Genomic DNA, 144179 nt, shown 5'->3' on the forward strand with positions numbered 1-144179 from the left:
GAGCGTGGACGGAGATGGGAGAGGGCCCATCTTAGGCAGACTCCTAGGGGTTATGGATACCTAGTGGATAGTAGGTCAGGAGCCATCATCATGAATGATGAGGGAGGAGGGTGATGGCTCGCATGAGGAAGTTGTGCCAACAAGTTTTTCGGCACAACGTCCTGGATCATTGGAGGAACATACCGGAGGGGAGCAAGGACTACATAGTAGCATCCTTGCACGAGGATTTCCCGGTGCCAGCCGCAGTGGATAGATTCTCTATGGGCTGGATGATGGATTGCATGCGTGCATACATGTCACATAGACGATCCGACGCACGCAAGGCAATTAAGAGTGGGGCTCCAAAGCCCGAGTGGTTAGATGCAGACGACTGGCGCCGACTGAGGGAGGAGGCTACAAATTCGCCAGGACGTTGGAGTCGGCAGCAAGAGGCGGCGAGGGCACGAATCGAGGCCGGATTGGTGCATCATCTTGGGAGTGGCGGTCACAGGACATATTTGGAGGACTTTGTAAGTTTCTCTTTTGTTTTGCTTATTTGTTTTTTTGAGATATTCTTTGTACTGGCAATCATGTTTCTAACAGTTAGCATTTTGTTTTCTTTGTAGCACTCCGTTACAAATCGCGATCCGCAAGGCCTTGAGACTCGATATGCAGAGAGGCACGGTTTCAGGGCATTGATCGACCGATTGTATAGATGCGGCGGCCCTGTAAGTCACTCATCTTTCTTGTCCGTAGTTACCATGAGATATTTGAATGCATTATTGTATGGTGGATTGATATGTTGTTTCTTTTTCTGCAAAATCCATTTGATGCTCCTTTGCAGCGGGACGAGCTTTCGGGGGACGAGGATTTATAGCTCGCCCTTGGATCCTTAGAGCTGATACACCTTTAGTTTTTAGTCGCCCGATCTATGTAGACATTTTCTATGTATTAATGATATCGTTTCATGATTGTACCAATCGCATTTTATGTGATCGTGTATTTATTTCATGTATCAGTTTTATGATTTCAGTATACGTTCTTTTTGTTTGCAAACGCTTTGTATGCAGCAGTGCAGAAACTATTTTGTATGGCTCTCATACAGCACACAGTGCTATATGTGGCAGGGCGGCTTGCTGCCCTGCCACAAAATTTTTTTTTCTCTGTTACCATCGCTATTTGCGTCGCAAATTTACTGCACGCGTCGCTATTGGTGTCGCTATGAGCATCGCAAATTCTCTGCAACAGTCGCTATATGCGTCGCAAATGCGACGCTATTTGCGACGCATATAGCGACGATTCTATGGCGTCGTCAATAACGACGCTTTTTGCGACGACGGGGGCAAATTTTGTTGTTTGTATTTTCGTCGTTTTAAACGTCGCTATAAGGTCTATATCTTGTAGTGATAGTTAAAGGTTGCAAAAAATTGGCCATAAGTTGTTGGACATTAAATATTTTTTTTTGATAAAACATATTGTTGTACGGTCATTAAAAGAAAATAAGATTCCTTATTTTCTAAAAATGGTTTCATTGGAGTGAAAACAATTTGTTGGAAATTTCTAGCCAAAGTAGGGAAAATTGATATACCAAGTTAAGTCATAACATCTCATCTCTGGCAAGCTAAAATGAGAACCCACAAAATGCTAGCTTATTTTTCAAGTATTAAAAGGTGTGGAGAGCTATCTGTAGGGAGACTCACAAGTTCAATTGGAGGGTTGCAAATGAGCTTGAGAAATAGCTAGTTGCTAGCCCAACTTTATAAGTATTTAGGCTATAATAGTTTTGATCAATAGTTATTAACATTATACAAGTGTATGCTTTCAAGGGATGATTTGTAATTGGGTTAATTATGTTTATCAAAAGTGGACAATTGAGGGGTTGTATTGGTTAAAACTCATTCATATATGATTATAGCTTTAGCTAATCTATTTTATAGTTGGGATGTATCTTTTCCATATGTTAAATTTGGTCATATTTGGTTGCTTGAATTTGACTCTCATTAACTATATAATGAGAGAGAGTTTATTATGGCTATGTAGTGAGATCTTTGGAACTAATTATGCGTTCATGATTATCATTATGGAAACAATTTCTAAGGATGATTATTTGAAATGGACATTTTCTCAATAAGCATGTAGTTGCCTATTGCTTGTGCGAATGTCATCTTTTAAAGAATTAAATTGAACCTGTGTTCATCGAAACGACAAAAGCAACTCATATGAGGCTTTAGATTGTCTTTTATAAAATGAAAAAACCATATAGATTACATCTATTAAGGTATAATAATGTCTAATAATCTAACATTATGGACCAATCTAGCCCTTATCACTCTAATTATATATGTACATGCCAATTTGATTAAAACTCTCACATAAAAAAATGGTCACATGTTGGCTTGCTAAAGTGATGGTATGTAAAAATGAGAGCTTTATAAGCCCTTCCTATTAAAATTAAGTATAACTATCACATACTACAACAAATAAACTATCAAAAAATTCATGAAAATATTTCTTCAACAATAAAAAAATGAGTTGAGATTTCAACAGTTTATGGTATGATAATTGTTTTAAAGTTTTAAACTTAAGATAATATAATGAATACTATGATAAATATAATGTTAATCATCTATTAGTTTTATTCAAAAAGATCGAGGCTAGAAGGTTCAACTCCATTTTCTCTAGATGTAAGACTCAAACTTAAATACTAAGTTTATGTGTTATCTAGCTTTCATGCAGGATAGATCTTATTTGATGGTTAAACCATTAATTTAATGGCCTAGGTCAAAAAGATGTCATTCTTTTACTATTAAGTCGTATAAGATGGTACACCTCTTGATCTAATTACTTTACCTTCGTTCAACAGCTCGCTAGATTCTCTTGCTTGATACGTTAAGGCAAGCTAGGCAATTTGGTTAGATCACCTAGCTTGATACATTTAAGGTAAGCTAAGTGATTTGCCTAAATCATCACATAGCTCCATTGTTAAGCCTAGTAAATAACACATTTTTATCCTATTTCATTTCAATTACTCTCCTCTCCCTAAGGGATTAAAGCCCATGACTACAAACCATGATATTGAGGGTTTGAATCTTTTTACTTTCATATTTTTCTTTTTGGTAAACATGGCCTACAAGGTACTCATAAAGTGAATAAAGATACAAGAAATTGGAATGAATGACAAACAAAGGTAAATCTTAAAGTCACAATGCATGAGTTCCAATTTCTTCTCCCTTTGAAAAGAAAACCTTTTATCTAAAACTAAAATTTTTGAGTATTGGATAAATAAAAATATATATAAAGAAATTTAATACGAAGCTACCATATTAGATATAGTTTGCCATGCAAACCCATATTCATACTTTGAGAGTAGCTAGTTTCTTTAATAATGTACATGCTTTCCTTAAAAAATATTTTAATGTAATGCATTTTATAAGCACCTTACTTTAAACTCATTTTATAGCACTCTTAGAAATATTGAATTATTACATGTTTTAGTTGTAAATATTAAGTTTTTACCTTAAAAATAGGATGTACCACATCAATACTTGGCAATTCTATGGCTTGTTAGTACCTTGTGTTTTATAACTTTAACCACATTATACTTTAGGCTAAAGCTATTTCATTTCGAATAGGATATGGCACATAGACGCTTTGCCACTATAAATGTGTTTTATGGCATTTTTACTAATGCTTTGTTTTTAAAAGTGGTAATTCTTGCATTCTATGGCATTAGTCTTTGCATTTTATGGCTTTAAACATTAATTTCCTACCTAAAGAAATAGGATATGACTTTTTAGCACTTTGCTCACACATGTGAAGTAATTGTTTCATGAACTTTGATGGCAAAACATTTGATTGGCTCATCTATTATCAATACTTATACAAAACACCTCTATACAAATCTTTCCAAGTAATGCCAATTTATTTTTTAAATATTCTATTCAATTGGTAACGCTTGCTTCTTTATGCAAGAAAACGAATGTTAGCTAACAGCATTATAAGAAAATTGCTTGCCAAAGAGCTTTAAAGTATCAACAACAAAACATCACTTAACTAAATAGAAGTGAATAATTTAGTCTTATATAACATATGCCCAAAAAACATACAAAAGTAATAAAAATGCCTCATCACACTTATTTAAACCTTATACATGTTTAAACATTAGCAACTTATGATCCTTAGTCTAGATTTTTGGTCATGAAATATAAGGCTAGGTGCCTGCACGTAAGTCCCTTTTGTCTAATGGTTAGGACATTCTCTTTTCATATTGAAAACAGAAGTTCTATTCTCATAGGGGATAAGAAAGGGAAAAGTTTTTATGTGGTTTTGTATGTAATTTTTACCTTTCCTACGATGGTAGTCTCAACTTGTCAAACTCAAATGTCAATTGCAAATCAATTATTCCAAAGAAATTTAGTACCCAAGGTGCAAAGAGAGCGAATGAAAATAGCTTAGTGGTAACCGTAGCCTTGCCAAGGTTAGAGTTAAGGATTCAAATCTCTTTTTTCACTATAGAAGCTACACGTGACACATTGCTTTTGAGACTTATTAGTTCATCATTTCAAATATGAGTTTTACATTTTAGTCTCTCCCTTACAAACTCATCTAGAGTTATTCTAGTAAAACTAAGCTATTATAAATCATTCTACTTGATCACAAAGATCTCCTTTCTTAGTCCACAATACAACGTTATCATTGAATTTGTTTTATTTTATTGCAAAATTGAAAGTAGATTACATTGAATTATAACTTCAAACTATTGAGTAATGCAATGTTAAGCTTTAGCTGATATTCACTTTGATAAAAATTGCAACAATTTAAATGTATTATGGAAAAAATAAATGGAGATGACACTAAATTAACATGCTTTTGTAGCACTTTATAATTTATGCTATAACATGTGTCAAGGTAAAAGATAGTAACTTGGCATGTTGCAATTTGAAACTTTTGTCCTAATTGGAATCATTTTATTGGTAACCACAATCAATTTTGGTTGACCATATGGGCAATGGAAAATGTTGTGAAGACCTACTCTATCAAAGCTTTGGTAGAGTTTTTAAGGTTTGTCAACCCATTTAGTTACTTGTTAGAAAGGATTCCTTTGAGATTTGCCAAGCCATTTAGTTACTTGCTAGAAAGGATTCCTATAGTTTCCACAAAAACCCTTATGTCAGTTATTGTGTTCAATAGCACAAAATAGATGTGATGAGAAAAAAGGAAACCAATTAGGTCCCATCCTAGCCAATATGACCTTTGTTTTTCTTTTATGTTGCATGTAATTTACACAAAAATATGTTTGTTGATTATTGATGGCTTGTGATCTTGAAATAAAATGTATGGGCATTATGTTGATTGTTGATGGCTCGTGATCTTGAAATAAAATGTATGGGCATTTTAAAGAGTCAATCTTGAAAACTGAAGTATTGTTTTGAATACTAGGGGTTTGAATCCGTCTTCATTTGTAAGTATGGTTAGGAGTTAGCATCTTCATATAGTATGTTTCTCATCCCTCTAACTTGATTGTAAAATCTAGCTTTTCAAGAGCCAAGCCAAATCACTTTGTCACGATTTGATACTACATCCCTTAAATCATGACTTAAGAGCAATTAACAATAAAAAGTTGCTTTTGGCAATCAAGTGGGTGAAAGTAAATCAATATGTGGACCACCATAAATCGAATCTCCATAACTTGAATAGCTTTAGGAATTTAATTACACTTCTTTTTGCAATTAAGTGTATACATATGAAGCCAATATAAGCAAAGATGTATGACTAAAATAGGGGCACCCTTGTGACTTTTTATCTCTAGCAATATTGTAGCACATGCATCGCCTAGAGATAGTAGGGCATGCTGATTTGAGATCCTCCCATCTTTCTCTTGCTTATCACCTTTGTAACAATCCATTGCGAGGTTCAAATATTGGTAATGACAATGATAACATGGGACTCAACCCAACACCTACAGGCACAAATTGTCAATAACATTTATTCAAATTGAAAATGTATTTTTGCTTATGTTATCATTAATCAAAAATTTTCCAAAGATAAGCTTAGTTTTCAATACAATAAGGTAAGCTTAGCCTTTTCATTTTCAATGGTATTCCATGTTTTTAAAATGGTAATCTTTAAAGTAAATCATATAATGAAATCACCCTAGTTTGACAAAGTGCAATAACTAAATGGTAAGGTGTTTTCACTATATCTTATGTGAAACTATAAAGACTAAACTTGTCACCATGCAATGATTAAAAATATAATGTTAAAATGGAAGATATTTGCAAAAACATAACATTGAAACATAGAAACTTACTTATAATAACATGCTTACACAACAATGAAATGTTTTGAAGGGCCAATCCTTTTGTCATGTCCCTCATTTGTGATGCTATTTTTAAAAATATTTTATGGACTCTCTTACTTGCTTTGTTTTACTTTGTTTTGCCCCACTTTGCAAAGCTTTGCTTTGAGGAGCTTTAGCATATTGACTAAAAGAAGAGGGGCTTCAACGACTAAACTAAACTGATGGAAAGAGGGGCTTGAATCACTTGACTATAGGGAAGAGGGAAAGGCAAAGTGCAATGATTTGAATGGCATTCAATTCTTTATGTGAGTGGAAAATCCCAAATACTAGATTCCTAAAAAGAAACTTTAGCACTTACTTGACCAACCATCGTTTCCTTAACCCTTATTACCCATTACACATTGTAGTTGCATGTGCTAGCCTCACTTACTTGGCTGCATACTATAAATATGGATCGAATGCTCCATCGAGTGTAAAATCCAAAGTAGATAAGATTGCTTCTTATCCCCCTTTTCATATCATGCTTTATCACCAAAAATGCTGAATGAAGTGCTAGTTCCTATAGGATCCTCTCTAGAGATCATTCACCATCTATGCTCAAGCAAGATGATCTATACCTCTCAGAGCACCATGACTAAACCATAAACAAATGAGCTAAGGTCCTTATAAGTATTATAAAAGTCCCATCGATGGCACCTTGTTGATAATTACTAAGGTTGATTCATTCACATCGGTCCCATTCAAAGCCCACTTGCTTTATCAAGATAACGTCAGACCATGTCAATATTTTCTAATTTTAAGGGCATGGTCATCTTTTCTAAGAAGCTATGGATGCCCTCACCGATAATGTACATGGGGAGTAGGTGGGTAACAAAATAAAAAAGTCATATTTGTTACACAATTTTATGGGAATCTAGATTACGGATCATGGATCCATATTTTTTGTTACACCAATGTGGATTATCGAGTGATTCATAATTTGACCTCTTGCTTGCAATTTGGTCGTCTCGTAAGGCAATAAAATCAATGGAATGACATAGATTAGGTATTCAAACTAACTTTTGATGCACCATTCGCTTATATCCATTGGTTTGTGATTCGAGGTGACTCGTTATCCTAATTTATTTTATCTAACATGATCTAGTTCCCCTACTCACCCAAGATATGCTTTTTAGTATTTATGCATTGACTAAAGAATTATCATATAGAGCTCATATTCAATGGATCCAAAGAATCATGAAGTTTGTTTTATTTTTTAACATTGCTATTTAGATAGCCACCTCCAACTCCAATGGAAACTAGGAAAGGGAGACAACCCTTTAATAACTCAAAGGGGTAGAACTTACAAACAAGGCACCTCTTAGGAGCACCAAGAGTAGGCAAGTAGCAAAATCAATTGAATTGTTTAATATCAAGAAAATACTTTACTAACTAGAGATTGCCTTTTCTTGTTTGTTAAGTAAGTCAAGAAGCCTCTATCTTAGATTGGTAAGAACCAATGATTCAAGATAAAGAGATTGGATTCAATGTTAAAAGATACAAAACGAATTAACCATGTTTAGAGATAACATGTGTGTATACAAATATATATATATATATATATATATATATATATATATATATATATATATATATATATATATATATATATATATATATATGAGAGAGAGAGAGAGAGAGAGAGAGAGAGAGAGAGAGAGAGAGAGAGAGAGAGAGAGAGAGAGAGAGAGTAGTGCATGTGTGTATGTCGGTATGTGTATAATTTACATACATAAAGGATGTAGAGAACAGACACATTGAAAGTGTCTTATAATTGTAATGTATTCTTGATATATTTCTTCGTGCAATAAAGATCAATTGTTGCGTGAGCTTCATAATGATGCCAGCAAGCTTGGCAAGCTCAATTAGTTATAGAAAACCTCTGCAAGTTTCATGCTTCATGCCTTCTATATGATCAACATTCACTACCTTGAACAGAATCTTGCTAGACTAGCCTTTTGTTTTTGATTTAGTTTATCACAAGCTGCTATAGTTTGTTGTTTCTATGTTGCTATGTTTTAGCATTTCTTCTTTGCACTTGTAAACCTCAACCCTTCCCAAATATTTGCCATGTTGACATAAGTCTTACAATCTATTTGAAGGCCATGGATTGATAGTTACAAACATCTCTAATAGCATATATTTTCTAGAACTAGATTTTTTGCTAAAAAGATGCCAAAGTTTTTTGGATGATGGCAATACATTTAGGGAGGCTGAATTGGACCATGCATACCCATGCTCATAGTCATAGCTCAAACCAACTTGGGTTACACCCTTAACGTCCATTTCTCCAAGACTTACGTGAATGGTCTGAAAATGTCATTGTTTAGAACTAGCCTTCCTAAATAGTCGACTTGAAACATCATTGATCATTTGAACTAGTGCTCGAAATATATATATTTTTTTCAAAAAATTAGAAAGCTTTAAAGAGGGGAAAATAAGAGGTTTTTGGCCAAAATTTAGAGGTATTGAGGTAAAAATACACTTAACATTTCCAAGATTTATAGGGTTTTTTCACTCTCAAAATTTATTTTTGAAGATAAAATTTTACATTTAAAGGTGAGATTACACCATATAGGTTTATTTCGAGCACGACTCATGAGTCATTTCCTTTACCATGTACATAGAGAATCTCGTTAAAATGGATGGCACTTTCAAAACATACGACAACGAATATAAATTGAGCAGGCTGTTTTTGTTGCCGATGGTGAAGTCATCCGTATCGCAGTCCCATACCCCTATTTAATGCTGAGACACGTGCGAAGAAAGAAAGCATCTATGCAATTTGCAAAGTTGGAGCTTGTGTGCATACGCGTGTGTGTTGACCTTACATTTTGAATTGATAATTGGACTCTGGCCAGAGCCCAATCAATCCGATGAGAATCCCAGCGCCTCCTCAGATTTAAAAACAAACGGGACTTTCGAAAGTAAAGTTAAAACTTAAAAGGCTGGATATTATCGTGATTCGTCGGCACGCACTGAGCAGTCTTTGCTCTGCTCGTGACTCGTGAGCTAGCAGCCTCGCAGGACCACGTGCTGCATGTCGGAGCCGCACACGCACACACACACACACACACAGATAGTACGAAAAGACGATGGGTCCCGGACCTGTATCCTATTCCTGTCCCCGTCGTAGCAGGCGCATCGGGAAAAAAGGCGAGCGACTTTATATGCTTATACATCGCATCGCAAGTAATTCATATTCATATTAATGACTATAACTAGACTAGAAGCTGCGGCTAAGGGCCAAGGGGGCTTCTGAATCCTGACTCTCTCTCTCTCTCTCGCGAGCGCGCGCGCCTTGTGCAGTGCTGTGATCGATTAGGCCGGGCATGCTGCATCTCTGGCCACGAACGATTATAGTATAGATTTGCCCCTTGCCTGTGGCTCCTGTGGCTTCAAGCCGGGAGGCTCGATCTCAATAACAACAACAACAACAACAACAACAATAATAATAATCTAGTAGCTATCTAGGTCGTGGACTTTTGCAATGAGAGAAACATCCATTGAGAATAAAATGATAGCCTTGCAGCGATAGCTTTGGTTGGGAAGTCCAATCGCTTCATGTACTTGGTGCCACATCTCTAGCAAGAGTCCGTCAGGCCATCAGCACGAGAAGCCTGAAAATCTTCTACATGTATGTGGCGGCTCCATCTTCATCTTCATCCGAATTATCTAATACAGGTAGCTCGGCCCCCTCCCCCCCCCCCCCCCCCCCCCCACCCAAGATTTATACTTCGAGCTTTCATTTCTTTCAGATCAAAAGGCGTTCTCCTGGTGGATGAAAGACCTCCTTGAGTTTAGAGGACGAATCTTATGGCAATTTGTTCTTTACGCCTGTAAGTCACAGGCTCCCTTTCGTGTATAGCTGCCAGCACTTTTCATACGCGGCTCAGTGACTTCGGACTGAGGGCCTTCCCACATTATGTCCCGAGCAGAAAAAGGCATGTAGCGCACAAGAAAAATATACCAGCTTACTACACACGCGTGCACACATGCATGCCTAGTGATACCCCCGCACGTGCACACAACACTTGATCGTCCGGCAAGCGCCACGCTGGATTAGAGGAAAGAAGGACAGGCCTCAACAAATACAGCCTATCCTCAGAATGGCCTGCGGCCAAGAGCTAGCAACAGAAGTCACGGGCTGTTATCACCAACTTCATAGAAACTAGAAGGGGACCATTGGAAGCCTAGTCATACGAACCGTCCGGAAAATAAGTTCGATAGATTCGGTCTTTGATTCTTTTTGTGGCTTGTGATTGAAAACGTTCATGCAGTTAGTTCTTTCACCTTCGTAATCAATGAATTTCAGAGTGTGCAGTTTAGCTCTAGTTTTATTTCATAAGTTTCCATATGTGGGTTTTTAGGTTTTGTCTCATAAAACACTGCTGGCATCATATGGAAGCTACAAGGTTGTCTTGCAGCGACACAAATCATTAGTAACAAGTACCAACATTTTGTCATCATGGTGCATTTTGGACGCTACATACAGACACACCAAATACCTGGGTGGGAGACGTAAGTGTCAAACATGGCTGTTTTTTCTTGATGAAATGAACTAGTGATCCTAACTCCCATTTTGGCATTTTTTTCTTGAACACATATAATAGATATTATATTGGCTACAAGCAATTGAAGAAACGGATAAATGAATCTGCAATTCGTGCGGCTGGAGCTTCTGAAGAGGAGCGACAAGATATTCTGAAAAAATTTTCAAAATTGTTGGACTCACAGGTTTTTCTTTGCCTTCAAGATTTTACTTTAAGTTTGTAGCTTTTGTGGATACAATGGGTCTTGTCTTTTATTTTCTCTCCTTCTGTTGGGACATCTGGGGGAGGTCATGTGCATGTCATGTGTGCCTGCAGATGATACTTTCACAGATCCATGAGTGGTTGAGTCAAGCCACACTGATGAGGGCAATGTGCAAGGTCGCTTGTATATCATAGGTATCAGAGATGATGCTGGTTGCTCTGTTTCTGAAGGACATTTTGGCAACTGTAGACTTGCTTTGATGTGGCAAATTCTGGTGTTGGCAATGATAGATTGGCGTCTACTGAATGGTCAGGTTCCAAATCCTTTAGTATTGACCCTGCATATTACATGGGGAATAAGTGATTGTAAGATGACTGTGTGGTAGATAAGGTGCCTACCAGTTAAGTGCAACAGTCAGAGCGGACAAAAGGAAGAACACAAACCTTGAACTCTGCACAAACAGCAGTAAACAAGCGCACACAGGATGCAAAACCGGTATAAAGGAAAGGTCATTGTAGGATGAGCAGGTGGTAGGTAGTGTGTAAAGTGCTTACAAAAACTAAAATACACAACTCAGAGAACAACATACAATGCTGGAATACCACCCTCAAACTTTGCACAAATAGCAGTAAACAAGTTTTACAAGGGAATAAAACTCAATGAGAGGTGCAACCACAAATTCCTAAGGAAAATGGACCTGCTGGACCTGGAGAGGGTGCTTGATGTGACTTGAGTGGTGGACTGCTTGGGATTAGCTTGGTCTATTTTGATGGCTGGGATTTGGACAGCTTGGATCTGATTTCGAACTGGGATGACAAATTGCCTTTCAAAGAATGGATCTTAGCACCATCGGACTGTTGTGGTTTAGACTTTTGTAAGGTATTGAATGGTACTTGCTTGGGTTTACCCCCATCATTGCACATCTTGTAGTTCTTGAGATAGCTCAAGAGACCTTTGATATGTCTTGGGCTCTGAAGCTGTGCACATATCACTGAATTGGGTGGTCAAGTTGTCACAAGGTCATGATTTTTTAAAGTTACTTCTCTTGGGACAATTAGGTTGTGCACATATGTCCAGAGTGCAGAAATAATCTGTGAGGATGGTGACAATTGATGGGCAAACTCTGTTTGAGTAGTGGGGGGACATTTGTAGTAGTTGTGGAAAGGAGGAGAGGTACCAATAGGTTACCTGGGATAAATCTCGTCTAGAGACATTGAATTGTCCCTTGGAAATGGATTTCAAAAGGGTTTTGAGAATTAAATTATTTAATGTCTTGGACCAAGGTTTGTGTAAGGTCAAACACTTCAAAGTTCATAGAGATTAGGAATTTAAAATTGAGCCTAAGTAGTAGCTAAAACTTGGGCAGAGCCAAAGTTTTTTCAATTTTGCTGAATCAAATTGGCTGGAAATGAAGGAAGAACCCTCTGTGGAAGCACGAGCAAGCAAAAACAAGAGAGATGTGAGCTGAGGATGGAATAAGAGAATAAGAGAGAGAGACATTGTATGTGGGAACTCTAACAATGACAATGTGTGACCAGCCTTTTCTTATTCAATAGTTACTGAAAGAATGAAGAATAAAGTGATAGTGATGGACACTCGCCACCTGCGGTGTAGGTACATGCGCCTTTACCCTCAACAACCTTCTGCTTAAAGGCGAATGTGCCTCTAGTGAGAAGAAAATAAGAAAAAAGTGACAAAGTGTAAATGTGCATAAATTAAACAGGATGAGGAGTGGGCATCATCTCATCCTACGCCCATCATCTTCCTAAGGATGGCAAAAGCTTCCGTTGAGAAAATTTTAGTGAGTAGATACGCAGGATGCTCATGAGTTGAGATCTTGACAAGCTCAAAAGACTTGTTCTCTACCATCTCCCTGATGAAGTGATAGCGCACCTCAATGTGCTTTGTCTTCGCATGGAAGACTAGATTCTTGGCCAATTGAATAGCACTCATAGAATTCGAATGCAATGTAGGAGTAATAGTAATACCAAGGTTTGCCCCACCAAACAATTTAACCATAGGGCCTTCTTACAAGCTTCAGTGGTTGCAATGTACTCTACCTTAGCAGTAGATAAGGCTGTGCATTTTTGAACCCTGGATGTCCAAGAAACAACACCTCCAATAACCCCAACAACCTCCTATCTAAATGTGAATGTACCTCTAGTGAGGAGAGAATAAGAAAAGAGTGACAAAATACAAATATATATAAAGTAAACAAGATGAGGAATAGACTTCATCTCATCCTACACCTATCATCTTTCTAAGGATGGCAAAAGGTTTCGTTGAGAGACTTTTAGTAAGTAGATTTGTAGGATGCTTATGAGTTGAGATCTTGACAAGCTCAACGGACTTATTCTCTACCACCTCCCTGATAAAGTGATAGCATACCTCAATGTGCTTTGTCTTCGCATGGAAGATTGGATTCTTAGCCAATTGAATAGTACTTGTAGAATCTGAATGTAGTGCAGGAGTAATAGTAATACCAAAGTTTGCCACTAAATGACCAAACTATAGAGCCTCCTTGTAAGCCTCAGTGGTTGCAATATACCTGTCTTAGTAGTTGATAAGGCCGTGTATTTCTGTATCTTGGATATCCAAGAAATAACACCTCTAGTAAAAGTGAAGGTATACCTAGAGATGGACTTCCTACTATCTGCATGTCTTGCATAGTCGGAATTAGTGTAACGCATGACTATAGTATTTTGGCTACCATAGCAAATGCATATATATGTATCACCTTTCAAGTTGCTTATGTATCCCCTTCATGGCATCCCAATGTCATTGGCCAGGTGTAGCCATATAGCATGCCACAACTCTCACTGCAAATGCCATGTCAGGACGAGTGGCTATGTAACAAATCTTTTATATATCAATTGTTACTAAGACATTGGCTCAATGATTCCAAATTAATTTGATACTCATGTACTTTGAAAGATAATTTGTATTATTCAAGTGTTTTAAAATATGATTAAATATTCAGCTTTCTATTTAAGGGTGGTCAATGACCAGAAGGCTCTATAATTATACTTGGATTGTCATTGATGAGATGCCTAGGAGAAATTAAAAATCTAGTCATGTGGTCAAATTGAGCAGAAAGCTTAGATGATAAGGACTTTTACACTCAGATAGTTACATTGACTAGAAGTCTACATTATGAGTGGTTTTAGAAAGTGAAACCAAATGCTTATGATCGAAAAAATAAACCATGAACCGATGAACCTATATAATGAAGCTCTCTAGAAGCTAAATTTGGCGATTCCTAAAATTTAGGAGGTTACTATTTTTGGAAGATGCTTCAAAGGAAATTCTATTTGCTTTTAAGGCTCCGGAATTTCACAAGGAACAATTTTGTCTTCAGCAGTTATCTCAAAATTTTAACCATTTGAAAGATTTTTTAGAGTAGAAGGTTTGGAAGCTTATTTCTCTAGAAGATTGACATGTTGCATCTAGAAGAGGACATGTGTAATTTTAAAGAGACAAGTGTTTCTACACTTATTATTTTCAATAAACACTTATCATTTGTAGTCTCTACTTTTCACTTTTGAGCACTCAAGCCCACATCTATATATTGAAGATTCATTTTTCATTTGAAATAAGCTCTCACGTTGAAATTTCTGCCACATGCTTTGTAGTCTTTTATCTCTCTCTCTCTCATCCAAGAAGCACTTTCTACTTAATTTGATCTAATCCACGCACTAAATAAGAAAATTAGCTTGTTGCTCGAAGTTTATAGAAATTAGGGTTTTAAAACCCTGATTTTCAAAATTGTAGCAAATCAACCATTTTGTATATGGTTCAGGCACTCTGATGCTCGTGGTTTGTTTCAATAAATTCCTATAAAGGGGGAGGGGTTGATTTCCCTCTCAACGTGGTGTCTACTCCTTTCTCTCTCTCTATCTATCTTCTAATTTTCATGGTGATAATTGATTGAGTTGGTTGAGTTCAAAATATTGTAATTTTCATGTTTTTTCCCTTGCTTACTGCTATCATGACATATATCAAACTATCCACTAGAGATTCATAAGGGATCTTGGCCATCTTGGCCTTTTGCTTGCCTGATTGGGTATAAATATAAATCCATATCATTGCGAGTATATTCTTGTGAATGCATGAAAGTATCAAACTTATGCTACCATTCCCTAGGTGCTTGCTTAAGATCGTAATGACTCTTTCTCAACTTACATACTAGGGGTTTTCCGCCCTTTTTATAAAGCCCTTAGGTTGTTGCATACAGATATCATTATATATGTCTCTATGCAGAAAAACTATTTTCACATCCATTTGATAAAGGTCTAGATCTAATTGCGCAACCAAGGCCAAAACCAATCGTAGGGTAGTAATCTTAACTATAAGAAAAAAAACCTCATAAAAATCAACACCATGCTTTTGCTTAAAACCCTTAGGAATCAATTTGTCCTTATATGTTGGCTTGGGGTGTCCAAGGGTACTCTTTAACTTGTATATCCACTTGCATAGCAATACATGCTTCCCATTGGGCAAAGGAATCAAATCCCATGTGTGGTTTTTTTGCAAGGCGTCATACTTTGATTGCACAGCCCTCTCCAGGGAGTGACCATCACCTCTACGCATGGCCTTCTCATAAGTAAGAGGCTCACCAAAATTTGTCACCATAACATACTCCATGGAGGGCACAAATTTAATAGATTGACATCTATATCTAGTAGAGTATTGCAAAATAGGCTATGGGGCCTATATATTCCATCAAACATCATGATCATAGGCCAGTGAAACATCGGCTACAAGTTGTCTAGTTGGCTATATGGTAGATAATAAGAGACTCCTCTTGAAAGATCACCCTGTGTACCTAAACTATATGCTTAGGTTGCTTATCATCTTCTCCTCATGGAAAACAACATCATGGCTGCGGATAATCTTCTGAGTTTGCGGATTCCATAAGCGACAGCCCATCTCACTTACATTCCCATAACCAAGAAAGATGTATTTCACTGACTTAGGATCTATCTTATTGAAATTGTCCTTGAATACATGACAAAAAGCCTCATATCCAAAGACTCTAAGATGCACATATGAGGCAGGTTTTCTAGATCATACGTCCTTTGCAATTTGACAATCAATAGTAGTGTATGGGGATCTGTCTATCAAATGTACGATAGTAGTAATTGCCTTAGCTAAACAATATGATGGTAAGCCTGCTTGATAAAGCATACTTTGGATTCTTTCTTGAATGGTCCTGTTCATGCACTTTGCAACACCATTTTGGGATAGAGTATAAGGGGTGGTCAATTGATGCTTAATATCTTGCTCATTGCAAAACTACTCAAATGCTGACTAACCCTTCATTTAGAGTTGGATTCCATGAAAGTGCACCTTGCTATCGATTAGGACTTTGCTAATGTATACGATCAGTTGTGCAATGGCCAAAGGCATGAACATTACACTCTTAAGGATTGTTTTCTCATGTTTTTGTGTCACAAAAGTAGTGAAGGTTGAAAGTGATGATTGAAAGTTATGCTCCTTCTTATGCAAAACATAGAGGCATTGATATCACTATAAAGCTAGTTGAGTACCTTTTTTTTTTTGGCCAGCTTTGAGGCATGATATTGAGGGCTTTGTTCGTACATGCATTGTATGCTAGAAAATGAAATATGATAGGCAAAAGAGTCTTGGGCCATTTATCCATGGTCTATTTTAGATAAACACTAACATGTATTGCCATGGACTTCATCTTTGATCTTTTGAGGACACCTACTAGTAACGATGACATTTGGAACATCATTTGTACGTTTAGCAAACAAGCACATTTTACTCCTTGTTTGGAAAAAGATAAAAGTGGATCATTTGGCAAGTGTGTTTATGCAACATATATGTAGGTATCATGGCATGCTGGAGTTCATAATCAATGATAGTGATCCACATGTGACAAGTCTGTCTCAAAAGGACTTGTTTGGAAAATATGGGCTTTATGTTGAAATTCTTATCTTCTTTCCATTTTGCAAACAAATGGATAGTCAGAGGAGGCCAACTCCTCAATTTTGCATCTTTTGAGATACTACGTATTGGAGCAGAAGACTTAGTGGGTATAGTACTTACCTTTGGTTGAGTTTGCATACAACAATTCCATGCGTAGATTGAGAAATTCGAGATTGTGGAAGGTGATAAGAAGATTCACCCATTTTTAGACTAAGAATAATATCTTTGAGGCTGATAGGTTTGTGGAAAACATGAATCTTTCTCATCAAAGTTGAAATCAACCTTTAAAAGTCACAAGATAAGTAAAAGAGGCGACTAATCGCCATAGGTGTGCATTGGAATTTGCTAAGGGTTACTGGGTGCTTCTACACTTTATGAAAGTGAGGTTGAAAAGGACGAAAAGCAAGGAACATTTGTATCCAAAGTGGAATATGTGGCATTATGGGCCATTTTAGGTGTTAGAGAAGATTAGTGATTATTGGCTGAAATTGCCTCAGCTTTGAAAAAGGCATAATGCCTTTCGTGCTATTTTGTTAAGACCTTTTCATGCGGATGTGCCAAAGGATGTATCTGATGAGCTCAGCTTGAGGTAGATGAACATAATCGGATTTTGGTACTAGAGCAAATATTGGCATATAAAAATATAAAGTTTATAGGTAAAGTTTCTAGGCTCTACTTGGTAAATTTTCACAATTACTCATCTATGGATGTGAAATGGATGGAGGAGGGTAACCTTGTAGACCATCCTCAAGTGTTGCAGCTATATCTCAATGCAGTTCAGTTAGAGCCGACATTAGATTGTGCTCATTGAGGCTTGATAGAGCAAGGATTTCAGTGTATTGCTTGATGCTCAAGGGGAGGTAGCACCACCACTCCCTTGAGTGGATTAGATGGGGTATGTGGTGGCCTTGAATGTACTTTGGTATCACTTAGTATAACCGGTCTTCCTTCTCGGAGAGGTTGGTAATGACCTGATTAATTAACAATTACAACAATCATAAAATTCACATAAACTGAAAATGCAAATGTTACTACTTAATCTCGGAAAATACACACTTTGTTGGCCCCAAAGCTGGTATCCTTGTGGTATTTTTTTATCTTGAATTGTAATTTGGATGGAATTTAATTGGATTTTGAAACTAGCCTTCCTCCTCGGATAGGGTGGTAAATAACTTGATTAAGCGCTATTTACAGCAATTAACAAACTCACAAAATTGAAATGCACACTTTACCATATAATCTTGGCATAGTTACATGGAACGGGGAACGGGACCCCCTGGAACGGGGGGAACGTCCAAGATGGGGGAACGGGAACGGGCTGTAGATTAGGATTTACAAGAGAGAAATCTGAAATTTCTCAGCCTCTAGTGATCTCAATGCTGTAATCTCTGCAGCAAGGCTGTAGAAAGGTTGGGAGATGAGAAAGAATGCTAAGGAGAGAAAAAAATCAAACTTTCTTCATGAAGAATTGACGAAAATCTGTCATTTACTGCTGCTGCCTTGTCTCAACAGCTTGTGGATGCAAAGAACTGAAGAAAATCAGTCATTCATTGTTGCTACCTTGTCTCAACAGCCTGTAGATGCTATCACCTGTTGATGATTGGTCTTCTCCTACCCCTGGCTGCCTCAAAAGGTCCTTCAATGGCTGCAAATTAGACCAGTAGCATCTCCTCCCCTCTCTCTTGTAAGGCTGAATACCATTAAAATGTCTCTCTCCAGTCTCTAAAGATGTTTTTTGGTCTTACATGGGCATTTTTGACAAGTGGTAGCATTCCCAAATGGTTTTTTCATTAAATATTAATTTTCAGTCTTTAAATGCTGAAAATTAATCTAATAATTATTTCAGTGCATTGAAAAATAATGAGTAGCCAATAATTAAATTTGTTAGGCACCTTCCATTCCCGAGTATCTTTGTGTCATCTTTGACCATCAGATTGGCGTTAGGTACTATTAAACGCCACTTCTCTAGTGTCACCAACCAACACTTATGGCCAAATGAAGGACCTAGGCCAACAACTAGCACCAACTACCACCAAGTACGTGTGCGGCATAACTTATAACAACTTTTGCCTTTGACATCCCGTGATTTCCTTGGGTCCCAGGCTCGTAAATTTACTCTAACCCCAGTTACACCCATATGTCCAACATTTACTTAACCATGTGATTAAAAATTAATCCACATGCTAAGTGAGGTTTCAAAAATACATGTTGTCATGACAACGCTCCCCCTTAATATCCTTCCGATCATCCTCGATTGCATTGCCAGATGCATTAAAAGCAAAATAGCGGATTGGAATTTCCACAAGGCATCATAGTTAAGACAGCATTGCACATTATTGCTCAACCATTCCATATGCCCTTCACATGCTGAAAATTACTTGCTAATCATAACATAACATAAGACTCACAAAGAATCTAAAAAACATTGCTTGATTATCATGTGACATGCCTATTTCTCATGAGCTCAACTGATTTGGCAAAACCAAAACGTAGTATAAATCATGGCCAAAACATCAATGGCATCATAACATATGTTGTTTTCCATGGAAGCAGATCTGATCATAAACAGATCACTTGCTGATCTAAGAACTGATCATAAACTGTTGCAAATGTGACCCCAAATTGTTCACAAACTCATTGCAAAAACTGACCAACACAATCAATGCAAAAATTGACGTAAAACTGACTGCAATTTCTTACCTGAGAGTAAAAGTTAGCACTAGCACAAAGCTTTGGATTGCAATTAGGTGCCTCAAGCCCACCAAATCAAGGAATTGAGTGGTAATCCTGACAATGGATCCATGAAACCAGCCTTCCTCCTCGGATAGGATGGTAAATAACCTGATTAAGCACTATCTACAACAATCAACAAATTCACAAAACTGAAATGCACACTTTACCATATAATCTTGGACATTGGACACCTTGTTGGCCCCAAAATTGATGCCCCTTTCGGTATTTATTTAACTTAATTGAAGAAGAAGTTGATGTACAATGGGATTCTTCCAATCCCTCTCGGTATTCCAACTTCGCTTGCTGTTCAAAATGACCAGATTTTCCCCTCGATTCGGACAGTCAATTGGCCTTCACCCACTTTGATGGAGATGGAAAATGCCCCAAATTCATTGATTTGTTGGTCCCTCCACTTGAATTTGACTAAAAATAGTTTCAACCCTGTTGAATCCAAGTCTTGGAGCTTCCAATTTTTGGCACGCTTCTAGAGGTTGCTGGTAAACCCTAATTTTTGCTATAGATTAGGATTTACAGCAGAGAAATTTGAAATTTCTCAGTCTCTAGTGATCTCAATGCTGTAATCTTGGGAGCAAGGCTGTAGAAAGGTTGGGAGATGTGAGAAAAGCTGAGGAGAGAAAAAAGTTTAGACATTCTTCACGAATAATTGTAGAAAATCTGTCATTTACTACTGCTGCCCTGTCTCAACAGCTTGTAGATGTAAAGAATTGAAGAAAATCAGTCATTTACTTCTGCTGCCTATCTCAACAGGCTATAGATGTTGTCAACAGCTGTGGATTGGTCTTCTCCTATCCCTAGCTGCCTCAGAAGATCCTTCAATGGTTGCAAATTAGACTAGCAGAATCTCTTCCCTCTCTCTTGTAGGCTGAATACCATTAAAATGTCTCTCTCTAGTCTCTAAAGACGTTTTTTAATCTTGTATTGGTATCTTTGACAAGTGGCAGCCTTCCCAAATGTTTTTTTCAGCATTATCCATAATTAAATATTAATTTTCAATCTTTAAATACTGAAAATTAATCTAATAATCATTTCAGTGCCCTGAAAAATAATTTGAGTAGCCAATAATTAAATTTGCTAGGCAACTTCCATTCCCGAGTGTCTCTGTACCATCTTTGACCATCCGATTGGCGTTAGGTACTATTAAACGCCACTTCTTAGTGTCACCAACCGAAACTTATGGCCAAGTGAATGACCTAGGCCAACAACTAGCACCGTATACCACCAAGTACGTATGCGGTATAACTCTTAACAACGTTTGCCTTTTACATCTCGTGATTTCTTTGGGTCCAAGGCTCGTAAATTTCTCGAACCCCAGTTACACCTCACACGTGTAACATTTACTTAACCATGTGGTTAAAAATTAATCCACATGCTAAGTGAGGTTCCAAAAATACATGTTCTCATTATAGATTCCCTAAATCTCCTTTACTTTCCAATTGCTTCTTGTTGTCAAAGATAACCAACAAGTCTTCAAACCAATTCACCCCTTGGTATGCTCGAGATTGGCCCTCAATTGTGCTCCTTGGGTGACAAATTCAGCCCCAAGTGGTTGCTACCTGAATGGCCACTTGTATCTCTTGAAATTGCCCCAATTTCAGTGTTTGAAATTCAAGTGTCTAGGCCTTCAATTTTTGAGCTCGCTTCTCAAGGTGGTTGTTAAACCTTAATTCTTTGACTCTCCTTCGCTTTCCAATTGCTTCTTTATTGTCATAACTAGTCAGTAAGCCTTCAAACCAATATTTGCTGCTTGGTTTGATCAGGGATTGGCCTTCAATTGTACTCCTTGGATGATAAATTCAGCCGCAAACATTTGCTAGTTAAATGGTCGCTTGATTCTCTTGAAATTGCTCTAGTTTCAGTGATTGAAGTTCAAGTCTCTAGGCCTTTAAGTTTTGAGCTCACTTTCCAAGGTGGTTGTCAAACCTTAATTTTTGCTCTGTTAATTAGGGTTTACAACAGAGACTAGCCAAAATCTCCACTACTAGTGGTTGATTTTGCTGGAAATTATTGAGGAAGGATGAGAATAGGTTGGAGTATGAGAGAGAATGCTAAAGAGAGAGAAAATTCAGATGTCGATTTAGTGCACAGGTCTAATGCTTTTGTAGGAAGGACGAAATCTCCATATGGGATCAGCCATTCTATTTGAGAAATAGATAAAGAGTACAAACCTACATGTAATTCTTTTTTTTTACTCCAACAAGGATACAACATTTTACTTTTATTTCAGCTCCTTATTCTCCTACTTCCATGCAAGATGGTAATACTATTTAAGATGAAGGGAATCTTTGGTCTGTTTACATAACTCGAAGTCTTGAAGAGGATAGACATGTACATCAACACATGAAGAGGTGCATATAAGAAAAAATTAGATAACCTTGCTTTAAGTTTTCCTTCAAATTTTGCTCCTCATAGTTAGTTTAAGGACTTGAAGTTGGTGCATCATTATTTCTATCATCATCTACTTTTCAATTTCAATAAAATCATTCATTCCCATTCACATCTATCTCCTCCACACCCCAATTTTCCATTTTACCCTTCTCTTCCGCTATATCTATATCTACATTTACCCCATTTTTCACATCACCATTGACCATTCTATCTATCTAACTATACACCACAGTAGGGTGATCTTGAAACATAGGCATATCCTTTCCCTTTAGGTCCTTTGCTTTTGCATAGCCAAGTGGAAAAAATAGAAGAAATCAATTGTTGCCTTGTCTAGAAAACCATGAAAGCTGTCTCCAATGACGGAACACCCCAAATATGATGTTGCTTGGCTGGAATGGCCTTAAATTGCTATTATCTACTGTTGTAGTCTCTTTTGGGCATGTCACCAGCTTTTGAAATGGCATGCCAACAGTTGTAGTAGCAATGGCAACATTCTCTCTCTCTCTCTCTCTCTCTCTCTCTCTCTCTCTAACGCACAGAGTGCCAAAAATAACATGTATGCTCTAATACATGTCAAAAATAACAGGTATGCTCTCATACCATGTCAAAATAAGTGACGATGTAAAGAGAAAGTAGGGTTGCGGGGAGTAACATAGTGTGTATGGCAAATAGTGAGAGAGGAGAAACTCAGAAATACAAGAACATGGTGATGATGCACTAAATCATGCTATGAGAAGAAAAGTTGATGTAGCGGAGTTGAAGTTGAGAAGATAACTACACTATCTTGTTTGAATTAGGCGGTAGCACTTGTGGGAAATTTACATAGTGAAGGAAGCGAAATGCATTTCTATGGGCAATGGGCGACCAACCAGACTGCAAAAATCAGGTCCTAGCAGCCCTTGTGATGGATGAGTGACGAAATTAGTGATGCCTGATGATGGAGTCTGTCGCCAGAGACTAGGATGTTGACGTTAAGATGGAGATGACGGTGCTAGGCAAGGAGAAGGTCTCCACATTGAAAAATGCAAGTGAAGGTGGAGCATGATGGAGAAGGGTAGTGATGCCAAGTAGAGGATGGTGATGCCCGATGGAAGATGCTCCAAACACAAAGCGTGACGTTGGAATAGGGCGCCTAAAGTAGGAGAGGAAGGGTGAAGGTAGCTAGGAACCATGATCGCAATGTCCTCTTGAAGGGATGTGAGGGCAGTGGAAGGGGCTGATGAGAGAAGGGAAGCGGTGGTGGTGATTGAAGAAGGTGGTGAAGAATGACTGAAGAGAGAGTGGTGATTGAAGAAGGTGGCAATGAATGAATGAAGTAACTGCCTATTTATAGGCAGAAGCTGTCTAGGTTGGCATACCACTGTGTGGGCCATTGAAAAAGTGACCAAAACGTGGATGCCGGCCCTTTTTGGGGTGGCCAGTGCGAAACCCTAAATGAACTTTGTGAACTGAAGAAGTGGGTTTCACAACATAGAGGTTGCACAAGACTGGAATGACCCTCTCTCTCTCTTAGCCTCAAAAGTGTTTTTTTCACTTGCATGAGTAAGTTTTACCAAGTGGAAACATTTCAAAACAATTTCCAACATTATCAAGCTTTACTAACTAAATTTTTAAAATATTAATCGTGAAAATTATTGTAATAATTATTTATGGATTAAAAAAAATCATTTTGGCTAACAAATAAATTGACTAGGCCAATATGTCCAATAGATCTACAACATGGTAGCATCTAGTGGTCCATAATATACCAAACAATGATTTAAGCTATAAGATCCCATCTATGACAATGCCATTGAGTTCACACTACTTGTGAAAAATCTGGCATGGAAATCTTGCTCACAATTTGCCCCAAGAGAAGGAAGCATGACATCCCATACATCCTCATATCCACAAGTTGGGCCTCTATCCAAGAAAGTGTCCTCCGTGTCACTATTATAGACTCTACGGTGCCATGAAACACCATTCTAGGAAATCATCCCAAGTGTAGTATCTAGGTCTCCTCTGGTGTCCAACATCTAATATGAGGAACAATATCTTTGCCATACCCAAGCTATTACCAATTGCGAAACTCTTGTGTGTTAGAGATAGACCTATCCTTTAATCTCCTCTATAATTGAGGAAGGAAAGACCATGATATACCTTGTGCCATCCAATGCTGAGACACTACTGGCATCTTTTTGATCATGCTCAATCTGGATCCTCCTCCCCAATCTAGTGGCGTATCCAAAAAAGCAAACATCCCTAGGTGTCTTTGCAAATGGATCTCTTCATAGCCACCTCCCTAGGATCCCATTGTAGTCTCAGAAGAGGCCTTCTCCTATATGTCCAAAATGTCCATTATGTATGTCTGAAGGTGTGGGTCTAGATACTTAGTCTTGTCACAATGAGTCACATCCCTAATCCTTTAGCAAGAGCATCATGTGAATTGCAATTGATCTTAGATTCTCACTATTGAGTTTGCCATCGTCTTATATTGAGAATTTAAAGATGTGCTCTCCATTGGTAGTTGCCATTGCAAGAAGGATGCCTCCTTTGGTGAAGAGCTCAATCCAAGTCTTAAGAAGTGTTTGTGTCAGTCATGCACTCTGGGAGTACCACCTCCCTAATACTCTCTAATATAAATGTTGGGGTGGCCTTTTCGGTCTTTCTTTTCTTTTGATAAGGCTTGAAGTAGTTCCTTCTTTTTGCATTTCTTCGTGCTCTTTAGTCAACATTTGAAGAAGGATGTCTTCTCTGGTGAAGAGTCCAATCCAAGTCTAAGAAGTGTTTGTGCCAATAATCCACTCTAGAGGTACCACCTTCCTAATGTTGAAACCAGCCTTTCTTCTTGGAGAGGGTGGTAATTCCCCAATCAAGTGCTTAATTACAACAATCAATAAATAAACATAAATTGAAATGCACAATTTTCCTTAATAATCTTGGACATTGGACACCTTGTTTGTTCCAAAATTTGCACCCCTTTCGGTATTTCTTTAACTTCAATTGCCAATGGATGATTACAAGTTGAGATTCCACAATCTCGTTGGCTAATCCAAAAGCCCTTTGCTGTTCCAACAATTTGCAAACAAATTGGGCAATTTGCCCCTTGATTTTAACCCATGACTTGCTCTAATTGGACCCTAATTGGCCATATGCTACCCCAGATTTGCAATGATTGGCTGGGCATTTGAAATCCCTAACAATACAACAATTTGTAGGAGCTTGATTTCAGTGTATGATACCTTCTTTTGTTGGCATAGGTGTCTAGGTGGCTGCTAAATCCTAATTTCTACAAAAAATTAGGGTTTACAGCAAATTTGATTGAGATCTGCTCCAAATGGCTGAGATGAGCTGAGATCTCCTAAAAATGGGCTGAAATAGGTGTGAGAATGCTAGAGAGAGAGAATTCAGAATTTCACGTGCGAAGACCCCTTAATCAGCATGCAACTTGCACCAATCAGCATTTAATGTTGTCGCCTGCATCGCTGCTGATGAAGGTCTTCTTGTTGTAGGTAGCTCAAGAATGGCCCTTGTTTGCTGTCCCAGTCTCCAATGGCTGCATTCTTTGTAGAAAATTGAACTACCAGTCCTCTCTCTCTCTCTCTCTCTCTCTCTCTCTCTCTCTCAGGCTCCAAACTGACTGAATGGTTAAGGCCCAGCCCCAAAAAACGTTTTCTTAGTTTGCATGGGTATTTTTGCCAAGTGGCAACATTCTAAACCCAAATTTCAGCATTATCCAATATTTAATTAATTTTTAGAATTAAATAATTTTAAAAATTAATTTCAGCCATTCTCGCCTTGTCCAAAATTAAATGTGCCCATCCATAATTAAATTGGAGTGGTCCCCAACATTTGTTGACCCTTAGATTGGCATTAATTAATTAATTAATGCTAGTCCCTAGTGTCACCATTGACACTGATTGGCAAAACAATTGTGCTAGGGTCAAAATTGACGCCAATTGACCACCAGAACCTAGCTTGCATAAGTTATCACAACTTTTATCTTTGACACCCATTGCATCCTAGAGGTCCTTGGCCTGTTACCATGAAATAATTGCCATGTGCATCACATGTGCTGAACAACCTTGCACATTTGATTAGTAACTTAATCAAATGTTATTAACAAGATTAAAGCATCTCAAAATTTCACGTCCTCGTGACAAATGCTCTCTAGTGTAAACTTTGGGGTTTTGCATTTTCGGTCTCCGTTTCCTTTTAGTAGGGCTTGAAGTAGTTCCTCCTTTTTGTGTTTTCTTCATACTCTTTTTGGAGCATGCTTATCAAGTGCTCTAATGTTCTTGAAGGAGCTGGAATTCTATTGGTTTGGCAAATTTTAACTTGGGGGATGCATTATCTATATGTATATCCATACCTGAATACAAACTCACCATTGACTAATGCTTTTTGCCTTTAGTTGTTATAAGTCGATGTTGGTCCTAAACCCTATTTAGTTGCTGATGTATATGTGTGAGAAGTGACAGCTATCCATGACTATAAAAAGGCCTCTCGTGTACTGCTCCAAGTGCACAAACATAGGAAGAATTCAGCTGTTTGTGATTAGTTGTGCTTCTCAGTGGAGCCCATTTTGTATTTTATTTGTTTTCATCCCTATGTGGTCAGGTTGGCAGGGGAACTCTTTTAAATGAATGAATTCTTTATTCAAGATGTTGTTCTTTGTGCGATTCAAGTAGGTACAAAAGATTTCCCAATGTTGCACATTCCACAAGATAGTAGGACAAAATTACAACAATTTTGGAGCTAGTCTAAATTGTACTTGGATTATAAATTTCGTATATTGAACAAATATGACCTTTTCATGGGGCGTTTGAGCTGATTTTGATGAATTGAGGGATGAATTTGAACAACCATCTTCTTTTAGAACATATCTTTATGGGTTTTTACACATGACGAAACAATGGTTGTTACTAGAAAATTGTGTGCTGATGTCTTGTTCATTGTGCAAAACTTGCAGGTGGAAAAGATAGTTTTGTTTCTTATAGAAAAGCAAGGTGGACTTGCCGGGAAGTTGCAAGGACTTCGTGAAAGGACTGAGACTGATTTGTGTGATGAGAACATTGGATTGTTCTCTAAAAGGGACAAAGAGCAGCTGATTGAAGGTTACAGGTAATAACTTGCAGCATTGTTTATTATTGAGCATCTCATTTTAGATTAATGCTAATCTTAAATCTACTTGACAGATGACGTAGATGCATTTGTCCAAAATCTCATATTGTATTGATATTTGGAGACTTCTTTCCATCTTTGTATCAGTGCTAATGTTTGCTTTATGTTTCAAAAGGCTAGACCCAAGAATGTTAGTAGGGAAATCACTTTCGAAACAGTGTGAGTAGTTTAAGGGAAGGGACGTGTTGGAGTGTTTAATAGTGAATTTTAATGTTTGAAGCTCACTTTTGAACAATTAATTTTATTTTGGAGAAATCAATGCCCGTTTTTAGGACCTATCATTTCTTCTTGAAAGCATGCTGTATGGATGATGGATAGCTTGGTTACCAGTTGTCTGCATTTCACTTTCTTCCCTCATGTTTGGAGAAACATGAAGTTCATTACTAGTCCTTGATGAGCTTTGAATTTGGGCTTTTCTCTTGTTGTTCTTACATTTAGTTGTTAGCATATAATTCTTTTTCCTTATGTCATACGTGAATCAAATTTCTTGCTTTTTGAAACTTCTTGCAGCAACAGGTTACTTTTATAGTATTTCTTATACTCACTGCTCTATGAACCAAATGGCTTGTTTTCTCAATATCTCAAGCTTCTTGTAGCTGTAAACTACATATATTTTCTAAAATATGATTAACAATTCCGAGTAGAGTATCAGACTTTGCAGATACATAAGCACAGGGATACTATAATCTTAGACATTTAGAATTTTTGGTGTATCTTACCTGTGACCATGCACAGTCTTAATTCATCCTCCAGAATTTGAGATATCTAAACAGTAGATATATTTCTTCTCGATGGATATACAAGAGATAAAAAGGATGATTTGACAACGTTTCTCTAATATACCTCTTTAGTGAGATATCCATTGAGAAAGAGCATCTTGATGTCTAGCTGATGCACCTCCCAATGAAAGTGGGCCTGATGGTAGTGATGCGAGAGTTGGGGGCAAAGGTCTCCTCAAATTTGATACCTTGTTCTTGGGGCATAGCCCTTAGCAACAAGGCGGGCTTTATACTTGTCAATAGAACTATCTTACTTTCTTTTAATTTTGTAAATCCATTTGGTACCTATTGCATGTTTGCGAGGAGGCAAGTCATAGAGTGTCCAAGTGTCATTTTGATGGATGAAATCAATTTCTTCCTTCATTGCTTCCACCCAACGATCATCTGAAAAAGCATCTTTATAGCATAAAGGTTCTTCATTGCATGCTGTAGCCACCAATGCACATGCAAGAAGATTACCTTATTCTTTGCAAGTGGAGGCTTGTGTGCAAGCAGCCAAAGGAAGAGGCTGGTTGCTGTCCCGAAGAGTGTCTACTGGCCAATGGGGAACTCTTTTAGGCTGCTGAGTTTCAGCCCTTATCTGCTCCAAGTGATCATCAATAGTGGGCTGCTCATGGGACAAGATATCGCGTAACTATTCTGGCTGCAAATCAGGCTGAACAGGCTGCTGTAATGTATTTTTAGACGGTGGAAATGAGGGCTGAATAGAAGGAACAGCCATGGAACCAATACGGAAAAGTGATAATAGGTTCTCTGTTTTTGACAATCCAGCAAAGGATGAGAAGCATTTTCACCAAAGATAACATCTTGGCTAACAATAATCTTGTCTATGCACAGTTAATAAAGTTGGTGTCCTTTGCTTTCAGCACTATATCCAATAAATATGTCGTGAACCGCCTTATCATCCAACTCGTGCCGTCTTTGGGAAGGCACATGAGCATATTCCAATGAACCAAAAGTCCTCATATAAGAGAGAGAGAAGGCTTGGAGCTATTCCATGCCTCATAAGGAGTGATGGTGCGCAAAGACCTTTATGGGACATTTGTTCAAAACATAAGCATCACAAAGAATAGAATTAAACCAAAAAGAGTCAGGTAAATTTTTACTCCATGCATCTTGCTATCTCCATGAGCAATCTATTCTTTTGTTTGGCTACCCCCATTTTGTTGTGGGGAGTAAGGGACAGTGCATTGATGATGAATACCTTGAGATGCAAGATACTCTGAAAATTGTTTGAAAAGATATTCACTCCCCCATTATTGCTAAGGGTTGGAATGTGAAAGCAATTTTGGTTCTCTACCATGGCCATAAAAATCTTGAAGCAAGAGAAGACTTCAGACTTAGACTTTAGCCCATATATCCAAGTGAATTGGGATTTGTCATCAATAAAGGTGATAAAATGGATGAATCCACCAAGAGATTTGGTCCACATAGGACCACAAACATCACTGTGAAGGAAATGCAAACTAGTTGTCGAATAAACATGAGAATCCTTAGGAAAGGAAAATCAGTGCATCTTACCAAGTAAATAACATTTACAAATGCAATTCGATGGTGACAAGTGGATTATTGGAAGATCTTTGACCGTATTCTTTGATTGGAGCTTCAGCAATGCTTGTGGCCAAGTCTCTGACGCCATAAATGTGTATCTTGGAAAGATTCCTTTGTTAATAAGACACTATCAATAGGAGTTTCAGCAAGTTTCCAATCATATGTATCAAGATGTAGAGGCCATTAATGAGGGTGCCTATTAAGACAATGGAAGAAGAAACTTGATGATCATATACTGCACATTGGGGGCTATAAAAAATGATGCGAAACCTTGAAGTTGCAATGGTTGAAATAGAAACTTCATTCTTCTTGATGTTGGGCACATAGGGAATATTGTGCAATGTGAAAAAAGTGATTGAAATAGAGATAACTTGCACACGACCAATGCTTGTAATTGTGTAAGAGGCATTGTTAGCACATGACTGTGGCCTCCTTAGGTACATAGAGAACATCTTGCAACGTCAAAGGAGTACTTGAAATAGAGAGAACTTGCACACGACCAATGCCTGTAATTGTGTAAGAGGCATTGTTGGCACACGATTGTGCCCCCCTTAGGTACATGAGAGAGAGATGAAATAATGCTCGGCAAGAGGTAATGTGCTTAGAAGCACCACTGTCAAAAGACCAAGTAGAAATTGCATCAATGATAGAAAAACAAGTATCATGAATAGAAGGACTATACTGACTTTGAATGAAAAAGGTGTAATTAATAAACTCAGTATAGTTCATGGTCTTATCTCAAACTTTTTCTCCTTTTTTGATGCACTACACTTTCGACATTCAGTGATGTCATGTTCCGTCTTTTAGCAATAATTGCATCTCTTGGGGTTGTGTGGTGGATGTAGTTTTTGAAGGGTTGAAAGAGAATGGACCACTACGGGAGGGAATTTTCGATGTAAAAGGTGTGAAAGTGGAAGGATGACCAGCATGAAGGCTTGTTGAGTTTTGACCAGCAGGCTTGTCTTTGGCTTTACGTTTGCCCTTTTCACGATGATGGGTGGAAGAGGCTTGTTTGGTCACAAGAGTAGCATTATAGTTAAGTCAGCTTTGTTCTTCTTGCAACAAAAGAGACTCAAGCTGATTGAAGGTACGAGTAACTTGGTTGACCATAGTTGCCAAGTAGTAGCAAAACCTTGATAAGATTTAGGTGGACCATTCAAAGTGATAGAAACAAGCTGATTATCGGGTACTATTTCATCAATATTCAATAATTGTTTATGAAGGTCTTTGTGTTAGCTTGCCTATGTTAGTCATGTCAGTTGGTTGTGAGTTTTTGTCAGACTCTAACGGAGACATAGGAGCTCTAGTAGTTTAGGCGCGTTTTCTTCAGTTGTAGGCTTCTTTTGTGCATTCCTAGGCTAGTTTCTACTTTCCATAGTTTGTCTACACCGTTGGACATTGTCATTGTCATTTGGGATTTTTTTGGGGCCTCCACTAAAATTTTTGGCATTTTTTGGAGTGACCAACATTTATTGCTAGTCGGCTAGCATTTATGGCCCCTTTAGGTGCAGGTTAGCCAGTTTTTGGTCTTCTAGCTATTTATAGCCACATTTCCCACTTGGTAGAGACACATACTTTTTAGTTTTCAATCTTCCATTTGCAGTGCACACTCTGACACTCTGACACTCCGACATTCCGTGCTTCATGCTGCCATTGCCACCAACTTGATTTAAGTGCCCTCATTGACCGTTTGGGCTCCGTGTAGTGATTGATCAATCCATCCCCATTGTATTAGTATTCTTTTTCTGTTAGTATAGTATTCTTCCTTCATCTTCTACTTCCTCTCTCTCTTTGCTTCTCTCTATGTTTGTGTTTCTCTTCTGTACTCTCACATGGTATCATTGCGTAAGTAAGGACACAATCTAGAGATTTCTTGCAGAAGAGTAGGTTTTCATTGCGGAGGAGCAGCCCAAATTTATTAAATACAAATTTTTAGGTTGTGTTTGCTGCATTCATTGTCAATATAGGTGGTCCAGTGCCGAGTTGATCCTTCCCAAGACGAGGCAACATCATCTAGGAACTAGGCGACCCTATATAGACATCAGACAGCTCCAACTTTTTGCGTTTTGCAGCAAATGCAAATTTTTGTTTTGCGGGTGGCAGCTTTCTGGCTCAAGCGATAGCTTCCTAGTACAGACGACCTCCTTTTAGTGGTAGGTGATAGTTTTTCTCTAATAGATGACACATCTACAGTTTGTGTACTGATTGCCTTCTATCTTGCATGCTGTCTCTATCAAAACACAGCTTTTTGGATGATGGCAGGATCGAAGATGCCTTACCAATTCACGAGCTTTGATGACTTAGAAGAGGAACTTCTTTCTAGACACTCTTCTGAGTGGAGATGCAATTATTGCGATTATAGTGAGAGGAGTCCCCCATTCGCACCCCCCTTCTATTCATCTATCACAGAAGGCTCCATTCAAAGTGAAGATGCCATCCTTGATATTCGTAGGTTCTTGTTTTACCATCGTGACCCAAAGAAGACAAACGCAATGGTTCGAACTATTTTTTGTGGTCGTATAAGGTGGAGTGCATACTCGACACCTTTGATCTTTGGGCTCTTGTTGCTGATTCTATTCCTTGTCCTAAGGAGGATACAACAAATGGGACTTCTATGGACCGAGTAGCCTTGTGGGATTGGCTCACCTCTTGAGCCCGATTCTTTCTCTTTATAAGTTTTCAAGATTCTTTCCTTGTGTATGTCGTTGCAGGTTGAAGACTGCAGCGGAAGTGGGGAAGAACCTTACATCTTTGTATTAGCACAGGATGTTTGTCCACAAGATTTCCCTTGAGAAAAAGTTGCAAGTGCTCGATCTTGCTGATTCCTTCTCTATGAAGGAGGACATTATGAAGATGGAGGACATGAGAGGTGAGCTTGCCTCTCTTGGTCGGATGATATTCTTTGAAGACATGGCTATAATCCTTTTGACTCAAATGCCATCTCTTCGATTTGATATCTTCTACATTAGCCTTATCACATTGAGGACTTGTGAGACATTCTTATGGGAGGAGCTTTTACTGCTTGTCTTGGAGCATGAGGAGCGACTTAGAGAGGCTAGGGCCAATGGTTCTAGCTCCACCAAGGCATTTACTACAGGTATAGGTGGAGGGAAGAAGGAAAAGGTGGAGACCAAGGACAAGAAGGATGAGAAGAAGAAGCCCAACTGTCCACATTGTGGAAAGGGCACTCATTGTGAGGAGAAGTGTTGGTAAAAGCATCCCCATTTGAAGCCAAAGCAAAAGGATTCGAAGGATATGAAGGCTGCCCCTGCGACAACAAAGTCTGTCTTTGTGCATGTTCTTTTGCTTGAAAGAAGCCTTGGTTGTTGACAGTGGGGCCTCTTCTCACATGACCTACAGATAATGTTGACTCCAAGACTTGAGTGCCAGAGGGAGCATAGTCACCATTGGTGACTACTCTACTATTCCCGCTTGAGGTGTGGGGACTATTCCTTTATTGTCGCCAGACATACAATCTTCTTTGGCCAAAGTTCTCTATGTATTGGATTTAGGATTGAACTTCTTGTCAGTTCATGGTCTTACATGACTTGATATTTGTGTGGTCTTTACATAGGATGTGGTGATAAGGGAGGATGAGTCTACAAGTGTGTTCTTTGGATAGGATCCCAGGAGGATGGGCTTTACACGCTCACAGCCTTAGTTTCAAGGTCTTCCCACGAGCTTGGGCTGCTTTGGCATGCTTGTCATGGTCATCTTAACTTTGATGCTATGGAACAAGATGGTGGAGAGACTTTGTGATTTCCCTTCTATTCACACTTTGTGCCCTAGTTGTAGCCACATCCACAGGTTGCCGCTAGGAGGACTTCTATCTCGCTTGAGTTGGTTCACACTAACCTTTGCGGACCTATGGGCATGGCCTTCCTTGGGAAGGCCAAGTTTTTGATGTTGATTATAGATGACTTTAGTTGCTATGCGTGGCCTTATTTTTTGGAGTACAAGAGCGAGGTGCACTCCTGTGTTTATGAGTGGAAGGTATTTATGGAGATAGAGACTACTTCCAAAGTTCGTGATGTTCAAGCAAATCATGGTGGAGAGTTTACTTCTAGCCTCTTTCTTAGTTTTGTAGGGATTACGACATTCAAGTGGAGTATATCCATTTGAACACACCTTTAGAGAATGGTGTGGTGGAGCATGCGAATTGCACCATGTTAGAGATGGATTGACAAGGACTCAGACAAAGACAAGCAACACTCAAACCCTAAACGCAAAACAAAAACACAAAAACTCAAAAATCAAACACAATGATAAATATAGAGAAAAGAAACTCTGAAGTGAATGAATGCTGTAAATGAATGTAAGAGTGTACAAAATGCCCGAGGGCAAAGCAATGCAATGTCGAAGAGTGATGTTCATCAGAGACGGATCCCAAATGTTGTGACCACCAGTTGGAGTGTCGGAGTATGGGAAATACTAAACATTGATCACTAGAGTATCGGGGAATTGAAGCAAAAACAAGAGAGGTGTTTGCTGATATAGACAGCGTGTTGGACAACAAAAACACAAGTACTGCAGCAGTTGCCCGGTAAGAGAGATGACAGTAGCCTGTCGCCTGGCACCAAATGCTGATAATGGAGGCTGATTAGGTGCTATAATGATGCAGCAGATGAAGACCTCCAAATAACAAGGCGATGGCTGAAAACAAGCCACCTAGATAGTGATGGGTTGTGGTCGGCGATGATTGGACAATAGATGGTAGAGGGCTAATGGCTGAAATCTATACAGTAGAGTGAGAAACTTGCACAAACGGATGAGGCTGAATGGTGGGAAGCCTGTTTATTTATAGATGTTGGAGGGTGCCCCAAAAAATTAGGGTTTTGGGCGACCATTGAAACTCTCTTGAATCGTGTACTAGATTTGCATTTTTCATTATTTAAGTGTGTTTTGGGATTGTTAAAAAATGCTAATTAGCTGTAAAGCGTGTTTTAACTCAGTATCCACGCTCAATCCCAAAAGTGACCCTAAAAGAGAAGGCATGCAATGTTAACCCCAAGGCATCCCATCCCAAAGCAACAAGGGCATCAAACAAAGGGCACACATTGGCTGCCCAATAGCCTACCAAGACTACAGATGTGATGATTAATCTACCAAGGGAGTCCAAGTAGTGACCCTAGAGAGGATAAGGCATTGGACAAAGGGTGCTCGTCGGCTACCCAGTGGTCTACCAAGCCCTACGAAGGCGGATGGAACCATGTTGAACCTTTTTTTTTTTGGATGGAAAGTGAATTTTAGGGGGTGGTGGCCGATTAGTAACAGTTACCTAGAAGACAGGAGTAGGGATGGTATATCCAACACATCACAAAACCGTACAAGCTTATCCAACCACTCCAGGATTGCGATGATGAGGAAAAGGTGATGGAGTATTATCGTGTGAAGAAGGATGATGGTGTAACCTGCTGGTGGAAACAACTTAGGATTCGTCCAATGGTGTTATGCACAATGGGATGCATAGGATGCTACGTACTGGAAGAATGCTCATATAGCAGGTGCCACTTGGACAGTCTCTCATGGAAAAATTGTTCACTTGCCCAAGCGCCCTAGTACAAAGATGATGAAATCATGCAATGCATAGGGGTAGGTACAATAGGAGGGAAAAGGCCGATGTCGAAGATAAGTGTTGAAACATGTAGAATACCAGACGGGTAGGAACCCCCTCTCAACCTGGATGTTGATGCCGAAGAAGGAAGAGGAGTGTGAGGATGTCGGTCTTTATGTGGTGCTGAGAATCATGTGGATGAAAATGATGAAGCACCATGTGGTGCTGAGAACAAGGATAGAATTCACCGCCATGATAGCATCAACATAGATGCTGCATGATATGCCGTGGGAGGGGAAGTCTCTATGCTGGTAGAAGAGCAAAGCTCTAAGTAGAACGATGTGCATCTCCTATCTCTAGCTAAAAAAGGATTGGTGCAAGTTTGCATGTTAGCCCTACATTGAAATACAAAACCCTGCAAAAGAGATTAAAAAATCTACAAGTACAAATGTGAGTAGTGAGATGCTCCAAAAAACAAAACTAAAAATAAAATAAAAGAAAGCAAAGCTAAGTGCAATGCAATGAGTATGTAAGTATACAATGGAAGTCTAAAAAAGAGAAAGGCCAAGTATGTGGCCACCATCGCGTATGGCGAGGTGAAGAAGTGGTCCTAGAAGGTGTAGTGGATATCCTAGGAATTGATGCAGAAAGTGCTACAGGTGAGTTACTAGCAAACCAAGTAGCCAATCCTTTAGAAGTAGTGAAGGAGATAGGCTGTTGAGACTGTCCATATGCCACATGTCTAGTAGCTGTTGGGGCAAATGGAGTAGATGGTGCAGTAGCGGGAGGTATAGTTCCATTGGACTGGCCAGCCAGAGTGGAGGCAGTCACAACAGTTTGTAGTGGTTTTCTAGGAGGAAAACCTTGGGCCTTCGTACATTACTCCTCGTTCGCATGGCTTGATATGTGGCAGTGTGTGCAATACCTATTTTTCTTAGGGATTTGTTGCGAAAGGTGTCGTATTTCTTTGTTTTCATTAGAGGAAGTGGTGTTACACTTGTTTTGGCTCCCTTTTGCATCTTGGGAGTTCTTGCCACTGTTGGTTTTCCCTCCTGAAGTGGAGGACTTCTTGTAGACTGATCATGCAACTTTGCATAATGCAAGAACTGACACTCAAACTTATAGGTGGTTGGTAATCTAGGTTGTGAGATAATGAGTTGGATAAAATGGAAGTATTTGTCGGGCAACTTGTTTAAGAAGAACGTGACCTGATCGTCCTCTACCTTCAGGGAGCCAGTAGTAGCAAACTCGACAATGATTCTTGACCCTAGTCTTGCATTGTCTTGTGTATTGATATATGGGTTCCATTTCCTCCGCATATCTCTCCTCAGAACAAAAACTTTCAAAAGATGCCCTTTCTTAATGGAAAAGTCCTAAAGCTCAAAATTGAGATTGATACTTCGAGTGCGATCTCCTTTCTTAATGGAAAACTCTTGAAGCTCAAAATCGAGATTGATATGTTGAGTGCAATCTCGAGCTGTATAGCGGTCAATGAGATGACTCCAACGCTCGGATGCGAGGGAAGAATGCTTTAATTAAGAGTGGAACTCACGAAGCAACCCCTACATTAACTCAACATTGGCTGTGGCATTGTGGGCTCTCCATTGACAGATCTGATCAGGGTGAGCTAATCAAGGGTTCAACATAGACTTGGTACCAACGACAAGGTCCCAATTGTCCGTGAGTTTCGAGCATTTATTGCATGAAGTTCAACTAAGTGGTGAAATTCGACCCGTTAAAATGAGTCTTATCCATGAAGGCATTTTTGGCCATTGCAACTGGAGGAGTAGTGCTAAGAGATGGAGAAGGTGTGTAATGGAGATAGGGTGGATTGGGAGGATAGGGAGATGGATTGGAGTACACTTTTGAAGTAATCCTAGAGTGCCTACAATGCATAGGAGAAGTGTGCATAGTGGATCCAAATGTGGGTAAGGGCGGATTGGGAATGGGCATGGTAATTGCCTGTGGACCCAATGGTGGAGAGATAGGGACACAGGGAGCAGATGATAGAAATCCCTGCATAGGAGGGACCTAACGGATGTGTGACAATAGTCAATAAGTAGACGATGGATATTCTTGTGTTTGAAAGGTCGTGTGGGGTTTGTGAGGGTTCGGGGGTAGTGTGGGGGATGCCCATCATAGGCATCCCAAAGTGAAAGAATGGGTAAAGTGGGGGTAGATGGAAGGTACAATGTTAAAGGGTGGCAATACCCCTAACAATACTCCAAGAGGTGGAGTGAATGGAGGGTAGGTAGATGGTGGGATGGAGAAAGAGAAAGTAGTAGGAGTGGAGATGGAAGATCCAACCCCTAGTGTGCTTTGAGCAGAAGTGGAATGTAATCCAAGATTTTGGGATGATGATTTGAGTAGATCAAAATGTGGAGAAGATAGTGATGGGATGGGAGGGAGTTGAGAAGTGTGGATTACTTGCTCAAATGAAACAGATGATAGAGATACACTTGATGAAGGGTATCTACTTGGAGAGCCTCCTTAATTAAAGTTAACATAATGAAAATCATCTGGATCCTTTAGAACAAAAGAAGAAATAGGAGAGGATTTTGGCTCATACGGCTCAAAAGGGTTATATGAAGCTAACATAAGGCTTGTTTGAGATAAAGGAGATGGATCACCAGATGTGCCGAATGCCATGGTCCCTCCAAGATCAGAGAGATGGCGAGTCTCACCAATCAATCCAAATAGAGTAGCAGCACTCGTTGGAGGAGTGTAAACTGAACTACGTGTGATGTGTAAGTACTTCTCAAACTCTTCATCTGTAAGATGACCAAACGAGAAGGAGAAGATGGTAAATGTGAAGGCATGTCTATCCTCTTTTGGAGACCATAATGCCTTCTCAGAGCCTCTAGGATATGCTTTAGAAGAGCACTAGCTTTGACACCATGTGAAGATATGCCAGGGTTTGCACTAAGGAAACACAGCATGTATGACTAAGACTAAGACTAAAACACAAAGATAGAGACAAGCAAGACTCAAACCCTAAACAGAAAATTGAAATGCAAAAACTCAAAACTCAAACACAATGATAAACTCAGAGAGAAGAAACTCTGAAGTGAATGAATGTAAGAGTGTACAGTATGCCCATGGGCAAAGCAATGGAGTGTCGGAGAGTGATGTCCCCCAGTTGGAGTGTCGGAGTGTGGAAAACACCAAACGCTGGTCATTAGAGTGTTAGGGAACTGAGATGACAACAAGAGAGGTGTTTGCTGATGTAGAGGGCCTGTTGGACAGCAAAAACGCAGGTACTGCAGCAGTCGCCTGATGGGAGACATGGCAGTAGCCTATCGCCTTGCCATCAGGTGCTGAAAACGTAGGCCGGTTAGGTGCTATGATGATGTGGCAGATGGAAATCTCCATATTGCAAGGCGATGGTTGAAGATAGGCCACCTAGGGCTAGATAGTGATGGGCTGTAGTCAGTGATGGCTGGACAGTAGATGATAGATGGCTAATGGCTGAAATTTGCAAGGTAGTGTGGGAAACGTGTACAGATGGATGAGGCTGAATGGTGGGCACTCTGTCTATTTATAGATATTGAAGGGTGCCCCAAAAAATTAGGGTTTTGGGGGACCATCGAAACTTCCCGAACCATGCACAAAATTTGTGTTTTTTATTAATTAAGTGTGTTTTGGGGGTGTTTAACAATGCTAATCAGTTGTAAAGCATGTTTTAGCTCAATACCCTCTACGCCTGCTTCCCTACCACCTTTGATAGATGTGATTTCTTCTTCTTTGTCGCATACTTCCACCCCTTCAATGTCTCTTTTATAGTCTCCGAGGGATGCTTAGTTATCAGAGGGGGAGCCTTCTTTAGATAAGGAGGATTTACCTTCCCTTGGAGAGGTAGAGTCCCTTCCCTAGAGAAGTGCATTGTAAGCACCAAAGGCTTCTTAGTCTCCCTCATATAGCATTCAGATTTCTCGTTGGTACCATTAGCTCATGAGAGATTCAAGCGTTTCTCAATTTTGTGCTTCTCCTACCAATCCATGCAGATTAGCTCGCTTATAGACCCAACAGAATAGTTCACTTTGTGTAAACTATGCTCTTATCTCATAGATTTTTCATGACAGTGAGGCTATTATAGTTGAGGAGGCTCTTGCACAAGATATTTGGCGTCAGGCCATGCAAAAGGAGCTCGATTGTATCTAGCGTAATTAGACTTGGGAGTTGGTTCCTTGTCCGTTGAAGAAGAAGGTGATAGGTGTGAAGTGGGTCTATAAGACCAAGTACCTTGTAGATGGTTCCATGGATAAGCCCAAAGCTAAGCTTGTTGCCAAGGGTTTTGCTCAGTGGGAAGATTTGGACTATTTTGAGACTCTTGCATCTACGGCTCGGATGTCTACTATTTGAGCTACCTTGGCTCTTGCAACCCACCATTGCTGGCCTCTTTATCAGATGGACGTAAATATTACTTTCTTGAATGGTGTCCTTAGGGTGGAGATTTATGTTTCACAACCTCTAGATTTTCTTGTGTAGGGTAAGGAGGACCATGTCTACAGATTGCGAAAGGCCCTTTATGGCATGAAGCAGGCTCTTAGAGCTTGGTATCATAGGATTGATCGATTCTTTCTATAGAGTGGCTTCCATCGATTGGCTCATGACCCCGCCCTATACTTTAAGGTTGAGGGTGACAGGCGTGTTTTGCTAATCTTGTATGTGGATGATCGTATTGTTACAGGGAGCTATACTTAGGAGGTTGATCGTACTTGGAAAATGCTGCAACACGAGTTTGATATGAAGGATCTTGGGATCTTGCACTTATTCCTTGGGTTGGCGATCTATTAGATGGCACATGGCATTTTTATTGTGTAGCATAAGTACATTTCTGAGCTTCTCTTGGAGTTTGGTATGGTTGATTGTCAGCCTAATTCTTGCCCCATGGACCTAGAGTCCAAGGTTTTGGCAGCCTGAGTTCCCCTTACAAATGCCACCTGTTACAGATGTCTTGTGTGTTGGCTCCCTCATTTGGCTTATTTAAACTCAGGCGGATATTTCTTTTCTTGTGGCATTACTGTCTTCTTTCAGGAAGATTTTCACTTAGGACCATTGGAGAGCGGCCTTATGCATTTTTCATTATTTACAGGGGACTCCATCCTATAGGATTGTATTTGGAGAGGGAGTTACTCTCTCTGGTTGGAGTGATTCTGACCAGGCAAGTAATGGGATTTGAGATGGTCCACTATAGGTTATTCCTTCTCCCTTGGATTGGGAGCTATCTCGTGGAGTAGTAAGAAGCAACCTGTTGTGGATCTTTTTTCTATTGAGGCATTATGTTCTATAGCTATGGAGGCAGTTTGGCTTCGGTACATGTTAGTGGAGATTGGCTTTCCCTAGCTTGGACCTATAGAGTTGTGTGTGGATAACCAGAGTGTTCTAGCCTTGGTGAAGAACCGTGTATTTCATGCTTGCACAAAGCACATCGAGGTTCAACATTACTTTGTTGGAGAGCGGATCTTGGATTCCGAGTTAGTGGTGGCCTAGTGTCCCACAACGGACAATGCAACAAATCTTTTTATAAAGCCTTTGTCCAAGGCTTCTATGCTTCATCACATGAGGTTGTTGGGTCTTTAGCCATTCCCTGAATTTGAGAGGGTGTGCTAGCTTGTCTATGTTAGGCATGTCAATCTGTCATCTCTTGGTTCTAAGCTCCTGTTAGAGTTTGATGGAGATATAGGAGCTTTGGTAATCTAGGTGCATTTTTTTCAATTGTTGGCTTCCTGTGTGCATTCCTAGGCTAGTTCTACTTTCCACAGTTTGCCTACACCTGTTGGACATTGTCATTGTCATCTAGGATTTTTTTGGGACCTCCCTTATTTTTTTTGGCATTTTTTGGAGTGATTAGCATTTACGTATGGTCGGCCAGCGTTTATGGCCCCAACAAGTGCATGTCGGCTTTTTTTTTGGTCTTCTGGCAATTTATAGCCACACCCCTAGTTGGTAGATACACACACTCTTTAGTCTTCAATCTTTCATTTGCAGGTGCACACTTAGACACTTAGACACTCTATGCTTGGTACGGCCATTGTCATGAGTTTGGTTTGGTGCCCTCACTGATGCTTTGGGTTGTGTGTAGGGATTGATCACTCCATCCCCACTGTATCAACATTCTTCTTCAGTCAATGCAATATTCTTCCTTCATCTCTTTCTGTGTGTGTGTGTGTGTGTGTGGGCGCTTCTCTTTGTGTTCATGTTTCTCTTCCGCTGTGCACTCTCACACTTTGATGCTGGTCAGATAGGCATCCATGTTTTGTTTTTCTTCCATACAAACATCGTCCAACCACTTGTATAGATAAGCAACTTGCGCTTCATTGCACACTTGATATGATGTGAGGAATAATACCTCTCTTCATGTATGAAGCGATTAAGAGATGCGCTTGGGTGTCATAACCATTCTATCCAATTTGCCCTCGAGTGGGAGGCAATGTGGAAGATGAAGATGATTTGGCATCATTAGATCCACCTCTTGATGTGGAGGTAGGAGGTGGTGCCAGTGTTGGAGAAGCTGATCTTCACTTGTTGCCATTTTCAATATGCCAAATATTCTTTGCAACAAAAACATGTCATATCATATATGCCCATGTAGGATAATTGTTGCTGTCCAGCTTGTCGTCGGTGCCAGTCATGCCTAATAAATCATTATTATTGATGGCTATGAGTGAAAATCAACAATAAAATAATAATTTCCAAGTGGAGAGAAAGGAAATGCTCAAATAATGATGAACCACTGATAGGAGAGATGTTGGTCACTTCAATGGAGTCAAATAATTCGAAAAATAATATTTTTTTCTTGCTATTTTCGTACTAAGGATAGAGAAAAATATAATGAAAATAATATTTTATTTGAACAAGGCAACAATCATGAATGTGTTGAAATTAGAGATTAATGGCTGAAATCCTTTGATAATGTGAATTTGAGTGGATTCTCCCAATAAATGCACCCAAAATAATAGAATTTTTCTTCATTGTCAGGAAAAAAGAAACCAACAACCAAATGATATGTTTGTTTTAAAGCACATCGAGGCTAAGGAAAGTGATTTGAGGCAAAAGCCCAAAATTTCGAGTGCCTAGGAGGTAAAATTGAGTAGAAGCCTCAAATTTTACTCAAAAATTGAAGAGATTGACTAAAATTATTACCCAATTGATCTCGAATGCTATGCCTCAAGTTGAATTAAGCCTCGATTTTGATATACTTTATCGAATTTCAGAAAAGCCCCAAAATTTTGAAAGACATTTGGGTGAAATGAGCTTGAATGGTGAAAGGCCCCAAATACTACTAGGAAGTTGAAGAGAAATATGAAGAATTTTTGTGAATTTTCTAGCTGGATGACGCTGAATGTTGGCTTGTTGATGAATTGGGCCTTAATTTCGATGAACAATGCTAAATTTTAGAAAATTCCCAAATTTGGCAGTGAAATTGGGGTGAAATTCAGTCAATTTGTGCAAAAGCCCCAAATTTGATGGCAGAATTGAAATGAAATTGAAGGTGTGTAGAGAAAGTCCCCAAATTTGATGAAGTCAAGATGTGACTATGGATTCCCTAGCCCTTTGTGTCGCAGAGGGGGCTTCCCAAGATCATGAGGAGTTTCTTTAGGGCTTCTAGTCTACTTTGGGCCTTTCTTTCATGTGTCCATCTCTTTATTTCATCAATAAGCCACCATCCCCTACTGCTTGGCCCTTGGTTCCTCTTTCTTCTATGTAGCTTGTGGTGCTTTTGATAGTTCCTTGCTATTGTCTCATAGTTGGGTTAGAGACTTGGCTTACCCACCCTAGACTAAACTCTTTAGGAGTACTCTATTTGAGGCGTCTCTATTTCCATAGCCCTTTAAGTGTTGAATTCCTTCAATGGGGTAATGGAATTCACGAATTTGATGAAAGCACCAAAACCTTTTGGAAATTGGTCATGAATAGTGTGAAATTAAGGAAAAGCTTCAAGATTGTACTTGAGAGAAGAGTTGGATATGAATAGGGGCTTGTTGGTGTCTAAGAGAGAATATAATAAAATGATTGATTAATAAAAATTGAAACTTTAGTGTGTCAGGCCTAAGTGCTAGTAGGTCGAGGACATGGCAGCTCATGTGAACATAGTCAACGTGTTGACATCTATCAAATGTGTTGGTAGGATTGTTTGTGATCAGGGCGGTGATTAGATTGGCGGGGTGCCGAAACAGCTTGGTGAAGTATCAGCTGCCCAGAACAGGTGGTGTTGAAGGCATGTAGGGTAGATGAATCAAGGTGGCAACTGGAGTGTATAGGCTGATCATAGGTGTGCACCATGGCAAGACTGAGAGGTCATAACACAAGGTGGCAATCTATTGTGCAGGTAGATGCATGTTGCACACTACAAGCGTGATAGGCTTACAAGCAAAGACACATATCGAGGTAGGAGGTCGGCTGGGTGGTGTTGCCAAGGATAGAAGCAATGCAAATTGGTTTTGAAGATTGCAAAGTAGAGCAAGGTGGCAATTGGTGTGGATGAGCAAAGAAGATGGTGTCACAGAGTGCAATCACTTTGAATATTTGAGCCCGCGGTGCAACAATGGCTCATAAGGTAGCAATCGGCTGTGATAAGGCGCTTGATGGCAATGGTTGTAAAGAGATGATCACAACCGATGGAAATGATGGTAAGTGGCTCTAGTACCATTGTTGGCTTAGGTGTGAAGTAGAATTGCGTAGTTATTGAAGAGAATAAATAAATTAATCAATGTACAATGATACTCGATTGCACAAAAGAGAAGCTATGTATTATTGAATGAGAGAGGGTTACAACACTAAAGGTGACCACAATGAAAATGCCACGCTTATGTGCTAATGATGCACGAAGTGTTTTTTTATAGTGATACGAAACTCTAAACAGCTTAACCATCATATGAAATCCTAACAAAAGCTCTATCCCTAGTATCACTTAGTGTCTAGGATATTAGTGGCAACAACTCTATGTAATGACAGTTTAGATGCCTAAGGAGCTTTGATCAAAGGGCCCCATGATTTGTCTACAATGCTTTATCTTTACATAAAGGCTCATGTTTTTTAAAAATCTTAATTACAAAACTTATATGAAAAACCCATGGGAACTATGGAGACTCAATGGTTGCATGTAGCATGCAGCCTACCGACACAACATCTGCAACATTGCAATGTCTTTCTTGTGGGTTCTTACATAATTTCTTTTGTACTAGCTCCAAAGCCAGCTTGAACCACTACAACAACATTGACATACCATTCACGAGTTAGAAGGGTCACAACAAATCAGGTAGAGCATGGCACTGACCATCTTGTTGTCATGCTCAACATCTTTATCTTTTGTAGATGTGAGCCACCATTGCTCGCCATTGGAGATAAGTACGTCCTCCTAGTGGACTTACTGTCTTGGATCACCATATGACATATGTTTTCTCTCAGAGGAGAGTATAACATTTTCAAAAGAGGCATATTGATCGTTTTTGGGTGCATATTATTAGCCTACATTGACAGCCCTTATGAATATGAACACCACTATATTTAGTTGTTTTCATTTCATTTTCATTGTTATGTGTGAGTTAAGATAACATAGTCAAATGTACTCACTTCTTTTCTCTCATAGGTCATCTTGGCTTGAATATGAACACCACTATATTTAGTTGTTTTCTTTTCATTTTCATTGTTATGTGTGAGTTAAGATAACATAGTCAAATGTACTCACTTCTTTTCTCTCATAGGTAATCTTGGCTTTTTAGAGATGTAAATATATCTTTCTTTCTTTCTCTCTCTTTGCCATGACTTCCTCTCTACCCTCCAAACCCCCAAAACCCTATGACTACAATTACTTCCTCTTCTTGTCAATAGTCACGACTATCTCTTTCTCTCCTTTCAACAATCAATATTGTACCATTAATGTTAACAAACATTAACATCAATGTTGTAATGGACATTAAATGTTGAATGATTACACCAATATGAAAAGTTGGCATTAACTATCACATAATCATTAAATGTTGATATCAATGCCAACAAGCAAGCAAATTGTGATGCCTATCTAAGCAACAATGCCTTCTTTGCTACCAACAACGATGGTCTACCACGGCCTTGGAGTGATAGCTCTTTTAACCCCAATCATCAATACCATTGAAGAAGCTTCTGCATGAGCATCACCCCAATATCATCCGAAATACGAGTATTGAACAAGAAACATATCTTGTAGCATCCACCACTTGCAACACGTGTTCCCTCATGCACGTCCCTTTGGTTGGTAGTGTCCCCTTACTACTCTCTAGAAGATAAAAGAGTGCCTATCAGGTGTGGACCATGATGACTGTGTGAGCAAATAGTGCTATTATGCATGCCGTCATCTTGTGCGCCAAAAGCATGTTGATGCTTTGATACTAACCAAACATTCCCCTAGGATTTGACTTGCACATTAGATACGATACAAGCCATACCGATGGCAAAGCACATAAAGGGAATGGACATTAGACTCACCTCCTAGCCATAGAGCCAAACAGGTTTACCCTTGAGCCTAGGTGCTAGCAATAAATGGGTTTAGTGGTCACGACCACGTTCCAATAACTGGTGTTTCATACCATCAGCCCATACTATCTGGATATATAGATATGTTGGTCTATTGGCCCAAAGTGTAGAGATATACTAGGCTTTGCAAACAAAAATATAGTGCATGACTATAATTGGAACACAAAGAACTTAAACACTAACACAAAAACACAAAACACAAGGAAGATAATAGAATGAATGAAAATAAATGAATAATGAATAAAAGTGTATAGAATGCTCAATGGAAGAAATGTCGAGTAATTGATGGCTCTTGTTGTAGGCTAAGGGAGGAGCTTGAGTGTGTCGTCCACCAAAGATGGATCTCAAGTGCGGTAACCACTCTAGTTAAATTGAGATGACACTGAAAATGAAAGGGCAACAAGGTGGAGACCAAAACACAATAGTATGGATGGTTGGATCTAGTAAATGTAGTAGTGTATTGCCAGAATAAAAGTGCATCCATTGTCACGAGGACGTAAAATTTTGATGCTTTGCTTATCATTTGATTAAAAGTTAATCACATACGCAAATGTGATACGCACATGTGAGGTGCAAGTTGATTTCATAGTGTGGGACATGGGACCTCGAGATATTAGTCATTGCTGCCAAAGGCAAAAGTTGTAATAAGTTATACTTGATAGGTACTATGTGGAACTTGGTGTTAGATTGGGGCCTTGACCAATTTTTTAGCCATTAATGTCAGTGGTGACATTAGAGACTATGCATTAATTAATTAATGAATGCTAGTGTAAAAGCTAATAATTGCTTAAGGATACTTGGGAGACAAATTGGCCTAACCAATTTAATTCTTGGCGGAATCAATTTTTTGGGCACTAGTATAATTATTAAATTAGTTTTCAGAGTTAGCATTTTGAAAATTAATTTAATAAGCTTGATAATGCTGAAAAATGGAGTTAGAATGCTGCCCCTTGGCAAAAGTTGCCCATGCGAGTGGGGGGAAGGCTGTTGGAGACTAGTGGAAGACTATTCTAGTCATTGCGAGAGAGGAGGAGGTTGTTGGAGACTGGTGGAAGACTATTCTAGTCATTGCAAGAGAGGAGGAGGCTGTTAGAGAGAAAGGAGATGCTATTGGTGTGATTTCCAGCCACGCAAGACTAGTCCTATAGTAAGTGACAACAGTTTGGAGTCTTCTAGGTATAGGCAACAGTAGCCGAGGGCCCTTCTAGTGTAGGTGACATTATATAGGAGAGGGTAACAAGATTTCTAGTGGTCCTAAGCTGTAGGTGACAACTTCTATGGCTGTTTGAATAGGGCAGCAATAGATTTTTAACCTCTTCTTGCGACAAAACTCTGAAATCTCTCTCTCTATAGCATTCTCTCTCATTCTCCAGCCATCTCTTATGTTATTTTAGCAAGATCCAGCCATTTGAGTCATCAAAGGTGGAGATTTTGGCTAATCTCTGCTGTAAACCCTAATTTACAATCGAAATTAGGGACTGATAGCTCCCTCGAGATGCCTGCTTAGAATTGAGGGCCTAGGACTTAAATTCTAGTAGTTGAAATTAAAGAATTTCAGGGAGATTCAGGAGATTAGTTAGCCAATATCAAATTTGGGGCTAAATTTGTCTCACAAGGAGCAAGGTGACGGCCAATCCCTGAGCATATCAAGGGGCAAATTGGTTTGAAGACTTGCTGGCCATTTATATAGCAACTGGCACTTGGATTAGCAAAGGAGATTCGAGAATCTTAGTTGTACTCTATCCATTTGCAATTGAAGATAAAGAAATACCACACGGGGTGCCAATTTTGGTGCTGGCTGTCCATTGTCCAAGATTAAAGTGGTAAAGTGTGCATTTCAATTTGTGTGATATATTTACTTGCTGTAATTATTGATTGATTAGATTATCATCACCCTATCCAAGGAGAAAGGCTGGTTTCAGCTGGTCACATGCAACAATAGACAATTGGAAGGGTGAAACAAGTGCTATAGGTGGGGTAGATGCTATAGCCAGGCAGCAAATCAGAAAATGTAGCAGTTGGAGCACCTCTTGTAGGCTGAGAAGCACCAGGTAGTATGCTGCCATAGGCTAGAGATAGCATGGCAGCAATTTCTTGAAGGCTGGACAGCCACTGGATGAAGAGGGCTGATGATTGGAACAAATAGAACTTGCAAAACAAGGGATGGAGCAAGTGTCTAGGCAGACTCCTATTTATAAATGTGGATCCTCCCATGGTTTGGGTGTTTGCTTATGGGGCACAGAAAAGTTAGTGATTTTTGAGTTTTGGGGCTGTTTTAATGATCCAATTGAGGTTTCCATCTTTTTGGCTTAACAGAAGTCCAAGAGTGGTGATCGTACAATGATGTGTAGGATAGGTTTTTGAGTTCTATAAATAGGACTATGCTGCTCTAACCCTCAAGTGTCCCTGATGCATTCCCATCAGGCCACTTTATGAACACTATGACCAATGCTGCTAGCGCTCATCCAGATGTTCAAGGATGTGGTGGTGTCAAATTTTTGCACATACTGTTTATGATTCACACATAGGTTTAATGGCTTCATAGGTGTATACCGCCTTGCACATGTTAGAGAGTCATTCCCTGGCCATGTTAGCAGTACGGACAGCACAGAGGAGCCACGTTAGCAGGCGCAGGTGCCACACCAGCACAGTCGGATAGTTGCCACATGGCACAACAGCAGTTGGACGGGTTTTTGGGCAGTTGGCTGCATTAATTGCAGCCGACCTGTTTTCTGCCTATTTTTTGTGATATTTTCTGCTATTTATAGCAGACTGGTCCAGCACTTGGACACATTCTGATCTTGAGATTTGACAGAGAGAGCCTGCTATGACTGGGGGCACATGGGTTGATGGAGATCGAGGTCCTCAAGGCGGAGACACACACATATATTTTCTTTGCACCCGTGTATATATCTGCACTCCTATTCAACATACTACACTGCAGATTTTCTGCGTTTCACAGACTCCTTTTCTCTCTCTCTTCTCTCTGTGTTCACTCTCTCTCAGTCTTTGTCCTACGCTTCTGCATCACTGCACTCTGACATGGTATCAAAGCGGTGAAATTGGACGGACTGATTGAAGAAGCTACCTGAAGAGGAGATTTCAGTGCGACACAAGGCTGCGTTTTCAGCATTCGAGGGGGAGCGGGAGGGCTGCGCATCGGAACAAGGGTGAAGTGAGTGTGCGCGTGCGGGAAAGGAGTTCAGTTGGTGAATTTGCTGCAGGTTATTGTTGTTCGAAGGGGAGGAAGGCTATGTTTTAGGCATTCTATTGGAGATTTTACATTTTCATTACCTTCGGCAGTTGAAGAAGGTTCGGGAAGCGGAGGAAATAGCCCTAAGAAGTTGCGTTTACACAGTCATGGGGGACTGATTTTGTGTTTGTGCAAGCATTGCAGGTGAACATGTCTATAGAGACTAATTTGGAGTTCCAGGCGATCATGGACGGAAGGTACGTGGCCTACTGGCTCTTCCATCAAATCAAAAGCTTGATGGTGACAATTATTGCGTTTGGCGAGTGATGATGTTGGCCATTCTGGAGTCTTATGATTTGGGGGAGCTTGTGATGGAGGAGATTAATAGGCCCTCGGTAAGGGATGAGTCCAAACTCTCTTCCAATGCTCGTGTAGAGTTGACCAAGGCCCAGTCTCATTGGGACAAACTGAAGAGGGTTTCTTTGGAGATGCAAATGCGGGCCTTGTTCGTGAATAAGTTTTCTTCGCTTCGGGAACACATCAACAAGCTTCGACAGCTTCAGATGCAAGTTCAAAATGTGGGAAAGCCTATTTCCTTCGAAGACATGGCGATCACTTTATTGCCCCAGTTGCCGCCACGATTTGGTACCTTTTATTCCGCTCTTATTGCATCAGGGCAAGAGTTGACTCTTCGGTGGGAAGAGTTGGTCCTACGGTCTTGGACCAAGAGGAACAGAATGCTTCCAAATTGGAGGCATTGGCTGGTCAAGTCTCTCAAAAGAAGGGGAAGGACCAAAAGAAGAAGAAGGAGGACAACAAATCCAAGAAGGACAAGGAGAAGGAATCGACTTGCCATATTTGTGGTAAGACCGGTTATTTGAAGAAGGATTGCCCCGACAAAGACAAGAAGGACACCACCAAGAAGGACACAAAGGATTTTGGAGCGGTGGTTGCGCCCTCATCAGTTGCTTTTCTACACTTGGGGATCATTGAGGACTCTACACCGAAGACTTCTCATGTTGCGATGACAACTCCCCAGACTTGAGAGTGGATCGTGGACAGTGGTGCCTCACGGCACATGATTCCTTCTGTTGGTGTTGCCCATTTGCATCCTTCGCATGGGCAGATTCTTATTGGAGACAGCTCTTTTGTGTCTATTGCTGCGCGGGGTGAGATGTAGTTGATTCCAGATGGACGTGGTGGTACCCACACTTCCGAGGTGTTGCATGTACCAGGCTTGGGGTATCATTTGCTTTCGGTCCATAAGATTTGTTCTCTTGGTCTCTTGGTGGAGTTTGATGGTGATGCTGTTCGAGTTCTTGATCATAGATTGAGAAGGGTTCTTTCTTCAGGGTATGAGGAGAATGGCATCTATAAATTGAAGTCTTCTACAGATCTTTCCTCTCTTCTTCTTACCTCTTAGATACACTCTGAGCGATGGCATGCTCGGTTTGGCCATCTGAACTATGAGTACCTTCGAAAGGCATTGCGAGGATTGTTTGTCCGAGGTTTGCCAGACATAGTGGTGAACCATCAGCCATGTGTCTCCTGCATTCATGGGAAACTGCATCGGGATACGATTCCCACCAAAGCTTCGAGGCGGTCTACTTCACCTATGGAGCTTGTCTCTACGGATCTTTGTGGCCCGATGAGGATCGAGTCCCTGAAAAGAAGCTCGTACTTTATGTTGATTGTAGATGACTACAGTAAGCTGACATGGGCCTATTTCTTGACATTGAAGTCGGAGACTTTCTCTCACTTCAAGGATTGGCTTCTCTTTGAGGAGAATTGATCTGGCCGGTGACTGAAGACCTTGCATTCAAACAAGGGCGGTGAATTTATGTCTAATGAGTTTGCTCGTTTTTGTGCAGATAGGGGCATTCACCAGGAGTTTGCTAACACCAATACTCCTCAAAAGAATGGCATTTCGAAGCGGAAGAACTGCAGTGTGATCGAGATGGCACACACCATGATCGAGCACCAACAGACACCTCAGTTTCTGTGGGTCGAGGCCGTGGCTACTGTAGTTCACATCCTCAATCAATCTCCCACTTCGGTCGTTGACATGGTGACACCTTTTGAGGTTTACTTTGGGACTAAGCCAGATATCTCTTATTTCAGGATCTTTGGGTGTGACGCCTATGTGCACATCCCGAAGACGCAGCGTGATGGCTACAACTCCTAGTCCCAAGGTTATCGTCAGTTTGATTCCATCAAACGGGATGCCTACACAAGCCGAGATATGCAGTTCATGGAAGTTCCGGCCACAGAAGGGGGTGAGGAGCACCCTGTCCTTGGAGATCCAGGGGAGAGTTGGGCTCTCGAGACCGTTCCTTTGGAGCCAGAGCCCCTTGATGGAGATTTTTCTTTTGATTCAAAGTCTTTTCTTCCACCGGCCACCCCAGTGGAGCTGCCGCTGGTGGATGTTCCCGAGTCTTTAGCAGATGGAGAGTGACGGGGAGAGGTCCGGCCTCCTTGTTGGGCCCATGACACACTCCGAGATCCAGGGATGGAGGGGGTCCTTGAGGAGTGGGAACCACAAGATGGACCACAGAGGTGACGGAGGAACCAAGCCCATTCTACGGAGCTTGTTTGCTCTAACTATTGTTTGATGACCCATGTTATGTAGGATCAAGAGCCCACTTCAGTGAAGGAAGCTTTGTAGTCTGACCATTGGCGGAAGGCTATGGAAGCCGAGCTAGAGGCTATTGAGAGGAATGACACTTGGTCTCGTGTGCCTCGCCCGTCTCACAAGAAGGTGATTGGCGTTGAGTGGGTCTTCAAGACCAAGTACCTTAGTGATGGTTCTTTGGACAAGCACAAGGCTCACCTTGTTGCTAAAGGTTTTGCGCAGCGCCCAGGTATTGACTTCCATGATACTTTTGCCCCCACTGCTTGTATGGCGACTATTCGAGCTATTCTTGCTGGAGGAGATCTATGTTAAGCAATCTCCTGACTTTGGATCCTCGAATCGGAAAGTTTACAGGTTGAAGAAGGCCTTGTATGGCCTCAAGCAAGCTCCGCGTGCATGGAAAGAGAAGATTAACTCGTTTCTTCAGTCGAAGTTGGGATATTGGCGATCCACGGCCAATCCGCAGCTTTATGTGCACACTTCCGAGGCTGGTCGTGTGTTGTTTGTGTTGTATGTTGATGATTTGATTCTGACAGGGGATCATGTATAGAAGGTGAAAGAGTCCAAGACAACTTTACATCAGACGTTTGAGATGATAGATTTGGGGCTGCTTCATTTCTTCTTGGGTCACGAGATTTATCAGTCTCAGAGGGGGATTTTTATCTCTCAGCAGAGATACATTCAGGAGTCAGTTGATTGGATCCTTGATTTGGCTACTCAACACTCGTGTTGATCTTTGTTTTGCCGTGTTAGAGAGTCATTCCCTGGCCATGTCAGCAGTATGGACAGCGCAGAGGAGCCACGTCAGCAGGCGCAGGTGCCATGTCAGCACAGTCAGACAGTTGCCATGTGGCATAACAGCAGTTGGACAGGTTTTTGGGCAGTCGGCTGCATTTATTGCAGCCGACCTGTTTTCTGCCTATTTTTTGTCATATTTTCTGCTATTTATAGCAGACTGGTCCAGCACTTGGACACATTCTGATCTTGAGATCTGACAGAGACAGCCTGCTGTGACTAACGGCACGTGGGCTGACGGAGATCGAGGTCCTCAAGGTGGAGACACACGCAGATATTTTCTCTGCACCCGTGTATATTTCTGCACTCCCATACAACATACTACACTGCAGATTTTTTGCGTTTCTCTGTTTCCTTTTCTCTCTCTCTCTCTCCTCTCTGTGTTCAATCTCTCTTAGTCTTTGTCCTACGCTTCTGCATCACTGCACTCTGACAGCACCTAGGTGCTTCATTGTGAGGATGTCAAACAAGGAACCCCCTCTAGTGCTAATGATCTCTCTATCTCATTGAAGGGAAAAGGCAGCGGTCAAGAATCACCTAAACAAAGACTTACGTGGGAGCACGTCATGAAATGGATAGGTATTGTATTTTCTGCTAGAAGCCCGGCCATGTTGATGATTTTCGTGCAAAGGCCAAGGGTATTCACCCACACCTACATTCACTTATCAAGGGTTTTTGATCCAAACCTCAAATTAAATCTTCACCTGCCAAGGGTATTCTACCCACACTGACAATAAAGCCATTACCTAAACCAACTGCAGCCCCATTCAGTGGTGGTAGTGCCACTCCATGAAAATTAAGAGGGGTTTTTCCCCATGCTCACCTTGTCCTTGTCTTAGGGCAGTTTGTGAGTAGAATTGCCATGCTGAATTTCTCACAGACAGTGTGGGCTTAGATGCACTATTACAGATGGGAGCTGCCAAGGATCATTGCTTGGAATATAGTTTATACAGAGCACCAAATGCAGCCATGCTAGAGATTTATTGGATATATCCACTATAGAGACTCTCTAGGATTTGGATAGAGATTGTCCATGGTCTTTGTGGGAGATGGGAGAGGAAATGAGGCAGTTCAGAGACTATGGGCGGGAGGAGAGATGCTTTTCTAAGGACTTGGGATTTTGGCAGTTTCTTTCATTGTCGGTCATATATAGTTTGGCAGTATAGACCTGCCCATTGATAATTCACTCGAGCCTTGTAATAGACTTCCCCTTTGTTGTATGTTTTTAGCTATGAAAATCCATTACAAGCTGTTTTGTACTTTGTATTTTGCCTTGGGATATTTTATCCTGAGGTGACTTATTTAATAGAATTATTCTCTTCTCTGAAAAAGAAAAGAGGGAGAAGGGGCAGTGAAATGAAGAGAGGAGGAGAAGGCGGGAGCGAGAAGGATGACAATAGGTGGGAGAAAGGGTAAGCTGGAAGGGAAGGGGATTGGCAGGCTACAGCAATGGCTGGCAGGCTTCTGTAAACAACAGCACCACACATGAAGGGGGAGAGAGAAGGTGGGAGGCTATGAGGCTATGATTTTTATACTTTTCCGTGAGTGCAATCCTCTGGCATTTGTAGATGCATTGTCAAGCCATTGCTAACAAATCAGGAATCAATTATGGAAATTTGAAATGATGTCTTTTGGTCATCAAGGTGATAGACTTCTCGTTCTAGATTGGACAGTACAAAGAAGAATATATGAACAAGCTGTGGAATATGCAAGAGTGGCATGGAAAGAAAGTTTGCTAAAAGTCCGGTTCTGCAAAAACAAATGAAGTGCTATTGCTTCTGCCTTCTGTCTTTGATCTACTTTCTTTGGGAGATTACAACATCCTTTATTGGGTGGTTCAAAACCAAATACATTTTGCAGAGTCTAGAATTGATAGTGTGATTGGTTGCTAGGCATCTTGAAACTCTTTCTTGGATTTTCAAACATATGGAGAACCATGGCTAGTGAGGATTCATTTTTTGAAAATAGGAAACATGTTACTGGACTCTCTGCACATTGTGGATTGATCACAATCCCAGATTTTTCTGTATACATATGTTGACATCTGTTCACACACAGAATGCCACGTGTTTATATTTCTGTCAACTTTGTGCCAGTCTTCCCACGACTCCCTTGAACTGAAGCAAATATGTCAATGAGAGTCTTTTACGATCTTTGGAAGTATTACATATAGAACCAATTGTTTATTATTTCAAGCCAACCAGTCTGGGATCCCTGTCAAACACTCGGGGGAACTGATCCAAAGGAATGGCTTTGCCAAGCAGGGCTTTGTTTTTATCTAGCTGAAATCTGTTTGCACCTGTTGTGAATTTTGGCTCTAGAGGGGTAGATTTTCATGATGCATCCATTTACAGAAACTAGTTGGATTGTGTCTTGATACCAGCAAAATTTAATGAAAGGTATGAAGGGCAGGTGCCACTAGGGTCATATGGTTCTTCGCAACCTTTGCAGGCATGCTAGGAGTAAAACATGACATAAATTGGAGATTCAAGTAAACACAGAAGCTGGCGCTGTGTTTAAGCTGAAGTTTCCATTTGTAGTGTCAGAATGTAGATAAGCTGAAATAACTGCTATGCATACAAGTTGAAGATTCCAATATAGGCTGGAAACATAGGCATTTACAACATAGAGCCTGGCACATTTAACTGCTTGGCTTTTAAGCAGAAGCCAGAGAGCTAAACTAAGCACACAAGCTGAAGCATCCAAATTTAGAACGGGAACATAGGAATACATTCTCATTAGAGATTTTTGAATTACTCGGCGTGCTTCAAACTTGGACTATATGAGCAATAGGGATAAGTACTTGGGAATATATGAGCAGTAGCCTTGCATTTCAGCTGCTTGATTCACTTGGCTACCTTGAAACAGCTCTCGGGCTCAGATCATTTTCTGCAAATGGTATTGATTGCATAATTCAATGAACAAACACACCTAAGATGGTACTCTCTTGTATTATTTTCTCCTGGAAGAAACCAAGGCAGAGAAGCAGCATCTGATCATGCCCAAGTTTCTGAGCTTCGGAGCTTCTGAAGGAAAGTTGATTGATGTGTACTGCTTTGCAGGCAGGTTGGCAAAGAACTTCTGAACCTGTTGCAATATGTTGAGATGAATATCATGGGCCTGAGGAAAATCCTCAAGAAGTTTGACAAACGTTTGGGACTGCGCCTTCGAGAGCAGTACCTGCTGACAAGAATCAATCATCCCTACTCTCAAGTTCAACAAGTTCTTCGTCAAGTGGTATGATTTGGTTATTATTTTGAGTTTTTCCCTGAGACCTCATCTTTTGACGACGTGGGATTTGGTCATGTTCTTACTGATAATGAATTAGGGTATTGGAGCAATTGTTGCAACAATATCAAGGAATCTAGCTGAGCTACAATGTGATACATGGAAAAGTTACTCATCGTTTTCTCTAGTTAATCATGTGCCAAGATCTGCAGCTACAAGGGAGCCTATAGTCAAGGTTTGCATTCCTCTTGAACGTAGCATAACTCTTAAATTTACAAGCTGCTTAGTCTCTCACAGATTCATCATGTATTTGGACAGGCTATAGAACATGAATTCCAGAGACTTACAAAAGAGGCAAGCCTTCTCACTTTCATTGCAAACACGTTTTTGTTGCAACCACCAGAAGAAGAACTCCTAGATACTTCAATTGAGGGCATAGAATACCATGCATCATCTGCCTACCTTAATTTACTGAACACCTTCCTTTACATGGTAATATTTAAGGTCATTATAGCTTCAAAAGTGAAACATAAATAGACTTATATTTTTCGTTAGATCACTTGAGTGAAACCATTTCAGTGTAAGCAGTACAATGTGCAATGGATATAGCGTATTTTGAGCATTTTCTTCCAGCTGTTTTTGGGGGTGTCTTATTGTCCAATCATTTTGTTGAATGCAACATGTATACATGGGACTTGGGTGCCCATTTTCAGACCAGGGATGGGGAGGATCACATTGCACAATGTGGTAGAGTGTCACTTGTATGACCATTATAAGTGCTAGGTAGTAAGCCATGAACAGAAAATAACATGAGATAAGAATATGTGAGAAGAATATTATCTCACATACCAAGGCTATGTTCTTTGTTAAAAGTACAAGATTTTTGTGCATTATGACAAGGTGCAATCTTTAAGGATCACAACAATCATTTCAAGTTCTAGATTTTGTAATGAGATTAATTTTTCCTCCTATTATGCTAGCATCTTGCAGATAATATTGGATAACATGAGATAAGCGTATTATCTCATGTACCAGAACTTTTTCCTTTATTAGAAGTATAAGATTTTTGCTCATTATCACAAGATGCAAGATTTAGGGGTCCCAAATATCTTGCTCCCCAAGCTACCAAGCCTTACATAACCCACCTATTCATACCTTGAGCCCTTGTTGCTCATCTAATAGATTGCACTGTCCGGTGCTAGCATCAATAATGTGCTTGACCTTTTGTTTTATAGACACATTCTCATGGGGTCAGGCTCCATGGCAGCCAACACATTTTGTCAACAAACACAAGTAGTCACATGCTATTTGTCACAGTTCTCTCTGTCATTGAGTTCTAGTCATGTTGTTGCTTCTTTAACAACATAGGAACAAGGGGGCACCATTTCTAAGGGTGGGGGGAAGGGGTCCAAGGGTATTAAAAATAGGTGGAATTTAGGATTTTGATTATTTTGAAATAAACACTTACCATCTATACAAAGACACTTTAAAAGGATTAGTCTAAAGATCATATTATATTAGCAAGGACACAATGAACAATTAGTGGAGAGAAAGAAAGAAAGAAAGAAAGAAAGAAAGAAAGTTATATTAACGTCTACAACAGGCCAAGTTGGCCTATGAGACCAAAATGTTGCATACAAATGTCTGGGAGATTTCAAAAGTCCCAGTGAAGCTAACATTTATGCTATGTTGAACTAAATTGAGTAGGTAAAAAATGATATCTGGACTAGATACAATCTAGAGGTACTCCCACTGTGGTGTGGAACTGCTCCTGGGGTGTTCATCCTAAGATGTCCCGCATGGGTCGGTCTAGCATGGAGAGGCTAAAGCGGCGGGGCAGGGCCCTCCGATGGCGGCGTAGTATCCCTTGTATCTTCGATTAGTGTCTTCTGCGGGGATGGGGGCCGGCGGGGCGTTGTCGCCGGGCTTTACCTCTCGCTGAGAGAGAGAGAGAGAGAGAGAGAGAGAGAGAGAGAGAGAGAGAGAGAGAGAGAGAGAGAGAGGAGAGAGAGAGAGGAGAGATGGCTGTGGGGAGGTCGCGTCGCCTGTCGCGCCGCCATCGCCTGTCGGTTCCACGTCATCGCCTGTAGCCGCCGCCTCGCCTTCGTCTGCGTCGTCGTCCGTTGCCCGCCGCCCGCAGGCCTGTCGCCTGTCGCCCGCCCCTGACGATCCGTCGGCCGCAGCTCCTTGGCGCCCAGTCGCGTATCTCCCACGCCCCGTCGGACGTGACTACGTTCCCCGCCCCGCTGCTGGTCGGCCCTTCGTCAGCGGTCCCCGCCCTGCTGTCGCCCGCCTGAGTGGCGGGCTCTGCACCAGCGCCTTGCTCGTCTGCCCTCTGCGTTTAGGGCTTCTGCTGGCGAGGCCTCTGCCCTGCGCCCTCGATCATCCCGCCCTGCCGACGACTGCCAGACCTGTGTTCCATCCTCAGGTCTGCCGCCCTATCCACAGTAGCCTACCCCTGACGCCAGGCGCCCAGCTCCTGCGAAAACCCTAAACCTGACCTTCGTCAGTTAGGCAGCGTCCGGGATCGCGTGCCCTCTGCTCTGTACTCAGAAAGAGACAGTGAGAGAGAGAGTGCCGGTCAGGCCTTCTGTGAGATCAGTTCGTCATACACGATGGCTGGTTTGGATCTGGATTTCCTAGATCAAACGGTGGCAGCACTTGGCCCGGACTCGGATGCTGAGGAACCCGAGGATATGGTTCCGTGTACTGAAGAATTGCCCCCGGGTCCTGACATCCAGCCTGCGGGCAAACGTACCAAGCACACCCCGGAAGAGATAGGCGTTTCTCCGGATCGTTCCTATGCGCAGGTCGCTTCGGATCCGGTGGACTCTCAGGAGGTGGACCGGGAGCATCTGTTGGAATTTGCCAACACTCTGCTTGGTGAATATGTTCAACATAACCAGGAAGCCTTCTCTGCCTCTGCTCCAGACGATGTTCTGGAAGCTACCGTCGAGCCAAAAACTGTCCTACGCTCTTTTTCGGTATTTTATGATCGCGCGGTGATACTCTTCTTCACTAGTCGCATCCCGCTGCTTTCCCATATTCGCCAATGGCTGCAGAGTCTGCTACAAGGGGAATGTGTTGAAGAGATTTTTGTTGGATCCCGGGGTTTTTTTGAGGTCCTTTTGAAAACAGAGATGCACCGTGCTGCGCTTCTGTCTAAACTGCCTTTGTTTTTTGATCGTCGGTTGGTACATGTGGTTCCATGGCGCCCGATGGCAGACTTCCAGCGCCTCCTGCAACGTGAATGCCCTGTGTGGGTAGAAGTGGAAAATTGTCCGGCTGTTTATTGGCCGCTATTAAAGGACGCTATGGCCGCTGTGGGCACGGTTCTGGTCCCTCCCAGTCTCAGGGCGGTGAATCGCAACCGCTTGTGCATGTTATGGGATACCGCACGGAAACGGCCTGCATGGTTACGCCTCAATTGCTCTGGAATGCATCCGTTACACTTTCGTGAAATGGGGCAATTTTGCTGGCCATTGTTTTTCCTGTGGACAGTTGGGGCACTTTATGGCTGAATGCCCCGAGCAACAACACGTTTCGGATGCAGCTCATATTGCTCCGCCCATGGAAGATATGGTGTGCGATGCCCAGTCGCTGGATCCTACCCACCCGCCCCAAGTTCTGGCCAAAGGTAAACAACAGGTTTCGGGACAGGATTCCCGTGCTACTGATTGGGTTGAAGTCCGTGCCAAAAAAGGCAACAGGATTGGTGCAGGCATGGACAGTACTGGGCCTACTACTTCACACGATTCCATGCGAACATATATGCGCAGGAAGGAAATGATGTCGTCCGAGCGTTCTGCTCCTGCTATGGTTTCTTCAGTTCCCCGTCATCAGCCCGCCAGAAAAATGTATTCGGATCGTCTCAAGGGTCCACCTGCACAGCTGGCTTTTGATACCAGAGGCAACGTCATTACTCCGTGGGACCGTCGTTACCCACGTTCCAACCCCAAGCAAGCAGATATGCCGTCAACTTCCAAATCTGGCCCTCAGAACTCTTTTGCGGTGTTGGCAGATTTCTTGGACGACGGAGTCCTCGACATTCTCGCCGACAAAGTCAAATCGAGGCAAGCTGTGCCTCGTACCTAAGTGTGTTTTGTATACACATGAAAATAGCCACGTGGAACGTGCGAGGAATTTGTTCTCGTCACAAGCAACATGCCATGTGGACTGCATTGTATGAGAATCAATGGGATGTCCTGTGTGCTGTTGAGCACAAGAGTCACAGTGACGCCGGTAAAGTGGTGGATTGCCATGGCTTTCGTTTGTTCTATGCAGGAACACAGGCCAGGCATTATTCGGGTGTGCTCATGATTGTACATGCCAAATATCAGCCTGTTCTTATTAAAAATGATGTTCATGGCCGCTTTTTGGTGATTGAAATTTTATTTGAAGGGGAAATCCTATGGTTACTTGGCCTCTATGCTCCGAATGATTCGCTATCTCGCCGGGAGCTTTGGCAGACTTTGCAGACCTCCTTGTCACTTGGCAGACGCGGCTTCTTCATGGGGGATTTCAATATGTGTGTTGATTCTTCCCAGTCTACATCGGAGCACTCGGTCATGGATGCACCGGAAAGTCGTATGTGGCACGACTTGGCTCTTGCTGTTCTTAAGCAAGATCTTTGGTCCTGGCTACACCCGTCTTCTCCAGGCTTTACTTTCCATTCGGCCCAGTATGCCACAACATGGTCGCGGTTGGACCGCATATATATCATGCATAATGATGATTTTCTGCCTGAGATGCTCGAAATAAAAGTATTGCCGCAATATGTCTTGTCGGACCATTTCCCTCTGCAGTTCGAGTTGCTTGCACAACCCATTGCCCCCTTCAAGCAATTTCTGGAGAGACTCCCTTTGCGTTTCAACTCCTCTTACTTAAAGCATACAATTTTTCAGGGCTATATGCAGCAATTGCTTGACAGATTCTCCTTGGACTTTTCCTCTCAGGGCACTGCGTCATTTGACCGATTGCTCTCTAATGTGCAGCGGGTTGCTCGGCAATATGGGATCTATCATGCCTCTCTTTGTCGGCGCCGTAGACAGGCAGCAGAGGACCTGCTGCTTTTGGTTCGCTCCTTGCTGATGGACACTCCGGATGATGCATTTCTGCTTACACTGGCCCTGCGGGTGGCCGATCTTCTTAAAGAATTCCAATTAAAATCATATCAGCAGGCCAAATTGCAACATCTAACAGAGACTTTGCAAGATAGTGCATGTCAGACCCATAAGTTCTTTCGAGCTCTCCATGCCTCTCCTGCTCGAGAGAATTTGACCAGACTCGAGGATGCACAAGGCCACCTTATCCTGGATCCACAGACTATTGTGTATATGTGCAGCAATTATTTTCGTGACCTTCTCGGTTCCGCTTCTCTTCCTTCAGCCCAAATCACTCAGGCCCGTTCGGTCTTCTATGACCTGGTCCGCAATCAGCTACCGCAGGACATGCAAGCTACTCTGGAGTCAGATATTGGTGAAGCAGAGGTTATGGATGTCTTGTTACACTTGCCCAAAGATAAAAGTCCCGGGTGGGATGGTCTCACCAATGAGTTCTTTGAAGCTTTTGCTACCCAACTGGCAAAACCTTTGCAGGCTCTGTTTCAGCAGGTGTGGGAAACAGGGATCATGCCTCCCTCATGGAAACAAGGACTTATTAAACTGCTTCCAAAAGTTCCTTCGCCATCTAAGTTGACACACTGGCGCCCCATTTCTTTGATGGGTTCCATGTACAAAATCTTTTCCAAAGTAATGGCGAATCGGCTCCATAAGCATCTCCCTGCCCTTGTACACCCTCTCCAGTACGGTTTCATCAAGGGCCGAAATATCTTACACAATGTTTTGAATGCCCAATTGGCCATTGATTATGCCCGGCATTCTAATCAGGAGGTGGTGTTGATTCAACTGGACCTGGAAAAGGCTTTTGACTATCTGGACTGGTCGTTTGTTGCTGACCTTATGTCCGCTATGGGCTTTGGTGCTCGGATGTCTCGTTTGATCTACACCATTAGTGCTGCGGCGTCTTCGCGAGTCATGCTGAACGGAGGTGTTACTGAGCAATTTGTCCTTGCCCGTTCTGTCAGACAGGGGTGTCCTTTGAGCCCTTTATTCTTTGCCCTTGCGACACATCCAGTTCTTTCCATGTTATTACATATGGCCGCCTCTTCCCAGTTGGCCGGACTGTTGCTTCCTACAGGACACCATTTCATTAGCCAATCCCTGGCGGATGATACTTTTATGATTTTGCGTGCGGACAAGGATAACCTTCGAAAAGCATTGGATGTTTGGGGTCTCTTTGGCCAGGCGTCAGGCCTTCGTATCAATCCGCTCAAATCAGCCATTCTAAGCTGCACGGAGTCGGATTTGCAGTCCTTGGACTGGCAAGGTCTGGTTGTTCCTCGAGGTTCCATTGTCAGGCATCTTGGATACCCATTGGGTGTTGATATTCCCCCAAAGCAGCTTCTGCAGTGGATTTCTCGGAAGCTGGTGGCCAAGTTTATGTACTGGAAGTCTCAGGCCTGGCCTTTTCATGTTCGCCTCAAAGTAGCACAGATAATTATGTTGCCAATGATCGCATATTTCTTGCCATTGTTGCCCTGGACTCCTACGACTCTGAATGCTCTCACTCAGTCTATTCGCTTCATGCTCTGGAAGAAGGACTCATTGCATGCAGGCATTTCCTGGATCTCGTGGTCACATGCGTGCACCCCCAAAAGCATGGGTGGCGGAGCTATTTTAGATGCCCAAACTCACATGCAGGCACTCCGTTGGTCCCTTTTCCGCGCCATGTGCTCGGATGATCATCATCCGTGGGTCGCTATTGCCCGTTCTTTCCTTGAGGGTCATGGGCTTCGGCATGGCAATACCCGACTCCGGTGTTCTTGGTGGCACGTTCTTAACGCGGATTCACGGTTTTCCAGTTCTTCTTCATCGCTGCTTACTCATTTGGTGTGTTCCTGGAAACACGTCCTTCGAAAGGCTCAGTGGCACCCAACGGAGGATCGTCGGGCTATTAACTCTTTTCAATTGGAATTACTGGCGGTCTCACGTCTACTTTCGTGGGAAGGTAAACAAGAGCTTAGACCGCAATTCAACCGGATGGCACGTTTGGGCTTGTCTTCAGTTGCGGATGCCACCCTTGCCAGGCGCAATGTGCTTATCTCGTTTCGTACTGCTAGGAGGATTTTCCGGATCCCTCGTGGATATAGGCCTTTATGGGAACAGCTCGTGACGGTGCTCCAGAGCAGACAACCCTTTCCTGCTCTTGCTTTGGATCATCCCTGGCAAGATTGGGACCTACAAGGCCGGCTGCCTTTGAGCAAAGCTTCTGCTAATCAAGTATATCATCTCCTGATTAAAGATAATCAATGGCTAGTTACTAAAGCGAATGCTTTATGGGGATTGCGTAAATCCCGCTCGTGGTGGAGGGTCACTGTGATGGAGGGCTGGGTCAACAAGACACCCTTTAAATACAAAGTCTTTCTTTGGCGAGTGATAATTGGGGGTCTTCCGCTTGCTTCGGCTCTTTCCAAGCGCCGAATCTCCAATGGCACCTGTTTCTTTTGCACCACTGCTATGGAATCCGCCCGCCACCGATTTATTTCCTGCCCCGTCGCTAAGAAAGTCTGGTTACTTTTGTCGGCCGTTTGGCGAGGGGTGGTTGGCATCACACTGCGCCCCTTTGATTGGGTTTTGGGCCGGCCCAAATACCCTACTCCCGCACAGCCACATATGAAGCTCATGTATCACTTTCTTCGATACTGGGGCTGTTGGCATAACTGGACGATTCGGAATGCTTTTCTGTTTGACTCCGCCCATAATGTTCAGCGGCATATTGTGAGGCTTAAGGGCCTCTTGTATTGGCAGTTAGATCTTCTCCATCGTTCTGATTTGCTCTCTACAGAGGATTTCCGTCCTTGGCATATGGCAGTTTCCTCCGCATCCTTGCCATGAAATTGTAACTTGTAGTACTTAGCACCTCTTCACATGATGACTTGTATTGTCGTCATGTATCTTGTAATCCAGTAATCTTGTATTTTTTTCGTAATTAATACAATTACCCTTTACGAAAAAAAAAAGAGAGAGAGAGAGAGAGAGAAGACCAATGTTGCCTATGATACAAAATCAAAGTAGATCTATTTCGAATGTCATCTCATCATGAAAAGTTAAAGAAGAAATATATCCTAGTAGAGTCTAGCACCCAAAATCTAAAGATGTCAATGTCTAAAAATATATGCACAAAACATCTAGCTATAGTAGCTTCTCATTATATCTCGAGGTTAGCATATGATCCTAGATATAATGTGTTCTAGAGCTACTCTGCTCTAGAACCCCGCCTTACATATGTCTGCAAGCCACTCGAACCACCCCTCCTTGATGTCAGAGGGTGCTAAATGACCATGCCCCTACTACCACCTACACGTACTCCTCGCCCATGGCACGTTGATTGCGAGTGTCATGAGTATCTACTGCTATAAGCTCTCAATAGAGCTCTGCAAAGATCATCTCCTCCTCATCCACCTCTTGATGTACACTTGGAAGAGTGTCGCCCATCAACTTGAATGTATGAACATTCACCTACACAGTGCACATAAGATTGTAAATGCTAAAGTCTAAATTGTAAAGTATGAACTTTAAAGTTTAAAACAACAAATTTAATTTTATGGTTAAGTGTTTACTTGCTTTGGACTACCCATGCTCATCATAGCCCTCATCATGCGTACGTTAGTGCGACAATAGACTAGCCGCTCTAATTGTTGTGTGTTAATTCAATTGCGAATCTTCGTGTGGATGAGAGAATAGGTACTCCGGTTTCTCTCACATGCACCCGAAGGGCAATCCTAAGCAAGGACTCTCATGGCTAAGGGTTGAAGGGTCTCTAGAGTGTATTCAAAGTTTTGCTACCAAAATAGAGGCTTTACAAGTGACTCCCTCCTCCAACAAGTGGGAGGTATCTTAGCTTCTCTAGCATTGCATTGTGGTCATCCATAGGGACCACATGTGTCAAATAAGCAAGTTGAGCCAAATAGAGATTTCTATCATCCACGATCGCTAGCGACTTGTAGGTTGAATGTACCAATGCAATAAAGCCATGGATGGGCTTACGCATCCATGCCTATCTCCTCTTTGCTATCTCTAGAGTATATGCGCACTGTGTCTTTGTGATCATAATGCAAGAATGTGCTTTCACCAATGCTGCTTTAAAGAAGTGAATGAGAAGGCCCATGGTGGACCCCTCGCAACCACTTATACGTCACACTCTGTAAAAGGGAGTTATGACAATGACCATGGCACATGCTTTCTGCTTAAACTGCTCATTGAGGAACAAGCATTGCATAGCTTTGGCCTCCTTTGTCTCATGCTCATTCCACTCATTCCATAGAGTGGACACCACTGTCTGATGCAGGACGATGGAATGCACCTCATAAAGGTGCTTGAGTAATAACCACATGTAAACAAAGTGAGTTGAAGAAGGTTTCTTCAACTTGAGTGTGCTATGCTCGTGATACATCACAAGCACCCTTATCTTTACCGTGAAGAAGGTGATAGCTGATGTGGCTTTGCGGACCACCCTCTTCACCCACTTGAGCTTCCCAATGTTCTCTATGAGTAAGTCCAAACAATGACTTGTGCATGGAGTCCACACAATCGTGGGAAACTTGGCGTCAAGCAAATGGCCCACGTGTCGACAATTTGATGCATTGTCGATAACAGCTTGCACCATAGTCGAGAGGCCCATCTATAACCAGAAATTACAATACTTAGAGATTAGAGAAAGAAAGAGAGAGTTGAGCCTCGAAAGATTCAACTTTCAAGAATCAAGAAAGATAGAAGCTTGGGGGGAGAGAGAATTGAGGTAGATATTAGAGAGAATAGGGAGATAGATAATTATGATTCATGAATAATGAAAGAAAAAAATTTAAAAGACAATGTATATCTCAATGATAGCTTGCCGAATGTGGTGATAGATGAAGGTGCTCGTCGTTTTCCTCCCTGTCTTCCCAGTGTCTATGGCCCACAAAAAGTTAGTGCTAAGTGGACATGAAATGAGTATGTTGATGATAATTCTTTCCATCCGTATGTGAGAATGGAGCAACCATATTTTGTCCATGCGGCCTGAATATGATCAAGGGCTCTATCAATACTCTCCTCTTTATTAATCTTTTTCGTCCTCATGTTGTGTGTGACACTTGTTCATCCTTCACATGAACCCACATTGGCAATGGCTTTTACCATCTTCTTCCATTGCTCTTGCTTTAGGACATTGAATGCAAGATTGCACTCAATCACAGTGCATGCAATTTCAATGTCCGAAAGTCATTTGCCTTGCCTTTCTCTAAGAAAGGCAAACGATCCACTCACTAGGAGCTTGAGAGAGAGAGGATTACCTCTCCGGTGCTGCATGAGCCTCCTCTTTTTGTCTTTTGTTGGAGCGGAATGTGGATGTGGAGCCCCTGCCACCAATGGTGAAGGCCTCACCTACATCAGTTGAAGATACGCCCTCATTTGATGCTTCCTCATTAGTAGACATAGGTGTTGTTGCCGATATGCAACTTTCTCCTCCTCCAGTGGATCCCCCTCTCATCTTGGCGAGAATCTTGTTCGTGATATTTTGAGGGATTTCCTTGCATGGAGCAACTTGCCCTCCCTTGTCTCAGAAAGATGCTGGAGAAGTCGGGTTGCACCACTTGTGTAGCAATTCCCACAGTGCTTGCACGTCCAATGGTGGGAGTTGGACTCCTTTGTGTCCCTCTCCACATGAACGGCGTGCAAATCGAAGGCCTCGTGCTTTTCACGAGTCATGATGCCAATGGAGAGTAAGGAGTGAGAGAGAGGCTTGAGAGAGAGAGGCCCAAGGGTTAGTGAGAGGCTTGAGCCTTGAGAAAGAGGGGGAGAGTGAGAGGCTTGAAAGTTAGGGAGAGAGGGAGTGGAAGTTAGAGAGAGAGGGCGTAGGAATTGGGATAGGATTGAATTTTGATATCTTGTGGCATTGATATGGATTTCATTGACTAGCACATAGGTGGAGTGGAAGGAAAAGGTCATGTGGATTTTGATGAGGAGTCTCGGATAGAGGACATTCAGAAAGATGCAGAAGGAGATGAAGCAAGTAAGCACTTCAAGGTATCGGTTGATCCAATAGGTATGAGCACTTTGGACTCCACACAGTAGGATCCATGTCCTCTATAGGAGAGGGGAGACATGCACTAGGGTATGCTGGCACAAGATAACAGCATGATGAGTGAGTGTGTTCGTGCAAAAGAAGGCAAGGTATTTGCTTTACTAGATGGTGAGCATAAACCAGCAGTTCTGGGAACAGATATATTGTTGCAGAAAAGGGCAGCCTTCTATGGGGGGCCTGCCATTTTACACTCTATAGAATGTATTGCCCTCATTGCCCATATCTGGGCCTGGCTTGAGGCATTGCTTTTATGTAATGATATATGGAAGGAAGCTGAGAATGGATAGGTATGGGCTCCTTTGGTTGAGGAGATTTACGATGGGCCGAAAGGGTTATTTGAGGTTCTCTTTGCACTCCACAAGCTCATGCTCAAATAATGCAGAGCATCCCTTTATTTTTGGATGGTCAATTAGTTCATGTTGTCCCGTGGTGGACCATGGAGGAATTTCAGGATGTTCTTAGGCAAGCATGTCGCATTTGAGTGGAGGTCATGAAATTCCCTTAGCATCTCTGGCAACTTATTCCTCTGGATTGCGCTCTCTTGACAGGTATTGGCAGAGCCTCACTTGGCATCTCGGAATAGAAATAGATATTATTTTCACTAAGATGCAAGCACACCTTGTCTGACTAAAATACTTTTTCAAGCTTGTGGTTTGTGTCCCTTGGTTTATGAGTTGAGATGGGGGACATTTGCAGGCTACTGTTTTAGAGGTGGGCAGGTGGATCACTTTATATCTAAATTTAATCATGTCCTTGAGGTATCGCAACATCATGTGGATCCAGAGGTTGAGATGCATATGCAGGTGCATGAGCCTCAAACTTTGTCTCAGCAGCAACATGTATCTTCTCTTGCACCTATTGTATGATGGAATGCCTAAGGATGAGCCTTGTCCTTCCTATCATGAAGGAAGCTCCTTGGGTAAGCATCATGCTTGCCAAGAATCTTGTTTGGCTCCTACGCATACATCCCTACCGATTGTTACTCAAACATTCTAGCAAAAGGGCAAAGGATTTTATTGTAGGCTCCAATCGTCTTGTATACCTAGAGTAGGTGTAGCTGATAAAAGTACTTCTGATTCTACCTTGCTTACGAGAGAATTACAACATTTTTGTTGCAGTGATGGGCATCCCCCTCACTATCCCCAGCTTCACATCTCCCATGACCACTCATGCGCAGGGGCTTCCATCCTTAGCTTATGGTGCGTCTTCACACTCTCCTTGGGTTACACCTACGCAGGAATTCCCATCTTCTGCTCATCGTGTTTCTGTCCCACCTCCTTGGGTTCCTCATGTGGCTACCATGCCCATGCCTAGTCAACCCATCCCTGCCTATGGATCCACCTTGCACACTACACGCATGCCTGGTGGGCACTCTGGGGCCCATTCCAAGGTGTACTCCACTCCCCCATCCTATCCGCACTACAAATTTTCACACTATCCATCTCCAAGCACTACCACTCCTGTTGTAATGGCCAAGAATGCCTTCACGGATAAGACACCTTTTAACGGGTTAAATTTCACCACTTGGTCTAATTTCATGCAACAAGTGCTTGAGTCTCACGGTCTTTGGGACCTCGTCATTGGTCTAGAGCATATGCCAGACCCTCGGCTAGCTCACCCTGATTACATCCGTCAATGGAGAGCCTACAATGCCACAGCCAATGTTGAGCTGATGCTGGGCTTGCTTCCTGAGTTTCACTCTTAGTTGTAGCATTTCCTGTTCGTGTCAGAGCGTTGGAGTCACCTTCTCGACTGCTATGCGGCTCGTGATCGTACTTGGCACATCAATCTCGACTTTGAGCTTCAAGAGTTCTCTATTAAGAAAGGGGATGATCAGAAAGTCAAGCTGGCTGAATATAGGTGGTTACTTGCTGAGTTTGCCACTACTAGCTCTTCAAAGTCAGATGACGATCAGGTTACATTCTTCTTGAATAAGTTGCCCGACAAGTACTTCAATTTCATTCAACACATCATCTCCCAACCTAGATTTCCAACCTTCTACGAGTTTGAGTGCCGGTTCTTGCATTACGCAAGGCTGTACGATCAAGTCCATAAAAAATCCTCATCAGAGCCTTATTCAGAGCAGAGGTGGTTGGTTGCCTCTTTTTCGGGAGGGACAACTAGTAGTGGTAAGAACTCGCTAGATGCGAAGGCAAGCCAATTAAAGGGTGACTCCTCTTCCTTAGATGGAACCAAAGAATCTAGACTTATCTAGCAGCAACTCCCTAAGAAAAATAGGTTTTGCACACATTGCCGGAGAGTAGGCCATGTGGACGAGGAGTGTCGCTCCAAGGCCCAAGGTCTTCCATCTAAAAAGCCTCAACAGACCGCTACGATTGCACAGTCCAGTGGGGCTATGCCTTCCGCTTCTGCTTCATCTGCTCCTTCAGCACCCGTTGCTGCTACTGGACATTTGGCTCGAGTATAGCCTCAGCAGCCCATCTCTTTCACTACCCTTGAGGGATTGCCTGATTGGTTTGCAGGTTCCAATCCCATTGCAGTTCATGCGTCCATCTTACCTTCCTCTCTACCTTGTCAGGCGTTCCCTTGGTAGAGCTGTGCTACTGGACATACGCGATGGTAGCCATCTTCTTCGACTCGCATGCCTCTAGGTCCTTTCGGATACCCTAGGTCAGTCTAGCATTCATTTTTCGCACTCTTAGAGTCGGGCCCATAGGATTCATTATCGTTAGTTTTTTCATTTTTTTGTCTTCCGCTGCATTTACTCACACACATACACATTCATTGCATTTATTTTAAGTTAGATTTTCTTTCAGTTCTGTTTTGCTTTGGATCATCTCACCACTAAGCTTTGTGTTTGTAGATTCTCATCTCTTTTGCAAGGTTTTGTCTTTCAGTATAGGGCTAACTTGCGGATTGCTTTGGTTCTCCCTCGGCTAGAGATGTGGGGATGTGCACCGTTCCTTTCATGGTTTTATCATCCTAGGAGTACTTGCTCTTCTTCCAGCATGGCGGTTTTCCCTCCGGAGGTGGATCGTACATCATCTCTCTCGATGCTATCATGGCAATGACTTCTACCTTGCTCTTCTAGCGGGGTGCTTCATCCACTTCATCTTCTTTCATTCCTTATGGTTCTCAGCACCATATGAAGACCGACATCAGGGTACTCTTCCTTCTTCGGCATCTACATCCAGGTTGAGAGGGGGTTCCTACCCTTCTTGGTATTCTATAGGCTTGAGCACTTTGTCTTCGACATCGGCTTCTTTCCCCTGTTGTACCTTACCCTTTGCATTGCATGATTACATCATCCTTGTACTAGGGCGCTTGGGCAAGTGAACAATTTTCCCACGAGGGAAACTGTCCAAGTGGCACCTGCTGCATGAGCATTCTTTAGCATGTAGCATACTTTGCATCTCATTGTGCAGAGCACCGCTTGCGCGGGTCCTAAGCTGTTTCCACCGGCGGCTGTTGTTACCACACCACCATCCTTCTTCATCACATGGATACCTCATCACCTATTTTTCCTCGTGATCGACACCCTGAGTGGATGGGTTAGCTTGTACTGTTTTGTGATGTATTGGGTGTAGCCTCTCTACTCCCGTCTTCTGGGTCACTTTTACTCATAAAAAGTAAATAAATAAATAAAATCCATGTAGTTCCATCCGCCTTTGTAGGGCTTGGTAGGCCACTGGGCAGCCAACGTGCACCCTTTGTCCGATGCCTTGTCCTCTTTGGGGTGACTACTTGGGTTCACCATCGCCTCTGTAGTCTTGGTAGGCCACTGGGCAGCCGACATGCACCCTTTGTTCAATGCCTTGGCTGCTTTGGGGTGGGATGCCTTGGGGTACATAAACATTACAATGGCTGGCCTAACCTTTCAGCTCAGTTTTGGGCCTGAGAGGGGGTGTTGAGCTAAAATATGCATTACTTGCTGATTAGCCTCTTAAACAGCCCCAAAACACACAAAAAATGCTCTTTTAGAGTAAAACCCTAAAACGGGGAGTGGTTTGAGAGAGTTCAGTGGAAACCCTAAAATGGGGAGCGGTTCGAGAGAGTTTAGTGGAAACCCTAATTTTTACGGCGCCCTTCCACATCTATAAATAGATAGGCTGCCCCCATTCAGCCATAATCCTTGTTTGCAGGTTACATCAGCCCACACACCCTCTGTTGCTGCTGTTGGTGCCCAGTTTCCAGCCTGCAGCCATTACTTGCTGATTAGCCTCTTAAACAACCCCAAAACACACTAAAAATGCTCTTTTAGAGTAAAATCCTAAAACGGGGAGTGGTTCGAGAGAGTTTAGTGGAAACTCTAAAACGGGGAGTGGTTCGGGAGAGTTTAGTGGAAACCCTAATTTTTACGGCACCCTTCCACATCTATAAATAGACAGGCTGTCCCCATTCTGCCATAATCCTTGTTTGCAGGTTACACCAGCCCACACACCCTCTACTGTTGTTGGCACCCAATTTCCAGCCTGTAGCCTGCCTCCATTTGCTGTCCAGCCACCATCTGCTGTCCACCATCGACTGCAGCCACATTATCTTCAACCTGTCCATTGTTGTAGGCAACAGCTCTTAGCTGCTGGCGACTGCTCTAGACTGTCCCAGACTGCTGTTTAGCTTGCTGTCCATCATTTCCAGGGTCAGCCAGCCTGCGTTTTCAGCATTGCAGGCCCTGATACTCTTAGACATTGTTTCAGCCTGGTGTTTACAGCAGACTGTGCATAGTGGTACACTGCTGCGTTTACCAATTTCCAGCCTCCAGACTGCTGCATTTTGGTGACCAGCCTGTTGCCATTCACTATTTAGTACTCCTACACTCCGACTGGTGGTCACAGACTTGGGATTTGTCTTCGGTGGACGTCACACTCCGACATTGCTCTGCCCTTGAGCACACTGTACACTCTTACATTCATTTACAGCATTCATTCACTTCAGAGTTGTGTTCTCTCTCTCCCTTCTTCTGTTTGTGTTTGACTTTTGAGTTTTGCATTTAGGGTTTGAGTTTTGCCCTCTGTGTCTGTGTGTGTCTCTTTGTGTTTCTGTCGTGGTCGCACACTTGATGTGTCCTCTGTGCAAACCCTAGCAGTTTCCTTCACACACCCTTGTATTGAATTTACTTTATTATTTCACGTCATTCATCTAAGTTTCTCTTCTCTTCTCAATGGTTGCTGTACACACTCTAAGTTCCTCCTTGCAAACCCTATTGTCTCTCTGGTTGCTCAATCATTTCTTGACACTCACCAGCTTAGGTGCCATAGTGTGTGGTTGATTTGTTGTCCTGGTACATCATACAAAGTTCTAGCCTACTCATGCCATGTGTAGGGTTTGTGTTTGGTGTGGTAGGCCCTTGTTTTTTTCTATACACTCCAAGCCCTCTTACTATCTTGCCCCAAAAATAGTTGGCAAATGTTTGTTTCAAACCTAGCTAAGTAACTCCTTTTTTTCCTTCACACTAGACATTGAAAGAGCAACATTACCTTGTGAAACTATGCTAGTGTTTGCATAGAGAAAACATAGAATGTATGAACATGAGTAAAACACAAGAGAATTTGATGATAGGATGGTTACTAAATATGAATGAGTGAAGATGAGGATACAAATGCAGTAAGAGCAGAGATTTCCAACAACGACTAACTCTCATGGCAGTGGGCTGAGAGTTCCAGAGAGTGATGCCCTCTGTGTACAGATCCTAAGTGCACCAATACCGCCAAATCTGATGTAGATGCAACCAACTCAAGCTGAGGGTGATGTCACACTGCAACTGATGCAAGTTGGAGATATTTCTGACTAAAAATCTGATGCAGAAGGTGCAAAATCTGATTACAACCTGTAGCAGCAGCAAAAAGCAGGATGATGAAGATAATGTATAACACAGCTGAACAAGGCTAAAATGCAGGTAGAAAACAGGTTGGCCAGCTGGATAACACGTTGCTGTGAGAGTGCGCAACGGAAGAAGAAACACGAACATAGAGGGGGAGAGAGAGAGAGAGAAAGCAGAAAATGAAGGAAGAAAATCTGCACTGACTGTAATGAATGCTGAATACAAAACTGTGGACTGATCAGTCCCTGCACGCAGCCCGAAGCGTCAGTGAGGGCACCAGATAAGGCTGATGATGAGGGCAGCACCGAAGACGGAGGAAGATGACGGAGTCGGAGTGTGCACCTGCCAAGGAAGGAGGGAAGATGATAATACAATTGACTGCCAAGTGGGAAATGGCTATAAATAGCCAAAAATCCCAAAAACTGGCCAACCTAAAATTTGAGGCCAAAAATATGTCCGACCAGCATTTAATGCTGATCCGACCAGCATTTACTGCTGGTAAAAATGCCAGGAATGCTCAGAAAGATCCCGGAAAGGGTGGAAAATGTCCCGCAGGTGAGGCAGACTGAAGAATGCAGAAACTGCCCTGGGAAATGCACATAAAATCCCGACTAGAGGAGAAAATGCACTAAAATGCAATAAACTGAGTGCTCTAGAATGAGCTACCTCCTCCGTCAAAACAAGTGATAGACAAGTCAGAGCTTCTAAAGTCCTTGTCTGACTCTGACTGAGGCTCACAAGCAAGAGATGACAAGGCATGACAAACATGACTGCTAACAGTTGCCGGGGCTGCAAAGGTAGACACAGCTGTGGAAGATGTTGTGCAGCTGCAACAAGGCTAGATGAATGCTCTAAAGGCAGCTTTGGAGCAGTTGGTGGTGATTGGCAACAAGTGCAAGAGTTCTAGATTTGGGTAGATAAGGTTAGTGGTGACATTTGTCAATGCATGGAGTAGGCAAGGGGATGGAAGGTAAGAAGAGTGTTGTGCTCATTGAGACACTTTTACAGAAGCTATTGGAGCCAATAAAAGTCTTGTGTCTTGTTCTAAAAGAAGAAATGTCTTTTGGGCCTTTTGTAATGAGCTAAAAAATGCCTGAAAATAAGAATAATTTGGAGGCAAGTTTTAGTAGCTCAACAGCTTCTCTTAGGCACACAAAGGGAGATCAAGGAGAGTGAAGAGATAGCTTAGCTGTGACCCAAAATGTCACACCCCAAAGAGACCAAGGCATGAGGCCAAGGGTTTCAATGTGGATTGCCTAAGGAGCTACCAAGACTAGAGAGACAATGGATATCTTCGTTTGAGTCGCCCAATTGAATGGAACTTGTGTTTTTTTTGGGTTATAAAAGTAAGACCCAATAATACACAACCGCAATCAAGGGTGTTGGTGTAGAGCTATCAAAACATAGGTAGTAGCTGCTTAGGATCTTGGGGGAGCATTTTTCTCATGTATGCTTTCCTTGATGAGGGTAGAAGGGAATCATGCATGCAACACAATTCATGGGTTTCCCCCTTCCTTAAGTCTTTACTTAACCAAGGTGGCCAACCTATATACACAATGCGAATGCATAAAGGGGCATGCTAATGCAACAAGGTGCTTTGGAGATATGCTAGGTCTTGCAAAAGAAAACATGGAGTGTGTGATCACGAGTGAAACACAAAGAACTAAACACAAACGTGAAACACAAAACACAAAAATGCAAAAATGGAAAACGCAAAAACACAAAACGCAAACACAAACACAAATGGAGAAGAAAGGTAATTCTGAAGTGAATGAATGAATGCTTGTCAATTTGAATCAAGGAAGGCCCAGTCACACATTGTGACTGTTGGAGTTCCCATTTGCTCTCTCTCTCTCTCTTTCTTGCTCTTGCTCTCCTGTCATAACTCTTCCAAGCAAGCTTCGATTCTTCTCACCTTTTAGTACTATCACTTTGTCCATCCCTAGCATGTCATACACATCTCATTTTGTCCATCTCTCCACTTTGTTTGGTAGGTTTAGTGCTTTCTGTACTAGCTTAGGGCTTAGCTCGATTTCTGCTTGGCAGGCTTCATTTTCTAAGTGCACAATGATAGTGCCATGGTTTTCGTTGAAGGTCCAAAGGAACTCGGCGCACTTCTCACAGTTAATCTTTTGATTGATTATCTCCATGTACTTCTGAAGCTTGCACTGCTAACCTCATCATTGAAAGTAATGCCCTATGAAGTTAAGTTCTTGAGAATAGCATGGAACTGGCTCAAATGAGCAGATCATATTCTCCTTCATGCATAGGTCCATAAGTTACTTCAGTCAATACATTTGACTTGCTGGACTTTTCTTGTCATAGAGGTTCTTGATCTTATCCCAAAGCTGCCAAGCACTCTATGCTTCCTCGACCACATTGTAATGCATCTATTCAGTGAGAGACAAGATGAGGGTGGACTTGCATAACTCATCAAGCTCCATCCATTCATCATCAATCATAATTTCAGGCTGCTCTCCATGCAACCTTAGTGGCTTTATCTACAATTTCTGCACCAATACCTGCCAAACTTGGCTCTTCCAATAGGCATAATTCATACCATCAAGCTAAATGATGTTGAAGATATCACTGTCAGTGGAAGAAGATGCCATACTGCAAGCTGAAATAGTGTAGACAATTCAAAACTACTTGCTATTTTCTGTTGTAAATAGCCAAAATGCCACCAAAACCAAGGCAAAATGACCACGAACTGATAGCTAAAGATGCTACCCACCAAGCACCATCAAAAGTACATAAAATTAGAATGATTTAATATGAAAATTCCACGTCAGTCCACACACAAATGCTTGCTATGATAAATTACATCCAGGTACAATGAGAGCAAATTGTAGGCAAAATGAACGCACCAAGTCAACCACTGGCTGTCAAACCATAACCGGCATCAAGCAGGCATAAATCAGCAAGTAACAATTGTACGGACATTGAGCAAACACCCAAGCATGTCAAATGAATCCATTAGTAAGATGGCACACCCCCTGTGTAATAGGACAAAGTGTACACAACATTGGCAAGACCTCACACAAATAGGTGTATGCTGAGGGAGTGCAAAGCCCAAATCAATCCAAGTACATCTGTGAGGACCATGGCATATCAACCAGGCAACATCCAAGTGAAGATCCCAGTCTCAAGTGTCTGAATGCTCAAGTAGCATAAATCTCATGCGCAATGTCTATCAAGCATCCAAAGACACTCCTATTGGCACAAAAGCCGTAAGTGTCAAGCAAGAAAGCTCAAACAAAGTATGTAAGACTGCACCAGTGACAAGTGTCCAAGATCAAGCATCAATGAGACATCTCAAGCAAAACATAGTTGATCTTATGGCATGGCAGGCTGAACAATGAATGCAGGCATATTTAACCATGCTAGCAACAAGCGTCATCACCATAAGGGTAAACATAGGCTGGGAAGGGTGAATTAGCATCAAACATAACTTGCTTGATGTAGGTAGCAAGTAGGAAACAATTGCCGACAATGGAGGATGGTGTAGAAGTAGGCACCGACTGTAGATAGTAGCTCGAACTGAGGTATCCTCCATAATGGGGGTGTGGACAATAGAGATAGGTGCTAACAATTTGCGAAACAAGATAGGGCTGAGTGGTGGGCAGCTTGTATATTTATATATGAGTGGATCCTCCCAAAGTAGGATTTGGCTTATGGGACATAGATACTCTCTAGGAAGGCATTTCATTTTAATTAAAGTTTTGTAATTTGATTTTTGAGTCTGTCATAAAGAGTTAACTAGTTTATAATGCATTTTTTAGGTTCAATACTCCCTCTTTGGCCCAAAACTAGATCTAGGAATGGAATATCAAGATAGTTCAAGCCGATAATTACCCCAAGGCATCCCACTCCAAAGCAACTAGGGCATCAGGCAAAGGGTGCTCATCGAGTGCCCAAAGACCTAAAAGGACTATAGAGGTGATGATTATCCTACCAACAAGGGAGGCCAAAGATCCCAAAGAGGCCAAAGCATCGGACAAAGGGTGCTTATTGGCTGCCTAGTGGCCTACCAAGACCTACAAAGGCGGATGGAACCACTTCGTAAATTTTTTGTTTAAAACAAATAAATTCAAATGTATTCGTTCTATCAAACATTTGTGTTTGGAGGGGAAAATGAAAAGGGATGGAACACACCACAAAACAAACAAGCTATTCCAATCATCTATAGGTGTCGATGGAGGAAAAGGATCTAAATTCTTGGAGCTCATTTTTGAGATTGATATGGTAGGTGCTATTCTACATCCTATCTTGAGCTACATATAGCGGGCAATCAAGTGTTTCCAATGCCCATATGCAAGGTCAAAATGCTGAAGCTATGAGTGGAATTTAGGAAACAAGCTTTGCATTAACTTAACAATGACCGAGACATTACATGCCTTCCAAGAACGGTCAACCTCAAGTGAAACAATGTGAGGGTTTGGTTGGGATTCCAGCCCTTGTAGAATGTCCCACAAGTTCTGTGACTTGTGAGTCTAGGACACGTCTCATCAAATTTGACCAAGTGGTATAGCTAGACACTTTAAAAAGAGTATTGTCAATGAATGCATGCTTGGCTAATTAGGATGAAGAACCATGATGTGTCAGGTAAGAGGGGTAAGGATGATAAAAGGGTGGATAGGTTCTAGGATGGGCACGTAGAATTGGGATGAGGGTTTCCGTAAGGTGCCGATGGAGGAGGCATTGGAATCTAATAACCCTTGCCAATTGTTGACTAGGATATTGGAACATAGTCAAAAGGTCCACTAGGTATGGCCATATGGGCAAATTGTGGTACCAATTGGTCCACACTTAGGAATGTTTGGAAGGATATTCCATGTGATGAAAATCCTAAAAGTATGTGAGATTGAGGTTGAGCCTTGCACATAGGTGCATGTGCACGTATGTGTGATGAAAATCCTGAAAGTATATGAGATTGAGGTTGAGCCTTACACATAGGTGCATCTGCATGTATGCGGGGTGGTGCATCTATACCACTTGGATGTGAGAATATAAAGGTCTTGAAGGCCGTGCCTATATTTGAAGAACTCCCCAATGTGATATGAGATGTCATATGTGGTGTGTGAAAAGGAAAGGCGAAAAGGTGTGAATGGAGATGCCGTGGAAGAAGTAGGTGAGATGGGTGGGTTTTGAAATTGAGATCTAGATGAAGTGGATGTGAATGTATTAAAATGATTTTCGAGATTTTAGTGGTTGAAATTGAAATGTGAAAGAAGATGGAAAAGAAGAATGTGATGTTTCACCATGAAGAAAAAGAAGATGAAGAAAAGGGATTGCCCGATTCCTTTTTATAAGCGCCTCTTCTCGTGCTTACATATAAAAATCGGTCCTCTTTAGGACTTAAATTATACTAAAAAGTTTGAAGTTTTTTCCCATTTTGATAATTCCCCAAATCTCACTCGAAAGTGGAAACATTAGGAAATGATTGAGAAGTAATACCAAATGTACTTGGCACTGGAATAGAAGGCGAAGAACAAGTAGGTTTATACTCCATGCCAGTCTCTCCAATAAGATGGCCGGTCCTAAATGGAGGTTTCAATCTTTTTGCAAAATCAATGGATCTTTGCTTTGAATCTGAAGAAGAATAATCGAGTTTACCTTTTAGTTGTGGTTGAGCCCCATGCATAAGGATAAGGTCATACTTGGCTTGTGAGATCTCATATGGTTTGTGGACTCCGTGGTAGTCTAAGATCTCTCTACCATGTTGAATCTTTGCTGGCATCTCTGAGGCTTGCTCCTGTTTGGTTCTCAGCATTAAAGGTTTAGGAGATTGGAGTGGTAAGTGTTCGAAGTCATCTTTCCTCTGATGTTCGTGTTTTTGTTGATGAGTTCTCCAATCAAAAGCTTAGGTGTCTTCAGTGAATTTCCTAGCTCTGATATCATGTAACGAAACACTCATCTATAGATAGTAAACAGAATCATACTAAATATTAAAGAACTCAGTAGGGTTAGGGTAACTCAGAGACAATGAATACTAAATATGAAAGAATGAATAATGAATTAATGCAATGCTTAATGCAGCAAACACAAATCTGGAGAGTTTGGATCAAAGCCAAACGAAGGTGGATAGCTCGAATAGTGAAGAGAATATTGAAATAATTTAGGAAGAAGTAGACGACAATAGCTACTCCAAACGCGGCTCATTTGATGACATGGAAGATTGTATGGACAGGCTGTGAAACTAGTCTTCCTCTTCAAGGGTGGTAACAATTTGATTAATTAATGATCACAACAAGCAATTAAAGTACACAAATTGAAATGCACAATTTACCACTTAATCTTGGATAATGGACAGTTTATTGGCTCCAAAACTAGTACCCCTCACAATATTTCTTCATCTTTTATTGCAAATTGATGGAGTACACTACTAAGATTCTTTAGTCCCCTCTACTGATCCAATTGCCTCTTGCCATCATAAATGGCTAGAAAGCCTTCAAACCAATTTGCCCTTTGTTTGTTGAGGGATTGGCCTTCAATAGTACTCCTTGGGTGACGAATTCTGCGCCAAATTTAATGTTGGCTTGTTGTGTGAAGATATACTTGGGTTTGCACCGAGGACACACAGCATGTACAACCAAGACTAAAACACAAAGATTTAGACAAAGACAAGCAAAACTCAAACCCTAAACACAAAACGTAAAACACAAAAACTCAAAACTCAAACACAGAGAGAAGAAAATCTAAAGTGAATAAATGGTGTAAATGAACGTAAGAGTGTAGAGAATGTTCGAGGACAGAGCAATGCAGTGTCAGAGAGTAATGTCCACCGAAGGTGGATCCCAAGTGCTATTACTACAAGTCGGAGTATCAAAGTGCAGTAAACACCAAACGCTGATCACTAGAGTGCTAGGGAACTGAGGCAACAATAGGAGAAGTATTTGTTGATGTAGACGGCCTGCTAGCCAACAAAAACGCAGGTATTGTTGCAATCACGTGGTGGGAGAGATGATAATAGCCTATTGTTTGGTACCAGATACTGAAATCGTAGGTTGATCAGGTGCTATGATGACACAATAGATGGAGATCTCCAAACAACATTGAAAATAGACTGCCTAGGGTTGGATAGTGATGGGTTGCAATTGGTGATGGCTGGATAAAATAGATGGTAGGTGGTTGATTGCTGAAATCTGCATCATAGAAGTGAGAAACCTCTATGGTAGAGTGAGAAGCCTATCTATTTATAGATGTTGAAGGGTGCCTAAAAAAATCACGGTCTTAGGAGTCAAATGAAACTCTCTCAAACTACGTACCAAATTTGTGTTTTTCATTAGTTAAGCATGTTTTGGGACTACTTAAAAATGCTTATTGGCTATAAAGCATGTTTTAGCTAAACACCCGCTCTCAGGCCCAAAACTGAGCATAAAAGGGAAGACCTGCAATGTTTACCCCAAGGCGTTCCACCGTAAAGTAACCACGGCATTGGACAAAGGGTGCACGTCAACTGCCTAGTGGCCTACCAAGACTACAAAGGTGATGGTTATCTTATCAAGCGAGTCCAACTAGTCACCCCAGAGAGGATAAGGCATTGGACAAAGGGCGCTCGACGATTGCCCAATGGCCTATCAAGCCCTACAAAGGTGGATGGAACCACATTGAACTTTTTTTTTCGTGGAAAAATGAATTGTAGAGGTGGTAGCTGATTAAGTAACAATAACTTAGAAGATGGAAGTAGGAATAGTGTATCCAACACATAATAAAACAGTACAAGGTTACCCAATCACTCTAGGATGCTGATGACAAGAGAAAGATGATGAAGTAGGATGTGAAGAAGAATGGTGGTATAATCCATGGGTGGTGCTTTGCGCAACGGGATGCATAGTATGCTACATGTTGAAGAATACTCGTGCACCAAGTGCCACTTGGGCAGTGTCTCTTGTGGGGAAATTTGTTCATTTGCCCAAGCGCCCTAAGACAAAGATGATGAAATCATACAATGCATAGGGGAAGGTACGACAAGGGGGGAAGGCCGATGTTGAAGACAAGTGCCGAAACTTGTAGAATACCAAGAAGGGTGGGAACCCCCCCTCTCAACTTGGATATCGATGCTGAAGTAGGAAGGGGAGCCTAAAGATGTCAGTCTTCATGTGGTGCCGAGCAGCATGTGGATGAATATGATGAAGCATCCCTATTGGAAGAGCAAGGATAGAAGTCACTGCCATGATAGCATCAAGAGAGAGATGCTACACAATCTGCCTTAGGAGGGGAAGCTTCCATGTTGGTAGAAGAGCAAAACTCCAAGTAGATGGAACCATGAAAGGAACGACATGCATCTGTTGTCTCCATCTTAGGGAGAATTGGTGCAAGCTTGTATATTAGCCATGCATTGAAATACAAGACTGTGCAAAAGAGATCAAAATCTGCAAGCATAGATGTGAGTAGATGCTCCAAAAAATAAAACTGAAAATAAAATGAAAGAAAGCAAAGCTAAGTGCAATGCAATGAGTATGTAAGTATGTAGGTGAGTCACTAGTAGACCAATTAGCCAATCCTTCAAGAATAGTGAAGGAGATAGACTGTTGAGGTTGTCTGTGTGCCATATATCTAGTAGCTGTTGGGGCAGATGGAGTAGATGGCACATCAACGAGAGGCGTAGTCCCTCTGGACTGGCCAGCCAAAGTGGAGGCAATTGCAATAGTCTATTGTGGTTTTCTAGGAGAAAGACCTTAGGCCTCGGTATGACACTTTTTGTCCATATGGGCTAACCTTTGGCAATGTGTGTAAAATCTATTTTTCTTAGGGATTTGTTGCCAAGGGTTTCGTGTTTCTTTGTTTCCGTCGGAGGAAGTCGAGTCACCCTTATTTTGGCTTGCCTCTGTATCTTGCGAGTTCTTTTCATTGTTGGTTTTCCCTCCCCAAGAAAAGGCAACCAGCCCTCATGCCTCTGAATAGATGTGTGTGGAGGACTTCCTGTGGACTTGATCATTCAGCCTCACGTAATGCAAGAACTGACACTCAAACTCGTAGAAGGTCGCAATCTAGGTTGTGAGATAATGTGCTAGATAGAATAGAAGTATTTGTTAGGCAACTTGTTCAAGAAGAACGTAACTTGATCGTCATTTGACTTCAGGGAGCTAGTAGTTGCAAACTCGGCGAGTAAATGCCGATACTCAGCCAACTTGACTTTTAGATCATCCCCTTTCTTAATGGAAAACTCTTGAAGCTCAAAATCGAGATTGATACATTGAGTGCGAGCTCTATTGCATAGCGGTCAACGAGATGACTTCAACACTCAGATGCGAGGGGAAAAGGTTGTAATTGAGAGTGGAACTCATGAAAGCAACCCCCTTTTTTTTTTGCAAATAAAGTGTGGCTGATTATAATACTTCAGAAAAAAACCTGAATACAAAGAAGTGCTCATGCTCAATAGACCAAGCTGGAGCTGGTGAGAGTCATAGATACATCATATATACAAGCCTCTCAAGGTGGTCTGGGAGGGATAGGGGCAAGAAGCCATGGAGGGGGGGTGTATTGCCATCAGGGGTTGCTTGCCTGCATCACGAAGAACAAGTCTTGGCCTCCCCAAGTGCGCATGAAATGACCTCGGAGCTCTTGACGAGCCCTGGACTCGCCTTGCACTTGATCCCATCGGCCTCGAAGGGAGTGGATGATGGAGGTCCAGAGCTCCGCTAGGGTCACCTGTACTGAAGGTCTTTCTCCGCCGAAAGCCACCTAACACCGCGCCGTCCAGATATGCCAACCAGTAAGACTCCCTACGATTTCCCATACCTCAGAGCGGTCTGCTGTGGGCTTCAGTACCTGGCGGATGGGTAGAGCCTCTAAACCCACCACTGCGCACAACCCTGTCTTGATCATGAATATCGTGTCTTGCATCCCGGCCTCATACAGAAGGTGATGGCCGTGACTGACTGCCTGCCAACAGAAAGCACCCTAAGAGATACATCCAAGGCTGGGTGTTATGCGGCGCAGGATGCGGCATACTCCTCTCCACACGAGCTGTGTCGCCTCACATAACCAAAGGCAATGCTTTAGGGTTTCCATCGGCACTTACAAACTCCCTCCTTCTACATCTAGGCAAGCCAGCTTCCCACCGCCAAGCCTCCATGTGCCACCAGCCATAAAAAGTACGAAACCCTCCTCGGCCTCCAGCTGTCCCGTAGGTGATGCCAGAAGGTCTGTCGGAACGGCTCCGTGATGCTGTGCTCCGCCTAGTGTCTGCTACGTGACGGCGCCCAATCCATGTCCTCTTGCATCAGTACGTGTCTGCCAATCCTGGCGGTATACTCCAGGAACCTCGGTGGCTTCTTGGCGACCATAGTGGCCGGCCAAAGCCACTCTCCTGGATCCCACTCCAGCTCATCAAGTGGCCTTCATTCTCAGATCTAGAGGCGCCGCTCCCTGAGCTCCTACCAAAAGACTAAAGGGTCTAGTTGCCATGTCTTCTCCTGAAGGCCAACCACCCGGATCCTCTTCCATGAAAGGACAGCTATCCCCTCGTCTTGCTGCCCTCTGTCAAGAGCCAAACGCCCCCTCTCCTGCATTGTGAAAAAGGTCCCTGGTGGAGTGCCACCCACTCTTCCTGCCACCTGTAAGGGGATGCCTGTTGGTGAAAACTTAGCGGCCCATATCTCCCCGAGATCTATCGGCTCTTGGATCGGGGGAGCAAGCCACTCTTGAGGTATCACTGCGTCTATCTCCCTTCTCCTCAGCTCCACTCCTCGCTGGCAGCCTGATGCTTGCTTCAGCACCTCCTCGTCCGCCATCCTGTACACCTCCTGCCGCCATGTCCTGATTGTACAAGCTGAGCCAGCCTCCCAACCAGCCCATTGGATGTGGGGGCGCTCGCCGGTTTGTGCCCCTTCCCGGTCCTTGACCTGGGGGTTCCAAATCACCGGCTGACGATCTATCTCCTCCTAGCAGCTTGGGGGGCTCTAGATAAGGGCCTTACGGAGGCCTTGCCACACACGGAGCAAGCTGCGTAGGAAGGGTGATCTGGGGGGGTTGATCTGGGCTGTCATGAAGATCCATCTCAGGGACGGCCTCCACTCACCGCCAAGCCTCGGTCTACAGTCATGAAGACCCTCCTGCAATAGGACCTTCTAGGTCTGCCCTCCCGGTGTGAGGCCGCGGACAACTAGCTTGCCCAGGAGGGCCATACTCTGATACTTTGGGTCTATGATCCCAAGCCCTCCCTCTGGCCGATGTCGTATAATGGTCTCCCACGCCACCTTGGCCTTGGAATCCCTGGAGCCGTCTTACTCGGATCAAAGGAAATTCCGCACTAGGCAGCGAAGTTGTATTACGCAAGAGGAGGAGAAGCACCAACACGAGGTGATGTACCAGGCCGTCGCTAGGAGGGCCTGGTTAATTACCAGGGCTCGGCCGGCTAGTGAGAGGCGAGCCGTGCTCCAGTAGGTCAGCTTCCTCCGAATAGAATCGAGGACTGGAAGAAACTGTGGGTAGGAGTGATGTCGAGTCCCACCTGGAACCCCAGGTATCGAATGGTTTGTCCTCTGCTCACCCATCTAAATCCCAAGTGCACGCCCCACTCCATGCTAGAGTCCGGGTCTGTGAGGAAACCAACCGACTTTCGCTAATTGATTTTTGCTCTCGCTGCAGTACATAACACCTCAAGAGCCAGCCTCACTCTCTCCAGCATCAATTCGTTGTCCTTTATGTAGAGTGCTGTGTCATCTGCATACTCTGAGTCTAACAGCTCGGTCTCCTCTCTTACTGGAAGTCGGAGGCCATGTAAACCGCTCACTCGTAACCTGAGGAAGTGAGACATCGCCTCTGCAAAGAGAAGGAACAAGTATGGGGCTAGGGGGCAGCCCTGTCGGACCGATCTCTCCAACCGAAACTCCTCCCCTCGTCTCCCTCCTATGAGAACCCTGTTGGTGGCCGATTTGTAAAGTTCGGAGACCCCGGAAATCCAAGCCTGGGGGAAACCCAACCTCACCATGGTGCCCTCTAGGAAATCCTAGTCCACCCTGTCATAGGCTTTCTCAAAATCCAAGAGTAGTACGGCCTGTCTTTGCCCACTGTACTGGGCCCACTCTGTCTCCTCAAAGAAGGTGAATACATTGTCCAGGATGCTCTTATCCTGGACAAAGCCTGTCTGTGTATCATGGATGATATCTGGAAGCAAGGGGCGTATTCACCTACCAATCATCTTTGCCAGTGCCTTATAGGCCACTGGCTGATCGATCTCCATTGGGAAAGCTCCAACCGGTTTCCCCCTTTGGGGAGAAGACTGATAAGGCCTGCTGATAGACTCCCTGGCATCTGTTCTGAAGTGAAAATCTCCTGAAAGGCCAACAGTAGGGGGTTCTTCACCACTTCCTAGAAGGTAGTGAAGAAAGCCTTGGAGAGGCCATCCTGTGCCGGGCATTTTCGCCCGTCCTGTGTATGGAAAGTCTCCTCTAATTCCTTCTCTGTGAAGGGGGCTAGGAGGGAGCGTCCCATCTCCTCTGTGAGGAGGGACAGAATATTATCCCAGACATGTTGTCTACATCGCTGTCCTCTAGCTGAGGCTGTCTCCTGCTGGAAGAGGCGACTATAGTAGTCAGTGGCAATCTCCATCACCTCATCTGGGCTAGAGCGGGTCCTTTCATACTGATCTCGGAGGCTGCGTATCTGCTCTCCAGAGGTGCGAGGCTGGTGTACTTGAAAAAACTCCCTGCACATCGTGTCCCCCTCCCGCGCCCAGAAAGCTGCTGAGGTGCGGAAAGAGAACTCAGAGCGCTTGTCCTCTAGGCCCGCAATGGTTGCTCGCGCACGCACCTCCTGTGCGTGGAGAGTGGGATCCCCTGGTGCCACCTGTAATAATTTCTGCGTGGCTGCAAGGTCCCACCGGAGTGCTCTCTCCTCCTCCTAGCTCTGTTGCTTGGCCTGTATGCAACTCTTGGCAGATTCTGCTCGACTCAGCTAGGGCCTCTGCAACCTCCTCTGCGATCTGGCCCCTCCTACCCCACTCTCTGGTCCAAATCTGCTCTATCTGTCTTGTGTCCTCCTCCCTCCTTTAGATTGAGTCAGGGATCTGATAAGATCGTGAGTCTAGGGCAGATGCTGGGGGATCTAGTGTCAGGAGAAGCGGGCAATGATCCGAAAATGTGGTGCTCGCCAACTGCCCAATCTGGCCTCCCCGAGAGCCTCTCCACTCTCCCACATAAAACCTGTCCAACCGCTCTAGCAGGACTCCACCTAGCCGCCTGTATTCCCAAGAGAAGTCCAGTGACCTCTCCCTCCTATGGAAGGCAGGGTCTCTACAGGCATCGTGTGCTCCTACTTCCTGTAGAAACACCTCCCATGCCTCCTCTTCTCCCCGGCCATGCCCTGGTAGTTTTTCCCTCTGCCCTGTTGGTCCTCCAAAGCCTCCAGGTTGTTGAAGTCTCCTCCAACAATCCAGGAGTCCACCTCAGGGAGTTCTTCCGTGATCTCCACCCAGAACTTGCTGCGTGCCCTAACCTCCGTAGGGGCATAGATATTAAGGGCTCCAAGGCATGAGTCCCCAATATCCAATCTGATCCATAGCACCCTCCTTGCCACTATTGTCCCATGGTCTCGAACACAAGCGGTAAGACTCGGACCAATAGAGGTGTATATGTCTCCACTCCTACTGTGGGCACTTATGGCGTGCTCCCAGTAAGTGTGCGAGCTGCCTGGGAGTACCTTCCCTATCCACTGGGCCTGGGTGGGGATGAGCTTGTGCTCCTGTAGAAGTAAGATATCGATCTGTCCGGCAAGGACAAGCTGCAACTCCTGCCGAACAATCAATTTCATGGAACCACGTGCCCCACTGTAGTGGAGGCTCTTCACATTCTAGGATGCAAGATGTAAGCTCATGGGAAAACCTGTGGCTGCCCGAACAGGCATCTGTTCGGTGTGGAGGCTGCTGATGATGAGGAGGAGCTATGAGGCACGCAGGTACGCTTTGCCGCCGGTCTGGACGGCGAGCTCCATTCCCCCATGGTGGCCCTTGGCCGGACCGACGGGGTGATAGAAGTTCCAGGTGGTACTATCAATGCATCTATCAACCGTGCTGAGAGTCCAGACTCTGTGCAATGGTAGAAACGGGCCGTGTGTGCCAGGGGCCACGCAATCACATCCCTCGGAGCTCTCTACTGTGGAGGGGCTCAAAAGATAATGCTCAGGTGAGGGACCTCGACACCAGCCCACCAATTAATGTCCATCATGCAACCAAGCCACTGCTGTGCAAACAATGCTAGTCCTTCTCCCATCCACTGGGAGGTGTGGTTTGCCACCTGACTTTTCAACTCTTTCTCTATCTATGTCATTGTCCACTCCCCTAAGTGAGAGGACTGAAGAAAAAAGGCGTAGTTTGGTCCATCCGGTGGTGCTAGTAGATGGACCTTGCCTCTCCTTAACTTACGAACCACGAAGATCCCCACCTCTAGAGGTAGTGGGAACTCTTCACGCTGCACAACTCTCAAGTAGGACCATGGGTCACTATGGAAGAACTCCTGTGGCAACAGGTGTGCTTGTCTCGGGAAGGTGTGTTGGGCGGCCGGGTTGGATGAGCTGGTGGCTATATGGGAGGGGGAGGACTGCTGGTGCGAAGAGGATGTAGACATGTGTGGCTCATCACCTCCTGTGGGAGGCGAGGGAGTGGGTTTGGGAGGGATTGCCTGAACCAGGTGTGGATCAGGGGAGGTGCTTGGTACGGGAGGTGGTGGGGGGGAGGATGATTGGAGGGATGGTGGGGTGGACGGAAGTACATGGCAGCATGGGGGGGGTTGGAGGTCCTGGAAGTGGGGGGTTGTGGGCCATGGTCAGTTTGGGGGGAGGGGGGGGGGGGGACCTGGGATGTGGAGGGAGGTGGGTGTGGGGACTCATGAGAGTTAGTCTGTGGCGTGGGTGGTGGATGTGGGGGGCTGCGGTCCTTGCGGGGGGGGGGGGGGGGCAAGAGGGGGTTGTGGAGTGCTTTGTCGAGGGGGCGTTGCACGCCCACCTGCTCCCTGCTGCAGAGGCTGGGTCTGAGACGCAAGCTGCGCCCCCCCCCTGTCGTCTCCCTCTCTGTTGTCTCTGGACCCGTGTGAAGCCATCAACGTCCACCTAAGGGCCTATCTGGGTGGAGCCACCTTGGCTCCGAAACGCATGCAACCTGCAGCTTGATGCCCAAAGTTGTGATAGTGCAGGCACTGCCTTGGATGCCCCGTCACAATGACCTGCTACCTAAAGGAGTGCCCGCCCGCCTCAATCTCTAGGAACTGTGGGATATTCTTGACCTCTTTCACTGCCACCCGTACCTTTGGGACTCCTACAGCTGTCACTACATCCGCAAAGGATGCGGGAAGGATAGTTGCGAAAAGCCTTCCAAAGTCTTCCACCAACTGGTGATACTCAATCGCCAGGCCGGGGAAAAGAAGAGTGACCGGGTGCTGAAGAAACCTGTTGTGGAGTGCAAATGCCTCCACAGTAAAGCCCATGTATCAAGGGACCATGTGTATGACCCCCTTCGTGGACGCATATGGTGAACTGGCGAGTAACTCGCGAGCTGCGTCCGTCGAGCTGAGCCGGACCATGAAGATCCCTTGGCCCAATAGGACTGCCTCCTCGATTTGCGCTATCTCGATGCGCAGTGTGGAGTGTAGCCAGTCCTGAAGCTGGGCCCTGGTTGGGAAATGTCCTACCACCTGATCATAAATCACTATTTCCATTAGCTCGGACGGCTAAGAGTTGTTCCTCAGAGAGGATTACACGTAAGGTGTTTGAGTGGGGGGCACTTGTTGAGTGGGTCGGTGTCTGACCAGGGGTTTCCGTTGCGCGTCCCTACTGAGAGGACTAATAATCACGTCGCGATGCTACTTGAGGGGGGGGGGGTTCCTATAGATGGAGGGAGCAAGTGGAGGGTAGGGGAATCGATGGCGAGGGAGGGCAACACTGCTGTGTTTGTTGCAGATGGGTCTAAGGTTGTGGACAGGGGAAGTGCGCCAGAGGGGGGGGGACGACGGGCTGGATGATGGCCAAAGCGGGGCGACGGGTAGGGCGGGGGCGGGGGGACAAGCACGGTGGGGGGGACGAGCAAGGCGGGATGATGTGTAGGGCGGGCTATGGGCAGCGATGGGCAGGGCGGGGCGACGTGCAGGGCGGGGGGACGAGCAGGGCAGGGCAACGTGTAGGGCGGGCGACGAGCAGCGATGGGTAGGGCGGGGGCGATGGGAAGGGCAGGGCAGGACGACAGACAGGACGGGCTATGAGGCGGGGCGACGGGCAAGGTGGGGCAGAGCGGAAGGCTGGCGGGGTGACGAGCAAGGCAAGGCGACCGGCCAGAGGCGAGGAAGGAGGGGGCACCAGCGCAGGCGACCATTAGGGCGGGCTCGAGCGTGAGGGAGTAGTTGGGAGGCGGGGGTAGCAGGCGACACAACGGCAAAGCTACTGATCCACGAAAGCAACCCTTGCATTAACTCAACATTGGTTGTGGCATTGCAAGCTCTCCATTGACGGGTGTGATTAGGGTAAGCTAATCGAGGGTCTCTGATGTAGACTCGGTATCATCGACGAGGTCCAAAGTGCTTGAGATTCGAGCACTTGTTGCATGAAGTTTGACCAAGTGGTGAAATTCAACCCGTTAAAGCGAGTCTTATCCGTGAAGGCATGCTTGGCCATTGCAATAGGAGTGGTAGTGTTAAGAGATGGAGAAGTTGTGTAATGGGGGTAGGGGGGATATGGAGGATAGGGAGATGGAGTGGAGTACACTTGGGAAGTAATCCCAAAGTGCCCACCATGCATACAAGAAGGGTGGATAGTGGATCCAAATGTGCACAAGGGTAGATTGGGTAGGGGCATGCTAATCGCTTGAGAAGCCCATGGTGGAGGGATAGGGACACGAGAAGAGAATGGAAATCCCTGTGTAGGAGTGACCCAAGGGATATGTGACGACAGTCCATAAGCAAAGGATAGATATTCTTGCGTTTGAAAGGCCATGTGGAGGGTTTGTGTGTGTTCGGGGGTAGTGAGGGGAATTCCCATCACAATTGTCCCAGAGTGGAAGGATGTGGTGAAGTGGGGATATGTGGAAGGTAGAATATTTAAGGGTGGCATTTCCCCTCATGATGCACCAAGAGGTGGAGTGAATGAAGGGTAGGTAGATTGTGGGATGGAGAAATAGAAAGTGTTAGGAGCAGAGATGGAAGATCCAACCCCTAGTGTGCTTTGAGCGGAAGTGGAATGTAATCCAAGATTTTGGAATGAAGATTTGAGTAGATCAAAATGGTGAGAACATAGTGATGGGATGGGAGGGAGTTGAGAAGTGTGGTTTACTTCTCAAATGAAATAGATGATAGAGATATACCTTACAAAGGGTATTTGCTTGAAGTGCCTTCTCTATTAAAGTTTATATACTAAAAATCATCTGGATCTTGCACACCAAAAGAAGAAACAGAAGAGGGTTTTGGCTCATATAACTCAAAAGGGTTATATGAACTTGACACAAGGCTTGGTTGAGATAAAGGAGATGGATCACCAGATGTACCGAATGTCATGGTCCCTCCAAGATTAGAGAGATGGCCAGTCTTACCAATTGGTCCAAAACGGAGTAGTAGCACTCGTTGGAGGAGTGTAAACTGAACTATACATGATGCGCAAGTCCTCCTCAAACTCTTCATGTGTAAGATGACCAAAACGAGAAGAATAAGATGGTAAAGGTCAAGGTGTGCCTACCTTCTCCTCGAGACCATAATACCTTCTCAGAGTCTTCAATGATGGAGAAGCCTGATAGGGTGTCATAGGATCCGAAGGTGTATGAGATAGTACAAGTCAGAATCGAGTCGCATGCGAGTCTCGCACAAAGAATAGTCTCCACAATCACTGTAGGATACTCTTTAGAAGAGCACTGGCTCTAAACCATGTGAAAATATGCTAGGGTTTAGGGTGAGGAAACACACCATGTATGACCAAGGCAGAAACACAAAGACCCAGACAAAGACAAGCAAAACTCAAACCGTAAACACAAAACACAAAATGCAAAATGCAAAAACTCAAAACTCAACCACAAAGACAAACAGAGAGAGAAGAAACTCTGAAGTGAATGAATGTTGTAAATGAATGTTAGAGTGTACAGAATGCCCAAGGACAGAGCAATGCAGTGTCGGACAGAGTGATGTCCACCGGAGACGAATCCCTAGTGTTGTGACCACCATGAAGACCTCGAAACAGGAAGGGGATGGCTGAAAACGGGCTGCCTAGGGCTGGATAGTGATGGGCTGTGGTCGATGATGGCTGGACAGTAGATGCTAGGTGACTGATAGCTGAAATTTGCATGGTAGAGTGAGAAACCTGCACAAAAGTATTAGGCTAAATGGTGGACAGCTTGTCTATTTATGGATGTTGAAGCGTGCCCCAAAATATGAGGATTTTGGGAGACCATTGAAACTCTCTCCAGCCACGTATGAAATTTGTGTTTTTCATTAATTAAGCATGTTTTGGGGTTTTTAAAAGATGCTAATCAGTTGTAATGTGTGTTTAAGTCAACACATTGGCCTCTTGAAATTCTTTGAAATCCCCAAATTTCAGCTACTAAATTTCAAGTTCTACGTTTCAATTTCTAAGTAGTTTTCCCAAGGCTGCTAGGAGGGTTAAGCAGTAGAAATTATTCAATTGCACACTCTTGGGACTGAATTTGGTGAAGATCTCTTGTGGGAAGTTGTGAATTGGCTAAGAGAATAGAGAGGAAGCTAGAGAGAGAAATTTCAGAGTTTCACATCCAAAATTGGCTGAAATTAAATGTTGCCTGCTGTGAATGGATAATCTACTACAGCCCAGCATCAAGAAGAGCCTCACATGTAGTCACCTGGCCTTGTAGGCCCCAAACTTTTTGTCACCTACCTGTAGACAGCCTATAGGGGCTGTCACTTGTTTGCAATGGCCTCTTGATCGGCTTGCGGCAGCTCTTTGACAACCTTCAATGGCTAGGCTGATCACCAATGACTAGAAAATTGCAGCAGTAACTCTCTCTCTCTTCCTTTCCCAATCTCCACAATGTTGGAATGAGGCTCCACGCATATCATATAGCCTTTTCCTCACTTGCATTGAAAGGTTTTGCCAAGTGTCAGCCTTGTAATTGCATTTTAAAGCAATTTTCAGCCCAATTAAATTAAATTTCAGAATATTAATACTGAAAAGTAATTTAATTAATACTAAAAAGTTATTATTAATACTGAAAAGTAATTCTTACTTAGAAAAATAATTATATGAGCCAAAAATTAATTTGGCTAGGCCAATTTGTCACCCAAGTATTCTTGAGCATTTATTAACCCTTGAACTGACATTAAGTAATTAATAAATGCCTAGTTCATAATGTCACCATTGACGTTAATGGCTAATAAAATGATCTAGGTCAAAATTTGTCCACCACGTACGACCTAGTATCTATCAAGTACAAATTAGTACAACTTTTACCTTTGACATTCACTAGTATCTCAAGGTCCTTGGGCCGTCATTGTGAAATAAATAACTAGCACATCACATGTGCTCCTCACATTTGCACTTTTGATTAACACTTAATCAAATACTAAGCAAAGAATCAAAATTTCATGTCCTCATGGCAAGCTGAATAGTAAATGCATGCAAATTTGAAGATGTCAACATAGTAGGTGATAGGGATTAATAGAGGCTGGAAATGGTGATTTAGCAGCAGATGCCACCTATCTAATGTGGACAACAAGTAGGAAACAATTGCTAGCAATGGAGGAGGTAGGGAAGTAGGCACCGGTTGTAGACAGCAGCTCGAACTAGGATATCCTCCGTAATCGAGGTGTTTACAGAGCAAAGCCATGCGCCAACAATGTGCAAAGCAAGATAGGGTTCAGTGGTGGGTAGCCTTTCTATTTATAGATGAGTGGATCCTTCCAAGCTAGGTTTTGGCTTATGGGACACAAACTCACTAGCAACACCTTCCCTGTTTAATGAACGTTTGGTAATTTGTGTTTTGGGGCTGTAATAAAGAGCTAATCGGTTTATAATGCATCTTTTAGCTCAACATGCCTGAGTCAAATAGCCTAAGAAGGTAAGAATAGAAATACTAGACTAGCCTAAGGATGTACTAGCCCAATGTACTCTAAGAATGGAAATATGAGACAAACCTAAGGATGTACTCTAAGAATGGAAATATGAGACTAACCTAAGGATGTACCTAGCCTAGGTGCTGCTATACTATTTTGTTCGCAAGAGAATTAAAACAGCATATAATGATGCTCAAGAGAGCTTGATAAGCAGTGAATGTTTGATCAACCTTGGCAGGACTGATGCTGTGAGCTTTAGCACCCTAGGCTAAATGCAAACCAATGGTTTTGATATAATGGATGCATGAAATTGGCCTATCATTGCTTTACATAAGAAAAATATACTTGGGGTGGTATGAAGCCAACATCTCGAACATATGTTGGAAGGAAGAATTGCCACTTTTTCCTTCACCATTGTCTTGTCTTTAGGTCAACAGTATAAGATTCTTGGATAAATATCTTGCACTATAGATTAGTCTATAGTTTGTGCTGACCGAACCAATCAAACCTGTATTTTACCAGGGAGTATATGCTTCGCCTTCCAAAGACATGGACGATTCTTTGAACGTAAGGATGTACATAAAAAGGTGTAAATTTGTCTGAATGGTTCCTGTACTATTGTAAGGTGCAGATCTTATGTCACAGATATTTTGCATTTCTACTAGATTGAAAACACCCTGTTTCATCATACTAGCAAGTGCCACAATTTCATCTATGTCATCATCCCTTTTCATGGTTTTTGAAATTTTTGTCTTTTTAGGAGCCAGCTCTTTACAATTTAACATCTCTACCAGAAGTTATATGCAGTTCTATGTGAGATTCATGAAGCTGTGTTTTGGATTCTGCTTGCCACCAGTGCGACTATCTAATGAGCAACTCATGCGTTCCCTTACCACCAACCTTATATTTCCTTGTAATTGTAATTTTGTTCTTTGTTATGTATTCTGATGATCCTTGTGAAGCATGCCAAATATAAGGTTGTGACACATATCTTAGCATAGATTTTAAGTCTTAACTGCCTGTTTATGTTGTGTGAGACTACTTCTTTTGTAAGAAGGTAACACTTAAGTGAGCTCGAATTGAAGCAATCTGTCAATGTGCAGGTTAACTACTACATAATTGTCCCAACATCTGATGAATATGCACAACTTCTGCAAATGCCTGCCACTATCAGTGGAATCATTATAGGCTCCATGCCTTTGTGTGCCACCATTTCTGCTTTTGTTTATAGTTGGTGGTCCAATAAGTCTTACAAGGCACCTCTTGCAGTGAGCACTTTGCTGTTGATAGCTGGGAATTTTCTGTATGCTCTGGCTCTCCCTTTTGATTCAGTATGGTTGTTGCTGCTGGGCCGTGCTCTTGAAGGGTGAATTCTCGTACACTATGCCTTTTTGATGTATACAAGCTTCCACTTTCTTCAGAAAGTTGTTGTGTTCAGTAAGTACCAGTGTAGATTAATTTTTGGATATTCAGGTTTCAATGATTTATCAGGTGCAGGCTTCCTTTAATAGAGATTCATTTATAGGTGCAAGTTTCCTTTAATATATTAGGGCTAAAAAATCATGATGTAAGCTTTTATGTTCCCTTTAGGTGAGAAACTGCATGATATTTACCAGGGTTCAAGATTATGTATATGAATAGTAATGCAGGAAATGAACCGTTTTACCTGTTGAACATAGCCATATGGAAACTGAACTTTTCCTCTCGTGAGTTCATGCATGTGCATGGCTCAGTATATACCACACACATATGAGAACATGCACTCACCACCACCACATGGCAAGGACGGCTGTGTGGGGACAGAGCAGTAGAAGCAAAGGAGAAGCAGTAGGCAGAGCTGGAAGATTAGGTGGGGAAAGGGTCTGAAGGTGCAGATGACTGGGCATAGGTGGTGGGCAGGAGGAGAATGAGGAGGTAGGTGTAGGGTGGCGGGTGGACACTCCTGGACAGAGCTGGTAGATAGGGCAGCATGTTGGGCACATCAAAAAGCCAGATGGCGGCCAAGAGAAGGATAGCAGTGGGGGAAAGGCTTGGGTGCAGAGGAGCAGGCTGTTGAGCAGAGGCAGGATGACAGACATGAGAGGATGTCACCAGGTAAGACAAGGGTGGTGAGTGGGAGAGGGATGGTGGCAGGATGTAGGTAATAGGTGGCAACACACGGCCAAGTGCGTGTGTAGTATAGGGTCAAGCTTCAAGTCAGCCACACGTCTTTAGCCAATTGATATGAGTTCAGCTGGCAACTTAAGTCTATCTAGTCAAAATATCATTTGATTTTTTTAATGACTACGAAAATAACTTCGTGGTTTCGATGTTCTGAGAGTTTTTGGAGAAGTTTGCTGAGTTTTTAAGGGGACCCACGTTTTTTGTGTCCTTACCATCTGTAGAGGTATTTTCAGAGCCTCCAGAGAATCAAGTTTTCAAAGAAGTTTCCTCTGCTCCAAGAGTTCCCAAATTAGTCGAAATCCTCAAAGAAGTTTGTTCTGTTCACAGTCCCAATAGAAGTTTCTAGGGTATTTTGGGTTTTCTGCATACAACTTTGGATTGTTGGAGACATTTGGTGATTTGAATTTTCTGCAGAGAACTTTGGTTTCCCAAAGAGATTCAATGATTTTGATTTTGTAATAGAGAGCTAAGGATTTCTGTAGAGTCATTTTAGTGTTTTGCAACTAGTGTTTCACTGTTGCAAGTTTCATGAAGCAAAGCTTCTCTTGGTGGCCAATTGTCAAGAGCTTTGGCCATTGTTGTTGTTGAGGATGGATGACAATTGCATTTGTCTTTGCTAGAAAGCCTCCTTTATCTAACAGTCTAGCCTTCCTTAAGCCTTGGTATCGAATTTGCATCCTTGGAATTGCCAATAGGAACCGAGTGGGGTTTCTTGCAAAAGATAAGAGGGCACTTTTCCTTTAGTTAAAGCTTCTCCATAGAAGCTAAGACCTGAGAATTTTATGGAGGTACCTCATGGGTTTCTACATAATTTCTAAGGGGAAAGTTTGGGTGGGGAACTTGTGAGTTTTTTGTAGAGACAAAGGATGATTTTCTAGAGGACTTACGTGCAAAATCTCCAAGGGAAAAGTTTTGAGGAAAACTTCTTGAGACTTTTCTACAGAGATAGGGGAAGAATTCTTGAGGATTTTCTTTAAGGTAGAAGATGAATTTAAAGGGCTTCAAGTGGGACTTGTACCTATCTAAGCATAGCTACCAAGGGAGAGGGTGCACTAGTTGTGGGTAAAGCAATATTGATCAAGTTCGCAGATTGAGGAGTTTGAGTATTTTTGTTCTTGGAGTGCTCTCGAGTATAATGATCTCAAGAACTTGGACAAAACCGATATGGAGGAGTGTCTTTTGAAAGGGTGCACCTATTTTGATAATGCGCACACTCTCCACACCTCTAGCACAATACGGGACAATCAAGGGATATTGCAAGGTACTCTTGGTCTTGTGGAAGGGGGGGCAGGTGAGGTGGCATATACAAGCAAGAATGCAATGGGTAATTGGGGGGGGAAGGGGGGGGGGGGGGGGGGAATTGGTGGAGGATGGATAAGTTGGAGGGGATGCTATATAGTAGGAGACATGGGTATGTGGAGGAAAAGTAGTATGGGTTTGATGGAATCAAAGAACTTTAGAGGGAGTAGAATAAGGAAGGAGAGGAGGTGCGAGCGAATGTACTTGTGGGAGTCATTTGAGGCCCTTGAGATAGTAGCATTCTCACTTCTCATGTCCATCTTGCAACAATAGAAACTACCATAATTTCTACCTGAGGCACTCACTTGATATACCGTTATTTTTGGCAATGGATACACTAGGGAGAGAGAGTAGTGGAGCTACAAGTGGTTGCAACCTTTGAGCTCTAGATCTCTTTCCTTACAAACTCTATTGCACATTGCTCTTTTATTTGGATTCTCTTCATTTTTAAAGTGTGCAATCCCTTGTTGATTGTGCAACATCATTGGTAGTACTACAAGATAGAGGTAGAGAGATACCAAGTTACAAGGAAGGCTTGGAAGTGTTCTCAATTGTTACTACTAATTGCTGGAGTGCATTGATATTGGCCAATGCATCCAAAGTCTCCTGAATAGGTAAGAGGCTATCCACTAACTCTTTGGCTTGGGTGATGAGGTTGGGGATTGTGTCTTCTCAATATACTAGAGAGATTTAAGCTCTTGGATGATGAGATCCTCATGGTTTTCTAGATGTAGGCCTTTTAAAACTAGTCGCAATATACTCGAGAGAGTTAAGCTCTTGGATGATGAGATTGTCATGGTTTTCTAGATGTAGGCCTTTAAAAACTGGTCGTTGAGATATATCAAGTCCAAGTGAAAAAGTGAATTTCTAGAAACTTGTCCACAATGTTTGCCAATGTAGAAGGAAAGAGTGTGAGGAAGCCATCTCCCTACCCCTCTACTTTGATATAGGCTTTGGAATCATTGAACATGTTACATGGTCTTTAGGATCCTCTATGGCTAGTCCTTTGAATGTGGGCTACCTAATGTTTATTTTCCAAGTGCCTTGTGGAGATGATCGGGGCCCCCACTCCCAAGCTAGTGCTAGTTATGTCTTTCTTAATTGTAGTTTGGCGAAGATGAGAACTTCTTGAGACTTGGGTCTATTAAAAACTTGAAGAGGAGTACAAAAGTGGGAGGAACTACCTTTGAGGATTTGCGAGAGCAGTTTGTATGCAAACACTTGAAGAATGTCTATCAGTCATGTACCTCAAAAAGCCTTAGCATAGTAGGTGTCCACAATACAGGTGAGTTCCTCAAAGGAGTATGGTGTTAGAGATTAGTCATCCCCTAGACTAGCGTTTCTTGTTATTTATTTGGGCATTTTCAGCAGTCACAGTGTACAGGCAAGGGTAGTGCCATGTGGCAGGTCAGATCATAGTTTTTATGGGGCTATGTGTAGCCAGTCGGCTGCATTTATGAGGCCGCCTATTGGTTGGCCAAGTTTCCAGGCTGACCTGCCTATTTTTTTTCATTATTTTGTGATATTTATAGTGCTAGTGCAGCTTGCCTTCCTCATCTGCCCTATTCATTTCAGCATTCATTGACTACAGATTTTTTTGTTCCTCTGTCTCTTTTCTCTCTCCCTTTTCTCTCATGTTCATTGTCTTTTAGTCTTGTCCATACGCTTCTGCATTCGCTGCACTCTGACATGGTATTAGAGTAGTGTAGAAGGGATGATTGATTGTGGGTAGACCTGATCCAGAGGATTCTTCATGACAAAAGTTTGTGTTTACAGCCTATAGAGGCTCAAGTAAAGAGGTGCAACTTTGAGAAGGAGTCAAGTTGCTGTTTTTTGCAGGTCTTTGTTGTTCGTGAAGGAGAAAAGGCTGCATTGTCAGCCTTTTGCTGCAAATTTTGAGTTTTCATTACCTCGGGCAGGTGAGACTCTTTGAGGACAAACTGAGGAAGCCCTAGCAAGCACCGGCACCATCCGCAAAGTCAAAGGGGGCTATCCTTGTTTTTATGCAGGTCATTCCATTTACAATGTCAACCGAAATTGACACATAGTTTTAGGTTATTATGGACTGTAAGATCCCTATATTGCTGGCTCTTCCTTTAGATCAAAAGCTTGATGGGGAGAATTTCCACATTTGGCATGTAATGATGCTTGCCATCTTCGAGTCTTATGATTTGGCAGAGCTCATGATCGAGACTATAGACTACCCTATAGCTTGCGATGCCTCCAAGTTTTTTGTAGATAAGAAAGTCAAGTTGATGAAGGTACTAGCATATTAAGGCAAATTGAATGCCCGCATCCATTCTTTCCTCTTTCTCTCTTGCAATCTAGTTGTCACTCATTCACATCAAGCACTTGACCATGGCTCAGGAGATATGGCTGGAGCTTGATTCAATGTACAATTTGATGACCGTGATGAAGTGTCTATAGAGGCTCAAATGAGGACTTTGAGTCATAACAAATCTTCTTTTATGCAGGAGCATGTCAATAAGCGTCGGCAATTGCATATGCAAGTCTAGAACGCAAGGAAGGCGATTATCTCGAAGGACATGGCGATAACTCTTTTTTCTTAGTTATCGCCCTGATTCAGTGCATTCTATTTTGCCTTGATTGCTTCAGGGCGGACAGAGACCTGTAAGTGGGAGAGTTGGTTCTATGGTCTTGTACAAAGAGAAACAACTCAAAGGTTAGAATGCTCTTAAGTTAGAGTCTTTGATTAGTTAGTATTCCCAACAAAAAGGGAAGAAGAACAACAACAAGAAGGACGAGAAGTCCAAAGAGGACAAAGCCAAGGAGCCTACTTGCCATGTCTATGGCAAGATAGGTCATTGGAAGAAATATTGCCTTGACAAGAACATGACACCAAAAAGGAGAAAACTACAAAGGAGTTAGGAGTAGTGGTTGCTCCTTCATTTGCATTCCTCCATTTGGAGGTGATAGAGGATGTTCCTCCAATAGCGACCAATGCAGCGATAATGGCCCCATAGTCTCATGAGTGGATTGTGGACAGTGGTGCTTCCCGTCACATGACCCGTAAGCGTCTGATGCATGGGCAAATCCTTATAGGTGATAGTTCTTTAGTCCCTATCAAAGGCAAGAGTGATATGGAATTGATTCCATATGGAAAAGGCGGTGTCCACACATCAGAGGTGCTCTATGTGCTGGGTCTAGGGTATCATCTACTTTCAGTGAGCAAGATATGTGCTCTTGGTTTGACAATTGGGTTTGATAAGGACTCTTATGGAGTTCTTGATGGTGTATCTTGATAGGTTCTTTGTGTAGGACATGAGGAGAATGGAGTCTACAAGATGTGGTTTTCTTTTTCCTTTTCTTCTCTTCTTCTTTCTCCACAGACTCACGGAGCTTTGGCATGCTTGGTTTGGCCACCTCAACTACAAGTATCTACTTGTGGTCAATTGTTACATTGGTTGCCAGAGATTGGGATGATCCACCGGCCATGTGTATCTTGCATTCGTGGCAAACGACATAGGGATGCTATTCTGAGCAAGGTTTCTTGGCATGCTAAGGAGCCCTTGGAGATTGTTTCCACGAACTTATATGGATCCATGAGGACGAAGTCTCTTAAGGAGAGTTTGTATTTTATACTAATTGTTAATGGTTTTAGCAGGATGACATGGGTCTTGGCCTTAAAGTCCGAAGCATTCTCACATATTAAGGATCGGTTGATCTTTGAAGAGAACAGTTTTGGCAGGAAACTCAAGATCTTGCGTGTTGACAAGGGACGGGAGTTTGTGTCCCACAAGCTAACTTGTTTTTGTGCAAATTGTGGCATTCATCCTTGTTGGACTCCAGACACACTCCGTGATTAAGGGATTGAGGAAAATCTTGAGGAGTAGCAACCGCAGGATGGTCTACAACGTTCTCGAAGAAACTAGACACACACCACCAAGCTTGTTTGTACTAACTATTATTTGATGATGTGCCATGCAGGATAGGGAGTCCACCTTTGTGAAGGAGGCTTTGTAATCCCAATATTGGAAGGAGGCTATGGAGCAAGAGTTGGATTCTATTGAGTGGAATGGCACTTGGGATCTTGTGCCTTGGCTTGTTCAGAGGAAGATGATGGTGTTAAATGGGTCTATAAGACCAAATATCATTGTGATGGCCTATGAAGATTCAGTAGTGGTGGATGCTTTCCGCTACAGGTAGTTTATTGGGTCCTTGATTTGGCTTCTTAAGACTCAAGTGGATTTGGAAGTCAAAAGGGCTTTGAGATTTGAACAGCCAGACTAATCTAATACATATAGAAAGCCACCTTCAGTGCCCTCTCACAATCATCCCTCTCCCTCCTTGGGATACATTAGGAGTGCCACTCCATTGCTATAGAATAGGGGCATCCCTGCTCCATGCCAAAGCATGCACTGGAGGAGGCTAAGTGTCATGGGAGATCAAAGAATGCCACAACTCTCATGTGCGAACCCACCAACCAAACACTGGTCCAGCCTAGCCATGTCATAGGAGAAGTCACGTTCCCTCCCTAACATTAATCCATGATCCAGGTCCATGTGAGGGATCAAGGGTTGGTGTAGCAACCTTGAATGATCAGTCCACAATCAGCATCGAACTGACCACATAATCAAGCGATCAGTGTAGCTAGTTCTGTGCTTTAGTGTGTTGCTGTTTCTGACTGATTTCATATCAGAACGTGATGTGCTTTCTACTGGTGGAGCTGCTGAACCTTGGGTTTCCTTTTACTGTTCATTTTTCTTAGTATTCAGTAGTTGTATTCTTTCTCTTCCCTTGCTTTTTCACATATTGGGAAGGTGTGTTAGATATTCTCCATCTTACCCCTACCATGGTACCATTGGACTAGATTAAGGGGCGGTGTCATTGAAGCGAGCTTTGCAAAATGTGTGGTCTCTTGTTAGAAAGCCTTCTACCCAAACCTTTCATACTCAGCCACCTGGTAGCCAAACTCATGGAACTCAAGGCACTAGTTTGGCTGTGTGATAATGATAATGTGCTAAAAGATTGAGCTATCACACTGCCACAATCTCTATGGTAGAGGGGATCCCACAAAGGTCCACTACTGCCACCTGAACCTTCAGGACACCTGTCTATAAAAAAATAACAGGTATGCTTTGATAGCATGTCAAAATAAGTGACGGTGCAGAGAGACAATAGGGTGTCTGATGACGGAGGAAGAGGGGTGAAGAATGATTGAAGAGTGGTGGGGGTGGTTAGTAAAGAATGAATGAAGTGACTATCTATTTATAGGCATAAGCTGTCTAGGGTGGCGCACCATTGTGTGGGCGCCCACTAACAAAATGGCCAAAAAGTGGACACTAGCCCTTTTTGGGGCTGTCAGTTCGAAACCCTAAATGAAGTGTGTAAACTGAAGAAGTGGTTTCTCAACACTATCTTGTCATGAGATTACCAATGATGCCGGAAGTACTGCACAAAAGAGGTGCCCAAGTTGTCCATCAGTTGCCTGTGCTCCATTATCAAGCCTGGCAAGAGGAGAGTGAGAGTGACTGGATAATGACTGCTAACGTATAAGTTGCAAGCCTGAACGTGAAAAATTTGTCACTCTGCTTTCAGCATATATTTTTGTGTGGGAACAAATAAGATGTCAATAATTAGACTCTTCTTTTGAGCTTGAAGCTTCTTTCCAGCTTGCGTAATTTAAAGTAGCCAAAGAACCTTGCAAGGTGCTACATTGTTAAGGTTGTGACCTTGAGCTTGTAATGTAGGTGCCCTTTTCAGATTCACTTCTGAAAGGATCGAATAGGCATTTAAATTTATGGTGGCTCATTATTTACTGAACTGGAGGTTTTGAAGCATCTGCATCTTTTTGAATTGGACTGCCGCTTGATTAACTAGAACTATAAAGCATCCAAGCATAACTTTCTTGTTGAATGAAAATTGTCATGTTTAAGACCATCTCAGTTTTCTTTGGCATGGTTTGATTGGTATGTTAGATTCTAACTCTTTTTTTGTTTATTCATTGTATGCTTGCTTACAGTCTAGGGTGTGCAAGGGCTGTAAATCGGAGATATATTGTGCATGAAGTGCCTGTTTCAAAAGTCAGAAACTTCTCTGCAGCGTTTGTCAGTGCCAGTGCTTTAGGAATGAGCCTGGGACCCGCTTTAGCAAGTGTTTTGGATTATATCGATTTTGAGGTATGCCCATGAAGAACTTCAGCTTGCCTAATCTGGAATTATTAGATGCGCTAGAAGTTTTAAAGGTTAGCAACGATCAAATAAATTGCAGTTATTTGAATTTGTGTGCAGGTCTTTAACATTCAGGTGAATTATTGTACTGCTCCAGGATGGCTTTTGGGATTTGCGTGGGCTCTTTACCTTGTCCTTGTATTGATCCTTTTCAAGGAACCAAAGAAACACCCTGATCCCAAGCATTCAAGTTCTCAAAGTTCCAAAGAATCTGTCCGATTACTCTCTAACCGTACTGAAGAGAACTCCGAGGAGTCCTCTTTAACAGATTCTTTACTCGTCAAAGTTGAGGATGACACACACGAACATGGATCATTGTTAGACAAAAGGAAGATGAGCAAGGACTCATCTGGATCCATTTTAGATGTTCTTAGAGATATGACATTGCCTATACAAATTTTGCTTGCCATTTACTTTATGCTGAAATTCGCATCAGAAATGCTTATTTCTGAGGCAACACTAGTAACGACCTATTATTTCAATTGGAATTCTAGCACGGTAAGAAATGAATCTTGAAGTGATTGAATGAGGAGGTTTTTATTACAAATTTAACATGGCTGATCATCAAGAATGATAACGGTATACACATCACACTCTAGCAAGTTCAAGTACATGACAGGATGGATGTTTTTGTTGATTCACAGGTAGGATTTTTCCTGTGTGGCCTTGGTCTTACTGTACTACCCAGCAGCGCAGTTGTCGCAAACTACATTAGCAACAAGTTTGAGGAGAGGTACTCTTGCCACCACGTCAGCACCCTTTTTTCCTTTCATTGCAAGCGCTGGATTTCAATCTCAGACTGCATGGTTTTTAATTGGCCTTTGTTTCACTTGCAGATTGATTATTTTTTGGAACATTATACTAACTGGAATAGGGGTCTTGGGGATTTTATCCTACCGCCCTTTTGTTGAATACACACAAGCTCAATATATTATTGCATCTATCATAATATTCATTTCAACAAATGTGCTTGAAGGTATAAAGCTCATTCAGACCCCATTTATTCAAGCATTATTTATGTCCATCCCTGTTTGAGATCGCTGCACTTCAAATATGCAGGTGTAGACATGTCATTGCTTTCAAAGATGATGTCACCACGGCTTTCTCAAGGCATGTTCAACTGTGGTTTTCTGTCCACTGAAGCTGGAACAATCGCTAGGGCTATAGCAGATGGTGTGATCACCATGGTGGGTAGAGGAGGAATGCAGCATTTTCTTAACTTTACCATGCTTCCTACACTCGCAACAGTGGTAGCCACAGCAATATTCACTTGGGTGGGATATTATTCACTTTATTAGTTAGGAAGCAGTAGCATTGTTCTTTGATCTTTAATGATCATATTTTTTTGAAGGAGGCCATTCCTCCAGGATATGTAGTCTTGTTCACATGTTTATCCTTCAATCTACTTTAAAACCTGTTTCCCAATTTTGAGCATAGATTGGGACTTCCAATCTATTTAAGAAGTACCTCATAACTTCTTAGGATCTTCTGCATATTTTTGTCTCAATTGCAAATGGACTCCTCATATAAGTCTACCATCTTTAGCATAACACGAACAAGGATAATACGACTTACATACGTGACTCCAACAACTACTACTTAGCTTTATTGTGAATGGACTGTTTACTGAACTTCACAAGTCTGTAGAACATCTTTTGGGCTACAATAAAACACGATCACACTATTGCACACCAGCATTGCCCTCTCGTGTGTTTTTTCCTTATTAATGTTTGGCTTTTTGCTTATAGTTTGGTTTTATGTAGCAGCTGATACACATAGCTTACAAGATTCAAGATTTAGTATTTACTACTGGTTAGCTGGTGGACTTCTTGTAGGATTTCGACAATGCAATGATCAATGTGTTCAACTAGTTACAGGTACTTTTCATGTAGATATATAGAAATATCTACAAAGGGCATTTTCACCAAGTACTCAAGTAGAAAACAATATAGCATTCCAAAAACACGAGAAAGGAATCACAAACTCGGCACAGTTGTGGTGGTGGAAATGATTTCCATTGAAGGAGTCGCCACCTTTTTGAGATCACACTAGCACAAACCATGAAACTCGTTTCTTATATTAACAATCCTCGAACATGGCCCAGATGACCATGATTACATGAGATGGAATAGAAAATGAATGCATCGAGTGTGTGCTAGATGTATTAAAGATAATAAGGTCCATACTCGAAAAATGAAACCCCTTCCTATCCTACTAATTGGGTAAGAAATAAAGAGATGAGTAGGAGTCTCATCCCATGTGGTATAGGAGATACATATACCATTGATAAGAAGCCTCCATAAAAAAAACGTTCCCTTGCTAAGGAAGTCTAGACCTCTAAAATTGAGGTGACCGATCATAACACTTAGCTTTACTATCCCATGAAGGCCAAACTTTATTCAGTCACCATCTCTTATCCCCAGCCAGTACGATATACTTAATTGACCAATCATTTCTGGAGATCATTTGGAGTCACAAAAGCCCAATCCAACCAAGAGGATGAAGTTTGAAATGCAAGTAGAGGAAAATGCTATCAAAGCCCCTCCAAGATGGTATCAAATTGCTTTTGATCCTAAGAAACCCAAATATTGATAGAAACAACGAAAATAATAAACCCAAGATTGACCAATAATAGCATCATCTTATATGGTTCTCAAACCAAGTCATACAATCATATCAAACCTTTATCACATTTTGTGCACCTATCATGCCAATCAAGCAACCTAGATGTGACCATAACCTTTGCTTGCAAAATTAGTCTCTTTTCTAGATTGGCATGAATTGCAAGAACCAAAGTGAAGGATCTATTGTCAAGAAGCAATTATGTGTGAAAGAAGAAAATTCTAGTCTTTTGATTTCACTTGTGAAGCTTAGGATATGCCACTAGGAGGCATGGACTCTAATGCAACCATTTGAAGGATGTTGGTGCTCATATAAGAACTATAATAGGTTCAATCTACAAAGATGTCATATATAGATATATCCATCGAATGCCCCTTTGCCATTTATGTAAAAGAGTTGGCCATTAGTTTGATGCATCTATCGTAGGTGCTTGAATGGCCCATCCCTTGGTCTAGGGGTTGCATATTAAGAGAATTTCATAGGGATCAAGGGAATATTCTCAATGTTATGTCACTAAGAGTTATGCTATCTAGACATATTTCATTAGGCCAAGAGGGCCATTTTATTTCCTTCCTCTATCACCACTTCTTTCTCAAGGGTGCTCATCAATTGAGCATGAGTGTTATCTTAGCTAACTTGGCAATCAATAGCTCGTTGCCTTTCTTCAATAAGGCAGCTAGCCTAGGTATGAGTTCCTAGCTTGTCCTCTAGTCCCCTAGTGAATGAGGGGTCGGATTTTGAGTATAGACCATATGCTTAAATCAATAAGAGCTCCATCATGAAGAAAATGGAAATACAAAAGGCTAGAAGATACTTGTTGCCTCACAAGAGCTTGGTAGGTTCTTGGATTCGAGACATGGTTAGAGCTGATGCCATGTCCTCCTTTGGATGAGACCTAGATGTGGGGTTCCAAGGGAATAAAGAAGAAAAAATGAAATATGTATTTCACCTTGCAAAGGCTTGGTAGGTTCTTGGATTCGAGACAAGCCCGAGGTCAATCCCTTGATCTCCTTGGAGCATGGTAGAATAAGAAATGATTGATGTGCCACACCCACACTTTTTTTTAAAAGAAAATATATATGATCATGGACTAGAAAAATAAAGGAAAATAAAGGATTTTAGTGTATTATTTTTTATACCAGAGGCTTTTTTAGCAATAGTTACTTAGCCTAGGGTTTCTCCTAGGGTTAGTGAGCCTTATGTCAAGGTAGGTTCTCTCCTAGGAGCCTATCTAGATTGTCTAAGAAGTCCTCGAGGTAGGTTGACCTAATAGTGAGGGTAGTTATGGAGAGCTATCCTTTAGGGGCAACTCTTGTTTCTAATCTCCATCTTGGCTATAACATTTGTATTTATGGGGTTGTGTATTTGATCTTTTCCGTGGTGTACAATTATATATTTTCTGTTAGTATACTTTGTTTTATTTTGAGAAACTATGCTCATGGATTCGATAGGTTGGATCACATTATCCCATTGTCGCCAATCTGAGCTACTTTACGAGATGCATTAGCAATTTTTGAATATTTAAAGCTTGAAAACGAAGGATGAAAATTCATTTCAAGTCCATTTTGTAATGTATCCAAGGCACAATCCACGGTGCAATCCAAAGGCAAAAGCACAAGGGAGTTTGAAGATAATGTTGCAAGAGAGCATAGCATAGCTAGCATTTTAATTATGTATTTTTACCCATAGAAGTTTGTCAAAACACTCTAGTTTGTAAAGGAAATGTTGACTGGACATGTATTTGGCCAAAAAAAGAGCCAAACTCAAGTGGGCTTGGATCAATTTGGAGGGGTGTGTGGTCTAAGGTTCCAAAGGGCATGATTTTCTCATAAAACCAATCATGTGAATAAAGAGAAGAGAAAGTGATTAGAAAACACCGTGCCATCATGTACTCTTGAGTCTTGATCTTTCATTGCACGATATTCACTAAATATCGCATTTGAAGGCATATATGGAGCCTATTCATCAATGATATTCATTGAATTTCGCATTTGAAGGCATATATGGGGCCTATTCTTCAAGCTCTTCGCAATGATACCACTCTTGCACAATGAATCAAAGGATTGAAAAATCTAAACTTCTAGTATTTCTCTCTCTTGTCTGATTCTACTCCCTCTCTCTCTCTCTCTCTCTCTCTCTCTCTCTCTCTCTCTCTCTCTCTCTCTCTCTCTCTCTCTCTCTCTCTCTCTCTCTCTCTCTCTCTCTTCGTAAAGCTAGTTTCCATGAGAGAAGGGGAATGGGAGATTGGATAAGAGAGATAAATCATATGCAAACTATGAGTCATTGAGTACATTCCTAAAGCATCATGGAGGTCTTTTAAGTGTATTAGCATCTTTGGATATTGTCAACGGCATTAGGGCATCCATCATCTTAAGTATGTGTTTCGATATTCTGAGATTCTAAGCGCAAGTACTCAAAATTAACACATCATTTGAACATAAAATGAAAAGATATTTTAGTGGGGAGTAAATGTAAATGAATTCTTAGTTTTGACCATGTTTTTTAGTTTGTTATGATTTTTCTTGATTTCTTATTTAATAAATAGCTAAAATTTAAGAAAAATACAAAAAAATTAAAAATACCAAGAATTAGGAAGGTTAAGGGTACAAATTTGAACTTTAAAAAAGTAATTTACATTAGTTCATGAAAAACATTGTTCATATATATAAAAATGACATTTCAATAGCATGCAATGGTCCTAGTGTTGTCTTCGCCTTTCAGTTAAGAAAAAACACTTAAAAATTAGGCCTTGCACATTGTAATTACCTATGTTCTTATGTATTATTATGGTTAGGATAGAATTTTGTTACGTATCTACCCTAAGGTAGCACAAGGCTAGAGAACTTGGTACCTTAAAGGTGTGTAGCATTGCCACATCACATAGTTTGCATATATAAAAAAGTGAAAGTATTATTTTCTACACTTACACATGGTTTTTCCTCAAACCTTATTTGCATAAAAATCATACATGATATGCATTTAAAGCATTTCCTCGCATACACCGTGCATAGCATATATATATTCATGATCAATGATCAAGCAAGTGAGGAAATACCAAGCTGTACTAGGCTTGCGATTATAGTGGGATAAAGGTGAGCTTGAGTGGAGATAAAGTAATATGTTTTGTGATATAGACGAGGGTCGATGGGTCAAATCCCTAACTGGTTAAGATCATTCATTCTAAAAGGCCACGACACTCAGTCAATGAAGGTGCCTAAATGACGTTTATGTAGTGTATTAGATATTGTTATATGGGAAAATATATTGCTTGGTGTTTGGGGCTAGGCAATCAGTGATTGGACTACAATACAGTGTTCTAGATGATGTAGCTTTCCATATGATTAAATAGAATATATCAAAGTAATTTTGAAGTACCTCAAAGAATCACATTCACTTATTAGGCGTCAAGTATACGTTTCCTCTTCCTTCTCCTAGGGCTATATACTCATTATTTCTCTAGGAATAGAGAAAGATCAAAGTCAAGAAATAGAAAAGAGAAAATATTGCATTTCATTCATCTGACTCAGAATGTCCATGGGTTTCTCAATCAATTTACTAGAGTATAAGAGAAGAAAATGTTTAGAAATATATATTTCCTTTGCTCCCAAAATAGCAGAGGAACTATTTTCTAGCCATTCTTCTAGTCGTTCATGGTCGTAGGACCGTGGGGGATTGATATTTGAGGTTTGGAGTGTGAGAAAGCCACTATCGGGTCCATTTTAGGTCCTAATACATATGCATCTTCGAATAAGGCCATCCTGCCATGGACTTCATAGAGTTGATTGGCAATCATTTGATAGGGTTGGATTTAGATTAGAAGAAGAGTAAGTCTCACCTTCTCAATAGGTCTCTTTGGTAGAGCCCACTTTTCAAGATACGAACAATGCTATCTACCCAATCAGGTGTGAGGTCTACCTTAAAGAGTTGGGATTCTTGCTGAGCATAGAACAAATGGGCATTGAGAAGATTATTGGCAATCCTAATCACTTCTTCACCCCCACTAGTGATACGTATGGTCAATAATAAAGTGTTGCTTTCTCTTACATACAATGATAGAAAGTCAAACTCTAATAGAAGTCATCTAACATTGCCACATGTAGCATAGGCCTTGTTGACCAAATAGAGGAGTGCTTTTATGGTCTACAAAAAATGCGAATGGGGTAGCCAACAAGTAGTGATAAAACTTCTTAACGGTGTATACCATTGTTAATCCTTTATGTTCTATTGTTGAGTTGTTTACCTCTACTTTGGTAAAGATCACATAAAAGTCCACATTATGCTCATTGGATTTGCACAACATGGCTCTGATTGCAATTTTATAAGCATTGATATACATGTGAAAGGTTATCATCTAATTTGGAGCTCATAATATCAATGCAATCATTAGATCCTTTTTCAATGTTCATACCATGCTTGGTATTCATTCATCCATTCTTAGATAACCAATAGATTGTATTCGCACTATGGAAGCATAGCTCAACAGAAAGTACAATAATATCCTATATGTCCAAGGAAATATTGAATGTCCTTGTGGTTGGTGGGTGGTGGGAAATCCATTATTATCATGATCTTAGCAACATCCATTGCAATGCCATTTTTAGATACCACTTGGCCTAAAGTGATGTCATGTTTAATCCATAATTATCACTTCAAGGAGTTTAAGGAGAGCTAGTACTACCAACATCTCTTGAAGTCTAATCAAAGCTTTTGAAGGTGTTCATCCCAACAAGAGTGGATACAAAGGTTGTCTAAGGATATCTTAAGCCATCATCTCGGCATATCCTTAAAGATAGTACACATGAGAGGAAAGTGGGTAGTACATTAGTCTAGTCAAACGACATGACAATGTAGGCAAGCACTCCTCTCAATTGAAGGTGGTTCTAAGCTAATCATTGGGATGAACTTGCACCAAATCATAGCATGAAAAACTATCCATGAAGTTGTGTGCTTCCTTGCCTCCCACATGTTCAATCATATAATATATGTATGGCAATGGATAATGATCTTATTTGCTTGGAGCATTTAGGTTTTTGAAGTTAATGTGTGCTCTAATGTTTAAATTTTCTTAAATACCATGATGATGGGCGATATCCAATCGATATACTGAATCTTGTATCGATCCATTTCATAAAAGTCTGATATATATTCCGCCATACTATTCTTTGCCTTATTGTATGCAATGGAAGTAAAAATGTGCAATAGATAGATTTCTGGGCCGATATGGCATAAATAATATTTTGTTTTAGGACCCACAATCTAGATTCCCATAAAATCGCGCACCCAAGATATGCTTTTTAGTATTCATATGGTTCAGACATATGTACCACCTTAATGAAACAATTAAGTGTTCGAATCTCTTTGGTGGGCCTTGCTAGCCCTAAACAAAGACAAAGCATGAAAGATTTCACACCACAGAAGTTATCAAGTCTTGATTCAAATGGTTTAGCTAGTCGAGAATTGCATCGGCTAACTCTGTGCCAACAGGCCGCGGTGAATCTTGCCTTCTTGCAGTCTTTCTAGCTATTCTTGGGCCTGATACACATAGTGAGGATTCATGAAGTAGGGTTGTTGTTTGGTAGGTTCAACGTCAAGTTTTAAGGGGATAGTATATATCAGTACTTAGGGTGGTATGCCCTTGAGGTCTAAGTAGGTGAATATATCATGATAATCCTTGAGTAGATCTATAAGACATTATTCATTTTCTACACAAGGTCCTCAATGATATAAATTGATTTAGGAGTTTCCCTTGATTTAGTAATGCTTGCATCCTTCACCTTTGTCGAGGCCTCAATGGGTTTGCTAGTCTACCCTTCCCTCTTTGGACCAAGAAAAATGATGGCTTGATCTCCTTTTTTGTATCTCATAAATCATTTGGGGAGATCTTGTGGCTTCTTCTAGCTCTTGGTTTTTGACTCATTTTTCAATGTGACAATTTTAATATGTTTGTATTTGAGATGGATTGAGAGTTTTACTTTAGCCTTTTGTAAGACTTAGATACCAATGGAATTTCGAGTTTTGAATAATTACTCCCATCCATTTTTGAGTCAATATTTTTCATCTGTGTAGTGACAAAGGTGGTGTCCTTTTTGTTATATTGATCATGAGTATCTCGAAGGTGGGAATCAATTTTGCATACTGATATCTCAATTTCTTGTAGTCTAATACCTCTAAGTGGTCCATCCATTCTAGCTCTGATTTAGATCTCACTATACCTGCATCAATATGCATTCATCTTCCTCAAGTTCATTTTTGTCCTTCATGTCCACCCCTTGCTCTCACATTAGGGGGACAAAGAGGTCATTGTTATATTCAAACAAGACCTGATGGAGATTAGTCCATTGCCAAGTGGGGTTGTTGAATAACTTTTCAAAGATTAAGAGGCTAGCTTTGCTTCTGCCACCATAGAAGTATGGCTGCCGTTAGCTCAATAACTTATATAGCTCAAGCTTGTTTGTAGGGATAGGATAACTCTTGGTGGAAACTTATGGCATGAGTTGGGACCATTATAAATAGAGCACTGAGACACATCTAATTTAAGGATTGATAATTATAATAGTAGGTTCTCATGGTTCTTGCTAAATCATGTATTCATGAGCTTCTAAGTACTCGAGTTCCTCCTCCATGAAAGTAGTTATACAATGGCAGTGAGTATATGCATCCAGTCTTGCTTATCCTCAAGGCATATGATATATTTTGTGAGAGGTTGCTTGACAAAAGGGTAATTAGCATCTTCATGTAGCATGCTAAAAATTGCATGCAAATCAATTGGAGATGTTTTCCAAGTCTCCATTTTCACTCCTACTCCATCCTACATATTCCCTAAGAAGACTAGATGATTGCCCTAGTCCCTTGAGAAGTCCAGCATTCTACATCCAAGGACATCCTAAAAAAAGATTTTAGTCCACCCCTTTTGTAACAAAGTTAACCAAAAATTACACCCCCTTTGATTTTGACTAGTCAATCTTTTGACACACCTTATGGGTAGACTTTGAACCCATCGTCAATAGTCAAGTTAAAATGAATGAGTTTAGTTGTTGGTGGTTTTTTTAAGGTACATAACACATTTTCATTAACTATGCTAACAATATCTCCCCTATCAATGATTCCTTACCTAGTATAGTTTGCAAGGGGTTTCATCCAAAGAAAAGCATGATGTTATGTGCCTTTCAAAAGATGTTGATTCCCAAGACTTGTAGAGTAGGTGTAGCTAGGAAGTTGGGTTGAGGATTGCATGTCAATTGTATAGGGTATGCTCCATCCATCTATCATATGGTTGGGCTTCCTTTCATTAGAACTTTCGATCAAATAGAGATGCTAGATGTGAGGGTCAAAATACTATTAGATTCTATCTCCTAATATTGGAATTTATGTTAACTTACATCATCTGGAGTGGTGATGTCTTGTTCATGTATACATTTGCCAAAGTAGAGCAATTCAATAAGGTTTATCTCCTTCACCTTTGTTGGGCCCTTAATGGGTTTGTTGGTCCTCTTTGCACTAAGAAAAATGATGACTTAATCTCCTTTTTTGTATCTTGTAAATCCTTTGGGGAGATTCTATGGCTTCTTCAGGCTCTTAGTTTTTGATTCATTTTTTAGTGTGATGTTTTTAAGGTGTTAATGTTTGAGATGGATCGAGAGTTTTGCTTTAGCCTTGTAAGACTTGGATAGCAGTGGAATTTCAAGATTTGAATCATCACTTCCATCCATTTCTAAGTCAGTATTTTCCTTTAATGGAGCATCAAAGGCTATTTCATTTTTGTTATGAACATCATGAGTATCTGAAAGGTGGGAATCATTTCTACATGTGAATGTCCCATTTGTTTGTAATCTAATACCTTTAAGTTCTCTAGTCATTCTAGCTCTAATCACTATACCTGCATCAATAAGCATTCGTCTTCCTCACGTTTACATTTATTGTTGATATCCACCCCTACTCTCGTATTAGGGACAAAGATTAAGAGGTTGCCTTTGCTTTTGCCACAGAAGCATGGCCACCATTAGCTCGATAACTTGTACAACACAAGCATATTCATAGGGATAAGATAGCCATTGGTGAAAATTTGCAACTTCGAGTCATGGGGGGCCATCATAAACAAAGGCATTGGGACACATCCAAATGTAGGTCTGATCATTAGAACTATATATTCTAGTACTCCTTCTTGACTCACATGTTCGTGGGCTTCTCACTACTCTGGTTCCTCCATAAACAACTATTCTAGAGTGGTGAGTATATGCATCCAGTCTTGCTCATCCTTGAGTATGGGATATATTTTGTGAGAGGTTGTTTGACAAAAGGGTAGTTAGCATCTTCACATAGTATATTGAAAATTACATCCAAATCAACTAGAGATGTTTTCCAAGTGCACTCCTACTCCATCCATCCTATTCCCTAGTCACAGACTAGACCATTTCCTTAGTCCTCAATAAATCAAGCATTCTGTATCCAAGGACATCCAAACAACACATCGAGGGTTCAATTTATTAGCTAATATAAGCTGATTGGTGAAATTTTTATTTTTATTTTTTTTGTACAAAGCACATATTCATTAACTATACTAACTCTAGCTCCCATATCAATGATTCCTCACATGGTAGAGTCTCTAAAGTTTTCATGTGAAGGATAGCATGATGCTCTACCCCTTTCCAAAAGGTGTTTATTTCCAAGGCACCTAGAGTAGGTATAGCTAGGAAGTTGGGTTGAGGATTGCATGTTGATGGTACTTGGTCTCCTCCTGCTCCATCCATCCAAATTTTGAATCTCTACCATATGGCAAGGCTTTCTTTCATCATCAGAACTCTAAGTAGAATAGACATATTGGCAGATGCAAGGATTAAGTTAATGCTCATTTCAATCTCCTAATATTGGAATTTATGTTGCCTTACATTATTTGAGATGGTGGTGTCTCACTTGTGTATGTTGGCCAAAGTAGAGTGGCTAAGTAAGGTTTATCTCCTTCACCTTTGATGGGTCCTCAATGGGTTTACTAGTCTACCTTCCCTCTTTGCACCAAGCAAAACAATGACAAACTCCTTTTTTCTATCTTTGTAAATTGTTTGGGGAGATCTTGTGGCTTCTTCTAGCTCTTGGTTTTTGACTCATTGTACTATGTGATGTTTCTAAGGTATTTGCATCTGAGATGGATCAAGAGTTTTCCTTTAGCCTTGTAAGACTTGGATAGCAATGGAATTTCAAGATCTAATGGGACAATGGGACTCGGTGTGACATGTACCTACTCTCTTTATGCTATATGTACGTAGTTGATGCCTAGTGGAATAATCTAACTTTTGTTTTGGGCCGGCACCTATCTTTGTCATGCTGTTGTCAATTATGTATTCATCTTATATGTCTATGTATTGAGCTTTTGTTTTGTCGTTGCTCAATCATTTGTGCCTTTGGCAAGTCTCTTCCGTTATGTGTGAGACCTACTATAGGCATGATGCTTATGCCTATGGAATGTATCTCAGTCTAATGTATTAACATTTGATAGCTCTTGGTGCAAGTTGCATATTCACTCACTACTAGTTGTCATTCTTCTTGAGTAGTTGCAATTTGCATTTTATCAATGATAACTCATACTTGGCTTTGATTTCATACTATTATACTCTGTTTTCAATATGCTATAATGATAGTTTACTACACTATTTATGAGAGCAGTCACCTCCTCTTAACAATCTTTTGCTTACAATTTGTGGAAAACTCACTACTTTGGTAGTATCTCTTATCTCCCGCTTGATTTAGTAGTGGTTTTGGGGTTGATTTGTAGAGTATTATAGTAGTCCATTTTGCTTTTCTATGTACTTGCTTGGTCTCATTATGGCTAGTGGTTCTTGCAATAGTGTTATCTTCAATATTGAGAAATTGGATGGGACCAACTATAACTATTAGAAGACCCAGATATAGCAAGTTTTACTGTAAAAATTACAAGTTAGACCACTTAAAAATGAGGGTACCAAACCCGAAAACATTACAACTGAGGATTGGGATGAACCAGATGAGTTGTGCAAGTCCACAATCATATTATCACTCTTTAACAGCTCACTACAATATTATAACTGAAAATAAAACTGCATATGAGCTTTGGACATAGATTAAGAATCTTTATGACAAGTAGAGTCTTGCACCGCAAATATATTGGCTGACACAATTGATGGACCTTTACATGAAGGAAGAGACTTCTATATCTACCCACTTGAATGAGTTTCACTCCATCATCAGCCATTTAGCTTCACAAGAGATTGAGTTCAATGATATTTTTCATCCTATATTTTTGCTTGGTACTCTATTTGAGTTGTGGGACACTTTTCGTATGGCTCTCTATTCTAAGGATGGGCTAAAATTGCAGGATGTTGAGAGTACCCTTTTGATAGAAGAGGTGAACCAAAAGAATATGGACGCTTCCCCGTACATCACATGCATTAATTGTGAGAGGCTGGCAAGATGGAAATAGTCATGGTAGAGACTCCAACAAGTTTTAATCTAGAACACATGGATAATCTCAAGTCTATGGCAATAAGTCTAGTCTTACTTGACATTATTGTGGAAAAGCAGGTCATTTGCGCCCACAGTACCATAAAATGTATGAAAACAAGTGCAAGAAAAAGAGAAAGGGTAAAGTGCAGGAAAAGAATTGGTTGTCCTCTACCTTCTCATGTGAAGGTTAGTCAAGCCAATTGTGCGCAGTTTGAAGAGCAAAAGGCTGAGATGGCCAAGATCCCTTATGCATCCGCAGTGGACAGTTTGATATATGCCATGATAGCCACTCATCTTGACATAGCATTTGCAGTGGGATTTGTGGTGTTCTTTATGGCTACAGTTGGCAATGGCATTGGAATGTCTTAAAGGGTATCATGAGGTACCTGAAGGGCATAGAAACTATATGCATATATTATGGTGGCTAAGATACAAGAGTCATGGGATACACTACCTTTGATTATGTAGGACATGCAAATAGTAAGAAGCCCATCTCTTGCTATGTCTTCACCTTTGTTGGAGGTAAGGTTTCTTAGATATCCAGGGTCCAAAAATACACAGTCCTCTTTATTGGCCGCCGAGGCCGAGTATGTTGTGGCCACTGAAGCTCACAAGGAGGTTCTCTAGCTATGCCATCTGGTGGCAAAACTTGGTATTACTAATGTGGTGCCTACATTGCATTTAGATTCTATGAGTACCATCCAGTTAGCCAAGAAATCGGTCTTCCATGCAAAGATGAAACACCTTGAGGTGCATTACCACTTCGACAAAGAGGTTGTTGAGAGAAAGTTTATTAACCTTGTCAAGACCTCACGATTGACCAAAATCCTGCAAATCTGCTCATAAAAGGTCTACCAACTGAGCGTTTTGCCTTCCTTAAGAAGTTGATGGGCATTGGATGAGATGACACTTTGCCTCATCCTGTTATACTTTTGTGCATTTGTCCTTTGTCACTTTTTTCTCATTATCTTCTCACTAGGGACACATTCGCCTTTAAGCGGGAGGTATCATCCATCACCATCGCTTCATTCTTTATTCTTTTAGTGACATTTGAATAAAGGGAAGACCGATCACACATGGTGACTATCGAACTTCTCACATCCTGTATCTCTTGCTCTTGCTCCTTTCTCCATAGCTCTTACTTCTACTTGTGTGCTTCCACTCTGGCTCACTCTCTTTATTTTTTAAAATAACTTGTCCACAAAAAAAATCGAAAAGAAACTAAAATCTTCTTATATTGTGTGAAAAAACTAAACACTACAACAAGACAATAAAAACAAATGAGAACGAGAGCAAAGAGATGCTAAAAGCAAACGAGAACAAGTAGGGGAACGAGACACAAAGTCTAGACGACCGTATGAGCAACAACGAGGAGGAGGAGTCTTAGATGAGCGAGAAGAGCATCCATGTAAGTCTTCTTGTGCATGTTTTGTTAATGTCTTGTGTTGGCATTTTAGTGGCATTATAATGTGGGCTTGGTGTTGAGTGAAGTGGCATTTGTGGTTTTTGCTAGCATTGTTCATTGGTAGATTTGGCATCATAGTGGCATGAGTGTTGTTGATTAGTTGTGGCATTGATCTAGTTACTAGTCATTGTGGTGTTTAGTGTGGCACTAACATTGATAATTGGTCTGTTATTGGCATATGTTGCATTGATACTAGTTGTTGATGTTTAGTCAAACTATTAAAAAGTTAGTGTCATATTGAAAGTTACAGTGGCATTGAGTCTATTGTTTGATAGTTAGTTAGTAATTTTAGTGTTACATTTACACATGTTGAAAAGTTAATGTCACGTTGAGTCGCATTCTTTGATAGTAGTTAGTTAGTATTCATTCATTCATTAATAGTTATGTAAACTAATTAAACAAACTAATGAATTAGTTTGGTGTTTAATAGATAGTTAGTTAGTTAATCAATTAAACTTTTAGTTAATTTTTCTCATTAAACTAAGTATGTAGTTAATTTAGCATTAGTTAGTTCTATTGTTTAATAGTTTGTTTGTTTGTTTGTTTGTTTGTTTGTTTGTTAGTTAGTTAGTTAGTTAGTTAGTTAGTTAGTTAGTTAGTTAGTTAGTTAGTTAGTTAGTTAGTTAGTTAGTTAGTTAGTTAGTTAGTTAGTTAGTTAGTTAGTTAGTTAGTTAGTTAGTTAGTTAGTTAGTTAGTTAGTTAGTTAGTTAGTTAGTTAGTTAGTTAGTTTTATTAATTAAATTAATTATTTTATTAGTTTGGCATTGGTATTTAATTATTGCTAAGTAAACTAATTAAATAAATGGATTAGTTTTAAAGCTTATGTAATGAAGCATAGGACTTAGTGGTAGAGAAGGGGGGTTATATAAAGTTGTGTGGAATACATGTCCATTATCTATTTGCCAATTAATCAAATCTTCTTCTTCATGCTTCTTTGTGTGGACCTCCCACCATAGCTAAGGGGCGAGTTCCTTTGCCAATTACCATTTCTCTTTATATATTGCTTCAACTTAATAATCAAATCATTGGCTATGGTTGTCTTGATCATGGCTTCCATAATTTCTTGAGTCCATTTTGTATTTTCTTAGTTATGGAAACTAGATCTCTTACAACTTAGTCAAGTCAGTGTGATTACTAATTAGTTAGTTAATTAATTAAGCTCTTAGTTATTTTTACTAATTCAAATAATTATTTTATTTTAAAACTTGATTAATTCAATAATTACTAATAACTATTTTATGTTGTATTATTATTATTATTATTTAAAATACTTAAATGGATTATTTAGTTTTAAAACTTAGTTAATTCATTTATTACTAAAACTTAGTTATTGTTTAAATTAAAAATTGACTAAGGATGGTTTAGGTGTTAGGGGCTTAGTTTATGCATTAAGGGCTATGGATTTAGACATCTAAAGAGTTGTCATTAATTAGTTAGTTTTAATTAATTAAAACAATTAATAAATGATAGTTTAGGTGTGGGGATTGTTCTAGGTTAACTAGAGATGGGAGGATTATAGTAATTAGTTTAAATTGATCTAACTAATCAATTAATTTAATTAAACTGATTACTTAATTGTGGTTTACCTATGGGGGGTATAGTTTAGATTGGTTTAAGCATGGAATACTATGGTGGTTTATAGTAATTAGTTTAAATTAAACAAAACAATTAATGAGTTATTAAAAGGTATTTGGAAGCTTGGTTTAGGTATTAGGGACTATGGGTTTAGACATTGGAAGATTGTCATTTATTAATTAGTTTTAATGAATTAGTAATTATATTTAAGTTAACTAATAAACTAATTAATAATGGCTTAGGTGTGGAGAGGTTGGTTTAGGGATAGGGAGAGTATGGTGGTTTATAGTAATTAGTTCAAATTAATCTAACTACTTAATTATTTTAATTAAATTAATTATTTAATGATGTAGATGTAAGGGGCATGGTTTAGGTTGGTTTAGGCATGGCACACTTTAGTGGTTTATAGTAATTAGTCTAAATTAATCTGATTACTTAATGATGGTTTAGATAAAAGGGGCATGGTTTAGGTTGGTTTAGGCATGACACACTTTAGTGCTTTATAGTAATTAGTTTAAATTAATCTAATTAGTTTGTTACTGAATAGTTTTAAGACTTATATTAATTTGAACTAAATCTAAGAGACGAAAAATAGGGTGCATAGGGGCACGTATAAAAGGTAAAGGTACTAATCAGTTTGTAACTACTTTTGACATAAGTACAAGTCTTTTCTTGCTTCATCTCTCCCCTCACAGCTTTCATGGCTAACATCTTCTTTCCTTTTCTGTGTTTCTCTCTCTTCTTCTAGTGTTTTTCACACCTCTCTCTTCTTTCTCTCTCTTCTTGCAATCGTTCTCTCTCATTCAGCAATCTTGTCTCTCTTGTCCTTCTCTCTCCTAGCTTCATGACAAGTGGTATCAAAGCTTGGGATTTTGTTCCATTTGATTTTCTCATTTTCAAACATATTTTCACTAATTTTCCACCATTAAATCTCGAATAGTAGGTACAAGAGCCACACGGCAAGTACTTGCAAGCATTCTACTTGGAGTAGAGACTAAACTTGGAGCTCTGCAAAGATCTTCGAGAGATTTAGACAAACCATGGCTAAAATAGCATGTCATGCATCCATATAGGTCATTTTGAAGGTAACTTGGTAAAATAAGAGTTAACTGGACCTAGTTGAAGAATAAACTATGGTTACTTTTTGGAAAATAACTTCTCCTTCTTCATGTTTGTGACTTACATGGAACCATCAACCTTCGACTTCATCTTTCTCCATGAATCTTGCTTCTCTCCAACAATGGACTATGTAGAAGGCTCAAGTACAACAAGCTTTATGCCATTTTGCTTTGTCTTGGTGGTGCCACGTTAGCAAAGAGCAGCCCAAAATTTGTGCTATTTTGCTATCTTAGACAGTAGTAAATGTGGTAGCAAATTCTCCTTTTGAGGTTGATTGATCACCTCTATTCTTTGACTACATCAAGATCAACATACTTGATAGGCTATGGAGCTTCTTTTTACTTCAAACATGGATTTCTTCTTCTTCTCCAAACCCTAATTGCGCAGTCCATGGGTAGCCATTAAAGCTTGAACAAAGCTTTTTCAATCTCAAAGGTCTTTTGTTTCATTTCATCTCTCGAGTTTATCTACAACAAGATTTGATCAACATTAGAGACATTGGAGCTTTCTTCAACTCTTCAAGAAATACCATATTAGAGAATTTGGAAATCTCCTAAGTTTTACTTTCAAATAAGGAGTAAAGATTTGACCAAGTGGCTAAATCTTAACCCCATATTTGAGAGTGGGACTTGGGGGGATTGCTTATATAGCATCTAGGAAAAATTTCACCTTCAAGGGGATAAGATTTGACCATGTGTCCAAATATTAAATCACATTAGGAATTGATGGAATCAAAAGTGGAAAATCAAATAGACCATATGGACATCCATTTGAAATGATAAGACTAAGAACTAGACCACCATAACTCCAAGAAAAGACACCTGGAAACAATAGGCAGCTTGTTGTCTACTACAAAACTTGTTGTAGTAAAATTGAGATATCTTTTGATCGGCATATCCAAATCAAGTGTACTATAAGTCAAGATAAATCTCATAGGACATACTTTCAGCATATATAGGTGTTGCTCCTCTGTAATCAAATCACAATTGAAATTGAGCCAAAACAATAAGCTATCCACAAACTATTTGTAGTAGAATAAGAGATAAAATGACTAGTTTTTAGTCAAATAAACCTCTAAAAGATAAATATTTGGACCCAATATGGATGCTAGCCTAATGAAGTTGAAAAATCCATCCCATAACCTTTTGGATCAAAAGATAGACCATCATAATAATGATCAAGAATAAGAAAACTGTCATCAAACTCATAATCTTGACCATCGGGTCAAATGAGTAGGAAGAAAGATCCCCATAATCATAATCATATTCTCAACTAATCAATCATAAGCATGATCAAGAACTTCAAATTCTTCATTTTTAGTATACTCATATCCTTTCACAAATGGTCCATTGGTAAGTGATCTTCATATACATTGGCCTCTTCTAGACGATCCTCATATACATTGTCTTCTTCTAGATGATCCTCTTGTTGATCATCTTGGTCATCTTCATATGGTTGGTCTTCATCTTCTTCATTTTTCTCATTAGCATCTTCTTGTTCTTTATTTTGCCCATCATAAAACCCATTGTCCACTTCAGCATCATCATTGCCTTGAAGAAACAAAGAATTTAGCATTACATTTGGTCCATTCCCATTGACCTTCTATCCAAGATCAATGGAATAATTCTCTTCATTATGGCTTTGTACAAAGTATACTTGCTGTCCATGGTTTAATTTTGTAGATTTAGACATATGAGCAATATCAAAATGATCCAAAAGAAGTGACCACATTGTGTAGAGTAGGTTGAACATTACCCTTGAAGTGACTGCACTAAGTAGTAATCATGAATTTTACGATGTATACTTGCTATCCATGGTTTCGTTCTACCAAATTTAGACATATGGCCAGCATCAAAATGCTCCAAAGAAGTGACCACATTGTGTAAAGTATGTTGAACATTACCCTTGAAGTGAGTGTACTAAGTAGCAATCAATGAAAGCATTTTCTTTTTCCATTTAGCATGCTTGAATAAAAGATTTATAGTCATCTCCACAGAAAAAATATCCTCATGATAAATACAAAGACAAACTAGAATGAAGGTAACATATTCCTCTATCTTGGTAGAACATTTTCCTAGAAGTTTGACCAATGAAAGCATACTAACATTCAAAATTTCCCATGCTAGCTGTCCATCTAATGAAGCCAATGCTCGCCTTCTAACCAATGGATATGCATAAACTACCATAGCTCACTGATTAGCATCAATCTCAACAAAGAGAGTGAGAAGCAATACCAACACATATTCTAACTATTACTGAGATGATTGATTAAGCAAGGATACAAACCAATGTATACATCCCTACCTTCAAGAGATTGTGGAAGAGTAGTACCACTGTTGCAAAAATACTTTATTGATGGCCAAAATTAGCTTGAACCTCTAGTATTGTCCATGGTTAGTAATCCCAACAACATTTTTCTCTCTTCCAAATTACATATAAAGTCTTGTAAGACACTGCTATCATAAAGATTGATAAGAGCTTGCATTACACCTTGTTGAACCAACTGAGAAGTATGAGGTTTTAATTTATGGATAAGTACTTACTCAATATAACTCACATCTATCACTTCCAATGCCATTTTGGAGTCATATGAGTCATAGAAGCATATGCCAAAGTACCCATAATGTCTACCAAAGGAATATCAGTTGTATTAGAAACAATATCTCTGACAAGACTCATAATACTCTTTTTTCTTGTCTGTGGAGAGTGTAGTCCCATAGTACATGTAGGTACTAGATCGGTCATAACTTGTATGTGGAGAGTGCAGTCCCACAATACTTGCAGTTATAGATTAGTCATTACTTTTGACCAAAAGCTTCGACAAACTTCTTGATTCAAATCAAATCTATTTCGCTCTCTAAATAGATTACTTAATAATAACTTTTGGGTTAGGGTAAAAAAAGATATGGTAGCCCAAAATTGATTGATTAAACTTATCCAGAATCTACCCTCTTTGGATGAGCTTGTAAGAGGTATATAAATCCAACTTTAACCCAGTTGAACCCTATAGACTCACCAATAGAAGTGAGGGCACTTTGTACGACAAGAAGACATCAATTTATGATCTATTGAAAATAATCAAAGACCCATACCACCCATTTTAATGACTGCAATGAGTGAGTAATATCTTACATTCACTGTATGGATTGAATCATCGTTGAGATGAATCAACCATTGCCAACATGAACATTTGCATCACCAACATGACCATTGACATTCCAACATGAGCATCACCTTACCACCACTACCAACATAAGCAAGATGTCGCTATAGATATGTTAATGTAAGCATTTAAGTGTCTGATTGAAGGATCAATCATCCAAGAGCTCAAAAAGAATAATTTCTGTAAAGCTTATTGCTATCAAAATCCCCAAAATCTTGCTTCTAAATTGAATCCCATAGCTTCATAATCTTCATATCTTACCAAGGTTGAAGAGCCTTACTCAAAGAAAGATAGTAAAGTTGCTAAATTGATAGCTATGGTTGGAGCTTATCATTGAGCACTTAGCATTAGAGAATGCCTCTTGATATTACAATTGTTGAAGAGGTTGAAGAAGAGAATATTGATGCTACCCTATTTAGTTCAGTAAAAGAAGCTCTATGTTACTTCAATGGAAGAGAACTAGCCTTCAATCTTCGATATATGAGCTCCAATGTTGGCCATAAAGAAGCAAACTATGTAGAATCCTTGTAATGGAAAGACTTCAGTCTCTTTATGCTACAAAAACAAAGAATGTCAAGCTTGAAGAAAAATCCCCAAATTTATCCTCCATGGGAGCTTAACTACATATTCCAGAATTTTTGAATTTTTATAAAGTTTAAGGAGGCCTTGAAGGACACAAAGGAAGGTGGAGAGGGAGTAGGGGAAACCCTTGACCGACTGCCTCACCGTGAACAAGTGCAGTCAAGCGAAAGGACTATAAGCAATAAGGAAGAGCAGGAAACACAATCCCGGCCAAGGAGAGCTGAGGGCACAGACGAAGAGTAGTACTCTAATATCCTTTACATTCAGCCATTGTAAACAATCCACCAATGTTTTTTAGGACAAAAGCTTCTTTTGAGTAGGGATGGAATGTAAGAGGTGGGAAATAGGGGACATATGGGCAAGTATAAAAGGTGAAACCAATTTTGACATAAGTACAAGTCTTTTCTTGCTTCATCTCTCTCCTCACAGCTTTCATGGCTAACATCTTCTTTTCCTTTCTATGTTTCTCTCTCTTCTTCTAGTGTTTCTCACACCTCTTTCTTCTTTCTCTCCCTTCTCACATTCTTTTTATCTCATTCAATAGTCTTCTCTCTCCTATTCTTCTCTCTCCCAGTTCACTTCATGACACTAAAAAAACAAAAAATTTAGTTTCATAATGTGTTAGGAGCAAAGAGGGCTAAGGCATGGGGGACTGCATCAACTTGTAGTTGCTTTTAAACTAAAACTAAGAACAAGTTTGAACATGGAACTAATAATTTTAATACTTAGAAATTAATATAAATATGGTTATACTTAGAATTATAATATAAATGTAGTTATAGTTATCAAGATTACTCAATTGTAGTTAGTTTATAGTTAGTAACAACTAATACTAATAGCATACCTAATAAAGAGTTAGTGATGGTTAATGTTGTGACTAGATAAGTAATCAGTTAGAGAGAATATGTGTAGTTAGTGTATAGTGTAGTTAATAACTAATAGCCTTAATACAGTACACTAGTGTAAATTCTAGGTAATGACTAATAGGATAATTATAGTGCTCCAATCAAGAGACAAAGAGAGAACACGCACGCACGCGCGTGCACGTGTGTGTGTGTGTGTGTGTGTTCTAGTTAGAATTAATATACTTTCCTCATTCAATTTTTTCTCATCATTGCAATTTCTAGTTTAGTAAAGGCAACTCCAAATCTTCAAATGTACAATATTTCACAAGGTTAGAATTTACCATTTTTTCCTTTTTTGATAATGAACAGGAAAGAAAAGTATAAAAAAGAAAATAAAAGTTCAAATCTTCTCAAAAGACAAGAAAATGGCACCTCCCCCTATAACTACAATAATAATGAAGAAACTTGTGTCAACTCTTCAACATGCTACTTGTATAGCATATTTATCTCTCTTCTCGTGTTATTAGTAAGCTTTAACAAAGTTACAAGTTAATTGTTAACCAAAAAAAATTTATTGAACATGAAAACCACCACATCTTAGAGTCTGACCAAGCAACTTTCTTTTTTTTTTTTAATGTTTTTCAAGGCACTCTTCATCAACACATCTCAAGTTATATGATAACTTACTAGCTAAATTTGATTAGCTACAAAAGCTTATGAGTAACTAAACTTGATCAACACATTATAAAAAATCATATAATTTGCTTAAACATAGAGATTAAGTTATAAAATCATAATCATGTTATTGTCATGAATAAGCATACATTCTTATGCTAATAGAATACAGAATAGTATTGCACTCCATGCAAATGTCAAATCACAAGGCCTCACTAAGATCTCCTAAGAAAAGGAAAATTGTAGCTTCTAGAAAAAGATCACTAAAAAACCATGTGCCACAAGTTGATATGATACATACAAATTGGAATCCAACTTGGGGACTCAAATGTGCAAGCATCATTTGTACACTAACAATATGTGCAACTTGTAGAGGATGCAACATTAGAATATCGTCTCACAAAGGAGTGACTGATGTATGGAACAAATGCAACCTTCGAATACTTTATCAAGTACAATCCTTATTCTTGCATACCAACAATATAGGATCGATATCATAATAGCAAAATGTGAACCATCTCATGCAAACAAAGATCGAAACAAGCATGCATTCATCCTATTGCCATACTACACAAAAAGGATTCTCCATATTGATCCATTATAGCTATATATACTGAGCATCATCAATGTGTCCATCTTAGTATCCAAAACAACAACAACAACAATCCCACTCTTGGACTGACAATTGATTCTTGACAATCCATTGGTCTCTTGAAATGATGTACCGTTTTCTCAACAAGACACTAGGCGTAACTTGACAACATCTATTATTTCTCAAGTGTTTGCTTTTAATATGCTACATAGTCCACAACAATGAAAAAATATAATACAATAGCACAATATCAACATCCGAAGACATGTCTCTATATTCTAGCAAGCAATCAATTGAAAGAAGTTTCGAAATACACCATGAAAACTCCATGTTCAATGCAATGCTACAAGCAGAAAATGAAGTAGCTTATAGTTTACTTGATAACATAATTGAGTCCAATTGACAATAAGCAATACAAAGAGTCGATCAATATGAGTTTGCATCCATCATCCTATGGAATAGTGAACAGTATCTAGAAAGAACATCAATATTCAAAATAGATGGCTTGCCTACAGTAGTCTTGTATTGCTTAGATATCACATTGGAGAGCACATCCTCTTCTTACTTTGTCCTGGCATATACAATGGTAACATGTATCTGATTCAATACATCAAGATGCACAAAAACCTGTAACATCTCTCCCATGAGAACCCCCCTTTTAAATTTTTAAATTTAATTCAATTTTCTTTTTATTCTCTCTCTCTCTCCCCTGTCGACAGCATGTCGGGGAGAGAGAGAGAGAGAGGGGGGGAGTTAAGAGAGGGACAGGGGGGCATGCACCCCCCCAAGTGGAGGGGTGGCGGCTATTAAATGGCCATCTCCCCCCCTCATGAACCACCCCCTCCCCACTATTTAAGGGGAGACCCCCCCACCCGCGTGGTCGTCAGGAATCGCCGCCCCTGATGCCGCCTACACATCACGCCCCCCCTCCACCTGACACACAGCACCACCCCCCAGGCTGCCAGGACGCCGCCCTCCTCATCAACACCATCATCGTCTCCATCTCCTTTCTCAACACGACCCTGTCAAAAACCAAGAAGAAAAAAAAAAGCTTCCAAGAAGCTTCCACAAAAAAGCTTCCTAGGGGGTGTTTCACCCGCAGACCACGGAAGGACGCAATTCGTCTGCGAAGGGAGTTCCCTTGCGAGAGGGAAGGACTGCCAGCTTGCAAAGAATTTCAGCACACCCTCCACCTGCCCGACTTATTCCCGAGTCTCGATTGCGATGGCCCCAAAGCACCACACGAGAGGAGCACATGTAGGAGTCCCCACCCGAAGCGCAAGAATCGATAACACCCCTCCTGCAGAAGTTCAGGTTCCATCAAATTCACCCTTTCGTTTCCGCATGATACGGGTGCATTCAGTATAAATTTTCATAGGGAAAACCTAATTGCATTACTAGAACACTTCATTTTAAAAAGATCATAGGAATGTTCGGAAGAGTTTTAAATTGCATGACAAGGTACTTATATTCCTCGCACCATCATGATGAAAGGTTGTTGCATTCGTGAATATATGGTTCATGTGTTAAAAGATGCACTCATGCAATAATGTCCTAGTCGCATCGCGCACATAGGTTTAAAATATATTGCGATGCTCATGAGCATTGGAAGGTTTGCATTGGGTAACTTACGTTGGCAAGAATGAGTTATGTTGTACACAATGCATTTGTGCAATTAAAAAATCCCTTGTGACGACCGTAAATAGGTTGATTCGTAGAAGGATGTTTAATTAAAGAATAGGTAGTTGCTATGGAGGGGAATAAAAGGGTTATATTTTCCCATAAGCAACTGCACTCTATTTCGCGAGGCTTGCATGGGAAAGGAAAAGATTATGTTTTTATTTCAATATCATTGTAACTGTACATAGCATAACCTGCATGCATAAGCAACTTGCATGCATAAGTAAATGTGTGAAAAGGAAAAGAGTTATATTTCATTTGATGAAAAGCGTATAGGATGAAATATGCATGAAGTGATAGTTACAATGAATATGAAAAGATAGGCGCTTGCAGAGTTAATCCAACAATCTCGCACTTAGATCATTCTATGCTGCGACAAGTAATGAGAGGGTACCAGGCCTTAGGACACGAATACTAGTAATATCGACAAAAGGGATGTAATTCCTCAAGATAGGCATTGCTACCTATCTCGAGCAACTAGTCTGCAAGGTCAGATGCTATTGCAACTAACCCATAAGATGCTATTACTACATCTTAGGCCAAGGGAGGTGATATCTAATTACAAGTTAGAAGTCGAGTAGTTGCCCTACTACAACTCTTTCTTTTGGGGACCGATTTGTCAAACTTAGGGAAATTGTGAATTGCCAAGAAGTAAATTGACCAACCGAGGATGACAGGGTTGTCCAAGATATATTTGTCTATAGTACAAGGAGACCTAAGGTAACGAAGATTGGGGTCGGTAGGGTATAAACCCTAACCCAAAGAAAAAGGGGAAACAAGCAACCTAGCTTGCCAAGCCCTTAGAATCTCGCCAAGTCGCAAAAGATCCAGGATCGAATGCTGGGAGTATTCGGAAAAAAGGAATCACACCTTAGCAGTTGGTCGTACGAACGACCACTGAAATGATCGTGATTGTATACTTAGGTACATTGTTTGAACTTCTTTGTTCAAGGAACTAATTCAAGGCAAAACACTTAATGCTTCAGGTTAAAAGCCTGGAGGGAGAGGCAAGTTTAGTTACCTCCGACTACTTGCCTGGCCCTATCCAAGGGGGTTGTTAGCCGCACCAGGTACATGGACTAAACCCACCGCGAGAGGTCTCTCCATGGGTGCTGCTTGGAGTGGGAGGATGCTTGGGTGCCAGGGGAGGCTCTGGCCATAAATTCCTTGCCTCCAGATCCCGCACAAGAGGCCGATGTGACTCGAGATGGGATCTCGAGGCCTGTGTACAAGTCTACGGGCGAAACTTGGAGCAGCAATCCTGTTGATTGCTGGGATAGCCTTCGGGCATGATACTTGATGTATTCCAAGACTATGATAAATAAAGGTCAAATAATTGGAAAAGAAACTTGCTTGATATTTTTTATTTTTTTTTAATGTCAGTGCCTAAGTTGCGTGAAGGAACCTCTATTTAATTTGGGTAATTAAGAAAGCTACTTTTGCATGTCAAACATAATGTGGTAGGTAATTAGATAACTAAGCAACCCAAGGAAAGTGCGGTGGACGTGACTTGGGTCCGTCCTACAGAAGGGTGGCCCCGGTTAGCTAGGAACTTTTCTCAAAAGACGTGTTAATGAGACTGTGAAGACATAGAGTCAGTAGAGTTAGAACCCCGATTTATGCAGTTTTAGGGGAGCGGAATGGGACTATGCCTTATGGGCAGAAAGGTTGAGCTTCACATCCCTCTCGTTTCCCATTCTCCATGAACCAAGTGCAGCATAAATCTGCTTCGACTCTATTGTTCCTATGCAAAGCGGTTCATCTGGAGCTCGACGCTAGCTACTTCCTGGAGACTTGGCTGATAGGAAAGAAACCCTGACTTCAGGTCGGTCCTAAGTGGGAATGGCCGAATACTTCCGCTTCGGGGCAGACTCGGGAAGACCTAGATCGCAAACCCTGTGACATTCATTGCGAGTGCCAGGTGGCACTTTCTAGACTCCCCCTCTTGATGGGCTACTAAGACGTGTCCCACAAGTGGACAAGCGGACACGTTACACAACCTTATTCTCTATCTATACCATACACAAGCCTTACATCTTGATTCAATAACAACTAAAATAAGCTATTTGATCACAAATAGCACAAGCACAACTTGCTTACAAAGAGATATCGATACTTATAGGAAAGCAAACAATAACAATTCCAATGAGAAGATGCTCAAGCAAATACTTTGTTACAACATTCTCGCATCAATACTAAGTTCCCCATGTTGGCACAGATGTAACTTAAAGGATCTTATCACAATAGTCAATATGCAAGGCATGCCTCACTTCTTCCTTACATCCATTTTAGATTATATTTTTACTTTCGTAGGATAGAGAGGAGGATGCTTAGTTAGCAAGAGCGGAGTGTTGAGAGTCAATATAAGGGATTGTCGAGGTGTAGCTCCAGAAACAATAGAAGTCTGCCATTTAAAGTCATGATTGTTGGTGTGTATGGGGCCATATATTTTGGTTCCATTGTTGAGACTTAGGACAATGCAACTGCCAAGGTTCTCACACTTCTATCATTCGATTGAATAGGAGGCTTGAGCATGGGTGTGGATGGGATCAATGGGGTGTCGATATTCTGTGTTTGTGGCTAGCAATCCAAAATCCATGCAACTAGGTTAGAAAGGATAAATCAGAAGAAACCGGTTCATTCAATAGATGTTGAAGAGATTGGATTTATTAGAGTAGGAAAAAATACGAACTCAAAAATATAAAATATAAAACTCAAACTACACCAAAATGAAGAAAAAACCTTAAACTCAAAACACAAAATACAAACCCTTCTTGCTTGGACAACTTGTGGGCAACATTGCAAATGATGGCTCATTTTTCTTGCCCTTGTGATTGGTTGCATATGTATTCATGATTGACAACTAAGCAAATGCATAGCTCACCCTTGTGGTTATCCTTTGAGGCTTTTGAGTCATCGACATGTGAAGGAAAGAGATGCAAGAAGAAGGCAAAGCAGACGACGAAAAGAACAAGGGGTATAGGTGAAAAACAGAAAGAAGATAAAAGGAGAGAAGCATAAGAGAAGAAGAAGACAAAGATTAGAAGAAGAAGAAGAAGAAGAAGACATGAAGAGAATATGGGGGCTCTGATCATATTAACATCAAATTTTGAGGGGGAAGAGAGAAATAGAGAGATGGAGGGAGGGAGAGAGAAGGTCTCATTAATTGGTGAGTGAGAGAAACAATAAGAGAGAGAGAGAGAGAGAGGGAAGGAGAAATAAAGAGAGAGAAATGAAAGGAAACAAAGAAAGAAGAAGAGAGAGCAAAAGAGGGATAGAGAGAGAGATAGAGAGGGAGGAGAGATAAAAATAGAGAGGGGAAGAGGGAGGGAAGGAGGAGAAATAAAAGTAGAGAGGGAAAGAGAGAATGAAGGGAGAGAGAGGGAGGAGAGAGAAATAAAGGGCAAGGTAAAGAGAGGGAGTATGACTATTTGTTATCTAGAAAATCATGATCGACATGCACATTTTCTCACGGTTTGATGAATACAAAAGAGTGCCACAACTGAAAAAATATTTTTACTAGCCCAAGAAAACTTAATGAGAATTTTGCAATTAGCAAAAGTTGAGATTGCAAAAAAACTAGTCTGTGTGGGGTTGACAGAGCAATAATTATGCAAGGACATCGGTTAGGGATTTTTGTTTGACTACAAACTTCTATAGCACCTTGTTAGGATTCATTGCATGGCACATCAAATGAACTTGGCCTCTAAATTAGTTGATGAGTTTGATGGTGTTGCAAAGGTAGAGTAGTTGGTTAGTACATGTAGTGGTTTCTTTTGTAGATGTTCTAAATGATATTTGAAGTTTCAAGAGATGGAAAAGGGTTTAATGGAGAGTAGAAATTTGTTAAAGCATGTGAGCACAAGGTGGATCAGCTTGTACTTGCTAACTAAGAGGTTATTTGATAAGTATTCATGTTTAACGGAACTCATGGATAGATTGGTAGCTCAAAAGAAGGATGTTGATAAGGCATTAGAGTTGGTAACAAGTTTGATAGATTTGGAGACATTTCTTACATTGTTAAGTATTTCAATGTTCTTTAACATATTACATATACCATTTATTTTTAAATTTGGTATCTAATTTAAAAAAATTAGAAATTGTTCCTCTCCTTTGTAGAGCTTAACATTCTTGTGAAGCTTGTTTAAAAGCAAACAATGTTTGACTAGCTATAGTAATATACAAAACATGATATGCTCATCATTAGATTCTTTTTATGTAGATATGAATTCTTCTCAATATGAGGAGAAGCTCAAAAAATAGCATGAGATCTCACAATTTGAATTAGAACTAGGGAAAAGCTTTTTAACAACAAACAAAAAGGGTACAATATGCATCAAAGCACATTTAAGATTAATACATGTTTAGGTTTCTAGGAAATGAGTTTGAGGAAGAAAAACAATCAGTAAAGATGTAAGCCTTCAATGACATGGTGGTGAGTGCTAAACTATCCTTACAAAAGTTGCAAAGTTTATGGCAAATGAAATAAGAGAATGGGTCCCAAGAAGTGAACTATTGAAGGCAATGTCAATAGTTTATCCACAATTTTGAAACCACCAACATGTTGGAGATAAAGGCACATGTGCCTAACCACTCATGTGTTAGTTACACTGATAGTATCTCCATACCTGCACACCTCTGTACATTGCAGGTGGTGGGAGTCCATCACTATCACTTCATTCTTTATTCTTTCATTGACATTTGAATAAAGGAAAGGCCGATCACACATTGTGACTATTGGAGTTCCCACATCTTGTGTCCCTCTGTCTTTTGCTCTTGCTCCTTCCACCATAGCTCTTGCTTTCACTCCGTGCTTCCACTTCAGGACTCACTCCCTTCAACTAATATTAGAGCCATCTTCCTCCAGAGATTAAGCATATTGACCTAGCATTGCTTTAGCTTGTGCAGAAAAGCTTTAGCTCACAATTTCAATGGCAACCATGGATTCTTCACTCCGAGGTATGCATTGAGCTTTATCTCCTACCCTTATCTCCTATTCGGCTTCTCCCCCCGCCTTTTGCCACTTGTTCCAAAGCATTACTCGATCCCTTCGAGCACCTTAGAGTGCTTCCAAAGCTTGAGTACTAGCAATAGGTGCAACAAGAGGGGTAGATGCACCAACATGAATTGCACCTCTTTTCCCCCTGTCCTTCCTAATCAGCCTACCTCATCCTCTAGCTCCTAGTAGTCCATTCAACTCTTGGCAATCATTGAAACTTCCCTACCATCTCTAGCATGAGTTTGGGCATCCATTGGAGCTCCTAGGATCAGCCCATTGATCCACATTCTGTGACAGTTTGATGTCATATAGTTCAGGATAACAATTCATTCATTGTCTAGAGGTCACTTATGCTTCCAAGGATGTCTATTTGATGCTAGATCATCTCAAGATGTTATACTAATGTATTGGAATGCTCTGGGACTATTTGAGTACTCTTTTTCTCAATTCTATAGAGGTTTTTTATTAGTGTAATAACCAGGGCTGAATGCTATTTTATCAGTGAAAGCATATGCCTATTGCTCCAAGATGCTTATCGATTATTCTAAGTGATATGCCAATGCTTATGGTTCATGTTACATGCTCTATTATGCGTTTAAGATTAGAGCTTTAAATCTTGACATTGGCTATGATTCACTATTATGTATGGTTATTTAATGCTCTAGTAAGAGCCTTGCAATATACTTAGTTTGGATGCTCCTCGATGTATACTACTTGGATCTTGGATGTATGGATGACGTCCACATTGTGTTTTGAGCTTTGTCTGCTCATGTAGCACTTGGCTTTTACTCCAATGGGAGCCACTTCTTGACATTTGGATATTACATTGAGCTTTTGGTTATATAGTTTAGCTTGAGGGTCTTACAAAGAGATCGTGGGACTTGGTGACATGTACATGCCTTTGTTATGTTTTATGTATGTAGTTGATGCTTAGGGGGCTGATCTGACATTACTTTTGGGCCACACCTATCTCTGCCATGATGTTGTCAATGATGTATGCATCTTGGTTGGTTATGTATTGAGCTTCCATTACATTGCTGAGTTTGTTGTGCCTCTAGTTGGTCTCTTCTGTTTTCCATGAGACCCACTTTATGCATGATAGTTATGCCTATGCGACGTATCTCAGTCTGACACATTGATTCTTTGACACTTCTTGGTGCCAATCACATATTAACTCGTTGCTAGTCGGAGCTATTCCTTGGCAATTATAGTTTATCTTATATCAATGATTGCCCCTCTTTTGCATTGATTTATTATTACTGATATACTTCATCTTCAACATGCTATAATTGTATTTTATTGCACTATTTATGTGAGCACTCACCTTCATTTGATAATTATTTACATTGAGTTTGTGGAAAGTTCATTACTTGGTCCGTATCCCTTGTTTTTAGCTTGATTTGGCAGAGGTTTTAGGGCTATTTGCAGTAATTATAGTGCCCTGTTTTGTGCACTTGTTTATCTTCATTATGGCTCATGGCTCAATTGATAGTGCTATCTTTAATATTGATAAGTTGGATGACACCAACTAGAGCTATTGGAAGGCCCAAATCTAACAAGTTTTAGTGCAGAAAATGTAGGTTAGGCCCTTAAAACATAAGGGTGTCAAGTTCAAACTCATTGATGCAAATGATTACGCTGAATTAGATGAGCTATGTAAGTCCACCATCATGTTATCCCTCTCTAAGCAGGTGTTCTATAACATTGTCTTTGATAGGTAGTCCACATGGAAATTATGGGAAAAGATTCTCAATGTCTATGACAAGCAAAGCCCCACTTCTCAAATGTATTAGCTGAAGGAACTCATACACTTTCGCATGAAGGAGGGCACTTGTATGTCAGCCCACTTAAATGAGTTTCATTCCATTATCAGTCATTTATCTTTGTAGGGGATTGAATTCAAGGACACTCTTCTTCCCTTTCTCCTCTTAGTTACACTACACGAATCATGATATATATTTCGTATTGCTATGTGTGCCAACATACCTACTGATGGGTTATAGTTGCAGGATGTAGAGGGTGCACTCTTGATTGAAGAGGTTAACAAAAAGAATGTCGATGTTTCCCACACCTCTCATGCTTTGATAGTTAGAGGTAATAATGGTTGGGGCGATAATGACCACCATGGCAAAGACTCTCAATAATCTCGCTCTCAATCATGTGGATAGTCTTGTAGTAAGTCCTCATTGACTTGTCATTATTGTGGGAAAGCAGGGTATATTTGGTAGCAATGCCATAAAATGTGCCAAGACAAGTGCAAAGAAGAGAGCAAGGGTAAAGCATAGGAAAAAAATGATAATCAAAGCATTGTCCATGGCAAATCTAGTGTTTAGATTGAAGAGATTAATGTTATGTAGACTAATTCTGATGATGATTTCATACTCACAACTGCTTCTCTTGATACTTCATAGCTAACTGATGCTTTGTCAAGGTATACTCAGTGTCAGTTGATAGATTCAGCGGCTTCTTTTCATGTGACCCCTCATAGAGAGTGGTTTTCCTCCTATTGCAGTATGACTAGATCTATCTGTTTGGGTAATGACCTAGGATTGGAGGTAGTTGGTATTGGTGATTTCTAGCTATAGTTTGATATAATTGCATGTTTACTCTTTATGATGTACGCCATGTATTGGCTCTCACAGAGAGCCTTATCTCTACTAGCACTTTGGATGATACAGATTATGTAGTTTCTTTAGGTGATTCCTCAACATGGAAGATTACCCGTGGAAATCTTGTCATTGCACATGGTGTTAAGTACAATACTCTCTACCCCTTGCTTATATCTGGGTTAATTGACCATATTTTGTCAGTGTAGATGTAGTTTCATATGTATCTCTGTGGCATCATCACCTTGGGAGCATATTCTTGAAAGGAATGAAAATGCTTACTCATTTGCAGTATCTTCCATTCCTTGACTATAAATGCTTTGAGTCTTGTGATCATTGTTTATATGGCAAGCAAGCATGCAATATGTATAAAAAGTCTGGTGTGAAATACATGGGTGAGCCTTCATCTCTTGTTCATTTGGATGTATGTGGTCCTATGCCCTGCAACTCATTAGGTGGCGCAAAATATTTTTTACTTTCGTTGATGACTACACGCATAACGACTGGGCATATCCTATTAAGTAGAAGTTGGAAGTCTTGGCCACATCTCAGCATTGGTTTACTTTGGTTGAGAACCACTCTGTGTATAGGTTCAAATGCCTAAGGTAAGAGAATGGGAGTGAGTATGTATCTAAAGCCTTTGAGTAGTGATGAGTGGGGTATTAAGTGTCAGTTGACCACCCTGTACACCCCACCCTTGAATGGTATGGTGGCTGAGCGAATGAATATAACAATTCAGGAGCAATTTCACAGTATGCTTAGCTAGTCAGGCTTACCATAACATTTTGGGTTGAGGCATTTACTACTACCATATGCTTGATAAATCGTTCCCCATGTACTGCTCTTGACTAGTTGCAGAGGAGATATGGTTTGGAGAACCTCCCTCATATACTCAATTGCATGTCTTTGGTTGTGAGGCTTTCTACCATGTTTCCAAGTAAAAGCACAATAAGCTGGATCCTAAGTCTAGAAAATGCATCTTTCTTAGCTACGATGATGGAGGTGAGATGGGCTATCACCTCTGGGATCCGCAGACTCGGAAGATTATTCGCAGCCATGATGTTGTTTTCCATGAGGAGAAAATGCATAACAGCCTGATCATGTCGTTGAGGTACATAGGGTGATATTTTAGGGGGAGCCTTCTATTATACTATGCAACCTGCTAGACAACTTGCAACAAACATCCGTGCTTATACATGAAGAAGGCTCGTGATGGCAGCCTTATGATTTTGATCCTCTATGTGGATAATATGTTGGTTGTTGGGAGTACTCATGATGAGTTGGATGCCTTGAAAGGTCGGTTTGAGAAGAGCTTTGAGATGAAGGACATGGGTCATGCCTCATATATTTTTGGGATGCACATTACATGCGATCACTCTAAGGGGCTCCTCTACTTGTCACATAATGAGTATATCTAGAAGGTTCTTGAGCAGTTTCATCTATAGGATGTTAAGCCTATTAGCTATCCTTTAACTTCTTACACGAAGGTTAGTTAGACCAATTGTCTGCAATTTGATGAGTAGAAGGCTGAGATGTCCAAGATTCCTTATGTATTCATAGTGGACAACTTGATGTATACCATGATAACCACTCATCCTGACATAACATTTGTAGTGGGAGTTGTGGCATGCTATATGGCTACACTTGGTCGACAGCATTGAGATGCCCTCAAGGGTATCATGAGGTACCTAAAGGGCATAACAACTATGTGCATCTGTTATGGTGGCCATGATATAGGAGTCGTTGGGTACACTGACTCTGATTATGCAAGACATGTAGATAGCAAGAAGTCCATCTCTAGCTATGTTTTCACTTTTACTAGAGGTGCTATTCAGTTGGCCAAGAATTTGGTCTTCCATGTGAAGACGAAGCACATTGAGATGCATTACCACTTTATTCAAGAGGTCATTGAGGACAAGTACATTGAGCTTATGAAGATCTCAATTGATCAAAATCCTACAAATATGCTCACTAAAAGTCTCTTAGTGGAGCATTTTTCCTTCCTTAGAAAGTTGATGGGCGTTGGATAACATGACATCTTTCCTCATCCCATTATACTTATGTACATTTGTACTTTGTCACTTTTTTCTTTCTTCTCTCCTCGCTAGGGGCACATTTGCCTTTTAGGAGGTTGTTGGTAGTAAAGGTGCTTGTGCCTAGCCACATTGTGTATAAATTACACTGAAAGTACCTGCATATCCATACACCTATACATTGTAGGTGGTGAGCGCCCATCACTATCACTTTATTCTTCACTCTTCCAATGACATTTGAATAAAGGGAAGGCCAATCACACATTGTGACTGTTGGATTTCCCACATCTTGTGTCTCTCTCTTTTTTGCTCTTGCTCCTTCCACCATAGCTCTTGCTTTGCTCTATGCTTCCACTTCAAGTCTCACTCCCTTCACAACAAGACATGCAAGTTTTTCAAGTAGATTTCAAGAAAAGAGTGACAACCCAAAAAATATTCTATTAATGAAAACCATTAAACGAGGTACGATTCATGAGAATTTAAAACTGGTAGAGGTTCAAGGTTCTGAAACATTCTATAAATAGACAAATTGCTCTCCATTCATCCCAATCTCATTTTTGTAGGTTTCAAGCCTTCTAGCTTCACTATCCACACCCCATTCATGGAGGACATCTCAACTGAGGCTAGCCGACCTTGTTTACATCCATTTGGGTCATGTTTCCAACCTTCATCGTGTAGTCCATACCTTCTACAACTGCTATCCAACCCAAATGCTACTAATATTTACTGATCTACTATCGCCAACAACTAATGTGTTTGTACTTGTTGGCTACTACCCTACCCATACGATTATAGAACTCCCTGTGTTTGCTATAGTAGGCTATTGTATAGGCTACCATGTTACCATCTTGGTATGTGTTTTTCTGCAAGCTATCACAGAGGTTGCCACATCATTCGTTGAGAGCTTAAAGATTACTTTGAAAAAGTTGTATAAGTATAGGAGTCCAAAGAAACCATATCAATACTAAATGGGGATACACTTTTAGATAAATACAATGCTTAGAAGATAATATGTGGCACCAATTTGATGAGCTTACAAAGTCCACAAATCATGTGCTATCATCTAATTATGAAACAAGTTGGGCATTAGCCAAGTTCTCCAAGAATGTATACTTGAATATTTTCAGCTTGTTGACTTGGCTCAAACAAGGATTTTAGGATCAATGGGGGATGAAAGAATGCTTAGCATCATGGGATTTTTAAAGAATAAGGTGTGCAACAAGCTAAGTACAGACTTGGATAGTTATGTGAGATTATATGTTTCCTAATACTCAATGGAGAACTTTCCATATGATCAAGTTTTAAGATATTGGATGTCAACTAATGCTCATAAAATCATGTGGATATCAATGTAAGGTCGATAGCACCAACAACATCTCCCACACTTAGATGAAAATAATGAAGTGCTTCGTGCCACTAGATGGCCAGCTTGAGATATTCAAGTGTTTTTCTTTGTATATAATAAACCTAAGTAGAAATGCTTTTCAATAGAAAAGGTGGGTCAATGTTGCACTCTATTTGATGAATATATTATCTATGGATATTTGTTTGGAACAAGGTTGAGCTTTGATAATTTTGTGCTTTCTAATTTACCTTGCTTTAGTCATTCTATTTTCTTTCCATTAACATAGTTGAACTATCTTTCATTCTATGCTTAATTTCTATTATTATTAGTCTAAAAACAACACTTTTAAAGTTTTGTATCTTTATGGGTTTGATTGGAAGTATTTATTAGATTGATTATAGTATTTCTTTTATTTAGCCAAAAAATCACCTCACTTTCTATAGTCTAAGCTAGAAGTTTAGCCACTTTTTCTATAACATAAAATTATAGATAGGTCCTGAAATGGGTCACCGATTGTTGTGACTATGGAATGCTTTTGTTTGCCTTGCATTTGACTATTCAAAACTCATTAGTCTACTTTCTCTTTTTCTCTTTTTGAAACAATTTTATTCTCACTTGTACATCATGGGAACTAGAAGGGCATATGGTGCACACTGAGCACTGGTGAGCGTTGTGTACTACTTGCTTGCAAGAGAATCTTGTGTGTTAGGACATGTGTGTGGAATCATGTGCACTAGACCTCATCCTTTGTGCATTGGTACATCCACCCTACTCGGAAGGGAGAATTGGAAGAGATAGCAAGAAAGCAAGGAGGTGTTGGTTGTGCCATTGCCATGCATTGGGCATAGGTGCACAAGTGAACCACAACTTTGCCCTCACTCTTACATTAAGAGCACTCTTAACATATTGTTCATTGTGCATGTATTTCACAAAGGCACCACACAATGCTTAACCACTTTGAACACAGACACATTCATCATTAATTTAATCACTCCAATCCTTATGCATGTCATGTGGTAACTAATTGCACTATGTGGCAAGCATATTGACTCTAATCGCACACGTTCTCTTGTGACCACATTAGCAAGCAGGGCATGAATGGCTAGTGGGCATATCAATCAAGCATTCCAACTCTTTGAGGCAATGTTGCCAAGATCTACTATCTTCCTAGAGCTCTTGGTTAGCAATGTGCAAGCTAGGGACTAAAAATTGTACATGCACGATGATCTCTATGTCATATATAGGTTGGAATGGAGTTTGTCCCATGGTAGTCTTGTAGGTTGTCCCATAGGCCCATAGTGCTACCATGAGCTTATTATCCTAGTCTGAATGCGATGCTAAGACAATTTTGGTCAATATACTAATGAGGAATCTATTTGTTGCCTCTACCTAACCATTTGCTTAGGGTTAATTAGAACTAAACTTTCTATGGATGACCAGGAATGTAGATAGAAAATGTTTAATCACTTCATTGAGGAAGTTTATCACTTGCTCACCAACAATTTCAATGGAAAAAATATAAGATGTCTTTCTCCGAGAGAAATCGCCAATGGTTCGTGCATTTTTCTTATAGGTTATCCTTGCCTTAGCCCATTTAGTCATGTAATCTACGATGACAATGATTTATCAAGCTTGTGAGTATTATCTAACTAGGCTCTAATGGGTCTCAAGAACTCGATACACCATTTTTCAAAACATTGGCAAAAGCAATTACCAAGGTGAGATCCACTTTATCCCTTTGAATGGGCAACTTTGTTTGTTGGCACTTGTGAGAGTGCTTAACAAATATGGCTGCATCCTTAAAGAGAGTGGGCCACTATAATAGGACTTGAAGCACCTTTCAAGCTATTGTATGTGCATTGAAGTGCTCTAGAAAAGCCATCATATGCCTCTTGCACCACATCCTCAATTTCATGCTCTTAAACGCACCATAGAAGAAGACCATTCTGACCTAGGTAATACAATTGTCTGATGATCAATTGATAGAGTTATATCTTAATTAGAAGGCATGTTACTCAAACTTTTTCAATTGGTCATTCTAATAGGACATGCTTGAGAATATGCATTATGTCACTGGCCCAATGTGGCATGAGATCGGCCTCTTGGGAGTTGATCATTAACTCTTGTAGTATGTTTTCCATTGGTCACTCATGACAAGTGATCAACAATGAAGTATTATTTTCCTTTGCATACCATAATCAAGAAATAAAACTCCAATAGTAATAAAAGCCATGCCACAATGCATCCTATGGCACAAGGTTTATTTACAATGTATACCAATGCTTGGTAAATCAACAAAGAAAGTGAAGGTGTAACGAGAAGATAATGATGAAACTTTTTCGCAATGTAAACGATCATCATTCACCCTTCTCTTTTAGTGGTAGAGTAGTTCATTTCTATCTCAGTTAGTTGCCGATCAGCAAAACTCATGGAAAAATCCATATTATGTTCAATGGGTTGGCATAACACCACTCCAATGGAAAATTTGGAGGTGTTGATATTATGTACATGAATGTTATTGTCCAATTTGGGGCTCTTAAGATAGGAGCAATCATGAGAGCCTTTTTTAACACTTTGACCTTGAATAGTTGGGATATAGTACGAGGACATTAACAAACATTGTAATACTTAATAAGTTTTTTTTAAATGGATAAAATGAACCGTCGTTTTCTTATTGAGGTTTATCACCTAACTCATTGTTAACTAATTTGTAAAAGGAATATTCAATTAAATTTTTCATTTCCCCTCACATTGCACCATTCCCTTTTTCAATGAAGTGCTACATGGGATGGGTGGCATGCTGACCAATCTAAGTCTTTGTTGACCGTTCCAATCATCTGTGGTCTAGTCATTAGTGTGTCGTGATTTGGATTAGTCCAGTTTTTCTTTGGTTATGTTGCTGTAAGTCAGATTATGGTGTGTATTCTTTTTCTTTCATGCTTGATACGGGGATATTGAGTGCCTATTTGTATTCATTTCACAAAGCTTTCAGTCACATAAGTGCAAAGGTCATGTTGGATTTTCCCTAGGATGTGGATTGCTTGGGGTGGTCAGTAAGTTGGTCGGGTCCATGTGAGTTTTTTGTTGTCGATATCTTATATGTTGTTATTTTGCTGTTTTGTAAGCATTCCTTGTTATTGTGTGTGTGTGTGTGTGTGTGTGTGTGTGTGTGTGTGTGTGTGTGTGTGTGTGTGAACCATCTAAATGGTGCCTCATACTCCTACCCCGATCCGGTATATTATCTTGGTGTTGTATGATTATTCACTGTTGCTAGATTCGGATATTATTAATGAGACTAGGTTATCCAAATTTATGGCTCTTCCACTGCCACTTATCCCAGATGACTCTGACATGTGATCAGTTCTTAACTTCTTACGACAAGAGGTCCAGCCATGTTCATGGTATAGTTATCCTCATGATGCCTAAGAGCCTAGGTGAAGCTCTTTCTTTACCATACAGTGGGGAACCTTTTCTTAATTCTTGCCAACTATTCTCTAATGAGGATATTCTAAAGCTATTATAGAAATAGACCCAAGATATCTTGGATCCTAAGTGGGTTATCACTACTTCAGGAGTTAGTGTGTCCATGATTTCCAATCCTTTCTTCTAGAAGCAATTATGCCAGTTCCTTCATGATAGATTTATACCTACCAAAACCCTTCCCATTATCTTTCGAAGGAGTTATTTACAGCTTTCCACATGGTGCTGAAAGGTATTATCATTGATTGGAGTTCGGATCTCCTGGCTAAAATGGATCAGCATTTTATCAGAGCCACAAGGGATAATATGACTAATGTCACATTTGGTTCTTACCTTTATGTTTTCTTGACAATTTTCCTTTTGTCACAATTCTTTATTAGATGCAGGTTATAAGTTGGGGTTGTGTTTGGATGGTGTTTCCTGAAGTTGCTATAAAAGATCAAGCTGAGCTATATTTTGAACTTTTATTCTCTTTTTCTAAGGTCACAAGAACACTCCCTGATTAAGTGTGGGGATATGTTGAGGATTGATATGATTGTACTTTTTGGCTATTTTTTATTGGAATTTTGGATGGTTTTTGTATTATTTGAATGATGATTGATCGGTTTGGAAGTGTTTAAGAGATATTTGGACAAGGTTGGATAGGTTTAAGAAGCTCCTTATATTTTTCAGTGGAGATATGATGTTCTAAAAGATCCTATTGAGTGTCTAATTGGTTCTGTTGAGCTTTTGTTTTGTTTTGTTTTCCTTCTTTATGAGAGGTTGGAATAATGATTGATGGAGTTTGAGAGTATTTGGAAGCTTATTGAATGATTCTTAATGGTTTTGAATAGTTTTAGTTGAGCTAGATGCTTGCTGTTGACTTTCTATAACCTTTTGTTGAGCTTCTGCCTCTGTATATTTTTGTAAGTGTTTTGTTAGATGAGGGTGTAGCTTGGGAAACTTTTCTAACCTTGGAAAGAGATGAATGCAAGTTCAAAATAGTTCAAAGAAGAAGAAGAAGAAGTAGATGCAAAAGACTCAAGTGAAGACTAAAGTGATAATGACAGTGTTGAGCTACGAAGAGTCACTGTACCCTTCATATCAAACACACCTGTTGAGAGGTGTATTCACGACCAAAGAGAGATTATTGAGAGTGATTCTTGATTATTTTAGTGATGAGATAATGCACTATTGAAAGAGAGCAAATGTGAGAGAGATAGAGAGTGAGAGAGAGCCAATTTTTCATACAAAACAATGTATCTATGAGTGAGAAATTGTGAGAGAAAGCTATGGAACCTTTGAATATTAATACTATATGCTATCTTTTCATTCAAAATGGTATATCCTCTTGTGTTTTTGTAGTCTCTTGATAAATTCTATGAAGAATATGAAGAGTATAATCGATTTTGTTCAAGTTAAATCCATGGGAGAATTGTTACATGATGCTACGTGAAGATTTTAAAAGATTAGTGTTGTTTTTCTTATTGTGGTTGATTAAAATATAAAAAACATACTTTTTGATTATACAATATAGACTTTCTTGTAGTAGATTCCCTATTTTCTTGGTGTTTCTCTTAGGACTCCATGTTTTTGGTGTGCAGCCAGGGAAAACTGTCATTAACAAGCACCAACATAGGCTAAGGCAAAAATCAAAGCCGAGAATAAGCTAGCAGTAGAAGTCTCCTTTGAGTCCCTTACGGCACTCTTTACAAAAGTCTCCATAGCGACTCAAGGTCCCCTTCCTAGCCAAATCCATCCTGGAAACATTGATGACAAGCTAGCAAACGTAGTCTCATTGCCCATATTTAAGGGAGAGTACAATGAAGCCTTGATCTTCATATAGCTGAGTTCATGGTAGTGTTGTGTGTAGCCAACAATGCCAAAATCCTCGAGGATTGGTTGGTCATATTCCCTGCCACTTTCAAAGGCGCAATATTTTAGTGATAGGAGAGATAAGCAGCATGAACTTTTGGTACATGGGATGAACTGAACTTGGCCTTCCTCACTAAATTCAAGCGTGAAGGTTTTGAAGAGCAGATACGAGATGAGTTTATGAACTTAAGTCAATCCTTTGGTGAATGGGTGAAAGCATGTGTCCCTAGAATGAAATCTATACTAAAGAGATGGACCAACCAAGCACTATTTTTATCAAGTAGGTACTATTGGTCAAATTTTGGTTATTATAATAGTGGTAGAGTTGTAGAGGAGATATGTTTGGTAAGCCTCCCTCATATGCTTACTTGAGGGTCTTTGAATGTGAGACATTTTGCCATTTTTCCAAGGATAAACGCAACAAGCTGGATTCAAAGTTTGCCAAATGCATCTTTCTTGGATATGGTGATGTAGGGGAGATAGGCTATTGTCTTTAGGATTCACTAGCTCAAAAGGTTATCTGCAGCCATGATGTTGTGTTTCATGAGGAAAAAATGCATAAGAAACCATAGCAAGTGATTGGGGTGCAAAGGGTGAACTTTTAAGAGGAGCCTTGTGTTACTATATAGCCTGCCCTAGTTAGACAATCTATATATGTTGATGATGTAGTGACCCAAGTTCCTCCTATTGTGAACAATCATAATGTTGGATAGAGAGGACAAGATATACAAGCCTCCTACATAGTCTTGAGATACTCTACTAGAGCCTTACATCCTCCTAATGATCATTATAAGTGCTGCAGGCATTATGGCATGATGACAAGTTCTAGTGAGCCATTTACTTATGAGGAGGCTATGCATAGAGGTGATGATCACTCTTGGGA

At 41.0% G+C, this 144179-nt stretch overlaps 1 protein-coding gene across 4 annotated transcripts; it reads left to right on the forward strand.

The window, feature by feature from the left end:
• Window positions 1–9524: 9524 nt before the first annotated feature.
• LOC148019514 (SPX domain-containing membrane protein At1g63010-like) lies at window positions 9525–103799 on the forward strand. 4 transcript variants are annotated; one of them, XM_087701004.1, is made up of 14 exons: window positions 9525–10003; window positions 10078–10158; window positions 10690–10840; window positions 10933–11056; window positions 27117–27268; window positions 55410–55584; window positions 55676–55810; window positions 55894–56067; window positions 93639–93901; window positions 101981–102137; window positions 102249–102686; window positions 102833–102921; window positions 103025–103164; window positions 103248–103794. In XM_087701004.1, the coding sequence occupies exons 3-14, from the start codon at window positions 10788–10790 to the stop codon at window positions 103484–103486; spliced, it is 2139 nt and encodes a 712-aa protein (XP_087557130.1). In that variant the 5' UTR covers window positions 9525–10003; window positions 10078–10158; window positions 10690–10787; the 3' UTR covers window positions 103487–103794. The 4 variants fall into 4 exon arrangements, with proteins under 4 accessions (XP_087557130.1, XP_087557129.1, XP_087557132.1 ...); XM_087701003.1 differs by lacking the exon at window positions 10078–10158 and having other exon boundaries at window positions 103248–103793; XM_087701005.1 differs by lacking the exons at window positions 9525–10003; window positions 10078–10158; window positions 10690–10840 and adding an exon at window positions 11188–11382 and having other exon boundaries at window positions 103248–103795.
• The last annotated feature ends 40380 nt before the right edge of the window (window positions 103800–144179 follow it).

This window comes from Lygodium microphyllum, chromosome 19 (assembly GCF_053477565.2).
Source record: "Lygodium microphyllum isolate KBCC chromosome 19, Lygodium_microphyllum_v1.1.10, whole genome shotgun sequence".
Lineage (NCBI taxonomy): Eukaryota > Viridiplantae > Streptophyta > Polypodiopsida > Schizaeales > Lygodiaceae > Lygodium > Lygodium microphyllum.

Excerpts from the sequence above, each read along its gene's own strand:
- LOC148019514 (XM_087701004.1), top strand. The coding sequence starts at position 10,788 with ATGGTGCATTTTGGACGCTACATACAGACACACCAAATACCTGGGTGG. Across the intron at positions 102,687-102,832 it reads TCAATTGGAATTCTAGCACG|GTAGGATTTTTCCTGTGTGG; the intron begins GTAAGAAATGAA and ends GTTGATTCACAG. Across the intron at positions 103,165-103,247 it reads TTCAACAAATGTGCTTGAAG|GTGTAGACATGTCATTGCTT; the intron begins GTATAAAGCTCA and ends TCAAATATGCAG.